Genomic DNA, 105,771 nt, shown 5'->3' with positions numbered 1-105,771 from the left:
ATTTTACCAAGTTTCCCCAAACTAGTTGTCCAGTCTTCTGCCAGCTTCATCCAGCCATAAAGTACTTCTATGCTGACACCACCACCTATCTCCTCCAAAGTCCTACCAGGCACTGCAACATTTTTTTCACTTTTCTTGAATGGGAGCAATGGCAGCTGAACTGAGCAGGGCTTGAACCTATTTGCCTTCTAGATACAACCTCATTTGAAGGTTGTTGTCTTCATCCTGTCCTGGCCCTAGCTGTATTTTTGCAGAACATAACCAAAGGTGTACAGTATAGAATGAATTTTTTGCCTGCCCACTCTTTGATCCCAGTTTCCTGAATTTACTTTGGCATGGTTTCTACATGTGTGTTTGGTATCCACTCTCTTAGATAACAAAGTAATGTAGCAAGAATATATGCTTTTAACCTAGCACTGACATTCAGATAATCCGCAGGTTTAAAGCACTCTCTGTCCTTGATCTGGGAACATATTTGATTCTCTGAAATCAACAGGGTTTTGAGTTCAAGTCAAAACTAGCAGGACAGAAAACAGGTCTGATTTCAGATGCATTCCCCATTTCTCTGCATCTCCACGATGGCTGCTGATGAAATTACATGGGAACAGAAAGAAAACTATAAGATAATAAAGTGCTAAAATTCTTCCCTTAATTCATAGTGAAGTGAGAGGCACTGGCAGGACTATGCATAGAGCCATTAGTTGATCTGGCCAGAGGCTTAAGGGCAGGAGTAAAGTTGCAGTAAAAGAGGAAGTTCTACAGAAATTCAATCCTAAAGCAAAATCACAAAGAATGAATTTGCCCATTAAGATGCTTTCAGTAAAAACCCAGTAAAGATACCTTATAAAAATAGAGCCCCTGTATCAAAACAATTAACTGAGCACTCTTGCTGCCATAAGCTGTGCTGCATAAGATAGGGCTGTGGAAGATATCTCCCAGAAGAAATATCAATAAGCCTTAGTGCCTAGGCAATAAACACTGTCTCCACCCCTCCTATCCACCCACATCCCAGCCCCAGCCGTGCAGTGTGATTTCCACCTTGGTTTCAAACCAAAAGAGAGATACATTCATTCTTTCAGGGCAAGAGTTGCAAGAGTTCAGCTCTGGACAAGGGGGAGAGGGAGGAAAGATATTAGCAAAAGCAGACATGAAGGAGGAACAGAGAAAAGGCTCAGATTTCCATGGAGGGATTCGACTAGCAATCAGCTATGTGGAGAATCACTCTTCTGTGGGACAGCATTCTTCTGCCTCACGTGGCTGGAACATGCTGTGAGAACCTTATCTGCTTTGTATATGCCCACTGGTCTTGGGGACATCCTTGGGAGTGGCAGGGCAACAGAAACAGGACAGAAGGAGTATTTTCCCAGAGGAACTTCATTTTTCATATGCCTGAGATTTCACTTGATTTTCATGTGTCCTCCTTACCATGCTCTCCCTGTTACCTGGCTCTCTTTAATGCCTATCAGTATAGGCCGTATATTTCTGCAAGTACTCAGGTCAGATAACCCTGCCAGCTTTCTGCATGTGTTTATTTCTGACCTGCCAACATCTCATATGTTCTGCTGTGCTCCAGAATATACTTCTTCGGGGCTTTGCTTTTTTCTCCAGTAAGAAGCTGACATTGAAATATTTAGTAGGTAAATTAGATGCCTTTACAAACAAGGCAAAAATGAATCTATGGTATCTACTGTAGGTGCTTTTTGTAAAGCAACGTGTTAATTCTGGCTTAGCTGGCTAAGCGCTCCCTACAGTAGAAGTTACAGTGGGAAACACATCAGTGGTTCTTATAAGATTTTCCTCAAACCATATGTAGTATGGAATGCAAAAGCTTAGTTTTAAAAGCCTTTTCTAGTGGGAGTGAAGCCTTTTCTCTTTGGCTGACAGAGCTTTCATTCAAATAAGTCTTTTGGCATTTATTTCCTACTGCTGCCTTTTGCATGAAGCTTTGTTTGGTGGTATAACTGCTGGCTTCAATAGGCTGTCTGCTGTCCCACCTTTATGTCAGTGCTTTTTGTAGCTTCATCAGAAGGTAATCCAGCCTAGCTCTAGAAATCCTTGAACAACAGCCTCAGAGAGTCTGTCTCATACTTTTCTAGCTCAGAAGGCAAGAACAGGAGATACATTAGCAAAGGGACGTAAGAAAATGCCCCAGAGTAGAGTGTGCTCAAGTAACATTAGGAGCAAGGCAAGTTTGGGAAGTTCAAGCAGCATGCCTTTATTGCACATCCTTGTCCTGTGTTGTTGGCACCTGCTATCAGCTCCCCTGATATTAGCAGCAGATGGACTACTCAGAGTAGCCTGACAGCATTCAAGTGTGAAAGCATTCAAGGTTCATGGCCAACAAGACTCTGGGGCTGCTACTGTGATTTTTGGTTTAGAGTTTGGCCCAGCTAATCATTTGTTGACAGCAAGTCTCAGTCTTGGTTTTTGTACTTACAAACAGTATTGAGCAATGTAGATACTGCTCGTGATGTTGTGTCATGGGAAGTCCTGGGGAACTGCTTAAGGAAGAGTCATCAATAGCTGGGATACAGATGTGCTGAGGGTGAAGAGGATCTGTGGCTGAACAGAGCATTCGACCAGTGACTGTTATTTCCTTCCCACAACACCACCTAGTGGAGCTAAGGGTAAAAAGCATCTACTTCACTGAAAGTCCTGGCTGTCCCTTGAGGAAGAAAAAGGTTTGGAGAAGACTGAGGGGAAGATATGGATGCAGAAAGCCAATTAGCTCAGAATGAATGAGAATTACCCTTGGTTCCTTCTTGTTGCTTTAGTGTCCGTACAAATTTAGCAGTGCAGTGTTGTGAAACAATCTCAGAGTGGCCTCTGCAGTTAATGATCAGTGCCAGTGAGAACAAGTCAGCTGCCCAGCCCACTTTTCTAGAGTGGTCAGAGTACTTTCAGTCCCTCTAGCCTGTGAATTAAAGTTATGAAAATCGTAATTTCTCCAAGGAGATTTCTAATATGTAACATACAGAAAATAAAAGTTTGGTCAGTTAGTGCTGTAGTTACACAGCTACTTGAGAGAGCTGCTTTTCCTGAAACAGCTCTCAGGGTATTGATTGACCTTCAAATCTGTTAGTTTTAATATGAAAGATAAAATATGGACTGCAACGACCTGAGCTGAGGAACGATACCAGAAAGAAGTATGTTTGTAACAACCCATACAGAGAGGTCTGACTGGGAGAACTGTCTGTCATGAACTGACTATAGCTATCAATAAAGCCTCAAAAAGCCCTTACAACTCCACAGCCTTTGTTCACCACTGAAGTTCTTAACATCCTCATTTCTATAAGATGCATCATGGTCTCTTGCACAAAGTTCTGAACTAATTTCCCAAGACTTTTCCAGGGATTCAAGAAATCATAATCCACAGTAATCACTCTCAAGTAGATCATGACTCAGGCAGCATGTGCTGTCAGTGTTGCCCTGCTCCACAGTGACCTGAGGGCTGTGCCAAATCAGGTCACCACAGGGAGCTAGCAGTAGTACTGATAGTGCCAACGGAGAGCAATAGCAGAATACATTGATTTTGTCAATGAGACAGGGAGAAAAGTCCTTCCCTCTTCAATCTGGGACATACCTGGGCATTTTAGATGTGTCACAGATCTAGGTTCTCAGGATGAGTATGTGTGCTCAAACAATGCTGTGGCAAAGCAGATAATCCTGCAGAAGTGTCTCTTTTTGTGCTTGGATATAACCACTTTCTATTACTACATGTCAGGTGAAATCAGATGCTGTACTACAGAAAACACATAAAAATACACCAGAAGGAATTTTATGAAGTTATATTTCTGAATGTACGCTTTCAAGTCTAAGATAACGGTAATCTTAAAATTGCTGCTTAGAAACTATCAGGTGATAGATTTACCCTTTCAGGCTTCAAAATTATGGATTTTTCTTTGTTGTAAGATTGGAGTTACCTGGCTTCACTTAGAGTCTAACTCTTCTAACAGGAGGCAAGCAAGAATTTCAGAGTACTGCTTTCGTTCACTCATTTTTTGAGATGCAACTAAGAAATAGAGATTATAGCAAGGGTAAAGTAACGATAAGTTACTTATTAAAGTAACTTATCATTACTTTACCCTTTTTATTACTTTTTATCGTTAAAGTATCTTAAAGTAACGACAGTAATTATTTGTCCTCCATTCTCCGGGGTCTTTTGTGAGGAGAAAATCTGGAAATATGTCTGGAATCATTATTACTTCACAAATTGAGAAATTCATAACCATACCAGGGCTATTTGGAACTTATGGCTTCTCCACATCACAAGTCCCATAACATGGGTGAATCCAGCTAGCTGCAGCACAGAATCTTTTTTTACATAGAAGTGCTTTCCTGTGTCACAACAGAGGGGAGTCATGGCCTGTAAGCTAAGATGTCATTTCTCCTAGAAAAAGAGGCAGAACAGTGGGTTGCATCTGCCATTTTTTGGAACCTTTATCTCACTGGTACATATTCTCTTGAATCTTGAAGAAACAAATATGATCAGATAAAACGAACATGAACAACCTCTGCATGTAGGTGAGGGCCCAAAACCTATTTTCTCTTCATAGGCGGAGTTCTGAATAGCATGGAGAGGGAGTGAAATGCAGGCAAGGACCATTTTAAAGAAACTTTCCACCCTTAGCCTTGCTAATTTTTTCCTACCCTCAACCTGCAGTGTGAATTTCTGTATCCTAGTGGTTAAATGAGGAAAAGAACTGAAGGTGAAATAGAAAGTTTGAGGTATCCAGTTCATGACAGAGTTGAAATGCATAGCAGAAAATGGGCTGACTGTCCTGAGTCCTACCACTAGTCCTGGCATTTTGTATTGAATCTATTTTCCCTCAAGTCTACACAGTTCTTATTCCTGTCACTTTTCTTCCAATTATGTAAACTTCCTGTTGCTCTGTACATGCTGTCTCCAGCTTTACTGCAGGGCTGGACTTTTCAGTGTCACACTTTTTGCAGCCTTGAACTGGCTTCCAAGCCATGACTGGAATCAATCACCTGTTGTAAAGGCAGCAGGACCACCCTCAGATACGCACAACAAGAAGGTGTTACAAAAAAAAAAAAAAGAGTTCCTCACCCATATTTGAAGATACAGGCTTACAGGAAAACTCCACAAAGGAGGGAGCCTTCCCTAGTGGCAGTCAGCTCTTAAAATGAGATCTAAGAGGGGTAGAGCCAGGCTCCAGCCTATTTGGTCACACAGGTGACCAAAGCACAGGCCTTCACCTGTGCTTCCAGGGCTGATCAGGTCTTCTCTCCAGGTGCTCAATCAGTGATTCAGGCCATGACTCAGCAGTTCCTGTATATCTGTCCTGTTTCCAGTCTGGGTAAAGCCAGTGCTTAAACTGAGTGTTTAATTCTTTTCTAAGTCTTGCCACATCTCCCCATGTCTTTGTCTGCAGTCCAGCCCAGAAAATGGAGAAAAACACCTGCATCATAAGTCACCTTGTGGGAGACACACAGCCCTGCTTTGGGATGCCTGTCACAAGCCCCACACATCTTGGTGTGCTCTAGACTTGGATTCTGCTCTAGACTTTGTGCAGGTAGCTGAAACATGCTCAGAGGACAGTCAGAGAGATCCCTGTCTTTGATGACTTGGCAGTCCTATTTGGTCACAAGGCACACAGAAAAAACCACAGATTTCCTATTGGTCAGTTTTAATATTTCAGGAAAATAGACTTCTTGTCCTTTGTTGTCTCCACGGGAACAGACAATCTCTGCAGTCGCTGTGACCATCACTCCTCTCGTCACTCCTGTTAACAGCTACTACATGGAGATGAGAAGCAAAGAGAAAATATTTGAAAATAACCTCCTGAGCTGTTAGCTTCTTAAATGCTAGAACTATGCCTGCTCTCTTATTAAAAGTCAGGAGACTAGAATGATCCGATTGAGTGATTGTTCAATGTTTTTCAGCATTTTTCTCCCAAACCAGGAAAATCATGTTTAGAAGTACCTGGGCAAAATAATTCCTTCAAATCTGTTCTGTTTGCGTAGAGTGCAAAACTCTAGCCTGCCAGTAGCAGACATGCACAGGAAAAACCCCTCAAGGCAGAGTTTGTACTTTGCAGCTGTGATCATCACACAAGCTTCAGTCAAAGGCAAGGAGGGACTGGGATAAGTTCAACACTTTGTCTGCTGTACAACATAATAGTTGCTTTCAAAGAGCTTTGCTAAAAACAGTGGGCAAAGATGTACTGCTGAGTAGGGGTGATGGGCTACAGCCTTAATTACACTGCATTACTGTGTGGAGACTGCTTCAAAGCAGGGCTGATGGCACAGGAGCTTGCATAAAGGACACAAGCAATTAAAAAATGTACAGTTGCAACTTACAACCCAAAACTGCCTGGGCCTTCCCCAGTGTAAAACTGGAAACTCCCACAGTGCTCTATGGGATGATGTCAGGATGCAGCATGTTCTATGCCAAAATTCTGCTTTGTCCTTCCAGGAGGGATAGTTCCAGACCTGTCCTCACCTCAGGCTGCTACTGACAATCCATTCCCTTTCCAACTGCTAGTTATGTCATCCCACAATGAAAAATATTACATTGTCCCAGCTTCAGCTTGTTCCTTTCGTTTCCCAAATCCCTGTTTCCTACCCTGCAATGAGTGTAGAAGGTACTCAGAAGGGAATGGAATCTCTTTGTTAGCTCTGCCTTCTCACTCCATGTGATGCAGTCACTATGCTTAGTCTTTCCTTCCCCACTCCCACTTTGAGGCCACCAGAGTCTTTCAGCTGTCTCTCTGGCTACAGAATTGTCCTTAGCCTAGTTCTAGATGCTCTGTTACAGACAACTGCTTATTCCTCATTTTTTCTGGATATATACTCTCCACTTCTTAACCACCTCCCGGTTCAGATTGCTTACATTCTTCCCAGACATTCTCTTCTCTCTCACTCAAAACCCACCATTTCATGATGACAGTTTTTGAATCACACAGGGACTTGCTGCCTACCTCAGCTACAGACAGCACTGTACATAGCCAAGGCTTGCTCCTCTGCAAAAGGAAATGAGGAAGACAATTACACAAATGTACATGCGCACAAGGAATAGTGCTCAATGACTTTGCTTGGACACAGCTAGAGAACTAGGAATTCAGCTTCCAAACACAGAGTAGGAAGGAAATTGGCAACCCACCTGGCTGGTAGTAATCATAGATTTTGATGATGGTTGGTTTCAGATTCTTCATCTTAATTATTTGTTCCAGTTGCAGAATTAAAGTCTGAGACTCATCACTAAGCTAGTGGAAGGAGGAAGGAAGAAGTCAGTGAATCTTCATCTTCCTAAGCTTGAATTCTTTCCTGTACAAAAACTCACTCATCCATTCAAGATTCAGGATTTTGGAAATGGAGTGTGTGAGGAAAACCAAACAAAATAGGCAAGCTTCCTCTCACCACAGTTTTATCAGTGTTCTCTACCACGGCCTTGGGCTTCTCATATACTTCCTTGTCCTCTGGCCTCCTGCTCTCAGTATGCCAAAACTAATGCTGTCATTTTCATTTACCTTGTCCAGATAAATGTAGATGACATCAGCTTTCACTTCTACTTTCTTAATGATGGTTTTGCGCTCCAGCTGGGACAGGAAACAACAAAGAAATTTGTGAGCATTTCCCTTATGGAGTGCTGATCTGAGGAACCGTTGTCCACGTTATGTATGCGTGGGCATAACATGGAACTGGACTCTGAGAGGGACTATGTCTTTTGCACACACAAGGGTTTTTTGGCTCTATCTTCAGTGGTCCCTCCTGGGGAATCTCCTGCAAGCTTCATCTCAGGGGTGAACTACGCTGTTCCCACTCAGAGGAACTTCTCATTCTGGGGACAAAAGGCAGTGCATTGTATATAGGACTAATCATTAAACATGCACCAGTAAAGGCTGTTGTTATCTTATCTCACTAATAACTAGAATGCTCTTAAATACCTGTCTGGGGTTTGTGTGAATAATTCAGCATTCAATTTCATAGATGAATTGGGAAAAAAACGTACCTAACTGGCTAGAACTAAAGCCTCTCTAAGAAATCTTTCTTCAAAACTTCTCACAAATGAATGCTGGCATTTAGTAATCCAACAGCATATTCTTTTGGTCCAGAATAGTGTCAGTGGAAGAAGGTGAACCACCTCTTGTAGAAGAAAGTGAACCTCTTGTAATAGACCCTTGCAGGACATGTATTGAAATGAATGTCTTTGGTTCAGTGTCAGTAGCAAAGGGCGCCCTACTAATGTAGTTACCTCATAGCCTGAAATAAATAGTTCCTAATAGCAGCAAACATGTGGGGCATGTTTACCAGAGGCACTCTTCTTTTTATTCCATACCCCTTACCAACATCCTGGATCCTGGAGCTAGGACAAATCCAGACAACAAGGAGACTTCCATGATCACCATGTTGGATGTGCCTCTGCTGCCAGTGTAGCTGAAGAACATCAAACAGTCAGAGGGTCTGATTTAGGGAGAGCAGAGTCCTCCCAACTCCCTCTCTACCACCATATCTTGCATGTAGGATCCTGAGCCAGGAAGCCTATCTGGGACTGAGACAAAGGCATCTATTTCTCCTCCCATCCCGTCCACCTGCCAGCTTCACCCTCTCCCCTGCCTATGTCCAGTCCCTCCATTGCAGCTCTGAGGCTTTTCCAGCTGCAGACTGCAAGCATGTGTCTTACTGGAGGAAGAAATAGTTATTAGGGTTACCTGGCAAGAACGTGGACGGTGAGAACATGCATATTGTCCTGGCTACAGTTGGCCAGCTCTGTGTTGACATGCAGACTGAAGGTTATGGAGGTTTGTGGAGTTGGCTCATAGTACCTGAGCACTGTCTGCGAGGTGGGGTAAAAGACAGACCAGGAATGATCTCATGAAATGAGAAGAGACAGAGTTCCCCACCTCTCTCCCACATTCACCTCACCTCCTTACCTGAGCAAACACACAGCTTCTGCCTTGGACCTGCACCAAGAACTGCCCTGGGATCTCTGTCAGTTCTGCATGCTGCACGAGGAGACGTTTCTGGCGAGTGACTTGGAATGTCTTTCCAAAATCTCTCTGTGACTTCACCTTCACAAGTGCTTGGCCTGATGTGCTGAACATCCTTGCTGCATATTTTGCTAAGGCTTGCAGAGCAACAACTGTGTCCTAGGGAGGGAGAAAGAGTCACCTCCCTGGAAGCATTATCTCTAGTGAGGCCAGATCAGAACAGGAAGACCTTAAGAAGGCTTGCCCTGTCAACTTCAAGTGGAAAAGTAGATGAATCCACATGGAGCTACTTGTTACCTGAGTGGAGGCAAAGCCTCCATAGGCATTCTGCTGCTGGGTCAGCCACACCACAATACCAGCTGCAGTTTTCATATCCCTTGCATTCAGTTGTGGCCTGGAGAGGTATGCCAGGAGTACATAAGCTGTCAATTCTATGTCCACTGACTGGGTACTATGCCAGAAGTCGGTGGAAGCTGGGGAGCTTGTTTTGGGACTCCAGTGTATTTGTCCTCCTACAGAAGGAAAAGGAGAAATGAAAGAAACAGAGGGTTCTAGAAATGGGAAATAAAACTCTAACCCCTTCTCCTCCCACAAGAGGATTTTTAAATTCTCCGGGCGGAGGAAAAAAATTCTGATAAGTTACCCTTTATAGCTTCCTAAATAATATGTTGCATTTAATGTGATTCAGTTACAACACAAATGCAAGTGTATTTTTTTTCCCTCATTAAGCCTCTTCCATAGGTTAGCATATTTGGTTATAAACTCCAGGCAGGCAAAATGCACAGACACACTGCTCCAGATCCTAGCAACTGAACAAGAGATATTGCCCCAACAGTCAGCACCTGACTTGATGGCCTGTTCCTCCAACTTGTACAGCAGCTCCTGGGTTATCTCGTAGTCTCCAGCCAGGGCAAAAGCATAGGCCAGCACAGCTTCTGTGTATGTGTTGGTGATGTTGTGAACTGCATGCTGTAGGCAGTGTAAGATAGTCTGCATCAACTTGCCCTGCATTCATAGAAGAGACATATGCCAAACTCTGAGGTACAAAGAAAGTGTCAGACTCTTTCTGGTGGTTGTTCCAGGGAGCCAGACTTTATCTGTAAAGTCTGGCTCCAGCAAAACCCACTAAACTACCACTCTCTCTCAAGGAAAAAAAAAGTAGTTCAATCCCATTGTGCACTGGAAACCATAGCCACCAAACATTATTGCTTTATGCTAATGTTACAGTGCTGTCTCTTAGAAGGAGTTAACAATTTCACCAAACACTGGGACCCTCTTAGCAGCACCTGATCTGTTTATGGTCTGCAGGAGCCCAGGGTTTTGAGTTTTTTCTCCACTGCAGGGAGCAGGCACAGGAGAGAAAAGGATAACAGCAAGTAGCAGGGGTCTGCTCACCTTCAGTGGCTGACCCAGCTCCAGCAGTGCTGCAGCAACATATGCTCCCAAAGAGATTTCATCATCCAAGCTGCCCTGTGGAGGGAATCCATCACCAGATATCACACACAGGGGACAAACCGTGAGGAGTCATCAATTGCCAGAGATACTCTGCAGGTGAGAGATTTCATCTAGGCGGAGACACACCACTACACCTGGAGCTTCTCATTAAGCATGGATTCCACAGCTCTCACATGTGTCCTCCCAGACTGTGCCAAGATCTGAAGCACCTTTCACTCTCTAAGTAGTGTTTGAAGGGCTCAGAAAGTGACTTCCAAGAAGAAGCATTTCTTATGCTTTCCCTGCCTCAAACCCTGTTCTCTTTCAGACTGGTTGCATGACTTGTGGAAGTGACTTTCCAGGATCCCACAACCCTTTGCCACCACAATATTTGTTCCACCATTCCCCAGCTGTGCTTCCTGACTTGGCTCTCATTTACCTTCAGAGAGGAATGAAAGAGATTTCCTTTGGTGGCAAAGCAGCCACTGGGGAGCTGGTTTTGCTCCAGCCAGCGCAGGGCATCCTGGATATTCTTGTCATCTATATAGATATATTTCTTGGCTTGGCCAAAACTCTTGGCTACAAAAGCTGTCAGCCTAGGAAGAGGATGAGTTATGAGAGAAATAGAAACACAAAAACACGAAAAGAAAGACTAATGCTTCCCGAGGCATTTGACTTTTCCTGAGGCCTTCTGATACACTGTGGGTGCTTAAAAAATGTCTCTTTCACAGGAAAAGCAAGCTAAAAGTGAAAAGTAACTCCTCTCCCTCACCCTTGGTTCACGCAGTCAGGCATGTACTACTGCATTACTCATTCATTTCACAAATGAAAAATCTCTGGCCTTCTACTTTTACCTCTTGCACCTCATCTCCCTTGAGTACGTAGAGACAATACTGAATCTCCATTCCTTTCACTTCTCCCAGCCCAGCCATCACAATGACAGTGGAATTCTTTGAAACTCTCATAAGCAACTCCCTCACCGGGAAAACAATTTCTCATTGCCTTTCCCTGATGTTTCTCCAGTCAGAATGTACCCCTCTTGGCTGCTTGGGCATCACAGGAAGAACCTGATGCTGTGTTTGGGTCCACAGAGAAAAAAAGGGATCTCCTGCCCCCTGAGATGATACCTTTGATCCACTTTCCCAGCAGCTCTGCTGCCCTGCTTGACTCCTTTTTAAAGTGTCTCAAATCCCTCAATCTGTCTCCAAAACAGAGAGCACACATCCTACCAGCCATTCACAGGCACATTAACTGCCCTGGCCCAGACAGTACAAATTAAGAACAAGAATTATTCCCAGTGCTTACCAAGTGTTCCCTTCCCCATCCTGCTGCCCAAAGACACTGTAGGACCCATCTCTATGCCTATAAAGAAGCTGTGTCTGGTAGCCTAGGGAGATGGGAACAAGGATTAATAAAGCATAGTAATTCAGAAAGGCCAGCACTGACAGAATGACTGGCAGGGAGAAAGCTGTTAGTACATTGGACATGGGGGACATTGGTGAATCTATTGTACTTGCCTTTGTGCAAGAAGCCGGTTGCTCTCTCTTTGATCACAGGGGTCAGCTGCCTTGTCTTCTCCAGGTACTGCAGCACATAGACAATGGGAGTAAACAGAACCATATTCTGCTCCCCACATCCATGGGGCATCTGCACCAGGCGGTCCAGGTTCTGTAGTGGCAGTCCCATGAGGTCACCTGTGCAACAGTATAAGAAAGAAGGCAAATTTAAGTAAAATTTGAGATAATCCTCAACTAGGAATTTGATAATAGTGTGTTATCTCAGCAAAGAAGGAAAATACTAGAAAAGGGAAAGAAAAAACTGAGTGCAGAATGAAGCAAGATGACTATTATGCATCTGCTCTTTCTTGGGGGGATGTGACACAGGACAACTCCTCTATGGAGTTCTCACTGAACTTTTTCAGTGTGAAATGCTCCAACCATAGCAGGTGCTGTTGTAAAATGCTATGAGCGGGGCTAAAATTACTCAGGCAATGCCATACAGACATACAGGTATAGAAGCTCTTAGACAAAGTTTTAGATGACTCAGGTTTTTAGGTAGCCTATTCTACCTGGCCATATTTTGAACATCAAAATATCACTAAGCCAGTAGTGGTGCTAGTCAGATGGCATGAAAGTGTCTGTGTGTCCCTCAAACAGTGAGAAAATTCTTGTGTTTTATTCCCTTATTTGAGGAATTATGCCAGGCCTAGCTTAATACCAGTTCTGTCATTGGTGAAGGAGTCAAGTCAAAGAAGCATAATGAATGGTAGGTATGTCTGGTCCCAGTAACTCCCAATAACTCTTTTGCAGCTTAGCAATGCTGAGAAAGATTTCTCCTCTCTAGTAGCTTTTACTATTGCGGTGAAACTTAATGGAGAATAAGATAGTTTTGAATTTTAAAGATAGTATCTACAAAAACTAGCCAGACTCTCAAAGTCACAGAAAATTAGTTTTCCAGGCTCTGCTCCAAAGTCCTTGCCAGAAAAAATGAGAATTATTCTTCTCTGCAAATTAGTTTTCCCATGAAAATCGAAGAGCTAATAAACATACAGAAAACCTGGTGTTGTCTGATCTTACAAAGCAGTGAAACTTAGTGTCTTCTCTTTTGAGCAGCATCATTTCAAATGGATACCCTGACATTGTTACCAAGTTAGACCTTGCTCTTCTGTAATAGCAGTCAGTGAGCTACTTGACTTACTTGAGATGGAAACTGATGCACTGGCAGATCCCTTCACTACATTATCAGGGAGGTGAATCAGTATAGGTTCTTCAGCCACGTTTCCTGATAACAACAGGGAAAAGGTTCAGTATGAAAAATCAAATCTAAAGTACCTAATCTGACAAGCAACTCTGGAACAGATAAATGGAACACTGCCTATATCCTGTTTATGCAGAGTGCTCTCTATAGGCTGTCCCAGTCATCACTCCATTGCTTGGAAACTTCTGATTAGAAATAACTTGAGAGGTGCTGGACAGGATGAGAGATCACCGAGCTGCACAACTCAATTTGCCATCCTTCACAAGTTCCACACAGGTAACAGCTGATCATTACTAGCTGGGGACATCCTAGAGGGACTTGCAGTGCTGCAGGGTGATATGGCAGGAGCTCCTCATTTACTGATTATCATGCTCCAGGAACATCCAGGAGTTGCAGTGGGAAAGGAGGCAACACAGCACAAATTTGCCACCTAAACTCAGGGGCAAATTCAACAGGGAAGCAAGTGTAGAAGCAATATTTCCTGTCCTTTTCTGTCCTAATAAGAAATGAAATTTCCTATATGAAAAATCATGTGAAAATATTCTTTCAGCAGCTCTCCCACAGATCAGTCCTATTCTCAAGTCAATTTCTTTTCAGTCTGCAGGACCCATTCAACCTATCTACATACCTCCTCTTGGGCACAAAAGGGAGCTGTAAGACTTCTCCACTAGCACACCTTCTGGCTGCCGGGGCAAAAATAAAGGCATGAGATGTAAGGAATAAGATAATGCACAAAATTCCCAAGCAGCAGAAAAAATGGAGAGCAGTTTTAGGTCTGAATTGAGGGGTCTGTCCACAAGCTGTTAAGGACTCCATCCTCCTCACCTTTGGCAGGGCTGCACTGAAAGTATCTGATTAAGAAATCAAAAGTAAGCCCACAAGACAGGACTCTCTTTTCAGTGCGCGTATGCAAAAATTAATGAACAGCAGATGATTGAGCAGAAAGGGAAGAGAAGAAACAGTTTGGCATACAAATGCAGCTCAAGAAAGAGTAATGCAAGGAGGGAATAGGCTTGACTGGGTCCTGGGGAAAACAAAGCAAACTAAGACCAGGCTGGGGAAAAAAAAAAAAAGAAAAAAGAAAAAAAAAGAAGAAAAAAAAAAGGAGAGAAAACTGCTTAGCACAGCTCAACCTCCCTTCACTCATGCAAAGATAGTCTGGAAGAGAAATGAACCCACTCTCATACTGACCCGAACCAGCAACTGTTTGATCAGAGCATGCCTCCGTCTCATGGTAGCTGGCAAGGGCTTCCTTCCCCCACAGCGTGGTGTTGTGTCCAGTACTTCAGTCCTGATTGTGATATTCAGAGTCCCTAGCAAATAAATTGAGCAGAGCTTGTTTCTTATGTCTGTAGGCAAACTTTAACTAAAAGTGGTCTCAGGTCCGGAAGGAAGCCTGTCCACATAGACTTAGTGGCTTAACAGGCAAAGAAGAGCCAGTCAGTGCTGACAGCTTGTTCAGACAGCTTAAGTATGAAGGTAATGCCTCACCAACAGTGACTATAATCCACTACATGTGACTGTAGTGTAAGAAAGTTCAACTCTTTGGTCTCCAGTGATGCCTTCCCATTTCATATGAAGTATAGCACCACACTGGGTTCCCCCACTCCAGTCTGTGAAGCCTCTTTCTCCCCAGCTGCTCCTACATCTCTCTCCCCAGGAATCCTCTGTGTCACCCATTCAGTTCCTGCCCTCTTCTAAGAGCCTGTCTAAGACAGGAAAAAGAAAGCAAGTACAGTGGCTTGCATTCTTGTACTACTAAAGATAAACTGAAGGTTCTGCCAGCTTTTCTGGATCTCCCACTCCCTTTCACTTCAGTTTTAAGGTTCCCCACCACTACTCCCATTTTTCCTTCCACACCCAGCTGGATTGCTGTCACATTCCACGTGAAGGTCTTGGACTCTTCCACACACAGGCACTCTCTGTTCCTGCAGGTCTGGCAGTCCTCCACCTGGAAGTCCAGCAATTTATCTAGGGCCACATGTATCTGAAAGAGTGATGATACAGGAGAATGACTGAGCAGCTCTGGAGAGATGAGGTGGTACATGTTCCGTAAAAATGGAGGGCTTGATAGACTTGTCCCACACAGTATTTCCTGCAGCACAGGCACGTTACCTGTAGGCATTGCTGTAGGTAGTTGAAGACAGTAGCCTTCAGCATGAAAGTCTCTCCTCGGATCACAGAATATGGCAGTGTCACATCCACAAAGACAGGCTGGACTGTTCTGAGACTCGTGGTTGGAGCAAGGCCAAACGTCCTCCCAGACAAGCAGAACATCTTGACTTTCCACTTCGTGACAGCATCAGGCGTCATGACTGGAATGCTCCTGCTGCCATTGGAACTGAGAAGAGGAGAGCACTTGCATAAATAAATTTGTCCCATCTTGAGTTAGGGGATGAAGGGTAAACATGGGCCAGCTGTAAAGGAAGACAAGACAAAAGAATGTAGCAAGTAGAATGTGCAGTAAATAAGGGTTAACAATTGCATAGGAATGTGAGTAAAGAGAGGACAAGATAAGGGTTAACTATTGCATAGAAATGCAGGTAAGCAGGATGTGAGGCCAGATAAGAAAAGAACATCTTGAAACTCTATTGTAAACTTAAAGAGAACATCACACAAGGAACAGGTCTGATCGGATTATTTCGGTTGAAGACAATGAGCCTTCATCCCATGACCACCAGAAGAAGACCCCCACTGCCCATGGCGCACGTGCAAGCGGGAGGGACCCGTATGCTGGTGGATTCTCGGAAATGTAATGAATATGTATACGAATTCCAGGAAAAACGCTGATTATGTATTAGTTCAGCCTATATCTGTACCAAGCTTTTGTCCTACGGGGTGCGAGTTCGGAGGAGCTATCCCCCTTGCACCCAGTTTGGCGCCAAATGCTGAATAAAACATACCTGCTTTATAACCTAACTCTGGGTTATAGAGTTTGATTCCGTAAATTATTCTCACTACAATGGGAAGAGCTCAAAGGTCTCAGATGAGGGATGCAGTACAGATACTCAGTCTCAGATCAACCTCTGCTCTGTCATAAGTTACTTCCCCTCCAATGGCTCAGAGCAATGTAGCGCTCTGAATCTATTCCCTAAAGTTATATTTCCTTCTTAAATGCTGTTAGCAATGATGTTATACTCTTTTCTCAAGCAACACACTGACCCAGCATTCCAGCTCTGTACACTCAAGTCAACAGAATGGTGTTTTGGAAAGCAGCAGCACAACATTCCCCTGACTGCTGATTAGTCCTAATGCAAGCATTGTGGCAACAAAGACTACATATTTAACTGATGCACCCACCAAATTGTGAAGTCTAAGTGGAGTGTTCACTAGTGTGTGAGAGGATACTCAGTATTTTGATCATGAGAAGCACTGGTCTTTTCTAAGAATGTATGGATCTCTGCTCCTCAAAGACCACTAGTCCTTCATTTGGATGCACTGTAAGTGTAGGGAAGAGCCATAAAATTCATACACAGACCTCTCTTCACACCTGTGAGTGCTGTTTTGAATACAAGTTAATAACAAGGGTTCATTCTTCCATCTGATTGTGAAGTCTGGCATCACTTACCCAACGAAGAAGAGATCCCAGATCCAAGTTTCAGGCAAAGAGTTCTGAAATCTTCCTTGGGTTGTAAACTGGGGTTGTTCCTTAGTAATTCTTTGATCTTCCATAGAAGGTACCCCTGAAAGAAAGACTGAAGTTTTCCACTACAGCAGGAATCCAGAGATGAGACCTATTAATGACAGACAGTCAAGCACTGGGGCAAGAGGCAAAGTAAGTGAAAAGAGTCAGACAGAAACTGACACAAGAGAGTGAGATGACTTGGTAGGAAAGGGAAAATAGGAAGAGGGGGAAAAATGGTAATGGAAGTATCATTGGCAGTATCATATCCAATGAGGCATGAGTATTGCTCATTGAAACCGCTGGCTGGTCTAGAAGTTTACAGAGATTTGGCTAGACAAAACCCTTGCTGACATGATCAAAAGTTGCTACTAAAAAATTAATGAATCTCTAGAGGGCCCTTTCAACCAACATTACCATAGAATCAAAAAATCATAGAATAGCTAAGGTTGGAGGGGAACTTAAAGATCATCTAGTTCCAATCTCCCTGCCATGGACAAGTTGCCAGCCAGTAGATCAGGCTACCCAGGATCCCACACAACCTGGCCTTGAATGCCTCCAGAGATGGGGCATCCACAACCTCTCTGGGAAACCTGTTCCAGTGCCTCATCACCCTCTGAGTATAAAAATGCTTCCTAATATCTAACCTAAATCTTCCCTCTTTTAGTTTAAAGCCATTCTCCCTTGTCCTACCTCTATCAGACCATGTAAAAATAGGTTCCTCTCCTGCTTATAAGCTACTTTCAAGTACTGGAAGTCCACAATTATGTCTTCCTGGAGCCTTCTCTTCTCCAGGACAAACAAGCCAAACTCTCTCAACCTTCCTTCATAAGTGATGTATTCCATTTCTCTGATCATCTTCATGGCTCTCTTCTGAATTTCCAACAGCTCTGCATCCTTTGAAAACTGGAGTCCTCGGGCTTGGATGTAGTACTCCAGTAAAGCCCCATGAGGGCAAAGTAGAGGGGAACAATCACCTCCCTCTCCTTACTGGTTACTCCTCTTTTGATGCACCCCAGGATATAGTTGGCCTTCAGGGCTGCAGGTGCAGGCTGCTGGCTCATGTCCAGCTTTTTGTTGACCAGGATACTGAAGTCCTTCTCCACAGAACTACTCTCAACAAGTTCTCCCAGTCTGTACTTTTATCTGGGATTTAAGTCAAGTGCAACACCTTGCACTCGGTTTTGTTAAACCTCATTAAATTCTGATGTGCCCTCTTCTTGAGCTTGTCCAAGTCCCCTGGATAACATCCCTCCCTTCTTTTGTGTCAGCTACAGCACTCATCCTAGTGTCATCTGCAAACTTGCTGAGGGTGCACTCAATCCCACTGTCCATCAGAAAGACACTGAAGAGCACTGGACATGAGTCAAACTCCTATGGAACATCACTTATCACTGGCTGCAACCTGGACATAGAGCCATTGACTGTAACCCTCTGACTGTGACCATCCAACCAATTATTTTTACACCTAATAGTCTAGCTTTCAAATACTTATATCTCCAATTGAGAGATAAGGATGTGGTATGGGACCTAACCAAAGTCTGCTTTTGTGCTCTTAGAAAGGTGAGTGTGTTTAATTCTGTGCACAACACTATTCCTGTTTGTTTGTTTGCAGAAAACTCACAGCCCTTTGCAAACAACTGTAGTTTAAATATCAGCAGGCAGATGAGTTAGTTTGGGAATATTATTTTGTGCAAATTGAGAGACAGAAGAATGAAACAACAGCCCTCATAGCCATGGCTGGGGTCAAGCCAGGCCACAGCACAGCCTAGTATAATCACTAGGAAACACTTCCAGATCTTGGTCTGTACTCAGGCTTGTCTGTATCAGGAAATGGAGCACCATCCTTTAACATCAGAGAACACACAGATAGTGACATATTTCAAAGGGTTATTTTGCTTGTTTGTTTGTTTTTATAGTGACTCAGGCATTCCTACTGAGGGTTGATAGGCCTGGCAGTGAGGCTGTGACAGCATCATTCATACTCCTCACCACTGGCAAAGTCCAGTGATCAGACGGCTTGTGTACCTATGTGACCTCAGACCCCAGCACAAGGGTAGGCAGAAAGTACAGCTCACCCATGATTGGCTTCCTCTCTGCCTGCTGAGTGCACTGAGTTGGCTTCTTGATTGCAAGGTTTGAGAAGACTTTCAGACCCATGTCCTGTTGGAAAAAGAAGGAGGGCAAGGGAAATAGAAAAGCAGGTGTGAGTGGGGAAGAGCAGCACTGCTCCTCAAAATGACTCTGAAAATCATCACAGCTAGGAAAGCCAGTTGCCCAGGCAGCTAGAAGTAGCACTTGCCCAAACAGACACCATGCTGAGGAAGTAAGGTTCAGCTGCCCCAGTCCCTTCTTTTACTAAACAAGTACCTCTGTTCTGTGGGACAGACAGTTACCTTGCTCCTCTTAACACATTTCCATTGCCAGTGCCACTTCCCTTCCCCTCATGTGCACCAGAGGGAATAGCTGGAATTAAATCTGCCACCTGAAACACAGACTGTGATGAAAAGCTTCCTCCCTCATTCTTCCTCTAAAGCTGTGACAATGTGCATATCCACAAACACAGGAATAACTCCTGTGCTGAAAAAGAGCCTGCTAGGATGTGGCTAAATAAAAGAGAACAGGATCTGATCCCCATGTCCAAGGCCAAATGGCACTGCTAGTCTTGTATTCACACAGCTTAAGTCTAGTCATTTCTATTTGTAATTTCTAATTTCTATTTGTAATCTCTAGAGGACACCTACCTTGAAGAAAGCAGATTTACCTTGGAAGAGTCCAAAACACTATTAGAGAGAAGGCTAATGACTTGGTCATGTAAACAATCTGTTGGCTGGGACCATTCCTTGTCTGTCTCTTCTCTATTAATGCAAACAAACATTACACATGCCCATGACCTCATTCCTAAATCCATAAATCTGGTTTCTGCCAGATCAGGACCTTATCAACTTTCTTTTTTGCATCAGTGCGGGGGAATAAAGGTGCTCAAACTAATAATGGTATCTCACATCTCTTGAGAAAGCATAGCTATGTCAGGACAGAATGCAACAGTTGCTTGGAGAAGGCAAGGTTTTGTCAGATTTCTTGGGAAGAATAATATATCAGATGTACATAGTTTTGGTAGCCCTGGGAAAATATACAGTTGATTACCCAGAAGAGGTTGAAAATATCAGGCTGAAAGGGATGCTGCGGTTTTCCTTGGCGCCAAGATGACATGAGCTGGGGCTGAAAACAGTGATCTGAATGCTCTTCAACTTGGGCAGGGTATCCATGTCTGTAGATAGCAGGGAACAAGCCATATACCTAGAGAAACTCGCAGGCAGGGAAGAATCAGGCAATGAGCAGATAGCTCCAGATGCTTCACTCCATCCTCCTCCCCAGCACACATCCTGCCATCTGTCAAGGCAGATCCTGCTTCCTACTCTAACTTCTCTACACAAAGACCCCCTCATCCATTAGCCTCCAGTTCCCTTTGCCACAGTCCCTGCCTATCTCTCTTAGCTCATACATCACTCCTGCTTTTACTTTTTGGCTAGTTGCACTCACCTTTTGGCTTGTCAGCTCATTCTCCGGTCTCATGAGGAGCATGTTTTCATCCACTGCCTGTACTGCACACATGGAGCCAGGGGCTGCCTCAAGTTGGAGCTGCACTATTGACCCTGTGTGGCTTTCTTTAGTTGGGAAATCTACCTTGACCTTGAGCAACACACCACAAAAAGAAGCATGAAAAAGAGAGAAAGAAGGATGAGGAGGCTGATGGATACGTGGCACAGCTCTCCCTCAGCTTTAGGTGTGAGTCTCACCTGGTTTTGAAAGCACAAGGCAACATCAAAACGGATGCTATCAGCTGTCACTCCTCCATTAGGGAAGATAGTATACACCACTAAGCAAGGTGAAGGGGTGAAGTCAGCAGTGAAGGTCAGCAGGATAGAGAAAGAGCCTTTCAGCACTGAGGAAATAAAACCAAAGTGTTGCTCTGTTTGCCCTCTCCCTCCACTTCCTAACCCCATGAACTCCATCTCTTCACAGTTTTTCCCAGTCTCTCCTCCCTTCATTAATTCTTTTTCTGCTGTTTCTCCTCTCCCAGATGGTACAATTACTTCCTCCATCTCCCTCTGTCCTATTCTCTGACAGCCCAGGAGCTGTAGTTTCAGGCAGTTCAAGAGAAACTCCAGCACCTTTCACCATCTGACCTAGAAACCCAACAGGCCAAATTGTTTCCTGTAGGTCAGCCAGGCCACTGCAGACTTACTGTTCAGCTTTCCAACCTGAACACTTCTCCAACCTCTGTTGACAATGCCAGCCTTTCCAGTGACCTGAAGGGTGAGAACACTGAATGAGGAGATTGCTGTTTGAAACCAGGGCAAACTTACTCTCAATCTGTGTGCATTTTGCACTGTTAAGCAACCACAGGAATGAACTGTTGGTCCAATTCATCTTCATATTTCAGGCTTGGCAGATTTACAGGTACCACAGTGGGAGAGAAAAAGAAGCTTTTATAGATGAGATTCTGGTGTGATCTGTCCAGGTAGTGGATTCACTGAATAAAAGAGTAAGGTATTTCCCCTCTAGCAGGCATGTGTCCAAACTAGAAGCCATTTCCACTGAGCAGCTGCTTGATAACCAATGTGAAAAGTGATCCTTCCGTTCAGTTTCCAAAGAGAGAAGAGTATGAGAACAGATTCTGCTTAAAACATTTCCACCTCCCATTGCAAAATGGGCTGAAGATAAGGGTACAGTGAGTTGCAAAGGTCTCCTCCCATCCATGCAGGAGGGATGTCTGAGCTCTGCACGTGTGTAGAGTTCCCCCAGGAACAAGCCCATATTGTCATCACTTTTGGGATGATCTAAATTACACACATAATACTTCACTATGGTCTGGTCTCATAGGTACTATCTTCCCCCATCTAGTTTCTTGTCTACCTTACTCACGTAATATGCAAAATCAACGCGGTTGGTGTCTTCTCCCACATCAGCCCTACTGAGTGTGAAGGTCACCTGGACGCTCTGCTTCAGCCCACAGGGCAGTTTCCCTGTGAGTGGGTGTATTTTCAGGAAGCTCTTGGTTGTGACATGGAAGGGCTGCAGGTGATGGTAGGCATTTATATAATTGATACTAGTTTTCCAAGGTTTTTGCGTGACATTCTCCAGTGTGAATCTTCCCTGGGATGGAAACAGAGATGTACAGAAATCAGGACACAGGACACATACTTCAAAGCTCTGTTAAGATGCCCTTCATTCAGTTTGGAAAAGTCTTATCATTGTTTTCTTATAGCTCTGTACTGGCAGAGCTGTGTGGGGAGCACAGGATTGAACTGGCAGGGGACTGCAGGGCAGGACTGGAAGCACTAAGCACAAGGTTTATCATTTTCCTGTATGCAGAGGTGGAATTTACCTCCAAGGAGACTGAGGAGGTGTTCCAGGCAGTTGTGTCCAGGTTGAATGATGCTCTTCCACTGCTGTCTGTGATGTAAGTTTTAATAAGCTGGCGCTTCATGAACTTTATAATGAGATTAACTTTTCTGTTTTTCATACTATTTCCATAGTGGTCCTGAAGCTTAATCTGGTGAGAATAGGGAAGACAGAAAAGCCAAGTTCAGATGTGTGTTTCAGTGTCATATACCCCAAACTTTCCTTCCCACACATGCCTTTCTGTTTTGGTGGCATTGGCTTCAATCTGACTCCAAGATAGGAAATCTGTAAAACCCCCTTATCTTTGAAGATAAGATGAGGGTGATTTAAAATTATCTTCTCCAAAAAGACCATGTGACTAGAGCATGAGGAATTCAGGCCCTAGCCAACAGCTGAGAAATACTTGCAAAAATCATTCACTAATCCTAGCAGAAGCCACAGATGTAATCACATGAGAGAATCTGAAATGCAGAAACTGGAGCTATACTGCACCACCAAGTAACATGACACACTATAAGATAAGCTACTCTAAGGAACAGAAAATGGTCTGGGTCAGGAAAATTTGCTGACACTAAATTCAATTGTAAATAACGGGAAGGGAAGAAGCAAGGGAAAAGTCACCTTCCCCTTGAAGGGTACTCCAGGGATATAGTAAGCATTTGGTGTCTCAAACACAACACTTGCAGCTGTCCTGGAAATGGCAATTTGGCTGGACGTGTTGATTTGGACTCCTGTTGGAAGGTAGAGAAGCAAGATCAGTATCGGAAATGACCACCTAGTTTAATCATACTTTGTTATTCCCAGGACTGCCGATCGGAATGCCTCAGGCTTCCTTCCTAAATTAGCACATTTCAAGGTGTACAGGCTGTTCCTGCGGCAGTTTTGTGTGGGCGTTCCAAAGCTGTGAAGGATCACATGCCCAGCCACACCTCACCTGCCTGCTGCTGGACAGACCAAGATCCTCAAGCATGTGCACCCTTTCAGTCTTCTAGTGGCCCCAGCACATCGCAGTACAGGAGGATGTATGCCTCCTCTGATGCTTAATCTCCAGGAAAGGACCCTCTCATCCTTTTACAATCTCTGCTTCAGACGATTGTAAGCTTCTGGGTACCTGTGCCTTCCTCCAGGAGAGAAGCTTCTGCATAGATTTTGCTGTCTTCCTCACTGGGAGACAGATTAAATACTGTTGTGCTTACTGAAGATGTGAAGCAACCCTTTCTTGCTGTCTGCAATGGGAAAAGGTAGATATAATTGGAGGCTGGGGAGAAGGGAAGGAATCAAAAGTACACAACATTAGACATTCTGCCATAACTGTTGATCGCAGTAAGTAAGAATGTGGACTCATATACACTGATCCCATTTTTAATTTAGTATCTTAATGTTACATGCATGAATATGTGTAATTCATATCGTAGAAATATAAACAGATCACTTATCACAGCTACATTAAAGTTACAATGTTGGTAACTTTCCAGCTTTAGTAGGAAACTCAAGGCTGCACTAACTGGATCACAAAGTAAGTATACAAGCATTTTAAGAGATCTGACTGAGAGAACTGAAGAAATAAAATGAATCTGCAGAATAAAAGTAATTGTTCTCAAACCTGGAAGGTTACAACTACCATAATATATCATAATGACAAATCATAAAGCATGAAAAGTACTAATCATTTATGCAGAAGGGAAGGATCCAACTATAACATATTTTTTTTTTAGGGATGGAAAAAATGAAAGAATATTAAAAAAATAAATTAAAAAAAAGGTAAAAAGAAGTGTCTGTGTGAATTGGCTACTGAAATAACCTTGTCTACACCTGTGCATAGGCTTTTTTGTGCAGCTCCAGGGAGGGTGCACCATAATGTTGTATTTTTGTATCTGAAAAAGTTCTATTAATTGATGTTTCTTACACTGTGTCTATTCCTGGCTAGTTATACTTCTTTACAAAAAAGAACAAATTTTCTTTTTCTTTTCTTCAAGTTTTGTCTTGTGAAATTCCTCTTTTCTGTTCCCTATACCTATAATAAAAATAACAAAGAATTTCTAGCAATAAAAGCCTGTCTGTTGGCCTGGGTAACAATAATTGCATTAATTGAATAAAAATGATTACTTATTAGCCTACAGATACATTATAGGGGTTGGCAAACCTCCCTTAAGTAGCAATTCATTCTGTTCTCACAGCCCTTGACACATGGTCCTATGTGGTAGTCCTCCAGTACCCATGTATCTTCCAGGATCGTACTCACCAGACCGCTGTATTCTCTACAGATATCTTTGCTGACATCTTGAGTACAGCCCTTTGCTTTCTGGCACAAAGTCACCCACACAGTTCCTTTCACCGCTTTCCCATAACTGTACCTGCAGGGAGAACACCACATGAGCTGCCATGCAGAGAACTACTGTATGGTTTGCTGAGCATATTATTCCACACAGGTGGACATCTTGACATAGGTCTTAATGTAGTTTGTAAGCAAGCAAGAACAAGTGAAAATACAGCAGTATGTGTAGCTGGGAAGTATAACGTGGTCAGAAACGGAGCCTAGGCAGGAGAGCGACCACACTTTCCAATGCTCTCCCACTTCTGGGTGCTTAGTGTCCTGGAATTGCAGGCAGAATCAAAGAGCTGATCTAAGCTGATGTGTCCACACAGCACCCAGTAGATACAGATCAGATATACAAGAAGCAGAAACTTGTATCCCCATAAACATCAACAAGATGGTGTGAGAGTGTATGGGAACTGTTGAGTCACGGCCTGAACCACTGATTGAGCACCTGGGAAAAGGACTGAGTCAGCTCTGAGAGCACAGGTGAAGGCAATTCAGCTGTGTGAGTGGAAGGGGTGGAGCCTGGCTGCACCTCTTTTAGACCTTGTTTAAGCTCTGGCCCCTCCCGGCGAAAGATTTCTTTGTGGAAATTTGTCTTTGGTGAAGCTTTCTCCTGCAAATGTAGGCTCCTCTGGTATGGATGAGTTATCTTCTTTTCCTCTGTAACACTTTTCTGTTGTGCTGGTTCTTCTGTCATCACACCTTTGTTGCAATACCTTTCCCATTGTATTGATCTGTCTATTGCTGCAGATAGTAGTAGAATTTCACAGAATGTTCCTTCCTGCTGTTGGCCTTACAAAGACAGTTCGAGTGTCTCTATCCCTCCCTCTCCCCACCCTAGTGCACGCATCCTATCCAGCACATCCACCAGAAGCATTTTTCACTGTCACACTGAGTACTACATCGCTGTAAATCAAGAGGTGGTGGAATGGTTGGTAGAACAAATGTAAAACTCATGCTCAGTGGCTTGAAAATCTATCGTTTGTTCAGCAAACTGACTTTCTACGTGTCTGTTAACAGGTCTGTTTAGTTGCAGATGTGGAAGACTTTCTGCAGCAGTATCTGCTAGAGCCTTCCATGTACCAGTAAGCTTTCCTTGCAATCTCTTTCCTTCGTTTCCAGGGCTTTGGTTGAAAGCCAGCTCTGATATGCTGAAGCTTTGTGATCTTATAGTAAAAGCTGTTAGAAGCTTCACTGGCACCCGTCTATCTGGGACCTGTATTTAAGCTCCAGACTGTGAGCTACACTGTAGGCATGCCTATACCAGGCCATACACCTCACTGTTCCTCAGCCTGACTCATTGACCTGACTTGCAAGATTGACCTCAGACTTTTCTCCTCACTATGGGCTTATTTCATAATCTCAACTCTTGTTTTCATTATCAGACCTGCTGTCATTTTTGTTGCTCAGTCACAGCAGAACCTAGACCTCATCAGTGTGGACTTTTCTGCTGCTTGTCCTGTTTCCCTTCCTTTCCTTGTCCGTATTCTGGTCTTTTTACAGTAGAGTTTCCTGACTGTACCAGTGACAGGAGAACGTTCAAAAACCATCCTGAGGATGCAGAGCACTGTACTGTTTTCCACTAGTGCTTCATATGCTCTTATGATAAATGTCCCAATCAATAAGAAATTATGCCAGTCCATTAACAAAAAGGCAGCAATAATTTCAAGACAACCCAGCCCCTAATATGGTTCAGATCACCTCTTTTTGTCTGTCCAAGAAGTGTTTTCTAGAACATTCTTTCCTCCTTCATGCTCATATCTTCTGAGGCAGAAGCCCTCTGCTTTACATTCCCATATGTTCAGTTTTTGCTAATGATTGCAGAATGAGAAAAATCTACCCATTGCTCCGAAGGAGGAAATATTTAATGCTGCTAAACTTAATACTATATTCTAAAGAAACATCAGCTCCTGATCCTGTAGCTCAACAGATCGGTTCCATATCAAATATGCATGTTTCCCCACATCATATCTTTCACGGTCAGACACATGCAGCTTCCTGTACAGGCTATCTCTTGACTATAACGAGTCTGACTATAGCTGGATGGTCTCTCCCAGGTGTGGGTCATGAACATATTTCCCAAATAAGAACTCTACAGTTTGACTCTTGCACTAATCATGATTTCTTTAAAAAAAAAAAAAAAAAAAAAAAAAGTTTGTGTTTGGCTCTTCCTGAGCCACTTCTCTTTCTTGGATTCAAGAGAGGGAACAGTCATAATTTCCTTTCTCCAGAATTGCCTCCTCACCTGCCACACACACTCAGAAGGAAAGTTTTATCTGAAGCATAAATCCGAGCTGGTCCTTTGAAGAAAACATCAAACTTTTTCAACACTGGAACAAAAAAACAGAGTTACTTCATCAAAGGCAGCAGTCTACCTAGACGTGAGATCATTAATGGGAGGAGTGTATTATCATAAGACTGCAGTCCCATGGAGGAACATGTTTAGGAGAAGAAAGCAAGGATTAACTAAAAACAGGGAAACTAAAGGAAGAATCCCTTTTTTTTTTTTTTTTTCCCCTCATAATATATTAAGAGTCACAGAGGTTTTAGGTGTACTTTCACTCTGTGCTATCCTACTTGTTACTAGATATCCTCTTCAGGAATCTGCGGTACAACATCCTTTGTTGGCATTTCTGATATTGTCCAATGGTGAATTATTCTATAGATTTCTGTTGAATCTTAGATAGTACATCTTAGTTAACAGTGTTTGTCTGTAATATTGTTATACAGACAGAAATAAGCATTTTTTCCATACAGTTCCTTGTTCTCTGTACTGCATCTTACCGTGTTCTTCCACTTGAAAAGTACCGGACACTTTTGGGTTCGCTACATTGATTGTGTAAGTCCCCACAAAGACTTCAGAAGCTAACGGGAAAGAAAGATCTGCCATGCCCTGTTTTGGTCTCACATCCAGCCATTGGCCAATGCGATTTTGATGTGGGTCCTGCAATTGGAGGAAATGAAATGAGGTAGTCACTAATGTCTTTCTGTACCCAAAGCCCGCTGGATTCAAAGTTTGAAAGATTTCAGAGTCTTTCACAGGCCATGCTAGTTTTCTACAAAAGGTACAGAAGCAACCCAAACACCAGAACTCCAACAGCCATGAGCCCAACGCACCAAGGGTTACCTGCTCTGTACTGCCTTTGAAAAAGAAAGTATAAAAGGTCTTGACAACTAGACTTTATGGTCTTATGTAAAGATAAGCATTAAGAGTTAGCTAAAGTCTATCCAGAGTTCTAAATGCAGAAAGGAATGTAGGCTGAATGATTTAGCTCTTCAATTCTTGCTACAAGGTATATGGACAGGGTGCATATGTGCTCTGTCTTACATATTAACATAATGGCCTAGATACCCATCTTGAAGTACCCTCCTTCTTCGTAACATCTGGGGAGTCTGACATACCCACCTGGACTTCCACCTTGGAGTACTGCAAAGCAAACAGACATCAGTATCAGAAGCCAGTGTGATGTAAAAACCTGTGTATAGACCTATCCACTTAGCCTATGCACTACTTCAACACTGCCATTCCCAAACACTGCATACAAGCAGCTTGATCCTACAAGGTTTTGAAATAAGGATAAAACGTAACAGGAAAAGCTGTGCTAATCATAGAATCATAGAATCATAGAATCATAGAACCACTAAGGTTGGAAAAGACCTAAAAGATCACCCAGTCCAACCGTTCACCTATTCCCAATAGCTCCTACTAAACCATGTCCCTCAACACAACATCCAGTCTTTCCTTGAACACCCCCAGGGTCGGTGATTCCACCACCTCCCTGGGCAGTCCATTCCAGTGCCTGACCACCCTTTCTGAAAAGTAATACTTCCTCATGTCCAGCCTGAATCTCCCCTGGCGTAGCTTGAAGCCATTCCCCCTGGTCCTATCACTAATGACACGAGAGAAGAGGCCGACCCCCAGCTCACTACAACCTCCCTTCAGGAAGTTATAGAAAGCAATGAGGTCTCCCCTGAGCCTCCTCTTCTCCAGGCTGAACATTCCCAGCTCCTTCAGCCTCTCCTCATATGGCCTGTGTTCCAGACCCCTCACCAGCTTTGTTGCCCTTCTTTGAACACGTTCCAGGGCCTCAATATCTTTCTTGCAGTGAGGGGCCCAAAACTGGACACAGTACTCGAGGTGCGGCCTCACGAGTGCTGAATATAGGGGAACAATCACCTCTCTGCTCCTGCTTGCAACACTGTTTCTGATGCAAGCTATTGAGTTTTCCTTTCTTATTCCTGAATTTTTAAGATGCACTTTGATAGATGTATTCAAGTTTAATTCTGTGACTCTGGAAGCTGTAATTTACTATAAAGAAAGGAGAAAAGTAAAGAGACTTACCATACGATCACTCTAAGTTCATGAGTATTAAAAGGCATCCATTTTGTAATACAGTTTCTCACAAATAGAAAACTGCATTGTCTATAAATGAATAAACTCCACATTTCCCTCTAAAGCCCCTGGCCTAGCAGTTAAGGCTTGGAGATATGTCCTGCTGCTAACTCTAGCTGGCAGTAATAGGCAGGCACAAAGAAAGGCATTCTATGTCTATTAACATTAACTCTGTTCTTATACCACAGCTATCAGCCAGGAAGCAGACAGAAGGGAGAATGGAACATAAGAGGACTGGAAAAAGAAACCTGTCTGTGAAGAGAAGGCCATGTTTGATTCAGGTTATTCATCATTCTAAGCTTTCATGCAAGTTGTGATAGGCAGCTTTGTTTTCTCAGGAAGAAAAAAAAATGCAGGTTAACTATTTACATAGTAGTTGAATATAATGTCAGTGCTAAAATAAGACGTGAGTCAACAGCACCTGTGTTATCACCAATCCATCTAATTTACAAATGAGATATTATGGCTTTAATGCTGTTGTGCGCTCAAGCCTCATAATAATCTTGGTTAAACATGACCTCTTCTCGCATTTTCATCACAGCATTATTAACAGTTACAGTGGTCATTTTCTCATATTCATAGGCAACAAGCATTTATGACCAAGTATCTTCATGAACCAATGCAGACATAGAAGTAAAGGTATTGTTTATTATCTAAAGTAGATGCCTTCTATTTCTGAGGCAGAAAGTGAGTGCATGATAGGCTCTCATCAGTAATGAACAAAGAAACAAAAAAAGGAAAAGTGAAGTCAGCACCAAAGAAAACATAAGAATCTCTCTTTTTATTTCAGACCAGAGATTTGATTTAACTCTGCTCATTTATGTCCCTCAGTATTTATCTGTCATGGCATGAATTCTTGTTGGCTCTCCTTAAATTGCTTCAGGACAGACTAACATGAAATATTTATAGCTTCTGGCAGAAGTTATAATTGCTTACCGTAGGAAGCTGCTAGTCTTGCAGTTTCCTGGCTAGCACCTATTCAAGTCTTTGGCAACTTCTCACTCCCTTGATTTAGGGAGAATGTGCTGCTGCCAGAAGCAAGTCAGTAAAATTTGGTTATACACTCTTCTCTCTTTTCTCTTTTTAATAATCAGTTCATATACATCCTTTCCCATATCAATATTTCTTAAAATTTTGCAAATGGACCCTGTCTTGCTATAAATCCTCCTGCTGCCTGTAGGTATAACACACTCCACAAAGTTGCAGGAGAGGAAGTCTGGCTCTGGCTGAGCCTAGGCATAACTTGTCTGGTAATTATGCTTACAACCAGCAGCCTGCATTTCCCCCCCAAAAATCCAATGCTTTTCTGTCATGGGACAAATGCATGAATTTTCTCTGCTGCGCTTCACTAACTCAACTAGCAGAGCATGCTGGTATGCTTCTCAAATATCAGCAGCCATGCTAGAGCTCACACCAGACAGTAGCTGAGACTACCAACTCAGCCATGAGATTGTACTTTGCAATGCTTTTTAACAGGTCCTTGTTTGCTTTGTTGGGTACTGCAGACACGCAGACCAACCAGCAATCTCACTGTGGGTTTGGCAGAGGCAACAGACTTGGCAGAGGAAGTCTATAGGCTTCCAGGCATGCACTTAGGCTTTACCTTGTTGTTAACAGGAACAAAGTCTTCAGTCAGTGTCACTATCCGAAATTTCACTGAGGGGAAAAAGGGAAAAGAGCATGTTGCAGACACATGGGACATATGGGCAGACACTTACATTGCACACGTATCTCTCCAAAATCACAGCTTGCTGGCACCCCCAGGCCTGCCAGCAATCTCATCTTAGCACTTGCTCATCCAGGCTGTCTCTCCCCTCCATATACTGTCCTGCTCCTGCTGCGCTTTCTGGCACTCTCTCTCACCCTCTGGCTCCACTCAACCACAGTGCAAATAAGCACTTGGAGTCACAGCCTGATGAGGAGATGTAGAAGTCTTGCTTTGTCTCCAGCCTGGAAACATGGACAAGGTAATGCCAGGACAAAGAAGGGTATGTGCAAGGTGCATTTCCAGCAGCTGGTCTCTAGCAACAACTCTAACAAGTTAGAGTCTTTTGCAAAAGCTGTACCCTGAGCTCCTCATCTAATTCTTTGTGTGCATGATGTGCAGATGTGTGCAGATCAGTCCTGCCAGGCCCTCACTGGAACCCCATAATTTGGGAAAAGCAATATTTATGACTGTTCACTCACCCAAACCAGCTCTGTTCTTTTAGGGAAGCCCCTTCCCTAAAACACAGTGCACTAGTGCATCGCCCCAGCAGGCAGTAGAAGCCTCAACAGCAGGCATCTTGCTCCTTTGTCCCCACAAAGGTTACATGGCACAAAGCATTGAACATGCACCTCAGGGAAAAAGAGGAACAAAGTCCAGACAGATCAAGGGAACCTGTCAGGGTGCTTCATGCAGAGTGCTCACCTGTCTGTCCTGGATTATAGACAGGTTTTTCCATCTGGATGAAGGTGCCAGTGCCAGCCTTGCGGATCAGGACTTGCTTTTCTTCCCTTGCAGTGAAGTACTGGCCATTGGAGATGCGCAGCTGGACAGTGCCCACCTCCTCACTACCTGCAGGCTTGGGGACCTAGGAAAGGGAAGTGACCAGGTTAGGAGGGAACAGTCAAGGAGGACAAGATGGCATCATAGCAGGTGCTCTTCTTCCATCTCCTGAACTTTGATGCCATCCTCCTCTCCACCCTACTCTGGAGGCAAGCACAGCATGTTCCGTTAGTTCACACAAAGAAAATAAGGCTCATGAGTTTGGCAGTGCAAAAAGCCTTGTGCTGAGCCTGTGTAGACATGCTTCTACGCTCTTCCTAGTCCTCAAGCATATTTTACAGTGCTTCAAGAGGTGTGGTGGGACACTATCTGAGACAAAATGTCTGGTTCTTACTGTATCACAGCTCACAGATGTCACCCTGTGACAATGCTTCTTTCTCAGTGGGGAGAATGAGACACACAGCTGTCACTTGAGTGTTTCTATGCTCCTCTGTCTGATTTGGACCTTTGGTGAATATCCAGGCAGCCCTCCTCTTGATGAACTGATGAACCAAGGAGGATTGTGAGTTATCCAACAAGAAAAATATCATGCAGTGGCAAGAAGGAAAAACACTAAGCTTCCACTTACACTCCACCTAATTTTTCTTTAACTCCTTCCCATGCCCTCTCTCTTCCCATCGTCCTCTTTCTTCATTTCTCTGGCAAAAGTAGTCATGAGCCATAAGAGAACTCTGGGAGGTGTCAGCCACAAGCTCCTGCTAAGAACAGTCCTTACCAGAAATCTGGAGCACTCAAAGATCCAATTGTTCCGGACAACCTTGCTGTAGAGGCTGAGGTTGCCAGATCCATGTACAAGTGTTAAGACCACATGAATACTCTTCTCCACGCCACGGAGGTCCAAGCACACTCTCTGGGAAGAGGGGAAGGACAGTTCAGCTGGAAGGATGATCAGGTACATCCTGCAATGGGAAAATAAGATATCTAGCTAGTCTCACTCTGTCTCGATATTAGTAATCCATGACCTGAGGAAGCAGCAGGGTTTACCTCTTTTCTAGGAGCAGCTGTTCTGCTGGAGGGAGAGGGAGAAGTGGTTAGAAGTGAGAATACAAAACACTCATAGAAGTGATGGAACAGCTACAGTACATTTCAGGTAAATACATGAGGAATTTCTTAGATAACTTCGTGTTACAGAGGTGTGTATGGAATTTTGGAGTATGCTACAGTAACACAAGGAAACAAATACAGTTGAGTCTGTCTCTACCTCTGCAAAGGGAACTCTTTTTAGGGGTTCTCAGTACACATGGAAAAGGGAACAGTGCTATGGGACTGAGAGATGGAACAAACTGCAAAGTTCAGATTGGGATCCAAAACCAAACCTGCTGTGTTTATTCAGAAGGCTGCAGCTGTCTAATTCTGATCTCAAAGCTCTGTATGACTCTGGGTCTGTTTTGACCTTACATCAGAAGTGCAAGATCCTCTACAGCTATACTCCAGACCCTCAATAGGAAAGGATCCACCTTCCTTGCTTCAAGAAGGTTCCTCAGTTACTTTGGCAGCAGTCTGGTTCCTGCTTAATTATCCCAAGCCCTGCAATTCTAGATCTTTGTGCTACTTTTTATGCTTTCCCTTCCTTTCCCTTCGGTTTTCTTCAGACAGAAGTTATTGCTCTTCTTGTTCCCACTAACACTCCTTACACTTTCAGTTCTTGCAGCAATATCCAAAAGAAAGGCTGTCACTTTCAGGAGCATTCGGTTCATAACAGGGCTTGTGGCATGCTGCATACCACCCTGTATCTGTCTCTCATACGAGTTGCCTCATAGTGTCCCATGCTCTTTCCCTGCTATCCTGGTCCCTCCCTTAGTATCTGAACTATCAATCTCTAGATCTTGAAATGGCACTTACGGTTGTGCCACTATCCCCAAGGTGTAGCCCAGGCAGCTGAGGAGGAAGGGAATCCACATTTTCTTGGGAGACTTCCAGGGAGGTAGATCTGTGTGGAGGGCAGGTCAGGAGAGAAGATGATGTGCAGCTTCTCTCCTTCCAAGGACTCCACCTGCTGCTGTTGCCGTTTCTCCCGAGAAGCAGACAGAAGCCCCAAAGTTTCATTCCTTGTGCCTCATTCCTGTGTTTATAGTGTTCCAGGCGCAGGGTTGTACCATTCTGAATGTTCCCCAGCCAATCCAAGTCTTTCTGGCATCCAAACTCTCTGCTTTCCTACTCCCCCGTGGATGCACTAGCATCACTCAGAGCAGTTTGCTTTTAATTTTGCTAAGCAATAGTCTGTTTCCTGTTCACTGCTCTGACCCTGCTCCTTGTTCCTGCTGCAGCCTCTATTCCATTGTTTTGCCATGAGACAGATTGTTGCACGACTCCTTGGCAATGTGCCCTCAGTTGGAGCTCAAGGTGTACTCCTTTGGTCATGCTGTCCCCAAGCTTTTTAAGTTTGCATATCCTCAGGCAGGTCTCAGGTAATGGGAAGCAACTGTAAGTTCCCCCTGCAGCCTTCTCTTCTGAAGGTTGAAAAGCTGCAACTCTCTCAGCCTGTCCTTGTAGTGGAGGTGCTCCAGTCCTCTGATCAACTTTGTGGCACCCCTCTGGACCTGCTCCAACAGCTCCAATATTATGTATAGTTTGGGAACTTCTTCCACATGCCAATTTTAAACCTGCTGATCTGTTGTTTGTACTGAACTTCTACCTGAATATGAAACCACAATTCAAAATAAATTCTGCTTCTTGAAACACTTCCTAAATTAAGGAATTTCTTCATGTTCATATCAAAATGCATCACTGATTTGTTCTCAGTTGTCACACTAAGCTCTTAAATACTTAGGTCCTAGGAATATTGTTTTTATTTTGGAAAGACTGGTGCATTAAAAGGGGGGAAAAAAGATGTTTATTTTCTTCACAAAGTGGGCAGAAATAAAACTTATGTTGTTTATTAATATATTTATTTTCTTTTGAGAACTTTTTTCAGCTAAGTGATTCTGGTGCCAATGGTAGAGAAAAAAAAAGGTGAAAGTGCACCTGGATAAACAAATCAACAGGAACCAGAGCAAGAAAGCGAATCACTCTTGACACTGGACTGCCCTTAATTTGTTTCCATGGTTCTTAAAAAGTACAGACTGTGCCTGCTGAACAATCTCAGATGACATTTGTTAGTTCACAGTAGACCCACAATTGTTTCAGGGTACAGCCAGATCCCTTTCGACAGCATACGGCTTCACTATGTCAAAGCCAGGAGTCCTGGCTCCTACTCTTCTATGTGAGTGGAGTTCAAATATTTTTGAAGTTTTGGACTTATTACTGATTGGAAACTCATATACTGAACAAACAACCCAATCTAACTCACAGACAATGAAAGTAGCATGAAACAAATGCTGGAGCAGCAAAAACAAAGTCGCAGTCTTATTCTGCACAGTTCATCCAACTCAGCCCCGACTCCATCTCCCATTACCAATACCATCACTACTCCTGGCCACGAGGCACCCAGGAAGTGATTGCTTCTGAATTGTTTCCTTATATCTCGTCTGACCTCCCCTCGTGCAACTCTGTGTCTTTCCTGGCTTGTAGTCCATTCCCAGGAGCACCTCGCTCTGCTTCCCCTCCTCAAGATGCTGCAGAGAGCAGTGAGGTCATCTCTCAGCTTTCTCCAGACTGGGCATCTCAGGTGTCCTTAGCCTCTCCTCACAGGATATGCCTTCCAGCCCCGCTACCATCTTGGTAATTCTCCTTTGGACAAGGCTTGGATTTGTGTCTCTGGAGGTATTCAGTAGAGCTGATCACAAGGGAGGTGGAAGTATGCACTAAGTCTCCAAGATGAATCACTTAAACCTCCCAGTTTTGTGAAGGATAAACAAATGAGTGCAGTGCTTGATATCTGCAGCTCTAAGCGAGGAAGGTAAAGGCTAGGCCATAGAGAAAATAGTGCCTTTTTGTCAATAGTTTTTTCCTTTTTTTCTTTGTATTTACTTTTTTCTTGCTGAAACACAGCCTCCTCCCTCTAAATGCTCCATAGGAGCCAGACACTACAGGTTTAAGTTTACAGTTTAAGTCTGAAAAAGAACATTCTGAAGGAAGTGGAAGAGTTCTTAATAAAGTGGGCGTAGAAATCACAAAGGATAGCGAGTAAAAAATGTCACTACCTGCAATTTTTACATTCTAGATGTGTTTGTTTGTTTGGTGTGAACTCCTCCTATTCAATCATGAACTACCTCCTACGCTTAATAAGGAGTAGGTACAATATACACATATGTATGACCACTACAGTAGTTGCTTTGCCAATAAGACTCTATTCCATATTACAAGGACTTCTATCATATCCGTTGCCTGTGCTTTGCTAAATACTATAAAACACATAATTAGAACATTGTGGCATTGGCAGTGCTGAGTCTTTTCCTCTCCACAATAGCCAAAGCTGTAGCCAGTGGTGCTCTTTACATACTAATATAAGGAACAGACTTCACGAACTGCAGTTCTTGGTTTTTTTATCAGCAAGACCTTACTACTGAGCTACATCTGTGTGTAGTACACAATATTTAGTGGGATCGGTCTTGAAGGAGGGCTAGAGTCCTCAACCCATATTGGTATCTGCATGATGTTGCTGGGGCCCAAACAAGTGCTGGAAGAAATAAATGCCAAGTACACATTTCACATACACTGTCTCTGCATAAGTTTGCTTATGCACTCTCCTCCAAAGTAAAGTTTATATATGCTCTGTTATAAAATACAAATACACACCACAGTACCCAGATTTATGATTTATATTTTATTTTCCTTCTTTTTACAAGCAAGAAAATCCCTGGATTAAAGCAATCAGAATTAATCAGACACCCAAAAGAACACCCCCAAAAATGGCTGTCAAGATGAGCAGCATGGCATGGGCTGGGTTTCATCCTGAAATCCAATTTGAGATCATCCTCAGCACCAATATCAAAGTCCACTGAGATGTGACTTTCCAGGTGACGCAGGCCCCAGCATACCAGTAACTGTAATTTCCATCCTAGGGCATGTCCCACTAGTAGAACTCCTGTGGGCTGAAACAGTGGACAGTAAGAAAGCAGGCTATGTCCCTGGAGAAATGATAGTAAAAAGAGGAATCATATCAGAGAGAAAATAGCATAACCAAAGTTATTATTTCTGGGATGCTAGCAGCTATGGAGAGCTGATCCTCAGTAAGGACTCTCACAGACAGTGTTTCTCTGGCTTAATTAAGTGCCCTTGTCTTAATTCAGCTTTTCCCAGAAAAAAAGGTGGGACGTTCAGCAGTGTCAGGAGTTGGACTTGATGACTGTCACGTTCCCTTCCAACTTGGAATATTCTATGATTCTATTCCATACCCAAATAGTGTCAACTAAAACTAATACCTTGAATTCTGCTTGGACTTTCTTCTGTCACAGTGCAAACTGCAAGCACTGTCACTTAGCTGGCCCATGCACTATTACCAGCCCAGATATCCTTTGGAGAATCCTTAAAATGCATGACTAGTCCTTCATAGCAAGAGCACGTGTTAATCATTTCATGTCCCACCTACAGAGCAATACAGCAATGACAAAATCCAGAAAACAGAGGACAGATGATAAAATCCCCAGAGGCTCAGGAAATTCCAGATGAAGTTCTAAATAAAGGGAACATGCTGAATCAGTGGTTTGCAAGGCTATTCTCAGGCAGCAAGAGAAGAAACATAATGAGGCTACTAGATCTGTATAGTGGTTGAGGAAGGGAACAGTAAAAAATCTTTGTGGAGTACACACCTACCTCAGATGCAGAAAACATTATAATCAGTAAGGGCCTGCTCCTCTGCAACAGGACAGGAAAGACAGAATTTATCTTTGTACAAAGCCAAGCATAAATACCCAGAGAGCCCTGGCAGCCCATAATACCACTCACCTGGATGGTAGTAGTCATAGACCCTGACATGTCCCGGCTTCAGGTTGGTCACTCCAATTTCCCTTTCCAGATGCAGGACATATGTCTCAGACATATGGCTCAGCTGAGGGAGAAAGGCAAATGACAGTTCACTTTTGAGCTGCTCTTTTGATTCCTCACCTAAATTTGACTCTGAAGATAGGCAAAAAACTCTGTGGAATCAAATGCAAGACTTCAAGATGAATTCTACTCTGCTAGCCCAGGCCAGGATTCCCCACACAGCTCTTCCAGAGTCCTCCACTCCTGCAACTTCTCTAGTAGCACACACATACCTTGTCCAAGTAGATGGCAACACCTGCTTGGGTTTTCTCTGTTCTTCTCACAGGATACCAATGATGTGGCTAGAATAGGAGAGCAGGTGTGGCAATTTAGTTGGTCCTTTTGGAAAAGGAGGCATGAGAAATCCCAGCAGGGTTTATCTAAGCCTGTGTAAGCAGATTCTTATTCACATACTTGTGAATTTATGTGGGGCTTTTACCCCTTCAGGTTGATCTCTCTGCTGGGCCCCTTACCTCCTGCAAAACCCAAGGACATAAGTCTAGGCTATGTGGCTGTCAAGGATACAGTTGAGCCAGAAGGATCACCATCCTCAAGGATCAAGGTAAGAGACAATAGTAAGTATTCATGTTTCTGTGTGACAGAAGGGAAGAGATGGCGAAATTGCTCAAGATAGAGACAAGCAACACATTCCTATGCAATCTCCCCTCCCATTGGGTGTGTGGATGGTCCAACTGACACAACATCATCATCCTGATTCCAGGCTTCTTACAGATATTCCAGATCTTGCAGCGAGGACAAATCCAGAGAGTAGGGACACTTCCACAATCACCATATTGGAAATGGCTCTCTTTCCAGTGTACCTGAGGGAGAAGATCAAATGAAGGGTCTCACCCAGTTCCAGTTCTCCCTTCCCTCCATCACACTACCCTGCATGCAGGACCCTGAACCAGGCAGCACAGCTAGAACTGTGGCCAGGCAGTAGCTCAGATGGGGTAGACAGTGGCTGCACTGCTGTGAGCACCCCTAATTTGAGGTGTTTATTCTGTTCCTCTCCCTGGCAAGACTTCGGAACTTTTCCCCATTTCCCCTTCCTCAGAGACACCTTATCTTTCTTTCCCACACCTTCCGTCTGCCATATGGCCCTTCTGCTGCAACTGTTGGGTTCCTCCATTGCAGCCAAGTACCACTCCGCTCTCCAGCCATACCTAGCCCCAAGTGTGGCTATGAGCCTGTGTCTTCAAAGTCACCTGACATTGACATAGAGAGTAACAGAGTATGCATCATTCTCGGTGCAATTGTCTGGCTTGGTTTTCACTTGTAAGGCAAAGGATTTGGAAACCTGCGGGGAGGGAATGTTGTATCTCAGCACCGTCTGCAGAGAGAGACAAAAAGACAGAGTAAGACATGGATAATAAGTTTCATATCATCTGTCATACCTTTTCAGTAACTATAGTAATCCTCAAGGTATGGACCATGCTAACTGGATAAAATAGATGCAGTGAGCACACTCAGTCCAGTACCAGAAATAAAGGTCATTCAGGATTGAAAAATTCCATGGTCCTTCCAATTGAGACTACTTGTCCTCTCTCTTCCCCTTGAGACCAAGTGAGCATACAGCATTCAGCATACAACATTCAGCATACAACAGGGAACCACTATGCAAGATTTCCATCCTCCAATACTCCAGGAGTCACAAAAGCAACACTTCTGGACACATTATGTCTCAGTCTCACAGGTTTGCTGCATTGGCAACAAGCTGGAAGTAAATCACTGTTAAAGCTCATCTCCTTGTATAGAGCTGCAACTGAGACTATTAATTTTGATGATGAGCAGAGGGCTGACACAGAAAGGTCCATGGGAAGTGGGTAACCTACCCGGGTAAAGACGCAACAGCTGCCATGGGCTTGCACTGAGAACTTTCCTGGGACTTCTGTCAGTGCCATCTCCTGCACCAAAAGCCGATTCTGGTAGGAAACTTGGAACTTCCTCCCAGAGCCTCTCTGGGACCTCACCCTCACTTCTGCGACTCCTTTTGTGTTGTGTGTCAGTGCTGCATACTTAGCCAAGGCCTGCAGGGCAACTACTGTATCCTGAAAAGGAAAAAATAGGTGTACACATTTGCTCCACAGCTCTGAGGACCAAAGACATTTGAATTCACCATCCTGAGAACCTTTGTATACAAGGGTTCTTCTCCTCAAAGTGTTCACTGTTTTTTTTTCACACTAGATTCTGCAGAGATCTTTCTCAGACGCTGTTACTTTCCCCACCCCTGAGTTACCTGTGTTGAGGCAAATCCTCCATAGGCATTTTGTTGTCTAGTGAGCCAGACCACAATGCCAGAGGCTGTGGTGAAGTCAGCCCCTGTGACATTTGGCTTGGAGAGCAGGGCCAGAAGGACATAAGCTGTTAACTCCACATCCACAGATAGTGGCTGTGACCAAAGGCTAGTGCTGTGTGTCTTGGATGGGGTCTGACTCCAATGGATCTGCCCACCTGGGAGAAGGAAGGAGTTAGATGACATCGAGGGATACCAGGGAAGAAATCTTGAGGCCTAAAAGGCACAGAGATTGTGTGCAAGGACCATACCCAATACTATGTATTACACATTGAAGACTCATTTATAAAAGTGATAGCAAAAAAGTAACTTGCCAATAATCAGCATTTGATTTTTCCATTTTCCTGTTTGCCAGGTACACTAGCTGACTAATACTAGCTAGCTACCCACTAGCTGGTCCTGACAGTCAGGGAATAACAAGAAGTCAGGCAGTTTGCCAATCTGCTTTGCTTAGCACTTTGCACTTTGCAGTCCTGCTTAAGAAAGTCAACTTCTTTAAGAGCACAACCTCCACTCTGGGTGCCAGAAAAGGTCAAAAGCTTTGAAAGAAATTAGCACCCACAGCACAATATGGCCAAAACATACCTTAGGCTAGCAGACTGTCTGTCTAAAAAACTATCTTTGATGAAGGACAGAAATTAAGACCAAAAGAGTAGGTAACTAGTCTTTTCATGTTGCATGTAACCAAGGGGCTCAGAAAGGTCACCTATCCTTTTTCTGATGTTTGTCTGGCACTAAGGCTCCCATACCTTCTCTGATTGCGCTTTGATCAAGTATGTCAAGAAGCTCTTGTGTGCGTTGAGAGTCCTTAGCCAGGGCGAAGGTGTAGGCCAGCAGGGCCTGTGTGTAAGTGCTGGCAGCTTTGGGAAGGGAAGGAATGATACACCCCAGAGCCTTGCGTACCACCGTACTCTACAGAGAAGAGTTACATTGATATTGGTCACATGCAAACATATGAGGCATGCAAATGCTGAGTTACACAAGCAGAAGAATGCATTAGTATGCACTAGCATAGAAAGCAACCCATATATTCACCCTTATATCCTTGTATTTGAGTTTGCACTTTCTCTTTGTATCACTTCAGCATCCCCAAGCAGCATCTCCAGCCCGCAGTGCAAGGCGCTTGACAGAGGTTTTCCCCACAGATGATCATGGATTTCTCTCAGTGAAATGAATTCCCTTACTACTAGAATAGCACCACCACATCTTACTTTGAACAACAGTGCAACAGCACACAGTTGCAAATGCTTGCAAGATTACTGGGTTCAATTCAGCTCTTCAGTTTCTCTACATCAGTGGGACTTAAAGCTTCCCTTGAAATACTGTACTGTTGGCAGGACACAGAATTCATTCCAGCATTCAGTGCACCATTCCATTGAGTCAAACACTTGGAGTGGTTGCCTGTTTAGCATTTGTATATCTACAGCACTTACTGATTTCCCCTCTTCAGTTTTCTACCAGAATGAAGGTCCTTATATTTGTATTTCATTCTGCTACATTTGACAGTACATTTCAAATACTTGTGATCCAGTTTCATGAAAAGTCACCTCTATGCAAGTCAGCCGAAGACACTTTATGGAATTACCAAATGACAGATAATTCAAATTATGAGGAATGTTGGAAGGTCTGCAATCTAACATCTATTCAAAGCAAGGTTAGCTGTGAGATGAGACAAGGTTGTTCAGAGGTTTATCCAGTCAGGTCTTCAAAACCTCCAATGATGGAGATGACTAAGTACTCTAATCAGCCTCTACCAATCCTTGAGTGCCTTTAAATGAAAAAGGTGGCCTGAGAGACATTTGTCAGGAAGACAATTAATTTCCAGCTGTCTTTCACTTATTTCCAGAGAACTTTGCTTCTCCAAGTCTATAGCAATGCTATAATCAATTTGATTATATATTTTAACTGCCAGTACCACTGCCTAGTAATTAGTTATGATCTCGCAAGACTTCCCCCTTATTATTATTAACTAGACATACAATTCCAACTGTCCTACTTTACAGCATGTTCTCTCTAGCACTCCTTTCCCAGATTTCCAGTTTCTGGGAAGATGAAACACATTACAAATGTCATGTTTATTCACTTAGCTGTGGCAGTCACACCTACCTCTCTCTCCTCCATAATTCCTTATTCCTAGCTTTAAGCAGAAACAGAGCAGTGGGTAGCAAGAGATTGTGAAGTTATTGAGGGGAGCAGGACTGAGCAGCACAAGTCTGGGAAATAGGCATGGTATCTAGACATGAGCACCAGTAGCTCCAGGTAGAATCATAGAATCATTTGAGTTTGAAGGGACCCTAAAAGGTAATCTAGTCCAATTCTCCTGCAATGAACAGAGACATCCACAGCTAGATCAAGTAGCTCAGAGCCCGCCCCACCCTCATCTTGAATGTCTCCAAGGACAGAATATCCACTACATCTCTGGGCAAACTGTTCCACTGCTTCACCATTCCTACTGCAAAAAATTCTTCCTTATTTCCAGTCTAACTCTTCCCTTCTTTAGTTTGAAACCATTTCCACTTGTTCTATCATCCCCTGCTAAAGAGTCTGTCTCCTTATTTTGTGCAACTCCCCTTGAGATGCTGAAAGGCAGTCTTCTCTTCTTCAAGTTGAACAGCCCCAGCTCTCAGCCTGTCCCTGTGCAGGAGATGTTTCATCCGTTGGATCATTTTTGTTGCCCTCTTCTGAATGTGCTCCAACAGGTCTATGTCTCTTCTGTACTCCACATCTGTACACAGTACTCAAGGTGAGCTCTCACCAGTGCAGAATAGAAAGGCAGGAGCCATTGACCACCACTCTCTGGGTATGATCTTGTAACCAGTTCCTCATCTGTCAGACATCCATTCATCAAATCCATATCTTTCCAATATGGAGAGAAGGATATACTCTGGGAGACTGTCAAAGGCTTACTGAAGTTCAGACAGGTGGTAACAGTGGCTCTTCCCCTGTAGCAGTCTAACCTCATATTCTCCCCTGCCAACAGAATCCTCCTTGAGGGGTAGTTGAGGCTTCTTCCTGAGAAGTGGTAAGTTCATCATCTCCTGGTCGATTACTTTGTTCACAAACCTCTCTAAGGTAATCTATTTCCTCCTTCAATGACTCCACTAATCTCTCCAGAATTCAAACAAAAGCATAGCAAAGAATTCTTGTATTTACCTCTGGTGTATCTCCTCTCTCCATGTATGCAGCAGAGATGTAGGCAGCCAAGAGAACTTCCCCATCCATACCTCCCTACAAAAAGTATAAATATCCAAAAGATGAGAAAAGTGATACACAAATACCTGAAACTATTCAGGAAACATCACACCTACCTCTGGTTTTCTCCCATGCAAGAAAGCAGAACACAACAGAAAAGTGAGATAAAACAATTACCAGTAAGAACTGCTTTGAATTTTTTTTTCAAAATTCTCTGGGTCCTACCTTCATGGCTCTGTGGAAAAGTTGGCCCACATCTCTGAAGCAGCCATTCGGAAGCTGGTGGAACTCCAGCCATTTGAAAGCAGCTTGGATGCTCCTGTTGTCCAGGAAAATGTATGGCTTGGCTTGGGAAAAGCATTTGACCACAAACGCAGTCAGCCTGATTAGGGAGATAGCAGAAAAAAGGCATGAGAGAGGGAAAAGAGGAACAGAAAGAGATTGAGCAAATGAGCAAGAAGGAAGAATAAGAAAAAAAAAAAAAAAAAGAAAAAAAAAAAGAAAATAAGCAGTAAATGAGGAAAACAAAAGTGGGAGCTTGAAACTTTCAGGTCCCTCCTCACCTACTGTTGGGCTATTCTTAGTTTATCAGTTCAGTGTCATCCTTCATCTCAAAAGAAGTAAGATATTGATAGGTTGCACAAAAAAAAACATTTGGAAGACTTTGTGTCCAATAGGACAAAAAGGGATTCCATGCTGGAAACAGAAAGCTCTCAGACAGCAGAAGGACAGAATGGAGAGAACCCAAGGCTTACCAAGTATTACCGTACTCATCCCTGGTACCAAATTCACTGAAAGAACCATCAGGATGTTGATACTGCAGCTGTATCTGGTACCCTGAGAAGTAGGTTAGGATGACAGTGTTCAGACTGGTATTTTCAATGAGATCATTGGTCAAGGAAAGGGAGTGGTGTTAACATTAAAAGTCATGGAGTACTTAAGGAATAAGGGGTGTAAGGCACTAGGGACCTAAGTTGAGTACAGAGGAAGGCAGAAGAGCAAGGTGGATCTGTTGTACTTGCCATTGCGCAAGAATCCTGTTGCCGTCTCCTTAATCTCAGGAGTCAGCTGCCTTGTCTTCTCCAGGTACTGCAGCACATAGACAATAGGGGCAAACAGTACCATGTTCTGCTCTCCACAGCCATGGGGCATCTGCACCAGGTGGTCCAAGTTTTGCAGTGCTGTCCCCATGAGGTCACCTGGGACAGAACGTAGACACTCTGACCACTCATAGGTGGCAGGTGGGGCTCAATATTTATATTCTCCAACCTGTGACCAGTTCCTGGTACTGCACTAAATAAGATAGCCCCAGCACAACAGTGTGCAGGCAGCTATGATCAGTCAGCTTATCAGTTTCACTGCACCCTCTTTATGGCCTGTACACACTCCCATCTTGCCACAGGAAGCTCGTAAATAGAACAAGCTTTCCCTTTCTTAGTGTTTTTGGTTATATGTGGAACCAGGAATCTCAGCTACATACATGGAAAGATCAAGGCAGTGGAGCCTCGAAAACCTCAGAAGGAGAATTGAGTATTCTGGGCTTGGGCTTTCTTAGGGCTATACTCAGAGAAATAGTTGTTGGAAAAGTATTATCATAACTAAATTCCTTACCAGTGATCGAGACAGTAGCTCTCACTGAACCTTCAACCACATTTAGAGGCAACATTAAGGACACAGACTCCTCTGCTGGACTCCCTGATACCAGCGGGTGTAAGATATGACAAAAATGACCAAAAAAAAAAAAACAAAACAAAACAGAGAGATTCTTACAAAAATAGCTTTAAAAATCTGCAGAAGTTGTTCAAGATGTTGCTAACATCCCATTTTCTTGTCACAAAAGTTGCAGATCACTTCACAAACCCTATCCCATTCCATCCCCCAGCTCTGTCCATCTAACTCCATTGTGACTGTGCTATCCTAACAGCCTTATGAAAAGGGTAAGGGCATCTTCAAGGAATTCTCTGTGGTCAAAACCACCTACCTGCTTTCCTCTTTGTAAATTATGCCAACTTGATTCAAAGGAAACGCTAAGGGGAAAAGCTAGGAGAAAAGCTAACGAGGCTTGGGAGGTTGGGAGGGATTTAAACTAGGTGTGAAGGAGGACTGGGGAAGATAGTGAGACTTTCCATGATAAAGAGTGGAAAGGCATAACTATAATAGAGAGACAGGGTGCTGGCAGGGGCCTTGAAGGACCTGCTGCACTGAGAGGTGCTAGCAGCAATGCAATGCATACAGAACTCTATGATGGTAAGACAGTGACTGCTGGGGCAACAGGAAAAAGGCAATGGGGGAATTCAAGGTACATAACTAAAAGTAACTAAGGAGTTATCCTTTAAGAAAGTGACAAGACCAGCTGTTCAGATGAAGTACCTGTACAACAACACACACAGCTTTGGAAACAAACAGGAGGAGCTGGAAGCTCCTGTGCTTCTTGAAAAACATGATATAGCTGTCATCACCAAAACCTGGTGAGATGATTCCCACAACTGGAGTGTGGCTATTGATGGCTACAAGCCAGTTCAGAAGGGACAGGCAAGGAAGGAAGGGTGGAGATGTTACTATCTACACAAGGAAAGGAATAGAATGTGAAGAGCAGTCATGAGCAAGTCTACAGCCTGGGCACCAGTTAGAGATTGAGGCAGCAAAGGGAGTCTTGTGATCAATGTTTACTACAGGTCATCCAATCAAATGGACCCTGTGGATAAGGTCTTCTACTTCCAGCTAAAGGAGGCATTGCAATCGCAAGCACTCATCCTGCTGGGGACTTCAACCACTCAGACATCTGCTAGAAAAGTAGCACAGTGAGCTGTAGGGAATCCAGGAGGCTCCTGGAGTGCACTGAGGATAATTTCCTGAGTCAAGTAATTGACAGCTCCACAAGGGGTGATGCAATACTGGACCTGGTGCTCACAGGTAAATGAACTGATTGATGACAACAGGATTGGAGGCTGCCTGGGCTGTGGTGACCATTTGATGGTTGAGTTCACACTCTGGAGGGACATGAGACAGGTGAAGAATAAAATTAGGAAGCTAAACTTAAGGAAAGCTAAATTCCAGCTCTTCAGGGAGTTAGCCAATGAACTGGGAAATTGCCCTTATGGGCAAGGGTGCAGAGCAAAGCTGGCACATCTTTAAGGAGGCTTTCTTCAGAGCTCAAGAGCACTCCATCCCCAGGTATAGCAAGTCAGGAAAAGAAGGCAAGAGACTGGTGTGGCTAAACCAGGACCTGCTGATCAAACTGAAGAGCAAGAAAATGTACAGGTAGTGGAAACAGGGACAGGTATCATGGGAAGAATAAAACTGCAAGACTGTGTAGGGATGGGGTCAGGAAAGCCAAGACCCTGCTTGAACTGAACTTGGCTAGGGATGCCAAGAAGAACAAGAAAGGCTTCTACAGCTACGTCAACCAGAAAAGGAAAGTCCTGAAGGGCTTAGCCCACCCCTAGGGAGTGACACAAGTAGGCTAGTAACAACAGACAAGAAGAAGGCTGAGACATTTAATTTTTTTGCTTTGGTCTTCCCTGATAACTGTTCACTGCACAGCCCTCAAAAATTTGGTTTGGTAGGAGGGGGTTGGGGAGTCAACATCCCTCCCAATGTAAGTGAAGATCAGGTTTGTGACTAAGTGAGGAACCTGAACATCCACAAGTCTATGGGTCCCAATGAGTTGCATCCCAGGGTCCTAAGGGGATTGATTCATGTGGCTGCCAAGCTACTCTCTATGATATTTGAAAAGTCGTAGCAATCAGCTGACGTCCCTGGTGACACAAAAGAAAGGTAATATCATATCAATTTTTAGAAATGGGTAAAAAAGATGACCCCGGGAACTACCAACTTGTCAGTCTCACCTCTGTGCCAGGGAAGAGAATGGAGCAGATCCTCCTGGAAGCTATGCTAAGGCTCACGGAAGGCAGGAAGGTGATATGGGAGAACAAGCATGGTTTCACCAAGGGCAAATCCTGCTTAGCCAACCTAGTAGCCTTCTATGGTGGTGTCATTGCATCAATGGACAAGGGAAGAGCCACTGATGTAATCTACCTTGACTTCAGTAAGGCTTTTGATATGGTACCCTACAATATCCTGCTCCTCAAATTGCAAAGATATGGATTTAATGGGTGGACTGTTCAATGGACGAAGAACTGGCTGCAGGATTGAGTCCAGAGAGTGGTGGTCAATTGCTCAATGTCTGGATGGAGATTGGTACTGAGTGGTGTCTCCCAGAGGTCAGTTCTGGGTCTGATACTCTTTAATATCTTCATCAGTGACATTGACAGTGGGCTTGAGTGCACCCTCAACAAGTTTACTGATGACACCAAGCTGTGGGGTGTGGCCAACACACCGGAAGGATGGGATGCCATCCAGAAACACCTAGATAGGCTTGAGCAGCAGGCCCCAGTGAACCTCATGAAGTTCAACAAAGCTAAATGCAAGACCTTGCACTTTGGTCGAGGCAATACTCATTACCAATACAAACTGGGAGATGAAAGGATTGAGCATAGCCCTGACAAAAAAAAACAAGGGATACTGGTGGATGTCAAGCTGCACATGTGCCAACAGTGTACCCTTGCATCCCAGAAAGTTAACTTTATTTTGGGCTGCATCAAAAGAAGCATGGCCAGCAAGTTTGGGGAGGTGATCCTGCCCCTCTACTCTGCGCTGGTGAGGCCTCATCTGGAGTGCTGTGTCCAGATGTGCTGTCCTCAGTACAGGAGAGACACAGACCTGTAGGGGCAGGTCCAGAGAAGGGCCACAAAAATGATCCACAGACGGAACACCTCTCATATGAAGACAAGCTGAGAGAGCTGGGGCTCTTCAGCCTGGAGAAGAGACAGTTGCGAGGTGAGAAGCCTTTCAGAATCTAAAGGGGAGCTACAGGAAAGAAGGGGACAGACTCTTTAGCAGGGTCTGTGGTGATAGAACAAGGGGAAATGTCTTCAAGCTCTGATAGGGTAGATTTAGGTTAGATATAAGGGAAAAATGTTTTGCAGTGAGGGTAGTAAGGCACTGAACACACGTGTGAGGTAACACACATTACCTAGTGATGTGCTTGATGCCCTGTCCCCGGAGACCTTCAAGGCAAGGCTGGATCATGCCTTGGGTATCCTGATCTAGCAGTGGTATCCCTGCTCATTGCAGGGGCATTGGACTAGATGACCTTCAGAGGTCCCTTCCAACTCTAAGGATTTTATGATTCTAAATATCAGTTGCTGGTATGTCTTATTGCACCTAGTGGTCACAAAAAAAGCTGCAAATAGACCCACAAATCACAATAAAATTCGAAAGCAGGAGCAGCAGTCCAAAGTCACACCTTCCAGCCTCACCCTGTTCTGTAATACAGTTATTACTGCAGGCAAAAATGTCCTGTCATATTAGGCTGCCATATTAGTATCAGGAATGTAGATACTAAAAGCTTTGACATCCCTTCTCACTCTTATCCAGGAAGCTCCTGATGGCAACATAATTAGAGTAGGCTTCTGTACCTTGATCATGTTTGACAAAGAAAAACTCTTCAGCAACTGCAAAGACCCAGGAGATTGCCAGGAATGGTGAGATGAGCAGAGTAAAAGAAGAAAACAATCTCTTTACCTTTTTTGGGACACAGGATGGAGCTGTGAGCCTTTTCTACTAGCACTCCTTCTGGCTGTTGAGCATTTAGTAATAGCAGTAATGAGCACATAGGAGAGAAAAAGTGGATTAGAAACAGATACAGACAAAATTTTGGTCCAAGCCTGAGATTCTACCTTTTATCATCAATAATAAAAAAATAGAAAAAAATTACAGTCATTTTAATTTCAGATAAGAAATTTTCAGAATATTTTAGCTTGTGAATGCTTGTGAAACAAATGTTGCAAGATTCAGCAGAGAGTTAAGTAGGAAGAACATAAAGGAGTATAAATACTTAAGATTTTGTATTTAGAGGCCTGACCACAAACAGAAGAACAGAAGTTGGCATGAAATGGAGGAGACCGATATAATTCGTAATTTGAAGGCCCCAGCTCAGGCCATTAGAGTCTAATTTTACACCTTGAATAACAAGGGACAACCCCTACAATTACTCTGCACCAAACTAGGAGTTGCACAAAGTCCATTTTAAGGTCTAAGTAACAGAAGAGGTTGTCTGACCCGGACTAAAAGGAGTTTGGTGATTGTATCTTTCTGTCCTTGGTTTGGGACAAACGGTATCTCTTTGCCACAGAGCTCTTTGGTGGCAATGGCCTCTGTGCTGAGAGTGATGTTCACGAGCCCTGAAAATAAGACACATTTAGTGCAGTAAACATTGCTTCCCATTAATATAACAGAAGTCACTTGTTCGCAGCAAAAATTTCGATTAGAGCCCTACTTACAGGAGGTTCTGTACCTCCTAGCACTAAACTGAATATCCATGACTTTAGGAGAAATGCACATGAGTAGCCTAGGATAACAGGGCACATAACCCAACCTCCTCACTCAGCCCTTACAAAGCATCCTCGCCTTGGCCCCATTCCATCCCAACTCCTCAGCCCCACCTCCTTCTTCTCCTCACCCAGTCGCTCAGCTGTGACACTCCAAAGAAACGTCTTTACTTCTCCAGCACATAAGCAGCTGCTGTAGACACAACCCTCACATGACTTCAGCTGGAAATGTGGGAACTCCTCCATAGTCATTTGGATCTAACAGGGCAGCAGGGATGACAGAAGGTAACAAGACAAATGTCACACATTTTCTAAAATAGGCATAGGCTTCAGCCATCTCTTATCTAAACATACCCTATTTTTCTAGCAAAGACTGTCAGGGCTCACCAACCTTCATACATTGCTGTAGGTAGTTGAAGACTGTGGCCTTCAAGATGAAGGTTTCACCCTGGATCACAGAAGATGGAAGTGTGAGCTCCACAAAAAAGGGCTTGAAAACAAGCAGACTGGAGGCTGAAGCTAGTCCGAAGCCATTACGTCCTGTGCAGAACATCCCAGCTTCCCATCTTGTGATGGTATTAGGCACAGTGACAGTGACAGTCTGGTTTCCACTAGGACTGAAGAGAAGTAGACAGCAACAGAAGCATTTAATAGAATCTTGTTGTATGGAGCAACAAATGACCTAGTCTATACCCTTGACCACAGTACGCTCCATTCCCTGACCTCAGTCTAACAGCTAACTTTTGCTGAATTTGTAGCCCTTGGAATACAGGCAAAGAGGCATGGGACACATCATTCAGATGAAACAGGCATGCCAACAAGATGAGGGCTGTTGTGACAATAATGCCTCCTACTTTATGATGGCGGCCTACAATGTCAGAAGCAGATGTTGGTGGTGTAGCAGTAGAGGCTGAACTTTCGCGCCAATATTCCATTACATCTTGCTGCCATATATGGCAAGCAAAGGGGCAATCTGGCAAAATGGTATCTGATATGGACATGCATATGTAGCAAAGGCGTATCACAGAGCTCCTCTATGCAGAAAAAAAATGCACCCACTGACATTCAGTGATACTTGCTGAGCATTTATGGAGACCAAAGAGCGGATCCGAGCACAGTGAGGAGGTAGGTTGTTTGTTTCATCAGTGGCAATAGTAGCAATGGGTCAGTATTACTGGTGCAGATTTTTACGGGTGGCATGCAGGCTCTTGTTCATTGCTGGCAAAAACACAGAGCTAATGGTGGTGATTATGTTGGAAAATAGCATTTTGTAACAGAAAATTTGATCTATCAAATGCTGTCATGATGCTCTTTGTGTCTGTTGCAGTTTTCATGGAAATAAACAGGAGGCAGAAGGCATTACTTTCAGAGCAAAATATGTACATCATGAGCAGCTGAGGGAAGAGGTATTAAAAATATCTATTTCAGGTATTTGATTTTGGCAGCTTTGTCCCCCATGCAGTCCCTTGTGAAAGGTAAGCTCCCCTTGGCATTTCACTCTTTCATCCTCACTGATCTAACTTCACAATGCCTTCACCAATAGTCTCTGAATTAATACCCAGTGCATTACTGCCTTGCTACTACCTTCCATCCATTAGCAGACTCTCCCTGCAGTCCAATATGAAGTCCCCAGACTAGCCTGGAATATCTTGCTATAGGCATTCACTGTTTCTGATGGAAATAATGCCTTTCTTTAGATTTTTCTCTATTTCATGAGGACCTTACCTAGAAAAGGCAGGGACTGCTGCCTCAGATGCTTATATCAACAGCAGTAGGTTTGACAGTAAGTTATATGGCTGAAAGATACCATTATCATACTCAGCACTTTTCTAAGTTAACACTTGCCTCTGCACATATGAAAATACTTTACAGCTGTCAGCAGTTTTGTTTCTCTTGGCCTAGGGATGTAGAACCAGGAACCAGAAGAGCAATAGGAGTGGTCCGAGACAAGCAGAACTTATCAAAAGAAACAGATTTTGCCATTCACCTTTCCATGAAAAACTGACATCTTGAAGTCTAATAGAAAGACATGGCAGACACATGGCCTGTGCTCACATCACAACTTCTAAGAGCATCAGAGTACTCTGTGGCTGCTCCCACCCATTAAAAAAACATTCCTCATTAAAGCTTATGATATTATTTGACTCCAAGAATTGGAAACATTTGTTTTCCTCTAAAGAATCCACTTTTGCCAGACATAGACAAATATGAGAGAACTTTGGTTGCTCAAATCAGTCTAGTGGGCAAATCACATATGAAATATCTGCTGATAGCGTGTGAAAAGATGAATATAGCTGGAAGGAGATGGAAGGTGAGAGAGAGCAGAGGCGGGGGGAGGGATCTGGCCTAAGCAGATGCCAGTCTCCAGACATCAAACAATAAATAGTGAAGTCCAGAGAAGAAAAGTCTCCAGAAGTTTATCCTGTCTTTCTCCTGAAGCTCAGCAGAAAATGGCTTCCCACACCACCATTCTGCTCCCTCTTCCTGTCTGGAAAACACTAATTTGTTTCCTGGTCCATGGGGAGTCCTGAAAGCATCATGGAGAAAGGACAATATAGATTCTGAGTATAAACTTCTTCACCAGAGCACTTGGAATTCATATAGTGTTTGCCTGTTCAGTCCCTCATCTTACACTCAATCCAGACCCAAACACTTTCTCTGCCTCATTTGTGTTGGCAAGGCTACCTGCATACTCAGTGAACCCTCAGCCTTTCTCACAGGACACAATCCCAAGTCCTGTGCAGGGCTTCTGTGGAGATCAGCTTCTCCTTTATCCCAGGATACATCCCATGAGCCTACTTTGTGAACTGCTGATTCACAGAGCCAGAACAGGCAGACTGCAGGAAGTAACAAGCTGCTTTATCACATTGTGCTCACTTTGTTCTATTTTCATGACAGCCACATCCTTTGGATGGATACTTTCTCTGCATGGTCACCTAGTACAGGAAAATATATTTGATGCAAACATCAGCTCCAACAAGGAAAAATCTGGTAGGTATGAAACCCATAATATATGTATTTTGGTGTCTTCTTTGGTAGCTTATGATTTAAATCTGGTTGTATCTTGCAGTCATTCCAGGTCACCCAAACTAGACTCCCACTACTCAGTCTACTCACCCAACAGAATACAAATCCCATAGCCAGGTTTTTGTGAAATACTTGTGCACTTTCTCTTCAGCTGAAGAAACAGGTGAAAACATAGTGGGCTGATAGGTAGATGTCATCAGATGTCCTGCCGGAAGTAACAAACACCCAGCTACCACAATGTCCTCAGGCCCTGATTTAGAGTAGAGGGCCTCCATACTAGCTCAGGCTGCGAGTCATCCAGTCAGGTCATGGGAAGCACTGCACTGGAACTAAAGATGCTGAAGCCCAAATTTTACAACCTCTTGTCTTATTTGATACAATGGAGCCTCTTTATGCCTTAGTTGTGTTCATAGGCACCACAGCAAGGGTAAATATTCCCTCACGTCAGAAGTTAGACCTGAGATCATTCAGCTTATTATTATTTCAGAACCAGAAGCCGTAAGGCCAGACAGCCTAATAAGCATAACAGGTTTAAAGTCAGAGAAGTGTCTCTCCTCCATGTGCAATTACAGGAAGTACTGCCTCTTAGCTCAAACTCAGGACTGCTTTCATCTTTTTTACATCCCATGTGAGAAGAAATAGTTGTAAGGTGCTTACTGTTAGATTCCTTATGGGGCTGAGCAAACATCAACATGGGACTGGAAGTGAACATCCCTCTTTTCTTCATCGTAGTTGTTGACTGATTAGTTAGACACAGTCCTGGTTTCCTGATATTGATGTTGGACATAATTTTCAATCCCATTTCCTGTAGGAAAAAAAGAAAAAAGAAAAAACTGAAGCACTAGATTCTTCTCTTATCTTCTCTGCCTTTTATCCTGTGCCTTATTCTCCCCTTATGCATAGGAACTCAGCTATCCTCTGGCTTAGATTTAGGACAGAGTCACTCAGATCATCAGTAAAGAGCAAACAATGTCATCCAAGTTAATTCATCAGGCCAAGGTAGAAAAGTTTCTTCTTTTTCAAATGCAAGTTTATTTATGCACTGTGCCTTCTCAGCTTGCAAAGTGAAATTCCTACCAGATTAATCTTGGGCAACCCAAGTTGCTCATGATATGGAGATTACACATACTATGTGAAATCCAATTAAAGTAACCAATAATACTTGGCATCCTAAATCATGCAATAAAAATGCAGTAATCACACAACAATTTCCCCTTGGTCAACAATTTCAAGTAGTTTATTCAAAGAACAAATGGATTATAAGTGCATAAATGGAACTTGTTTCCTCTACTATCTGTGATGACATTTCTACATTATTGATAGTCAGAGGGCCATACTTTCCTCAATTCATGAATTACAAATTAACTATTTTTACCCTAAATGCTGTAAACACATCAGGCTGATCAGAATTTTGGAACCTGCATGAATTGTCATCTTCAGACACTTGATGAGGATATCCGGAGTTATAAACAGATGGAAAGAGCCCATAGATCTGGGAAAGCAAGAAAAGCAAAAGAAAAAAGTCAGCACAAATAATACTTAGCATTCACTTTGTGTAGTATATCCAAGGCTAGTTTGCTCCTGGCTATCATGCATGAATGTATGTCAGAAAGAACAGGCTCAAAGTTATCTCTTCTCCAACAGAGCCAGCACAGTCTGCTAAAATGAATATGAGACAGAGCAAACAAAGCTGGGTCTGGATTTACTGCTGGTGCACTGACTGGCATTCAATCTCTTTAACTGGTGCCTCCTAATCCTTACCTATGCCACACTAAGAAAACCTTGATCCTTCTAGTTGGTGCTTTGAGTTCTCTGAGAGACAGTCTCTGAAAACATCTCTTTCTCCCATCCCTCTTCTTGTCAGTGCAAAGGAAGGAGAAAAAGTTACAGCAGACTCACCTGTATGGGAACTGCTGAGTCACGGCCTGAATCTCTGATTGATCACCTGAGGCGAGCCATGAGTCACCCAGAGAAGCACAGGTGAAGGCAATTCACCTGTGCTGCCGGAAGGGGTGGAGCCTGGCTGCACCCCTCCTGGACCTATTTAAGAGCTGGCTACCAGAGGGGAAGGATCTCTTCTGGAGATCATCTCTTTTGGTGTCTTCTGGTGAGCTCAGCCAAAGGGTAAGCTCTTCTACTTATTCTCCTTTATGATCATTGTTTACTTTGCCTAATTCTCTTGATTATATTGTGATTATAACATCTTGATATCTATTGATTATACACAATTATATTGTGATTATAACATCTTGATTATACACTCACCATAGAGTGGCTGAGTTCTTTTTCTAGCTTCAGCAAAAAGGCAGTCTGATCCACAGCCCAGACAGCACATGTAGATCCAGGTGGTGCCTGCAGGCGGAGATCAACCTCTGAACCAGGAAGAGTCTTGGGCACTGAGAAGCTCAGCTCTGCCTGGATGTGAAGAACGTGCAAACATAGGTAAAACACATGCAACATTTCTGCTGCTGGCCTCTCTACCACTTCTTGAGCAGGGAAGGTCCCTACATGGAAAGAATTCCCAAGGACACGATTTGAATGAAAAACCAATGAATTTCCTAAGGACTCCTAAAAGGTATTTAAGAAAACATCATGTTGAGATTCTGAGAGGAAAGATGAAGGTCACGTGAAAGACAGGGAGAACCATGTTTTCTACCATCACAGGTACTGGTGAACAGGTGACAGCACTGGAGACATCACACAGCACTCCTTGTTCAGCAAACTGACACAGCTTGCTTTCTGCTCCTTTTGGAGCTCCACATTAAAAACAAGCCTAGTATTTATCTCCAGGCTTTTTGTGGAGTTGGTCTCAGTTTCCTGCAGCAGTTTGTATCCTAGCTTGAATCTGACTGTCCCTGGAAGATACAAAGTTGTGGAGCACAAGCAATGCTAGTCCTCAGAAGTTAGCCTTTGGAGTGCAAAACACAGCCAAGGAAGCATTTTCCCATGCATATCACAATGACCACTAAGGTATTTTTAATGGCCAATAAAACTTGTTTCTTCCATCAGCCGTTGTCAGCTGCTTTTTCAGTATCATGTACCAAGAAATTGAATTGTCTGCTTCAGTAGCAGAGCAACTGTGAGCTCTCATGGGAGTCACAATAATAACCTGTGCTGGACTTTCCCCTACTGGGTTACACTTGCTATAAGAATCCACACAGACAGATACAGATATTCTCTGCTAATACATTGCAACAGAGAGTCACAGAACAACCAGAAGGCTAAAGATGGAAGGATCCTGTAGAGGTCATTTGGTCCAATCACCCTGCTCAACTGGGGCCACCTAGAATAGTTTGCCTAGGAACATATCCAGATGACTTTTGACAGTCTCCAACAAGAAAACTCTACAGTCTCTCTGGCAACATGTGCCAGTGCTGCATCACCTGCACAGTAAATATATGCTTCCTGATATTTAGTTAGAACTTCTTGTATTATAGTTAGTGCCATTTGGCAATTGTCCTGGCACTGGGCACCACTGAAAAAAGCCCGTTTCTGTCCTCTTTGCATCCTCCCTTTAGAAGAAGTATCAGCTCTCTTGACCTGCTGGCAATAATTTGCCTAATGTAGCCAAAAGTACTGATTAGATTTTGCACTGCTGACCACTATCCAGCAGTCTTGCCTCACTGTCTACTCATCCAGCTCATACTTTAACAGTTTCTCTATGAGGATCTTATGGGAGGCAGTCAAAGGCCTTACTGAAGTCCAAGAAGACAATGTTCACTCCTCTACTCCCAAACATCAGGCTGGTGCTTTCACTGTAGAAGCTGCTTGTGATGGTCAGGAATGACTTTTCCTTGCTGAATCCATGCTGACTACTCCTGTCAATTTTTCTTCTCCTTCATGTGTCCAGAAATTGTTTCCTGGCATACTTGTTCCATCACCTTACCAGGGATTAAAGTGAATAGTTTTCTGCGTTCTCCTTTCTTTTCTGAAAATAACACTGACATTTGCTTTCCTCTAGTCTTTGGACAATTTTTCCAGTTGTCCTAATCAAGTAAGATTATAGTGAGTAGTTTCACAATCACATCTGTCAATTCCCTCAGCACTTGTCTTGCATCCCACAGCAGCTCCCACAGTGCTCAGGACATTGCAACTCCCTTCACTGTACATGTACAGCAGTTAACAAGACATGGTGTCAGCCACATAGAGCTATACAAATTATGTATTCTTCAGTCTCTTTTTTGATTGCAGCAGCCACACTTACCCTCTCACATTTAGTCATAGCTTCCAACAAAAATCCTACCTTATTTCTGAAACACAAGGAGACACTGAAGACGGCAGAATCAGCGATGATTTTTCCATTAGGGAAGATAACATAAACAATAAGTGTTGGAGCTGGAGCATAGACTGAGCTGAAGGTAATAGGGATGGAGAAGAAGCCTTTCAGCACTAGATGGAGGAGAGAGGGAACGAGAGAAATTAGTAAATTCGATAATGGAAAGGGACCCTGATCAGCTTTTGTCCTTCTGTACATGTCTGTTTAATTCCTTTCCTCAGCTACTTCAGGACCACAGCGATTTCTGAAGACCACTGAAACCAATCAGTACATCTCTAGACTTAGTATTCAAGATCTGCAAAAGATGATTCTGTTTATTGCCTTGTACTGGTTCTGTTTATTGCCTTGAGGAGATGAATGAATTATTTGGAGTTCAAGATTAGCTACACAAAGAATGAGAGTCTCAGGTATCTTTCAAAGCCTTCCATCTTATCATCAAAGAGGTCGTATTTGCCTCAAAGCACATATAATTGAGATTATAATTATGTCAAAGATAAAACCCAACAGTCAATCAACAGTCTGCAACCATCAAAATGATAAGATGTGGCATCCTATCTACTCAAAGGTTATTTGTAGGCACAATTGCAAATCAAAGCAATAGAGTTTTGATAGAGGGAAAAGCTATTTTTCATGCCCTTTGGAAGGGCAGCTAAGGGAGACTTATTTGAAAATGAAAGCAACAGCATATGAGCCTGCAGGTCAAGTAATGTTGAGGACTGTTTTCTTCGCACCAAACAAAAGGGAAATGTGAAAGCTAGAAATACAAGCTGCGTGGAAATGATAGAAGAAGGATGATCAAGTTGTAAATTGCTCTAAATTGCAGAGGCTTATACCACATATCCAGATAGAAAGGGATGCCACAGAACATTGAATGCTTTCTAGACATATAACAGAGGAGTGTACTTACTTCTTGGCAGCCCAACCCAAACAGTCTTCTGACCTGCCTGAACTATTCCACTTTTCCCCATGACCTATGAAAGAATAAAAAAAGGGAAGGGAATGCCAATCATGTTGTCTTTGAGACCACTATGCAGACCCATGTATTTCTGAGACTGGAAGTTAAATGGGGTATGTGAGGGGAATAGGAGCTTTTCTCACACTTAGGTAACATGAAAAGTTCAGGGGACTTGCTGGAGGATAGAAAAGGTCAATACCTGTCCTGCATCTGTGCAGAGCCCAAAAGAAAGGTGCTGCCTTTCATTCTGCTCTGCAGTCCCAGAATTAAAACCAGGATCCAGCCCCATGATGGCTAGATGAGCTACCTGTCAAACTGCCAAGCCAAAGCTATCCAGTATCAGGCTTCAACCTGTGGAGGATTCTGATATGGTGTCTTGAGACATCAGTACTAGCACTTCTTCAAGAACTTACAAGGTAGGAGAAAATTACACGCTTGGGCCCATGTTCCAGGTCTTCCTTGTAAATTCTGAAGTCCACCTGGATATCCTGCTTTTTACCACAAGGCATCATTTCTGGCACACGGACAATACTGAGAAAACTCCTGCTGGTGCTGTAGAATGGATGTATGAAATGAGAGGCTCTCTGGTAATTCAAATCAACTGTCCCAGGCTCCCCACCCAAATCCTGATGCAGGACACTTGCCTGGTAAGAGAGAAAAAGGAAAAAAAGAGAAAAAACAACAACCACAAAACACAAACAGCAGATTATTTCTTTAGTTAAGCAGGTCAGTTGCAAATCAATCCAGCTATTGCATGTTAGAAAGCTCAGGCCACTTCTTGGCAACACTGTCACACACATTTCTGTGTGAAGAGTTCATGAGGAAAGCTGTTGGGATTCAAAGAATAAGCATCAAGACCCACAACATACTGAGGTGTTTTGAGTTGGAATTTTAGTGCCTCAGAAAGGAACTGTCTTTGAGACAGTACACACTGAGAAGCATGTTTACCCCTTACTTTCATAGTCAATGATACAGAATTTTCTTCACTTACTTCCAGGGAGGCTGGGGTGCTGTTCCAAGTAGTTGTGTTTAGGCTAAATGAAGCTCTTCCAGTGTCTCCAGTGATGTACTTTTGCTGAAACTGCTGCTCACCAAAACTTACTACAAGGAGGACATTTTTGTACTTCAGCGTCTCGCCTTTGTAGTCGATGACTTTGATCTGAGAATACCATGGTGATTGATAGAAACATAGAAGACTGTTCAGTGGACATAATCTCCTCTAAGCCAGTAGCAGAATTTCTGCAGTATTTTAGCAGGAAGGTCACCCCTCCAATCCCTAACAATTCTGCTACCAGTAACCTCCCATTAGCACATTTAGGCACAGACAAAATCCCAATACCCCTTTATTGCAAAGGCCTCCTGGCTGCTGAAATTCCCAGTGCTTGGGTTTACATCCCCCAGTGCATGCCCAGAGCTGCTACTACTCAAGGTTTATTTGGCAAATTAAGGTCTTGGATGTTTTTCTCACTTCTGAATATTCCAGCCCTTGCTAGAGATGGGGTTGGAAAAGCAGACTCTGTGAAGGCATTTCTCATGCTGTCTTCTCCAAAAGACCATAACTGGGAATTACCTTCCCTCTGTACATCTCTCCAGTGTGATAGTAAGAATTCACATCATCAAACAAGGCCATCCCGCCAATCTTGGAGATGAGTAATTTGTGGGAAGCATTGACTTGTATCTCTGAATGACATCAGTAAGACAGAAACATAAGGGAGGAAATCAGGGAAACCATGAGCCTGTCAGCAAGTTGCCTGTAGAATAATATAATCAGTAATACCGATGTACATGCGCATATATATTTCGTACCAAGGAGATGACTTGTCCAAGGCTTTGGGTATCTGGTCTCCTTCACATTATCTTCTATCCCTTAGAAAGGCCCCTAAGCTTTGCTACATGAGATTAGACCACAGACATTCTCAGTATGTCATGCCTTCAGGAATTTTTGGCTCTAACAATATCCATGAGGTTAGACGGCAGGCCTCAATGGGTCAAAAACCTCAGAGCTCTTGTTAGTCTGAAAGTCTGTGGCATTCTTGCTACGATTAGTGTATCTTCCCATGCCTCTTCCCAGAGATATTTCCATAATTACCTGTGCCATCCTCCAACAGTGAGGCCTCTGCAACTATGCTGTCCCGATAGTACCTCAAGTCTTGGCTGAAGGATAGGGTCACGTTTGTGAAGAAGCAACCCATCTTGTCTGTCTGAAATCCCAGAGAGAGGAAGAGTGGTCTGATCAAGGCATTTATGTCAGATATTATCCAAATGGAGCAGGAACAGCAATGCAAGGCTCATATAAGAAAATAAGCACCAGATCAAAGACATCTAGGTCCATGGAAGGTATAAAACGTAACAGAGAAATTAAGTCCTGAGGCAGGAAACGGAAAATGAGAAAGGGAAAGGATGATGTCTAAGGCGAAAGGAATATACAAATGTGTCACTCTAATGGTCTTGAGATCTTGCTATTTTGGGGCTTATCTGTCTACGGCTGCAGAACTTGACCCCCTTTTTTTGTTTGTTTGTTTGTTTTTCTTCAAATCACCTAGCAAGAGAGAAGGTCCAAGCAGGCTGCACAAAGTCTGTGACATTCATGTCTTTCAGCACGGCAAAGTCTCAGCTCCTGCAGTGTTACGAGGATTTGCAAGATAGGGGCTTCCCACCAGCTCTTGTGTCTGACAAAGGAATCAGCATCACCAGTATGTTGCCCATGTAAGAGGAAGACTTCTTCAGAGAAGTGCCCTCAATTCTATGGATTTAGTCTGCTAGATGCTATTATATAGAGAACTTGAGAAGACCCATTCATAGGAGAACAAGGCTGGGTACAGATAGCAGTCAAGAATGTGGAGCAGGCACTTGATACACACAATGTCATAGCAGATACAGCTACTAAGAGGCAGCACCAACAGACTTGTGATCAAGTAGCCAAAACCAAGTTGTGACACCACCGCTGTTTCAGCTAGCTCCAGCAGCCTTGTGTTAGCCTGGGGCTCACCACAACTTTCACTGTTTTCAGCTCCTGCTATGCAACTCACCCTGCTCTTGAATTCCTGACAGAGATCAGGTTTCGAAGCACTGGGCAAGAACTGGGATATTTTCTGACAAAGGCTCACATAAACCATCCCCTGGACAGCTTTCCCATAACTGTATCTGTTTAAGAGAGCAAGGAAAAGAAGAGATATTCAAACAAAGTGTGAAAACACTAGTGCTTGCTTTGTGTGCCTAGGTATACTTAATCATGGCTATTCACAATGTATCACAGATATGGCAGATGTACAGGCCCAAGAGACCTCATGCATTTAATAAGATCAAGCTAGAACACTGCAGTGATATAAGATCAAGAGCCTTGTGATAAAATTAGTATCAGACTATTCTGAGAAATCAAATTACAAGATAATTTTAGGAATGTTTTGTTTTGCATTAAGGTTCGAAGACATACTGTGGAATATTCTGACCTGCTGTAACTGAAGTGCAGTAAATTTCCTCTGAGTCTCATGATACCTGCACAGAAATGTACTTGCCTCTGGTCAGAATTTAGCATAGGGCCCACTTCTCCAAGTAGAACCCTTACCTGCCACATACCCGAAGTGGAAAAGTTTTATCTAGTGCATAAATCACCACTGGTGTCTCAAAGATCACTTCAAATTTTGGCAGCGCTGTAAGGAAAAAGAAAAAAACAGGCAACTGTAGGAAACACTGGCCAAGGACAGCCTTTCCAGGGAATCAACATGAAGACAGACTGTGCTGGAATAAGAGACAGGAAACTAAGAAGAAAGGAAGTTAAAACATGAAAGGGAATATTTCCATTATTTCTTTAACAAATTCGAATCTAGTCCATGGCTCCTTTCCAAATTAAAATTCAAACATGTTAGGGGATTTTCAAGTTGGATGTTATGAAAAACTTCTCCAAAATATTGTTTGAGCATTGGAACAGACTGTTCAGGGAGGTGGTGGAGTCACCGTTCCCGAAGGTGTTCAAGAAAAGCGTGGGTGTGACACTGAAGGGCATTGGTTAGTGGGAAATCTTGGTGGTAGGTGAATAGCTGGACTGGATGATCTTAAAGGTCTTTTCCAACCTTAATGATTCCATAATTCTATAGTAATTCTATAATTCTATGTCCATATCCCTCAAGTTCAGACAGCTATTTGCAGTAACTTCCCAGCAGAGTTAATTAGGGAATGATAAAATAAGTGGCACTGGACTTCATATTCTTTTGAAAAGCCCATTCCAGTGACATTATTTTGTCTGATACAGCCATCTTCAGGAATCAGTTGTGTCAAAAGTCTAGGGCCTTGCAGAGTTGCTCCTATACAATAACCAAAGGTCTCAAATGCAATCTCTCTCCTGAGCATCAGCTCAGACTCTTTTCTATGATGTTTTTACTTTCTTCATTTGCTCGCAGGATGGTTATAATGAAATAAAAACTCAGATTCATGGAATAGAGAGTGAAGTCATCTCTCACTTCATACATATCCCTCATGCACTCATACCATAGTCCTCAACGGTGAAGCTGACATATGTTTTCCTGTTGGTTACATTGATAACATATGTCCCCAGCAGAGGCTCATCACTTAGTTGGAAAGACAGATCCGCAATGCCTTCCTGCGGCACCACATTCAGCCACTGCTCTATCCGGTTGTTCTTGGGGTCCTACAGCCACAAGAGAGAAAGAAGCAATTGTTCTAGCATCTCAGTGATGCACAGTCTCTAGAAAACCATCTTCAAGATTTCAGTGCTAGTTAGAAAAATAGCTAAGGGACAAGGTTTGGCACAGTACAGTCGAGAAATTTTGAAGATAATATGCTACATTCTGCTGTCAGCAGCTGAATCCCCTTCTACACTTCTCTAAATGCTGATCTCAAGGAAATATCCTTTACAGTTCTAACCTGTTAACATAAAGGTCTAAATTAATCTGTCTATAGTTTTGTACTTCAAGAGCAACTCAGATTTCCATTCCAGTAACTAAGAGCATAACATCAAGTGCAAAAACAGGCACAGAGGTTGTGTGTAGTATATTAGATTAAGTAATCTTGATGTTCTACCATTCTACTTACAGATCCATAAAATTTACCGTGAACTGTAAATGAATAGCCCAGTGAAATGGCTGCCATCAACAGTAATGTAACATCAGATTTCAGCATCACTCACCTGGAGAAACAGGGAAATCTGGGAGGGAAAGAAAAGTGAAAACATTAAAAGAGAGAAATAAGTGCCAGCAACACATACAAGGTACTTCAGATGCAGAGACTTCTGTGAAGGGTGTGAAAATAGTGACTTGGATATTTAGAGCACTGACAAACAGTATAAAGAACACAGATGTCACCAAAAAGGAGAAATACAGTGCGGATTCATTACAGTAATGTCTGGAAAGAGAGAAAGGGAAAATCAATCCGAAGGTCACCTAGCACATGCTAATTACATCCTGACAGAGTTCTCTATCAGGAAAACTGCTAGATTGCTAAAACCAATATAGATTTGGCTCATCTGCAGTATCTCAGTGGAGTCACAGAGGTACATGATCTTGTAGCTTGGGAGAAACCTCTGGAGGTCATCTAGTCCAATGCCCTGGGTAAAGTTTATCTTATTAGAACAGGTTGCTCTCAGCCTTCTCTTGTTAAGTGTTGAACATCTCCAAGGAAAAAAAAATGCCTTCTCTGAGTATCTGTTTCGATATCTGATAATCTTCGAAATGGAAGAGTTTTTTCTTAATGTCTAATCAGACGTTCCAACTTCCAAACTACTCACTCCTCATATGACAACATCACCATGTAAATCAGTATGCGCCATGCTTGCGCTTGAAGGACTATTTTACTAACAGGAGCAAGAACATCTTTCCCATCTTCCTGGATTACGTCTCCAGCTCCCTGAGTTATTATTCTTCTACAGATATTCATCAGAATGAATGCAGGGGACAAGGAGCAGTTAGAACTTTAGCAGATATGCAGAGGAGAAAGCAAGTAGGATTAATGCATAGAACACGGAGCCTCCTCCACAGATTGCAGGGCTGACTTACTGAATCATTAAGCACAATGAAGTCCTCATCCAGAGTCACAACACGAAATTTCACTGAAAGCAAGGAAATCAGGGAATATATTTGTCACTTCTCAATCCTTCCCTGCAGACCCCTATTCTTTCTGTCTCCTCAGGCCCTGTCTCCACTGTACACATCTGATAAAATTCACATGGGCATTCTCCCAAGAAAGATAGCATGGGTAATGACCTACTGTCTCCTACAGCTACACAGTCAGCACAGGATGGACATCACAGGCACTGAAAATATCATTTCAATTAAAAATGTCTTCTCAAAAACTTCTGCTAGGGCCTTCCGTGATTTTCAAGCAATTGCAGTATTTTCATATGATTTTACTAGCAAAAAGTCTAGGATCTATTCTTGTTCTCATATGCAGTTCTCACCTGTCTGCCCTGGTTTATAGATGGGCTTGTCCATTTGAATGAAGGTGCCACTGCTTGCCTTGCGGATCAGGACCTTTTTCTTCTCCTCAATATTGACCCCTTGACCAGTAATAATCAGTCTGACAGTGGCAATCTCCTCTGGGCCATCAGCTGGAGGTGCAACCTTTACAAAGAGAGAAAAGAATGCAGCCACCAAGTAATATTACTTCTGGGGGCCCATAGCAGGAATTGACAGTAAAGTGGAAATGAAAAAAGCTAACCTGTCACTCTCCACCCATGCCAGGTCATCCTTTCAATACCTGAATTCAGATGGTATTGTAATCTCACTGAATTCTACACTCAACCAGGAGGCTTTGCATATCATGAAATCCATAATTTTTCCCACTGCCTAAGTAACTTCATCTCTGGAGATAGGAAAGGGAGTGTCAGGAAAATAAGAAAATGCCAGAAATGTGGGAGATAGCAGCATGGAATCAAAGGACAGACACTGAGCTATTTGATATAGCTTCAAATGCTAGACTTTCAAGACTCTAACATGTATAAGTAAGAAAGCCAGATCAGAATGCCAGAGCTAACCACGGGGTCTTCCTGGCTCGTGCAACAAAATACCACAGCAGCCACAGAACAGAATACAGTATATAATAGAAGAAATATTACTTAGGTGTGATTGTCCTATCATAGATCTTAACCAAATTCTCACCAACAATGAATGAGCTGTAAGATGCTGTTTAGAAATAACAAGCATATCTACTTCCATCCAACTGCTGGTCAGTAGCTCAAGAGCTGAGCTGCTTCCTGACTGCAGTCCTACAGAAACTGTAGATTATGTTGTGCAAACCTTCATTTTCTCAAGCTTTATCCCTGGAGCTGCATGAGTATTTCAGAGTATCATGGATTGGAAGAGACCTTAATGATCATCTAGTTCCAATTCCCCTCCCATGAAAGAGTTGCCACCCACTAGATCAGATTATCAAGGGATTTATCAAGCCTGGAAGATGAGCTAAAGCTGCTCTGGTCTGGAATAGATGAGAAGGAAACAAGTAGTGTGGTAGTTTTTTAACAAATGTGACTTCAAATGAAAAGTTAGATTCAGAAGGGCAATTCAGTGCTGACCAAGTGCTGTCCACTCCACATCTGTGAGAATAATCTATTCTCATTCCTAGCAGACTCACTCCAAGGCAAAGTAGAGCCTCTCCTTAACAACACTGGCTTTTACAATTCCTGGTTTTACAGTTCCTGAAGAGATGGCATTTGCCTAGGGTAGCTCACCCAGAACTTAGTGCACGTGAAAGTTTTCTCCTTTTGGATGTTTTTTTGCACTATAAGATCACGTCCTGCAAAGCGCTCCAGGATCAGCTTTACTTGAATCTTTGCTTCATAACAGGTGATATGGAGGCAGGCAACTTGAACGGATGGGTAACGGAGATCTGCAGGGATAACCACCAGGTAATGTCTGGGACAGAGGAAAGAAGACATCAGAGATTACATCAGATTGAAGGCTCAGAGAGAAAACATACCTGGGCATAAGTTCTCTTCTAGTAGACCCCCCCAAAAAGATTATTCATATTTTAACTCACAACCATGAGAGACAACATGAATGACTCTGCTGCCTTTTGGAGTGATTTGAAAGAGCAGGAAGAATAGCTGATGGTATGGAATTCAGCAAGTCTACCTAGAGTGCTAGAGACTGAAGGAAACAGAAACAAAAATTCAGCATCACTCACAGTTGGTGAAAAGAAGTTGCAGTGTGGAACAGAAGGCTCAGGAAGATGGATGTCAGCATCTTGAGAGCTCTGCCTGTCCAGTCTCCAGATAATCTTTCTCTGAAATCACCAAGTTTCTGTTCAGGGGCTAACTTCTTTCTAGGACAGCCTGAATGGAGATTTGGATTTGGGGAGGAGCTAGCTTCTCCCCACCTCTTTCTCTCTCCAGAGATTATATACATTCAGCAGTAGAATGGGCGTACTCTACCGAGTGTCCCTTAGCCAATAACAGATGCTTTGGCTATCTTCCACCAGTGTGGAACATTCCCCCCAACCCTGCAAAGCCACCTTGGAGATATTTGACCAAATGGGCATTTCATATAAATAAATAAATAAATAAATAAATAAATGAGCCACAGAACTTCACTGATCAGTGACCCAGGACAGGTCCTGATCACCTGTGACTTACGTACCTTTGTTTCAGCTGGAAATGGATTGCTGCTGTGCAGCCAACAGCAAGAGCTCACCCCTGCACACCCTAGGCAATGTTGTTATTTAGGATAGGGGCTCTGTTTATGAGCATGTGTATCTCCACAGGCTGTTTAGCTTGAGAACATGGAGCAACTCCTTGCATGTACGTGAAGAACAACTGTATCAACATCACCATCAGCCCTCAACCACTAATTAGCTCAGTGACTTTGCCTTTCTTCTCTCTGCAAATAAGTAAAATGAAAACATTCACTGAAAAAGAGATCTCCACTAGCTTTTCTGCAACATTCATTTGCAGTAGCACCAACCGCAAGGAAGGTGTCTCAGGAAATAGTGCAAGTTCTTCAGTGCTCATAATTAGCAGTGGAGGGCTAAAGTGTCTCTATGCCATCTAGTTTTGCTCTGTTTCTGAATACGTGAATCACTTTAGAACTCATGGATTAAACAAGGGGGCTATTTTCTCGCACTGATGACAACCTCTACAGAAGTGTAGACAATTGTGCTGCGTAACCATCCTGGCTTCCAGGAGAGCACTGTCACAATGTAAAGTGTCTGTTGTGGGTCATACACTGATTGCATTAACTCATAAACTACATTTCTGGCTTGTTTGAGACAACATTAAGTAGTAGTATTAAGTAGTACCGGAACAGGAACAGTCCTTATAGTCAGACAGCTGTGGTTCTGTGCCTGGAAATACTTCCCAGCAGTGTCAAATAATGCAGCATAATCTTTACATATGTAGGTTCTAACATGACATTACATAAGCAGGCAGTTAGGATCTTTTTGACTGGCAAAATCGGGCTTTCCAGATTTCCAGCTTATTTGGGATACCTGTTCCCAAGTCTCTTTTATACTCTTTTTCCAGCTGAGGTTTGGAGAACTGATCTCCTTTTGACTGATCTCCATTTTATTCTGTCTCCACCTGAGAGCAACTATTGCATCAAGTGGGCTATCTGTTATGCACGGAAGCAGTTGGTGCTAGCACTATCTTAGTCTCAGGTGCATTTCATGGCTCACCTGGACTCTTGCCAGTTAGCTTAATCAGTTCTCTCAACAGATCTCAGAAATCAGCTTTCAGACAGCCTAAATGAGTGCTATGTTCCTAGGCAAGAAAGACTACCATCTTTTCTGTTTCAATGAACTCATTATTTCCATCCTTGTGAAGGAAGGTTATTCCACTGAGAACAGCAGATAAACTTTTAAAATCACCCTTTGGCAAAAATCTGGCATTTTAATAAACACCAGTCGTGTCTGCCACAAAACAGCAAATCATAGCCAGAGAGGGTCACATGTTGGCAGACTTCTGACAGGAGCTGTCCAAAAGCCAGCACTGGGGAGAGCTTTCTGACCCTGTCCCATCGTGTTCCTCCTACAGTGTTTGCTCAGGTGCATTCTCTGTTCCTTTCTTGACTTAGGCAAATCTGGCTCTTGGTCACAGCAACATACATTTGAAGGACATGTATTGAAGGAAGTGACTGACGTCTGCACAGACATGACCAAAGTCTCTGAAATGCAGAGAGTAGCAAGATTGTACACAGTTTCTAGTTCTGGAAAGGATCTATCCTTCACAAAAGTACACTATATTCATCTAGAGCAAGGGACATACATAGTAGCAACGCTAACCCTGACACCTGCCCTCCATAGATTACCAGAATAAAAAATAGAAGAGAAAAGCAAAAAGTTAGTAAAGGCCATGCATATGATCAAGGAAGAAAACTCATGGTTCACAGTAAGAACCAGGTGCGATGGTACCTTGGAAATCACTCCAGTGTATTAATTTAATTAATTAAACATTATAGTAATATTAATAATAATTAATATGATTAATTTAAGAAATTACAGAGGCAATAATATTAATGATCTCCATGAGAAGAGCACTGGGAAAGCACAGATGTCTTGCATACTACTTTGGCAGGAGACTGAGCAGAGAATAGAAACTTATCATTGACCCATTCCTGGGAGGATTCAAGGCTAGGTATTATGGGACTTGGAGCCAGACCCTGCCCATGGCAAGGGGATTTGGAACTAGATAGCCTTTAAGGTCCCTTCCAACTCAAATCATTCTATGAATTTGATTCTATCATTTTCTTTAAAGAACTACATCTGTTACAGAGTCAGTACTACAGAATCAGCTATCAAAGAAACTGAATCACTCTTCAGTTTCCTCTGTACTCATCATCATCTTCAAACAGGCTTGGGGCCTCTTGCATTGTTGCATCCTTTCATTTGCAACCACAAACACAATATCCAGATCACTGACATTCCAAGCTCACTTCTTACACACACACATCATCTATACCTACAGTGTAGCATTTTCTTTGAAGACAAAAGAATTTGATAGCGTTGTATTCCGACAATAAAATATACTTTTGCATTAAGAATTTTTCACAATCCTTGCAGGGTTTGTAAAACCTGTGAGGCCAGAGGCCATGTTTATGCAACCTCACCAGGGAGTCCTCAGAAGAATTTGTGTCTAATACCAAGGTGAAGCACTTTCTGCTGCTTTGACAGTAGAATTTGTCCACTACACTACAGCCAGGCATGGAACTGACAGCACACCTGGACAAACACATCAAAAGGAGCAGAAACTGGCAGGGTCAGAAAGCCTGAAGGTAACATACAGTAAATTGTTCCATGTTTTTCTCACTGCTTGGCTTCTACATTGAGACAATCCGAAGAACTGCAATTTGAAGACAAATGCAGAAGCCTTTTTTCATTACTTAAAAAGAGCTCAAAACAAAATGGAGAGCAACCTTTTACATGGGCATTACTGTGGGAGACATCCCAAAATCATCACTGTCTGAAATTTACAATGTTGGCTTTTAATTCTCAAACAGTATCAGAGACACTGACTTGAACTTGCTTCTCTCCTGAGCCCCTGAAAGGAAAGCAGATCCTAGCATAGAAGAAGAGGGATGGCCATTAAAATAATAATAATAATAATAATAATAAACAACTAAACAGGGAAAAAAAAAAAAAAAAAAAAAAAAAAAAACCTGAGGAGAAATGCCAGTATTTAGATTAACTGAATAACTGTAGAACTTACATCTGTGTTTTTTTAAGATTTACAATGCCAAAGAGAAGACAGATGAACTACATAGACTTTGAAGAAACAGAGGCATTGTGGTGGTTTCACATTGGCAGGTAGCTAAGCTCCACCACAGCACATTCTCACTCTCATTCTCACTTCCTCTCCTCAGAAAGATGGGGAAAAATACAATGGAAAAAAAGGTCATGTGTTGAGGTAAGAAGAGGAAGATCATTCACCTGTTACCATCATAGACAAAATAGACTCAAGCATAAGTGAGATTAATGTAATGCCTGCTGCTAAAAATAGACTAGAGCAGTGAGAACTAAAAGCAAGCTAATAATATTATCTCCCCCCTCCCACCCATCCCCTTCTACATCTTCCTCCTGAGCAGCACAGAGGAATGGGAAATGAAGGTGCAGTCAGCTCTGGCCAGCAAGAGCTGGCTCTAATCTGATGTGGGGAAGCTGATGGGCTTTGCCCACAGGGGCCACCCCTGCAGCTCCCCCCTCTACCAAAACCATTCCACATAAGGACAATATAGGCACAAACAATAAAAATAAAAGACCTTCCTCAGAGCTGCACAGTGACTCAGAACTGGGTCCAAGCAGACAACTCCAATGCTCAAGGCCAAACAGCCATTTTCTCCAGAAATATTTATCTCTCACAGACTGGAGTACTGGGTCCCAAGAAAGAGTCCCCAAATCACACAGAGCAAATTAAATTGGACTTACTCTGGAATAGGTCTTACGTTCAGGGCTTATGGAGTAGGCTGAGGGGGATGTGACTTGCTTTATGAGTGAATTTCCTGGGGAAAGGAAAACATGTGGCTGATCCTGAAATTGAATAGAGGGATGATCTCATGGTCAGATTCACAAAGACACTTAAAACAAATGCACAGATGGAAAAGAAGGGGTCATGGCAGTCCAACTTATTTGTCAGATGTAGACATCAGGAGAATTACAAATGTTAAGAGAAGTTTTGGTCAACTTCTTCCAGGCTCAAGATTGGTGCATCCTAAGAGTAAAAAATCAAGCAAAAATGGCAGGAGATCTGCATGCGTGAACAAGGGATCTGCATGCATGCATGAACAAGGAGCTCATGGATAAACTCAAAGAGAAGAAAGTTTACAGAATGTGGAAAAAAGGCCTGGCCACTTGGGAGGAATACAGCAATACTGTCAGAGCCTGCAGGGACACAACGAGGAAAGCTAAGGCACCTTTGGAATTAAACCTGGTGTATAAATTATACCTGGTTTAATTTAACCTGGTCAAGAACAACAAGTAAAGCTTTTTTTAACTATGTCAGCAGAAAAAGGAGGACAAGGAAAAATATTGTTCTGCTGCTTAATGAGGTGAGTGTCCTGGTAACAGGGGATGCTGAGAAGATGGAGATGATCAATACCTTCTCTGCTTAAGTCTTTACTTATAAGGCTGAGAAATCACAGGAAACCCTACCCTGGAGGTAAGAGAGTCTGGAGAAAATATGGCTTACCCTTGGTTAAGAAGGATCTGATCTGAGATCATCTAAGCAAAATGTACACAGATCCTTGGGTCCTGACAGGAGGCACCCATGAGTGCTGAGGAAGCTGGCAGAAATGATTGCCAAACTGCTCTCTATCATCTTTGAAAGGTCTTGGAGAATGTCCAGGATAGAGTTTCCTGGAGATGACTTAAGACCAATGATTATAGACCTGACAAGTCTGCATCAAGGTAGCTGTAGAGTTGGTTGGTACAATTTTATTTTTTTTTTTTTCAGGAATAAGCCTGAAGTAATGGTAGAAATATGAACCATTAATCAAGTGTGATTTCTTTGCTAAAATCCACATGAAAGACTATATTATCTTAGTGGGCACATACAACGATCTGCACACTGCAAGGAACATCTCCACAAATGCTGCCACAGCTTATATGTGTACTCAGAATTACCTTCTTGTCCTGGCATGCAAATGGGCTTGTCAGTTTGCACAAAAATGCTGCTGTCAATGTTCTAAACAAAGACCTTCTCAGTTATTTATTTTGTTAATCTTGATCCATCAGATCCTTAGGAGGCAATCTCACTGTTCCCGATAACGTTTTCTCTTATTTCTGTCTCCTCCAAAATATCATCTCTTTATCTCTGGATCCACCAAAGTAAAGCATTAAGGAAGGGTTCCTAGTTTGTGCAGGGATATGTGACCCAGTGACAGATCTTCATCTGGCATGTTCAGTACCAAGTTCTCCAGGTGGTCTTCGCTCTGAAACTCTGCTCATAGCCATTGTAATTGCTGTAAGAGGGAATGGAAAACATTTGCCACTTAAAAAGTAGCTACTTGTGTTTGATACCTAGTCTCCACGAATTGAGACACTCAAAAAGGGGAGGAAAAAAGACACACAGACCATTCTTAGAGAGCATTTATATACACATACATGTCAGCAACTACAGCTAAATGATGGAGTATCATTAATAATCATTAATAATCATTTCTAACTGGTATCTCTTGTGATGATAAATATTCCTAAGGACCAGTAATTTTATCAGCACCCACTGCTCAAAATCTTGTATGATGGGATTGAGTGCCTGCATCCTAAGAAAAATGTCTGTATATATTCCCTGCTCTCATTTGCTCCTTAGTCTCTGAAGGCAGTTTCCCATTTAAGCCATTCTATGATTCTATGATTAGGTGTGCAGTTTGGAAACTTGGTGAAGCCTCTCTGCTAGTGCAAACACGTCATTTGTACAATTCCCATTCAGCAACTTATAAAATCTCTTTTGAGTGTTCTGAACTGCAGATAGACGCAGTTTCAATATCAAGAAGTAAATACTAGTGTTTAGCAAGGTGTTGTTGGCCTTGTCTGTTCTGAACATTTATTTCTTTACATTACCATACACATGGTATATGAATGGAAAATGTCTTTCAATTTGCAATCAAAAACACCATCCTGAAGTACGCAAAGAGTACAGGAGCTTAGCCTGAAAGTGGAGGGTAAGAACTAGGCCACAGAAATGGATAAAAAACAGAACAGTGGGTCTGAAATTAAAGCAGGGCAAGGAATTGCTGAGAATTTTAAGATACGTCCAGAAGTCATAAAAGGGAAAAGCATATGAAGGTGGGGAACAATGTAGAGTATGGGGGAGCTCCTAGCCTGGAAACCAGTGGGAATAGAAAAATGATCACTCTAAAAGGAAATGTCTGAATATTCAGCTACTGATTTTTGAGCATCTGCAGCTGCACAGGAGTTCCCTGCACAATAATTTCTTAAGGTTTCTGTAGCCACCCACATCAAGGACAATTTATATACCTTTAAGTGTGGAACACACTTAAAGGATATGTAGTAGAAGACTTCATTTGTATCCATTTAATTTTTTAGAATCCTAATGCTAATATAATAGACTGTAGCTGAGAAGAATGTGTTATGGGACCTTTTGTTGAAAAATGCTGAGATCAACAGGTAGCTCCCTTTTTTCTTAAGTGTCTGTAAGCGTGGATGCAACGTGCAGTAGTGAGCAAACACCCCAGTCTACCCTCCCTAAGCCATTTCAAAAGGGTTTGCAGCAGCTCTTTGCACTGCTATGGGGGCCATATCGTGGAAGATCCTGCTTACTTATAGCACAAATCATTTCAATTGGATGTACAGTCCATTTTAGTTTTCAATCCACTTTTTCTATGCTGTTAGAATAAGGTATATAAAGAAACCTGCTTAGGGATGTTATTCTGGTGAGTTATGTGGGCTTAGAATATCACTACACCGATGAAACAGTTTTGCTTTATTTGAGCATGATTAAGCAGGAGGAAAAAAATATATAACTAAAAATCAAAGGTGTTTTTAAGTCTTCTTCATAATGAAAATCAGGCACCAATTTTTTTTTTTTTTTTTTTTACTTTTTTAATAAATGTGGGACAATAATTCATTGATTTGAAGACAATAGTTAGACCCTCTGTTCTATTTCAAAATACATTCAGCTGTTCTGACATTGCCAAACACTCCAGAGTTACTAAAGTGAAGACTGTTTAAGACACATGCTTTTTGGTTCTGACAACTATTTCCACTTAACAGCCCTTAAGTTTTGGCAACAAAAAAAAACATTTGCAAGTAGCTTTCTCAAGAGACCTGAAAAACAAGCAGTTTCAGAAGATGTTGTTGAGATATACTCCATACCATGAGCTGAGGAGTATTCACCTTGATGGAGCAGCAATTCCAAATTCTGCAATATGCCATTAATTGGGGTAGTAATACTGACTTCTAGTGACTGTGTGAACAGAATATTTAAAAAAAGAACTACCGAAGTTAAGTGGAAAGTAATGCTATTAGCTGAGCATTGTTTTGCATACTTTTTCACAGGATTCCATGCTGTGATGGATGGTTACAGGCTTTTTGGAAGAGACAGGCAGAGCAGGAGAGGTGGGGCATGGCGCTGTATGTAATGGAGGGTTGGACGGCATGGAGCTGTCAGTTGGTTATGACATAGTTGAGAGCCTCTGGGTAAAGACAAAGGACAAGTAAATAAGGCAGATGTCGTTGTGGGAGTAGACCACTCATCCAGGATGATGATACCAATGAATTACTCTTAAACGAACTAAGAGAGACCTCTAGATCAACTGCCCTTGTCTTTAATTTGCCAGACATTAAGTAGGAATGTCACACAGCTGATAGAAACAGGCCCAGGAGACTCTTGATGTTGATGACAACTTCCTGGTCTAAGGGAGACAAGGAGGAATGGTGCTCTCCTAGACCTGTTGCTTGTAAACAGAGAAAATCTTGTGGCTGTGGTGGCGATTGGTGTCTGTCTTGGCCATAGTGATCGTGATACGGTTGAATTAAAAATCTTTGATGTCAGGAAGAAAAGTGCCACCAAAACCTGAACCCTGGATACAGGGAGAGCAGGTTTTAGGCTATTCATGAAACTAGTTAGCAAGGTCCCCTGGGAAACTATTTTTGAAGGCATTGGAGTCTAACAGTACTGGTTATTTTCTAAGTATCACTTCCAGAGAGGACAGAAACAGGCAATTCTGAAACATCAGAAGCCAAGCAGGCAGAGCAGAAAGATGGCTTGGATGAACAAAGATTTTCTTCTAGAGCTCAGGCAGAGAAAGAAAGCGTATGGTCTCTGGAAACAAGGTCAGGCAACATGGGAAGACTACAGAAATGCTGTTTGCCTTTGCACGGTGAAAAATTGTGTGGCCAAAGCTCAGTTAGAGCTGTTCATTAGTTGATGAGAATCATCACTTTACAAACAGGGACATAGACAAAGCAGATACATTTAATGCCTTCTTGGTCTCCATCTTCAGCACTAATGATGGGGTCTGACACCCCAGGTGTCCCATGTTGGAGGACTGTGACTGCAGGAACAATCAGCTTCCAGCCAACCTCAAACTTGTGCAGGATTTACCTTGCTTTACCTTGATGCATATAAGTCTATGGGACCAATGGGACTCATCCCAGGTTAATTAAAGAGTCTTTCAATGACACTGTGAACCTCTCAATTATTTTTCGGTGGTCTTGGGAATCTGGAGTGATCCCATTTGACCGAAAGCTGGCAAAAATTCCAATTTTCAAGAAGGGCAAGAAAGAAGACCCTGTTAATTATAGGCCTGTCAGTTTCATTTCAGTGCCCAGTAAAATTATGGAGAAAATTATGGTGGGAGTTACTGAAAAACACCTGAAGAACTATATGGTCATTGGTCACAGCCAACACAGTTTCATGAGGAGAAAGCCCTGTCTAATTAAGTTAATTTCGTTTTATGACAAAGTTGCCCATCCAGTTGACCAGGGGAAGCCAACTGATGTTATCTTTTTTGATTTCAGTAAACCATTTGATACTATTTCTCACAATATCCTTCTGGACAAAATGCCCAGCATAAAGCTAGATAAAAACATAATGTGATGGGTGAGCAACTGACTGATGGATTGGGCTGAAAGGGTTGTGTTATGGAGCTATGTCAGGCTGGCAGCCAGTCACAAGCGGGGCTTCTTTGGGCTCCATTCTAGGGCCAGTTCTCCTTAATGTTTTCATAAATGACTTGGATGTAGGACTAGAAGCTGTTTAGAACATTTGCTGATTATAATAAATTTGGAGAAGCTGCTGACTCCCTTGATGATGGAGAAGCCTTGCAGACAGGTCTAGACAAATTAGAGAACTGGGCCATCACCAACTACATGAAATTAAACAAGAGTGTAAGCTCTCTGGTCTTGTCTTTGGTTGCAAGGAGGTTCACTTCAGACACAGATTTTCTATGGTGTATTTGTGGTAGTAAGGATCCACTTAAAAACCATTTTAAATTTATTTCAGGCTGTCCTATGGCTGAATTTAGTAGAATAAACCCTTTTAATGATTCTTAATAACATTAAACTGATGATCAACATATATCTGCAGACATCATTGTGGGAAACAAATGAACTTTTCCTCGGTCTGCCAACCGCTAGCACTCCCTGAAGAGATGCACAGCCAGAGAATTTACTTGATTTAGAATGTTCAGTTCTCAAAACAGATTAACTTCGTAACACAAATTGTTGCATTCCCCTTGCTTTGTCTGAAGCTCTTACATAGTCTAAGCTCTTTCACAAAATATTTGTTTTTCAAATGGAATAAAAGATTTATACAGCAGCCACCATGGTTTTCAGTTCACAAACAGCTTTGTAAAGTTTGGAAATGGATTTTGATTATAACTCCATGATTTAGAAAATGATACTAATTGAGGCAGTGATGACCATAGGATTAGTAGGCTTAAATGTACTTTATAGATAAAAACGTTACTGTTCATTTCACTGCAGAAAGGATAAGAAAGAACTGCAGATTCCTACTAGAAAACTGGTACTTTTAATAATCTGACTTTACTGATATCTGAAAGTGCCTCATGTATGATCAAGTGAACTGTCACAAATATGAAAGCTGCTGGATATCCTAAAGGACTGTTTTAATTTCTTCTTAACTTCTATCAGTTTGCAAGTCCTATTATTTGAAAGCTTGTGGATGTTAGAAAGGAAGGTTCTTCATAATTCAGAGATACAAAACCCCAAGCTCTCGAAGGGACAATCTCTACAGCACTCCTGGAGTGTAAGAAACCATCAAAGCCACAAAGATCCAAGTCTATCCAAGGTCCTGGTTCATTCCAAGAGTCTGTTGCGTTTCTGATTCCACCCCCTTTTTCTGAATCCAAAATACTTTCTAAGGTTGTTTTTGCTATTAACTAGCAATAAATGGCTTGAAGAACATCCTCTGAAGGAAAAGGCAAAAGGAATCTCCCATGAGCTACCAGCCCAAAAAGACAATCTCCATGAAGATAACTAGTAAGTGGGGAAAAAAAGAATGCAAAATTTGTTACGGCGAAGAAAAAGCATGACTCTGTAACCTGTTAAGGAGGGCATTCTAAGAGAAATTTAGATAAATTCAGAGCTTTATTATTTGCAATAAGGAAGTATCCTCATCCTAGGAACTCCTATTTGTTTCTTCTTTGGTTTACATTTCTTCTCTCCATGCAATTGTAGATCCAACAAAGACACTTTCTCAAATCTTCCCCCCTCCCCCACCCCCACCCCCCCCCGATGGTGTAAACAAAGATGAAGGTTCACAGCAAGTGTCCCATCTTGAAAGGGAGTAATACCACTTCCTTTTCCTCTACCATTTGGCAATTTTGGAGTAAGAAGTGTTGCTGGGACACATGAGGTCTTAATCATGGGTCTTAGCAAATCTTACACTCTTGTCCTATTAAGATAAATAGCAAGATGCTCAACATAGCATAACAAAACTTTAGATGACAAGTATCTGGCATTCATTCCCATGACTTCATCCTCTTGAGCATCTCAGGCATGAAGCATGACTTTTGCAGATCCGTTCACTATACCTAGACCGCAATTTCATCTAAGTCACATACACAGATTAGGAACATCTAGCAGGGAAGCTGTAAGGGCTTAAAACTGGACTGTACTTAAAATTTCGGTGGTATTTCAAATAGCTTTGAAATAGCCTTGTTCCAACTTTTTTTCAGCTACAAGTTTAAACTTACACCTGCAAAACTGATCTAAGTTTCACTGTAAACATAAAAATCTAGCTAAGATAGAAAAAGCACACTTTAAAGTTCTTGTGAACAAATTTTGAAGATTTTATGTTGCCTACTGAGACTATATAATCTTAGAATCTTATATGAGGACAACACAGTTACTAGCCATTGCTGCCTCTAAGGAAGATGTGAAGGATCATGTTAGTTTCCAATTATGTAAACATACGTGTGCAGTAACTTCACCCAAGTTTTAGGAAATCAGTACTGTTACTAAATCTATGCAACCCAGGACCTTGGCTTCCTTTTTATTTTTAATCTATAGCAATGCTACAAATTAAAATTCGTAAGAGAGACTTACAAAATAGCAACACTTGTAATTTCATGATTACTTTTTTAATCTTAGCATGCATATAAGTATAATAAATGTTCAGACATGTTTTATAAACCACACTAGCTAATCACGCCAGACAGTAATATGAATTTTCAAAAAGTATTATTAGTTGGAGCTTTAGCGAAGTATTACTATCTTACCCTGGTTGAATAAAAGCAGGAGACTTTGAAAGTTTTGTTACTTCATCTCTTCAGCCTGCCCACACTCCAGATCAGTTAGCCTGCATATCACACACAGTGAAACAGGCAAGTCATTCTAGTCCATTGTACTGCTTTAAAGCAGAGCCAACTTGATATCTAGTGCAGGTTACTCCAGACCAGCTAAATCTCAACATTGTCTGGGCCTGGAGATTCCACACTCCCTTCAGATACCTGCTCCTGTGCTACATTACTTTCACTGTTTCTTCCCATGTCCAGTTCATATTTTCCTAGCTGCCATTGTAGTTGTAACTTTCACCTAAAAGAAAAACTCCAGCTAATACTTGACACCATGGAGAATAAAATCAATTACATCAATTTTATTTCAGTTGATAATAATATTGGAATCATTCATTTTAATGTTTAATATTTCAAGGAAATATTTTAGTTTCATCTTAAAATATTTCTAAGTGTCTTTGTGTCTTTTCCTTACTGTTTCAAACTTGTATTTATTTGCGGTATTTATTTAAAGATATTATTACAAAATAAGTTGATCAGCCCTATTGATGTGGCCACCAAAGAAGACTGTTCAAGTGTTTCACCTGAAAGTACAAGGAAGCAGTAACTTTAGAAGATTGATTGTGAGAAGAAAAAAAAGAAAAGAAAAAAAAAAAAAAAGTTGGCAGTTCTAACTACAGTCCAGCAGAGGGAAACAGAAACTCAAGAAAACTAACTCAAACCTTTTGGATATGTTTTCACCCATCAAAACTGACTTATTTCCTTACAGATGAACTAGCTCTATTAAAATGTGGTAAGATATGTCATCTTCTATCCTGTTATTCTATGTATATCAACAGAAATTTAAAAAAAAAAAAAAAAAAAAAAAAAAAAAAAAAGGATCTCTGATTTGTATTGCATTTGTTAATATATGACTAAGATATCTTTGTCTATATATTTTTTTTTAAATTGTCAAGTGCTTCCACTTTACGTGTAGTTAATGGATCTAGAATGCACTTAGCAAAATATGATCCAAAGCAAGCAAGCATAGTTAGAAGTGACTTCTGCACACATCTTTCACCTTTAAATACGTCATTCAAACATAAGTCACTATGGCACTAGATGCTTGTGATAAAACCATTTCTGCAAAAAAAGAAACAGCATGAACAAACACAATAGGCAAGCTCTAAGAATACTTCTCATGCATCAGTTCAGTGCCATCTCCATCCTGAACACTCTTCCAATGTAAAAAAGAAGTGCAGTGTTAGGTGAATCAGGAACAATGAACAACTTTATCACGTAACTTGTGCAGACATTAGCTGAAGGACAGAACACTTATAAATACAGGCTTAAGGACAGAATGCAGAGGCCAAGAGAACCTGCGGTCAAGTAAAGATAAGAAAGCAGAACAGATGCCTCAGCACAGCACCAGCAGAAACCAGTCTGGGCTGCAACACCCCCCGAAGGTAAGAAGTTCACTGCGAGGATGACTACTAGTCTTCATCCAGCAACCACCAGATAGGGCCCATAGATCTTCCCCACATTTTATGACACATGCTCAGAAGAGTAGGACAACATGTTAACAAGTACTCAGAAATCCAATGCGTATGTAACCAATTTCTCAGAAATGTAATGAATACATACATGCTATACCCACAAATGCGTAGTCGTCAATTTCCTCACTGTGCATGTTTGGTGGAGTGATCCCCCGTGCACCCAGCACTGTAACGAAGGAATACCTGCTTAACATGACTCATTGTTGTGTCAAGTTAATGTTGGATTTCTCAGCTTCAATTGATAAGCCAGGCAAGAGACTCTGCTTAGCTGTGGGACCCTCTGAGAGGCGGACTCCTTGGGCCTGCTGGCAGCTTGTCCAAAAAAGTTGGAAAGAACTCCAACTCTCAGGTGGATCACTATGGATCACTATGGGAACTGACAAGACCCTCTGGACAAAAATATTCCTTAAGTCTGGATTATTTTTTCTGAATAAAGTCTTAGAGATGTACACATAAGCCTGGTGGGCACCACATAGTGCACAGCCATAAAACCATGTATCAGTCCTGAAGGCACCAAAACCATAATTTTTTGGCATGGGACACAGATCATCAATCTCTCTGAAAGTTAACTGGGTAAGGCCCTGGCACAGCAGCTGTATTGGGTAGGACATTTACAGTCTGGAATAAAATGTGTCACTGCACATATGTGACAGGTGGAAACACGTGGAAAGAGTAAATGTCTGAACTGGTTTTCTTGGTTGTGGCAACTATATAGATTTTTGTTATTGTCCTGCAGATTGTTAAATGCTTGTGCTGTGAAAGTGATAGTTGTGGAAATACATTCCTTGTTTAAAAATTCCTGTCTTGCTGGGGGATGTTGGTTATGGCTCTTGGATAATGAATTCGATCTGATACCGTACCCTGGGGAAGCAGGTAGACTCCATTACCCAGCCACGCATGAAGGACTTTCATCTGCAATTAGAACTGGACAAATATAAAAGGTTATCACTGGATAGAGAGCATCTAAGAAAATTCCAAAAAACACCCCTCTGAGTTGTATTTTAGCTCACTAGAAGGACATCGCTGGTGAGTCAGGGAAGACCCTGAGTAAGAAACTGAGAACATAAATTAAGTAACAGAACCAGTTCTTATAACTGAGTATCCTAATTGTGAGACTAAGTTGAAGAACTGAATTGTTTGACTCATGATTTTGAAGGGAGGGGGACAAACTGTTTTGATGGTATATGAAAGTGTAACTGTTAATGATATGTTTTTGTAATTATGAAAGTTTGGAAAGTGAAAAAGGTTTCGGAAAGACACAGGCTGAGGAATGCAGAGATGAGCAAAGTGTAACAGGGATGTCAGGACCCAGAAGAGAGGTGAGGGATCTGGAAAATTGATTGAGGAGCAAGGAAATTGGAAAGAACAATAGCAGCTGTTACTGCTGCAGCGCTGGAAAAGGGCCCGAGACCCAGAGATCCCCTTGAGGAAGAAGTAGGGGGGCCTGGAAGTACAATGCAGTACATCGGCATACACATTCATTCTTTTTCAAGAAAAGATTTTTCTCATAGATATGTGCTGATGGCCCTTTCTGCAACTTCTAAAGAGGGAATAAAGCACCTAACGAATGAATGAAAACTACTAGGTTTTTCTATTAGCGGATTAAGGACTTCTCTCTTGACTTTGGAGAGTACTCAGGCCTGTATTACCCCAGATAACTGATTTGTTACTATCATCTATGGTATTACCATTCCTAGGGTACAAGTTATGATCCACCATGAAGTTAATACCCTCCAAGCTCGATCTCCACATAGCCAGTATCTTTCCTTTTAGCTGAGACCCAATGTTTATTCCTGTTTTTTTTGTTTTTTTTTTTTCAAAATACTTATTTATCATTTATATTGTGCATTTATAGTGTGGGTATTTTCCTACTGGAGCCTTCCCTACTTGACTAGTCTCTGCATCTGTCAGACAAATGGTATCATTCATAGGCTGAATTCCTACAATCCATGTTTATAATTCTTCATATCTATCTGCAAAGTACGCTATGGATGTTAACAAATACCGTGTCCCAACTCTGTTTTGGTAGTGGTGATCCTCATAATGGGTATGGGTTTGTCTCATATTTTGGCAATTCTGAGCATATCCAACAAGAACCAGAACTGTTAGCGTCAGCCCCCTTTTTCATCAATTTCATGTGCTTATTTTGATACCATGCATGCAATTGATAAGCATAAGTACATATTGCAAAAATTACTGTTATCGTTTTAGACAAACAAAATACATATCCCTTAAGAATTGTAAAAGAGGTGTTTTTTTCCCCAAACAATTAATATAAGCAAACAATTAATGCAGTCAATATAAGACAAACAATTTAGTTACTCTAAAAGTAACTATATCTCAATAACTATATTCAAGTTCATAAAATGATTTTTCATTTCCCCGTTTACAAGTTGTATTCATATACATGAAAATTCCAGTTTCATCAGTGCAGTCTGTTCTACTTGCCACTGTGGGTTGTGCACTTTCTGTTTTTCTGTAATGAATTCAAGGGTCTACTCCTGCCACCTTGATAGCAGTGTGCATTGCCAGTAGTATTTGATATGGTCCTTTCCACTTCTCCTGTAGTGGTTCGGAGCTCCAAGTCCATAGATACACCCACTCACTGAGTTGGAATGGATGTGCTATGACTTACAGAGGTGCTGGTGCCACTGGAGCCACAAACCTGTGGATAGAAGATAGGACTTTTCCCAAAGAGATGACATTCTCTTAGCTTTAATTCACCTAATTGGTTTACATCAATACTATCCACCAATACTTGAAATGGTCTTCCATACATAATTTTGTAAGGACTAATTTTCTCTTCAGCATGCTGTTTTATCAGAACATATAGTAAGGTGAGAGGTTGAGCCTCAGGCCTTTTCAAGTCAGTTTCTTAACAGATTTTACTAATTTTTTTTTTTTATTATTATTCATTTTTTCCATCTTTTCACTAGACTGCAGCCATTAAAGAGTATGCAAACCTCATTCTATTCCAATGATTTTTCCTAGGTTTTGAACAATTTCAGCTACAAAATATGAACCTCTATGTGATGATATCCATTTTAGTACCCCAAATTAGAGATAACATTTTTTAGCATAACCTTTACTACTTCTCTCGCTTCATTGGTGTGACAGCAATCAGCCTCTGGTCGTCCTGAAAAAGTATCAACCAATACCAGCAAGTACCTGTAGCCAGCTTTTCATGGTAGCTCAGAATAGTCTATCTGCCAATAGTTTCCTGGGCTGCATCCTCTCCTTGTAACTCCAGGAGGTGGTCTTTTTGTATTGTGTGGATTATATTTCAGGCATACTTCACACTTTGCTCACCATGCTTTTCACAATTTCTCCCATTCACACACTTAAAATTTGAGTCTTAGACTATTGATGATAGCATCTGATGCCCAGCATATAGTTTGATTATCCTCTACTATTTTCCTCCTTACTGGTTGGGGAACTATTACTTGGTTGTTTGGAGTTGCCCACCATCCTGCTTTGTTTTTCTCACCTTTTAGCAAGAAAGCTAGTTTTTCAACTTCTGTCTGGTACTTTGGATGTTCATTCATCAGTCTTTGATATCTCAGGGTTATGAGTTGGAGGAAAGCTCCTTCTGCTGCATTTTTGGCAGCTGTATCTGAACTACTATTGCCTATATTAATATCACTGATGTTTGACTGGTGGGCTTTGCAGTGTTTTATAGCTATTTCCTTTGGTCTAACAGTTTTATTATTGTTTCTCCATATTTTACAGGTATTCCTTGGGAGATTAATAGCCTCTGTTCTTTCCAGATAGCACCACCCATATGCACAATCCCAAATGCAAATTTTAAGTCTGTCCAAATATTGGCACTTATTCCCTTTTGCTAACTCCAGTGCTCTTAACAAGGCTGCGAGTTCTGCTTTCTCTGCTGAGGTGGTAGTGCCAGAGAACCAGCCTATTATTTTATCTCTGGTTGTTACAGCATACCTGGCCTTCTTAAGCCATCTCACACAAAACTGCTATCATCGACAAACATTTTCATATCTTTAATCTCATTTCCTCTCATTCTACCAGGAACACTTTGTACTTCATGATCCTGCTCAGAGATGGCCAACAACTTTTCTTTGGATTGATTCAGTACTGCAGTAACCTTACAGGGAATATACAAAGTTATTCTGTTTCCCAGAGTCAATTTTCTGGCCTCCTGTACAAGCAAGATTGTAGCTGCTACAGTTTTTAAACAAGGGCTTTTTAACTTAAGGACTCTGAAGGACTTCCATATTCCAGTGTCCACATTAGGTTTCCCATTTCTCCTTTTAAGTCTTCATGCAGCTGTTTAGCAAGTTAAAATACTCTATCAAAGGCTCTAGGGTCTATAGTTCAGAAGAAAACATTTCATCTTACCGGTGCTGCTCCTGGCATCAGCTAGATAGTTACCATTGCTGGTTCAGCTCATCTCGGTTGTCTGGGTGTCTCTGATGATTCGATCCATGGTATTACAGCATTTTCCAAGTCCTTTGGTACTGTCTGGTCAGTAGGGAATGATCTCTGTAATATAAGAACTTGAGTCTCCACAGTTTTTATTTTCTGAAGCATGTATTATGAATTGTCCTTTACCAAACATGATTTGGGCCTGAAGTTTGTTTATGATATCTCTCCCCATTAATGGCACCAGGCAATCAGGGATGTATAGAAATTGATATGTATACATTTTCCAATTTTGACTGATGGAAGAATGGTTGCACTCCAGCTTTCCCGGTGGCTCCAATTATTGATGTTGTCTGATTGCTTAACTGTGCCTTACAAGTATTGATAACTGAATACATTGCAACAGCATCTACAAGAAATTTTACATCTTCATTCTCTAGCCTTATTGTAACTAGGGGTTTGGCTGAGGTCTCACCCCTGGTCCCCCTCATTCGGTATTTACTGCCATTATATCTGTGGCTTTTGAGTGAGCAGTTTTGATCTGGATCTTTGCTGCTGTTTTTTGTGGCAATCCAATTGCTTTAACAATCCAAACCTCTAACATTTTCTACATCGATCAGTACTCTGATCTCTGGCCTTGTATTCTCTCTTCTTGGTTCTAGCACTGCCCTTACATCTTTTTTTTCCCCTCTTCATCCCCCTTTCAGTTCCCTGCACTACGATCAATGCCAATAATCTTCTGTCTCTATCCTCCTTTCTTTCCTTTCTCAGTTTCCTCTCTGTTCCCTCCTGTGCCTTCCATGGCCTATGCCCCTCCCGTCTCTCTTTTTCTTTTCTTTTCCCCCCCCCCTTTTTTTTTAATCTCTCAAAACTTTCATTACAAACTGCCTCTGATCTTCCAGGCAACTCTCCTGTTTATAAAAGACCCAATTTTAAAATTTTGTTTTCCCCTCTAATTCCTCCAACCAATCTTGACCAATTAAGGGCTTTGGTACCCTCAAAATACATATCTGTATAAAACATATATTCTGTGAATACAGAAACCAATTGTGACTACCAAATATTCTATTTCAGTCTCATCTCCAGTCATGGAGATTTTCAATGCTAACACTGAGGTTTCCTAGATTTCTGCAGATAAGAACATTCCAACTTCCAGTGTATTCCTCCCCATCCTTGAGGTAACATACTATTTTACAACAAGAGTTTGCAAGTGTTTCTCCCCTGGCTCTTTCTCAGAGCGCTATGCGAGTCTCATGGTAGGGTTGGCAGGTTGTTTCTTGTTCCAGTACTCATCTATTTTGGCCCAGCGCAAACTGCAACCAATCACAACAATCTAAATACACTTGAATATAAATACACTTTATTCTGGACAATTGTCCTTTCTCAAATTACTAGGTGACTGTGTCTGCCAGTCCCTCAAGGCATAGTTGTACACTGAATTCCTCCTGGGAGAGCCATGATCAGTATCTTTCAGCAAGATGGGAACTTGTCGTTTTTCCACAGACCCCAGGTTTACATGAGTAATTTTAATCATTTCTCCAATCCAACAATTATTACAATTTTCAACAAGTTTCCTCTGCAATTTCCACAACCGACTACACCATGTCTGGAATGTCCGGAATGTGCAAATTGCCTTCACACACTCTAACACACACACACACACACACACACACACACACTGCTGCAGCTACAAAAGTAAAAAGCAAAGCTTAACACAGTCTGCAGATCCACCACATACACACACCATGGAGAAAAGAAATAAAAAGCTTGGCGCTGCTACAATAATACTCACATACCCATGTTCACATACAAAATCACAATGTCAGCAACCGTATTTTAGGTTTATTTTGGTAAGTAAACCACTTTTAGGAAAATGTTGAACACGAAGGGTCTTGAATCTCTCAAGCACCCCTTTTAACAGGGACTCAATGCCCATTTCTACTGGGGGGTTGGTCTCAAGCACCCCCTCTTCATGTTACTTCCAGGAAACATAGAACCCAGAGGATCTTGAATCTCTCAAGTACCCCCTTTAACAGGGACTTGGACTCTATTTCTCTTGGAGGGCTGGTCTCAAGCTCCCCCTTACTGCGTTACTTCCAGGAAATGCAGAACCTGTCACACACTTGGGAGATCTCCCCGCTTGCGTGTGGGGTACCTACTTGGGGATCCCCTTACCCTTGCTCTCCATAAGTGATACAGACTTCTGTCATGCTTTACCCGAGGCAATAAAAAGGAATGCCTTACCATATTCCAGGGAACTTGTGGCTGGTCCTGACAGAGCTGGGATTTGCGGGATCTCCCAGAGAATCACTCAGTATGTGCGCTGAACAGAGGCCCCTTCGGTCCATGAGATTTCAGTCTCACTGTCCCATCTGGGTTGCTAAAATTGTCATCCGAAATCCAGGAAGAAAACTCTCTAACTCCTATGTGGTGTTAGAAAGCAACATTCCTTTTATTCCTCATGATGCACATCGGGCAACTTGACAAGCAAGCATACCCTTTCAGAGTTCAGGTTCTATTTATACAGTTAAGACATACACATGTAGTACACTGCAATACACATGCATTCTTTTTCAAGGTCTCATAGATGTGTGCACATGTCCCTTTGGGTATGCTCAGTGGTATTTACAGTAGCCAAGTGCCGACCTACTTCCTCTTTTTTCCACCACCAGCTTCATTACTGAAACCTTTGACTCATTTCCATGCACTTATCCCCAGTTTGGATAATTTCCATTGCTTATTAGGCCATAGTGAGCCACTTTTTAAAACAATCTATGTAGAACACAATCAAAATGCCCTTGCACGTTTTGAGGCAAAAAATAAAAGTATTCTGTTGTGATTCCAGCACTTCTCATGAGGCAAAATCATCGAGGCAGAAGATAAACGTATATTCTATTATGTCCCCAGTGCAAAATTATTTAGGAAAAACAAGACTGTTCACCCACTAGAGCTGAAATGGAAAGTTTCAGAACTATCAATTTACGAATTCCTTCAGTTAAACTAATATATTGGTTCTTAAACTAATGTTCTAATCCCTGTTGCTAAGCAAACCAATCTACATCACCCCGAGGTGGTCAGCCACAATATACTATGAGAACTGCCTCTAGGATCCATTACAACTGACAAAGTTCCAATAGAGATATAGCAGAGAAAAACAGAATACTTGTGGCAAGTATGCTTAAGTGATGGAGACCATATTATGAAGAGTCAGAATGAAGCAAATAATTACTACGCACCATGAGTTTTCTTAAATTTAAGACTTGGGCCTGCAGATACACTTCACCCTATCACCAGCCATGTAGCTTATAGGGCTGGGGGAATAGGCCCCATGGAGTGAAGTGAACCCCTGGTAATTCCCATTAAATCTCTTAAGTGAGCTCCTCACAGTCTTCACAAAAGTAACTTGCAAAAAAGTATTACAGGAAGGAGGGGCCCATGACGTGCCATTATCTGTTCATTAGATTTAACAGTGCTTAAATCACTAATTAGAGGAGCCTCAACTATCCTTAAATCCCATCTAGCTGCAAAACAGAATGTGATCAAGAGACACAGAACATAATTCAGTACAAGATAACAATGCACACAATACCTTTAATCAGCTCCCCACATGGGAAGATTTAATGCATGGCACAGTTAACTACAGTCATGAAAATGGGCTGGGAGGATGCACTGGCAGACAAAGTTTAAAGTTCTGGGGTGGAGATCATAAGGTGGGATCTGTGGAACAAGGAACAGTGGGTAAACCAAAAGGAAATAAATTTGAAAATGTGCTAACAAGATCTTGAGGATAGAGAACCGACTTATGGAAAAGGGCATTAGCTCTGGGCATTCCCAGAGCTGCAATGCATAGTCAGCCTACTAGCATTATCTTGGGTCTGACTGAAGCATTCCAGAAATGACACGGGCATAGTGATACAGATTGAGTAGTAGTGAAAGAAAGGAATGTATGTCATCTTCTTCAACACCAGTTCAGAGAAAGTGAGATAATCTCTTAATTCCCTAAGAGGAATCAAAGGGCATGAAGAAAAAAAAAGACAAGTAATGGCCGGCTGGCAATTGGGTCTGCTTGTCTGACAAGTGGAGACATATCAATGAATAAACTATGATGGCTCATACATATTGAGACCAATCAGTCCTCAAAGACAATTGGTGACATTTCTAATAGACACGGGAGTCCAAATTTCAATACTAACATAGCAACATGCCAAGAAGTGTAATCTGGATAGCAAAGGGTTAAGATTACTGGCGTGAATGGCACGCCAGAGTGCTGTTGTCAATCCACTAGAGTCAACTTATAACTCCCAGGTGAGAAATGTGTATCACCTACTCACTTTGCAATTAAAAACCATCATGAAAATGTTTTAGGATTTGATGTCCTCGATGGGTGAACCTAATGCCACCCAAAAGGCAGCGTACATCTTTTGGCTCAAATAACAATCTTGAACCCCAAAGGGATAGGGGTGCTGCAGTGTGTACGGTTCACACAGCCCCTGCACTCCCTGAATCTAAGATCACTAATGGATTGCAATACTTTATTTCTACTGCAGTATGAAATGCAGTTTCTGAAGTTAAAGCAGATTGGAAGAAAAGACAAATTCCCTCCAGAACTCCCTCCCCATATAACTCGTCTGTCTGGCCAGTCCAGAAAGCAGATGGGAGGGGGCGATTAACAATCAATTATTGGCACCTAAATGCTAATACAGCCCTCCTAGCTGCTGCTATCTCAAACACCACAAACTTAACAGCTACTTTGCAACCAGACACACAACCATGGATGACAGCTTTTGATGTAAAGAACACGTTTTTCACAGCTCCTTTGCAGGAAGAAGATTAATAAAAGTTTGTTTTCACTTGGGAGGGAATACAATATATCTTTTACAGACTCACACAGGAGTACAAGCATTCTCCCACAGTTGCTCATGCTGGACTCACTGAACTTCTATAGACAATCTCACTTCCTCAGAATGATATATAGGTGATATTCTAATAGAAGGGACTTCGAAGCAGCAGCAGTAGTATGGCAAATACTAGATAAAGCAGGAGTTGAGATTCCACCTGGAAAATGTAAGGGACCAAGTAAAGAAGTAAAAATTTAAGATATTTGATTGATAATAATGCAGTGATTCCTCCAGATACTCTATGAAAAATTGTAGAGCTCAATCAAGGAAGGAATTACAACAGTTAATGGGAACAGTTAATGGGTATTAGAGGAAACGTACCTGGATTTTCTATCATTTCCTATCCATCATACTCACCCCTATGGAAAGGCAAGCCATGGGAGTGGAAATTAGAACATAGAGAGGCAGTTAGAACTCTAACTGAAGAGTTAAAAATTTATCAGTCACTAGGTCAATACAACCCTTCAACACTGCTATAGCTGAATGGAGTTTTGTTGAACATGCTACTTACTGTTCCATACTGGCCCCAGGGGGTGAAAAAGATCTTGACTGTTTTGTTCAACCACATTTAAAGAAACAGAACAACAATATTCTGAACGGGAAAAAAAAGATTTCTATCATCTTTAGTCTGAGCAGTTAAGCAAGTTGAGAAAATATGTAAGGAACGGCCTGTACAAATCAGAATGGAAGTAATCCTGAAGGGGACTGCTCCCTGAAAAGGAATTGCACAAAAACATACCATCCAGAAATTAGCTGAAAGACACAGTAAAGTTTTCAAATGATAGATGCATATAAACACATATCTTCAGCATTACAGCTATCTTTAAGCCTTCACCAATTGAAATGCACCTTACTGAGGCATACCAACAGAAAACACGTGGCCTCAGTCCATAGGAAAAATGGCAAACAGCAATATAAAGCTGCTGCATTGGATATTACCATTGGCAAGCAAGAAATAGAGGAATGTGGAGGTAGCACACAAATAGGAAAAATAAGAGCAGCTGTCCAAGCAGCACACAATGGAGCAAAAATCATACATGTAGATTCTTATACTATGTGGGCTTGTGACACATAGTGTCTCTGTCAATGGGAAGCCCTGAACTGGGAAGTAAATAGATCCTTAGTATGCAGGAAAAAGAATTGGCAATTATTACTAGACATGGCCAGGAAAACACCTTTTAATATTAGATGGGTAAAAGCCCATGCTAAGGATAATCTGCCAGCCACAAAATAGTATGTAACAGTGGATGAGTTAACAAGAGTTAGAAAAATTATCTTAGATCCTAAGTGATATCAGTTGGTAGAATGGTTACATCAGAACTGAGGTCACACAGGCAAGGAAGCACATAGCTGCACAGAGTAGAGGCAAACCTATAAACAGGAAAACTTGTGAAGTTATTCTTACAGAATGACCCCAGTGTAGATTGAAACTGCAAGCAAATCATCCTGCTAAGGCACCAACCCTACACATCCATGAGGGAAAACCTTATGGTCTACATGGCTAATCATGACTAACACTAGACCACTCATGTCCTCAGCAGGCTGTTGGTATGACCTTACAGAAGTGAAAATAGCTTCTGGTTTCCTTGTAGCATCCAAGCATCAGAAAGCACATGGGCAAAATACAATTGGAGGATTAACATCTGAGTTTAAAAATTTATCTACCCCTGATGTCATCCAAAGTGACAATGACTCCCATTTCTCATGCAAGGAAGTACAGGACTGGGCAAAACAAGAAGGAATCAAATGGATATTTCACATTTCACACTGCACACCAACATGTACATACTTGTACACTAACAGCTAAACTGGGGAGGTGCGGAGAAAGTAGAGAACAGCAGTCTATTTGCCCACGGATTCCACCTTTGAGATTTTTGAGTCAGCTTTGTCACTGTATTGCACACTCTTCCTTCTCTCAATGTCATTACCACCTCAACAGAGGAAGCCCTCCAAAGTAGTATGTCTGGAAAAATGTTGAAGTGATGTCTGCATGGGATGAGAAAGTTGAAGGGAAGATGATTTGATGATGAGTAGTTCTAGTCTGATACCTAGAGCTTGAGATAACCTAGAGATAAACAGAGTAATAAACCAAGCTGTACAGAGGTGGAAAGTATGCATTGGAGAAGCAATCGAGGTGATAAAACAAAAAATAAGGGAAATGACCAGGAAAATACAAAAGATTGTCATAAAAGTACAGCTGTCAGCTTAAATCTTGCACAACTGAGAATGCCCAAGTTACAGAGGTTTTCAATGGCTTATAGCAAACAAATTTACAACCTTTCTCCCTGCGTGGTGCTGATACAAACATACTCCACTACAAAACTTCATTACCCTAAGCATATCAGAGTTTTGCAAATGCTCAATTTCTGTAGCCAGCACAAAAACACAATTCCAGTTAAGAGGAAATTCAACAAAAGTGCAAAGTGAACTGTTAGTACCAGCTCTTCCTAACAATCACAGCACAAGTCAGTGCTAACATCAAAGACATATTAACATGCAGTTTCCACTGTACTGTTTAACACTCAAAAAATAATATACAAATTACGAATATCAAGGTATTGATATCTAGTATACAAGTCCAACTGATAATTCAAAGGAACAAGGGAAAGACAAAAAGTAGTAAAATTTAGCATGTTATTAGCACATTCTTGACCACTGCTCTTATTAAAGAGAGCTCTTAACCAAGATACATGACGAGATGGACTGTAAGGAGACAAATCCCTCTTACTGAAGAGATAGATTAAATGACTGCAGGAGCCAAGAACTTATTGATTTTTTTTTTTAAATACATGCTTCAAGTAATTACATTATAGAACTAGTATTGATAGACATCTAATTCTTTACAGTGTTTCACTAACAACAAACGTAAAGGGATACATACAAGATCTATAGCCCATAGTTTTAAAGATTAGCTCATTTCAGAAAAAGTATTTTTAATTTACATGCTCATGTCCATAACTGCCAAACAGCTCAAATCCAAACATACATTACCTTAACAAAGAATCTCTAATACGTTAATAGAGGTGCAGATCTGTTTCTCCCTAGCAGTCACCATTGTTATCAGGATAGAATGGTTTTCCTTTAAAAACTCACAGAAGACTTGTACTCTCAGCAATACGACTGATAAAATCAAAGGCCTGATCCAGGGCTTCCAAGGCATCTGGGAAAATTGCTAATAGAAAGGATTTCAGAATTCTTAGGAATTCTCTGAAGGAATAGAATGTAAGGGTAATGGCAAATATCCAACAGGTTCTGGCTCAGCTGAATAAAAAGTGCAAGATTAACAGACTTTTGAAGTTAAGCAGCACTTGAAGAAAGGCTATCACAGAAGACAACATGAAGAACTGGACACTCTCATGAATTAGAACACGTAACTTTTATTTAGATCTTGAAGTTAGTGAGATGGTGCTCATTATGACTGTTAGTCCAAGCCTGGACATCATCCCATTCTACATTGCTGCTGGTTAATCCTTTCTTTCTTCCACTACGGAAGAGACATTATCAAGAAACAAGTGTCCCCAAAAGAGGGAGAATATGTCTCTTACTGGTGAAAAAAAGAAAAAACAACCTAGAGAAACAAATCACTGAAATGTTAGTTGCTTTTTCCCAAAATTGAGTAGCAGAAATTCAAGCAGCCATCATAATAAAAATCTCTGCAACTAACATCTATCTAGCTTCCTTAATATTTGCATTATAGACACACTGAAAACTTAGTCATTGGTGCCAAACTCATCTTCATGACTTTGGGAAATGCCTTTCCTGATCAGGAAGCAAGATGCAGTGTTCTAAAGCTGGAATCTAGATACTGTTACCTTTCTTGCAGGTAGAGGAGTTCAGTCCCCGCAACTGTTGATCCAGTATCTTTCACAAGCGTTACATTCCTGGGGAAATATTTCATGTGGAGGAAAAAATGTGCAAAAGTTTAGCAAAGTAAAACGGCAGCTTTTTCTGTCTACTATCTCATGAGATAACACTTTCATATTTGTCATTTGGTAAACAAACATTTCCACTCAGGCATGCACAAAAATTCCTGCATATTACAGTTGCACTACTCCTCCCATATGTTGCTGTTAGAATGGGTGGGGAAAGCGACAAATACTTGTGTTGTTACTGTTGGCCTTCTGACTGTTAGATTAATGGGAGAATATAAACACTAGCATTCAAAGTTTTCTCTTGACATTCAAAAAATACTTTTTTTTTTTTTTTTTTTTCTTAATACACAATGCTATTGAGCAGACATAGTCCAGACAATAATTACCAGCAGACAGTACTTTGCACAGTATTAGTGAGGAAAAGGAAAAGAAAAAAAAAAAACTATACACGTGTCCTTGAGCAAACCACACTTCTTAAATTTATAGCTGCACAGTCAATGCAACAGTCCCATTCATCATCTTCGTATACCTGAGTCATCTTGACTCCTGGACACCCACTACACTGATTAGACAGAGTTGAATGGATGTATACACTATACACTATATAGAACCTGTACATAACTTCATAACCTGTACATAACTACATAACGCTCAGTTTTCTCTCCCTGCTTCATGGCACCTTCCTGTTCCATCCATGTAACACTCTGTGCTGTATTCACCTGTCCAGTTCTTTTCTCCCCAAGATGCAAGTATTCAATGACACTGATTAACTAAGTATCAAGGAAGCTTAGTCCACCATACATAAGAAAAACGCATAGCAAATACACATCACAGACAAAAGAGCAACAATAACTGGATTATTGTTTTTGTCTCCAACAAGTGCCATTTTGTACATGAGATATTATCTTCATTAATTCTTTATATATAATTCTATATTATTATCTATATAATTCTTTATATATAATTCTATCTATTCCCCAAAAACTATTGATGTAGTAAATTACCAATATTTTTTTTTCTGATTACAATACTTTATTCCCAAAAATTCCAATGACCCCTAACAAAACTCCATTCCTGTTCCAATCCTATATTAAAATATAATTGTATTGCAATCCGTCTAAAACAAAAAATCAGTCCTTAATTTGTACATGTTGTACATCCTAAACCACAGCTCTCTGATCATCCTAATTGCCCTTTTCTCGATCCATTCTGATAAGTCTGTGTCCTTCTTACCTTAAGAGGCCCTACTCCAGGCCTCAGGAGGGCAGTGTATAGGCGAATTATCACCTCCTTTGCTCTGCTAGCCATGCTGCTTTTGATGCAGCCAAAGATACTGGATTTCTGGGCTGCACTGGCTCACGTTGAGCTTCTCAGCAACAAACACTGTAGATTAAAGAGTATTCCTATTCAAACGACCTCAGCTCTAAGAACCATTTTAGCAGCACTCCTTTTAGTAAGTTATGCATACAGAAGAACATCAAAGAGTTCTGAAAGCAACAAAAAAGGTTCCTTTGTGTGCAGTACTTTCAAAGTTCCCTTTTCTTCACTTTCTCCCAGCAACATCAACAAGTGTTCAACTGAGACCTGACTTTGAATACAGTCTTGTAGTTCCTACGCATTTTGACTGCTTTTCCTTAACAATTCTGCTTCCCATAGGAATGGACAACAGAAAGACATATGTAACTCCCCAAATGCATCTCTTTCCAAACGAAAACCCAAATCTATTGCTGAGACAGACTACTACATGTAACTGCATCTAACTAATGCCTCCAAATAATAAAGCAGACAAGCAGAAATTTACATATCATGAGCCCTTTCTCCTCCACAACCTAGACAGAGTTTAGTATGCTGACATACTACTATCCAGAATGTATATTCTAGTAACATTTAGACCATTTCTTAAATGGCACATAAGGGAAATGCAGAAATGTCCCCAAAATGGTCTTGCTTAAGTTCATTGTAACTGATAAATTTTCTAGCAACCTAAGCCATAATCCATTTCTCCTCCAGAGTGAGGAACTTGTCCTGTCCTCCCTTCACGTATATACCAAGCCTTCCTTACCCATGGAAGTCCATGAAAAAGAACGGGAAATACTGTTTGTGCCTCCTCTTCAAATCTACACCAGATGAGAGTTGCAGAGAATGCAGTGCTTTGCTGTTTATGTAGTAGAAAAAAAAAATACCATCATGTATTAAGAATCACATGTAAAACTGAATGAAGGTGCTCTTAAATTCCTGCATGTCTTACATCCCCTCAAAAATATTTCCTGAATAGCTGACTAACTCACCTAAGACAGTCTCCCTGCTCATTAAAAAATCTTACATACATTTCTAGGCCCATACCATGGTTTTCTAGAACTGCTATGAAGAAAAAGTTTACAGGTTCTGGCCTCCCCTATGAAGACAGGCTGAGGGAGCTGGGCTTGTTCAGCCTGAGACGAGAAGGCTGTGAGGAGACCTCACTGCAGCTTTTCAGTATTTAAAAGGAGATTATAAACTGGAGAGGAATCAATTTTTAACTCAGTAGATAGCAACAGGACAAGGGGGAATGGTTTTAAGGAGGGAAGGTTCAGATTGGGTGTCTGGGAAGTTCTTTACAGAAAGTGGAGAGGTGCTGGAGAGGCTGTGGGTGCTTTGTCCCTAGAGGTGTTCAAGACCAGGTTGAATGGGGCCCTGAGCAACTGAGTCTAGAACCAGATCTGGAGGTTGGTGGCCCTACCTTTGTTAGGAAGATTGGAACTTGATCCTTGGGGTCCCTTCCAACCTAAGCTATTCTATAACTCAGGCCTAGATGGACAACTGTTCTTACCAAGAATTACTGTCATTTAAACTCAGTTCAGTAACACCTCTAATTCACATGATCACCCACTCTAGCAGGCAGGTGCTACAGTTAATTTCCGTATAAACAGCTCTGTATCAACATTCAGCTCTCTTTCTTGATATCCAATTCCCAAAAGCTAGCATGCCTATGATATGTATGAAAAAGTCTGGTGAAATTCCTCCTTATAACAAAAAGCTGGGAATGCTCAAGATCAGCAAAAGCTGTTTTACAGCCTCATCTCCATCTCTGATGACAGAACAACACACTGACAGTCAGATGACTTTGCCTCTGCCACTGGAAGAAGCTTGCACATCTCTGCTGTCTGCCTGGAGTTAAAAACTTTCTCTTAGGACTTCATCAGCCACACAGATTCCGTTCACCATTCTATTCAACCAGACACTTTCCAATCTATCCAAAATATTTTTCACTTTCTGAGTTTGATCTACTTCCCATCTGCATTAACTCAGTTCTGAAATCTCCAGCCTGAGGTCCACACATTACTTTTAAAGACTCTACAAGAAATAAGAAGCTACAAAGAAAAGCACACCAGTGTTCAACACTCCTAAATGATACCTAACGTGTTCTAGAAACTATGTGGTGTCCTGGTGTGAGAGATGACATGTAGTTTTTGCATAATAGAATGTTGTACCAAAGGGGTATAATTCAGAATCCATAAACAAGATAAGTTTCTGTCTGTGGTTAAAGAATAGGGCGTGCACATTCTGGAGAGATAAAAGGAGAGTCTGTATGGTGTGTTAATTCATGTCTCTCCTCCCCTGGGGAAATCACAATGGGAGATTGAGGGGATGACCAACAGTAAGGACTGTAAAACGTACATCTGGATCCAGAACTATGTAAGAAGAAATGAACTTATCTGGCAAGACATATGGCCAGAGATACTGGCCTGAAGATACTGGCCTGGCAACTATTTTGCAGATTCTGCTTACTTGGAGAAACACAGAGAGATGGAACTTTGTCAACTACCTAGAGGATGTGTACACAAAGCATGTGAACCTGCACCAGGGGACGGACTCAGTGTCAGGATATAGCAGATATAAGAGCTTGCTTTTCTTACAGCAGGCTTTTCTGCTTGCAGGACCCCTGCTACTGCAATCGTGAAATAAAATACTGTTTACTGAGATCCTTGCCTCGGCCTAACCTGTTCGCTTGCAAGTGTTTCTCGCAATTGGGGGCTCATCCAGATACTATCACCCCAGTGGGGAGTCCTCACTGCTGTGACACTCCACTGTATTTTCAGTGGTCCTATATGCTACAATAGTGGCAATTCTGCAGGGAGCTGATAAAAAACAAAACAAAACAAATTAAAAAAAATACTAGAACTGGTTATAAAGGCAGGATCCATGAACAATGACGTAGAGAGAAAGAAAGCACAGTAGACAGTACAGTTTTGGGAAACTGACCCGGCTACTCTATGCACAGACCAAGGTAAGAAAAATTAAGTATTACATTGGAGGTCAGATGAGACTGTTGTGTGAAGCGCGACTGAGGCATACTCATGTACAAAGTGAGTGCGGAGCCCCAACCTGTGGTTCTGTAGTTCCACAAGGAGCGTGGCCATAGAGACAAATTATGCGATTAAGAAAGAAAGGAAGAGTCTCAGAAATCTGGAAAACCCTTAAGTGTGCAACACCCAGCACGATAATGTGCATAACAGTGCACCTCCATTTTCTAGAGCTGGAACTTCAGTGTGTGGTACCCTGAAGGAAGTAAAATTCTGCAGCAGTGCAGTAAAGGTGACTAGGAAAAATGGGACAGGAAGAGACCCCTAGCAGTGCCTATTGACAGTCCTTTAGCAAGAATGATAAGAAATTGGAAGGATAGCCTGCAAATAAAAGTGAAAGATAAGAAAAAGATAATTAAATATTATGTAGTTATATGGACAAAAGAACCAATCAAAAGAGCTGCAGTATTTTGGCCAAAATATTGGTCTGACAAAGATTGGGTATGTTGGATGCTGAATTTATCAGCAAACAATAAGACTCCTTTCTCAGACGAAGAAATGGCTTATGCCACTTGCTGATTGCAAGAAGTAAAACAATTTCTCATAAGAAAGAGTCAAAGTTCAGAAGAAAAAGGAGAGAAGCAGAAAGCTCATAAACAGGATCCCTTAGAAACTCTGACCTCTCCTTATAACCCAAATGTTGCTTTAATGAAAACAGCAGCTGTTTCAGGAACAGAGCTGAAGAATGCAGAAACAAGAGCTGGTGCCAGGTAGGGGAAACCCCTCCTCCCTTCCAGCCTGAGTCTAGAGCTGCAGCTGAAGCCACCTCTAGACGGAGAGTGCACTCCAGGCTTTGGTACGAGTTAGAACAGTGTAGAAAAGAAATTGAAAATTTCCCCTTTCCCAATATAATATGTATCCCCTTAGAGAAATCCCAATGGGACAAGGAGAAATAGGATACATAAACCCTCCCCTTACCAGTGGTGAAGTGAGGAGTTTTAAAAGGCAAATGAAGTCTCTGATTGAGGATCCTATTGGACTAGCGGAGCAATTTGATCAATTCTTGGGACCTAATTACTGTTCCTGGAGGGAAATGATGTCTATTCTATGCATGCTCTTCAGTGGAGAAGAATGCGGGCTACCATGCAGGAGTGGGAGAAAAGGCACAGGATAAATATGAGGGACTTGCGAGATACAATAATAGTGGGAATTAAGGAAGCATTACTCAAGACTCAGAACTTTACTAAAGCTTTTGACATTCAGCAAAGTAAACATGAAACCCTAAGTGAATTTCTGGAGAGACTTGGAGACAGGAAGCAAAGGAATTCAGGGATGGATCCTGATGATTCCTGTAGTTAAAGGGCTCTTAAAGGTCAATTTTGTGACTAAAGCCTGGCCTGATATACAAAGGAAGCTTTAGAAGGTAGAAGGGTGGAATGTATAACTATTAGAAAACCTTTTGAGAGAGACACAGAAAGTTTATGTTAAAAAGAAAACAAAAGGCAAAAAATGATCTCTACAGTAGATCAAGTGGTGAGACAGAATGGAAACCCATCAGGAAAAGGGTTTCTAAGGAAGACAAATTTTGGGGTGGAACAGTGAGGAAAGAGATAGCAGGAGTGGAAAATTAAGGTGGCAAACTCCCCCCTTCCCAACCACAACAAGAACAGATACAGAGAAAATGTTTCAAATGTGGACAAATGGGTCACCTCTAATGAAAATATCCTGAAGCAAAAAGGGAAGAGAAAATATTCACAATTAAAAGTTATGAATAGAGAAGTCAGGGGCTCTGTGAAAAGTGGTCCCATGAAGAGCCCTTGATAAACGTAGAGGTGGGATCTAATAAAGAAGTCGTATTTTTAGTAGACATAGGGCCAGATCATACTTAGCTTATAAAGTACCAGGACTTAATTTGACTAGTAATACTCGATTACTGTAAGAGTAATGGGGGTAGAAGTGGTCACTTTGTGAGACCACTAAGTTAAACTGGGGAACTAAAACAGTCAGTGGACAATTATTATGAAGCAGGAACAAACTTATTGGGAAAAGATTTAATAATCAAGTTAGGGTTAGAGTTGAAAACCTGAAAAAGGGAATAACCATTTCAATGAATTTATTAACCAAGAAAGATGAAGAAATAAATGCAGTAGTTCGGGCAAGAGAGGAAAATTGAGGAGGGCTCACTGTGACTCCTTTGAAAATCTTTGAAAATAACTCTTCAAGAAGGGAGTGAGATAGTGAAACAGCAACAACGTCCTATTTCACTTGAAAGAACAACAGACTTGAAACCAATTGTGCAACCCTTGATTAAAGATGGTTTTCTGGACCCTTGTATATCACCATTTAACACTCCAATTTTACCAGTACAAAAAACAAATGGGACACACCGACTAAAACAGAATTTGAGAAAAGTTAATGAAATAGTAAGAAAGCGTCACTCTGGTTTCTAACCCTGATACCCTGTTGAGCAAAATCCCTTTTGAACCTAAATGGTTTAGTGTTGTAGATTTAAATGATGTATTTGGGGCTTGCCCCTTGGACCCAGATAGTAGATATTTTTGCATTCGAATGGGAGGACCCAGAATCAGGTCATAAACAACAACACAGATGGACTGTTTTGCCCCAAGGGTTTTACTGAATCATCTAATTTGTTTGGACACATATTGGAGAAAATTTTAGAATACAATTTTAGAGTTTTAGGTTCAAGAAGGGGTGGTATTTTTACAATATGTAGCTGACTTATTAATATCTTACATATATAATATATATTAACATATATAGAAAAATTAAAGGTAAAAGAGGCTACAAATGAACTCAAATTTCTTAGGAAAGCATGGACTAAGCGTGTCCAAAAATAAAATACAGTATATGGAAAAAGAAGTTAAATACTTAGGACATTTAATCTCTAAAGGTAAACAGAGGATAAACCCTAAAAGGATTCAGGGAATTGTGCAACTCCCTCTCCTCAGAACAAAGAAGGAATTAAGAAAATTCCTAGGTTTAACTGGGTATTGTAGACTGTATATAGAAGCATACGCTCAGGAAACAAGCTATTCAAACTATTAGGGAAAAAACCCAACACGTTAAATTGGACAGAAGAAGAAAAAGAAAGGGTGGGAAAACTGAAACAAGATTTGGTTACAGCACTAATTCTGGCTCTTCCTACCCTGAATCAGCCATTTCATCTTTTTATGAGTAAGTGAGGGTGCTGTTTTGGGAGTCTTAACCCAGAAATGGGAAAATAAAAGAAAACCCACAGCATACCTGTCTAAATTACTAGACCCTGTATCTCAGGGCTTGCTAGAGTGTGTTCAGGCAGTAGCAGCAACTGCCTTGTTGGTGAAAGAAAGCAGGAAATTAACCTTTGGAGGGCGATTGATTGCTGTTACCCCACACCAAGTAAGGAATACCCTTACTCAGAAGGCAAGAAGGTGGCTAACAGACTCCAGGATACTGAAATATGAAGCCATATTAATTGAAAAAGACTATTTAACTATAGTCATTGATTCTATCCTGAATCTTGCCTTCTTCTTATGAAAGGGAACTAAAGATACAGTGAATGTGGAACATTATTGTTTAATCAATTATAAAACAAAGATAAGGTCAGACTGACAAGATATACCCTTAGATTAAGAGGAAACACTGTTTATAGATGGCTCCTCTAGAGTGGTACAACGAAGACGATGTAATAGCTATAAAATCATCAAAGGGACATAATTTCCCTTATGTTGAGGAAATGGGAAGTTTGCCTGGTAATTGGTCAGCTCAAACTTGTGAGTTATATGCATTAAATCAGGCATTAAAACTGTTACAGACTCATGATATGCATATGGAGTGGTACACACTTCTGTAAAAATTTGGGGAAAAAAAAGGGGTTTAATAAACAGTAAAGGGAAGGAACTGGCCCACGAGGAATTAATCAGACAGGTTTTCTGGAAAGCCTGTTATTACCCGTGGAGATCGCTACAGTACATGTAAAGAGAAACCAAACAGGAAACTGTCTAGCAGAATGGGGAAAGAAAGTCTCTGATAACAAAGCTACAGAAGCCGCCTTGCAATTAAAAATGAAAATGAAACTTTATGTTGTGCCTGAAGTAAAACCTCCTGGAAAGCAAGCATTCAAGAAAGAAGAGATAGCAAGTATTCAAGAAAGAAGAGACAGCAGCCTTCAAGGAATTAGAGGCAAAGGAGTCAGGAGGACAGTGAACTCTATGATGGTAGGGAAATGATGAATAAACAAGTAATGAGAGAAATTTTAACTGTTCTACACCAAAAGAGTCATTGTGAGGTCCAGGCAATGTGTGATGCTGTATTAAAAAAGTATGTATGTATACAACTGTACGCTACAGCTAAACAAATACGTAAAAGCTATATAACATGTCAATGAATAAATAAGGCTCTACAGAAACAACCTTCGGATGGACGAGAGCCAGGACTTCAACATTTCCAGAGCATCTAAGTAGACCATACTAAATTACCCAAAGTAGGAAGATTTAAATATATGCTAGTATTAATTGAGCATTTGTCAGATGGGTAGAGGCTTCTCTTTCTGTATCAAGAATAGCTAACATAATAACAAAAATAATTCTGGAACAAATAATTCCCAGGTATGGGATTGTGGAAAATACAGACTCAGATCAAAGAAGTCATCTTACTTCACATATCTTACTAATGGAAACCCTAGGGATGAGAGTTTCACACTCTATGGCATCCTTCCTCCCCTGGAAAGGCAAAATGGATGAATCAGACATTAAAGAAACATCTGCCAAAAGTGGGTTTGGAAACTAAGCTCCCATGGACTAAATGCTTACCCCTGGCACTGCTAAGAATCAGAACTGCTCCATGAAAAGATGTTGGAATCTCACCTTACGAGATACTTTTTGGATTACCCTACGTGGGAAAGGGGATGGAGTTCTTCAGTTTGAAACTGAAGATGTCTTTTTCAACAACTATATACTTGGGTTGCCTTTATCTTCTCTCACACATGAAGGACCGTTGGCCCAGACTATGTCACTAGAGTTTGCCATCCACAAGTTCCAACCTGGAGACTGGATATTGATCCAGTCTTGGATGGAAGCTAAACTTCAGCCCTAGTGGGACAGACCCTTCCAAGTTCTGCTGATCACAGAGACAGCTGTTCAAACCACTGAAAAAATGTTGGACTTGTACATGAGTTAAAGGACTCACCAATCTAGACTCAGACTGTGAGGACTGGTGGGTTCAGATGATCCCCTATGGATCATTCTAAGAAAGCCCTCCTCTGACTCCTAGCCCCAAACACTGCTAAGTTAAAAAAGAGCTAAATTGCAATACTGGTGGTAATAATGACCCCTCTCAAAGGATTTGAGAGTATAGATTGGGAGGACAGTGATAAACGGAGAGGGGAAACAGGCTACTCTGTGAAATTATGGGTAAACGTAACCAAGACCAAGGTTCCCCAGACCATTTAGTCAGGTGTTAGCCTGTGGAGACATGGAGGCTCAACAACTAACTAGTGAGAACAAATAGCACTGCCCTCCCCCAGGGTCAGGAACAGATACATAGGATGGAGTAATGTGTGGTCAACAACCAACTGTAATGGATGGACGTATTCACCAAGTTCATCCAATTCCATTAGGACTTTGAAAAATCAAATCAGCATATTTGAAGGGATTGCTCAGCCAAATTGCCAGCCCCTGCAGTGCAATCTGATTGTGATAATGATTAGGAAGGCAGATAAAATTATAAACCGTACTTATGGTTTTGGAGTGGATGTGACAGGGAAAGACCCAATGGCCAGATTCAAGATAGCTGTATGGAAACCACAGCCCACTGTTACTAACCATACCCAAGAAGAGAGAGAATCTGTAAAAGGAGAGGGGCACTATCTCAATAACCCCATTATAACTGTTAAGGAAATAAAGGAACTCCAACACACATTTGAGGTAGAAACAGAATATGAGGATGTGAATGCCTGGGTAGAATGGGTAAAATATATATGTCCAAATTCTCAAACATAGCAATTGTTATGCTTGTGCTTCAGGGCGACCAGTTGCCCAGGTGGCCCCCTTTCCATTGAGGTGGACAAATAGTGTCCAGGGAACAGTGTGTATGATCGCACTCTACCAGGAGAAGACTGTCTGGGGAATTGAAACCTGTAAGTTTCTCTCTCTCTTTTGTTCCCCCCTCTCCACAGCGGGGACACCAGAAATCTTCCCATGTTATCTACAGTTGACAAACATACAGCCTATCCCTCACAGCAGGGTGGTAATGCTACCAAGTTCCTGGGAGAATTCACTCTGTCCACTGAGACCCTAAAAATTGCAGAAAATGTAGTGAGGAACTACTTGGCTCTCAAATAGTTCCCAGGGCAGATCTCTGGTAGTATTGTGGAGGGAAAATCCAGTGGTCCACCTTGCCTTCTAACTGGAGAGATACATGTGCCCTTATACAATTGGCTATACCATTCACCCTGGTATCTTAAATACAAAAAAGAAGCAAAAAAAGTCTAGGGGTATCATTTACTGATAGGATATAGATATAGATAGATAGATAGATATAAACATACATACACACACTATTGGGGTACCCATGGGAGTCCCTGACAAACATAACGCAAGGAGCCAACTTGCAGCAGGGTTTGAGTCTTCACTGTTATGGTGGGTAACTATTAATAAAATTATAGATTGGATCTATGGTATTTACTACAATCAGCAGAGGTTTATAAAATATACAAGAAATGCTATAAAATGGATTGCAGAACAATTAATTAGACATCACTAGTAGCATGGCATGGGGATACCATGGGGATACCATTAGATATGATATTGGTTAAAAAGAGGAGTATGTGTGATTGAGTATGTGTGATGCCAGGCAGTCAGTGTTGCACCCTTATTCCCAAGGAAGCAGCCCTACATGGCACCACATCTAGAGCACTGCAAGGACTCACTACTTTGGCCAATGAACTCGTAGAGAATTCAGGAACGGACACTTCAACTGCAAGATGGTTGGAATCTTGGTTTGGTAAATGGAAAGGAGCGGTAGCATCCATACTCACATCTTTAATTGTGGTAGCAGGAGTTTTAATAGCAATCAGCCGTTGTATTTTCCCACGCGTTAAGAGGATTGGTCCAGCAGCTAATTGAAACTGCCCTATCTAAGCAGGGCCACCACTGTATTCAGACAAAATGTTAATGTTAAGAGAAGAAAGTGGTGATCAGGTGGACATGTATGCAGAAGAGAAGTGTGACATCATGATGTCAAGGCTGGAAGTCACCTACGAACCTTGGCTGAATAGATAATTCAAATAGCAGTAACTGTAAATAAAAGAAAGGGGGAGTTGTGGGAGATGACATAGTTTTTGCAAAATAGAATGTTGTACCAAAGGGGTATACCTCAGAAGCCATAACCAAGGTAAATTTCTACCTGTTGTTAAAGAATAGGGCATGCACATTCTGGAGAGATAAAAGGAGGGTCTGTATGGTGTGTTAATTCATGTGTCTCCTCCCCTGGGGAAATCGCAGTGGGGGGTTAAGGGGATGACCAACAGTAAGGATTGTAAAACATACATCTGCACCCAGAATTATGCAAGAAGAAATGAACTTATCTGACAAGACATATGGCGGAAGATACTGGCCTGGCAACTACATTGTTTTTGAACTTATGTATGTTGTAACTGGCTAATGGCTGGTATACCCACCTAAAAAGGAATTTCTTTCTTTACTTTAAAATAACCAAAAAGAGGTCAAGATTCAGAAACGGTGGGGAAAGATTAGACTTAGAGCCAAGCCTATTCATTTGTTACAAGTGAATACCTGCAGCTGCCCTTAAATCTCAACTGACCATCACGTACTACAAGAAAATCTTGATTTCCTAAAGTGTCACTACAATATGAAGCTGATTGCTTATTATTTAGATTTGTAAGCTATGCTTCTTGCACAGAAAGAACGAATATGGACAATACCAGGTTATAAGATCTTCGTGTTCAGATGACTTCAGGCTTGAGATGAGGAGGAGAAAACAACATTTGATGTGAAATGTTCTATATACACATATATAGTGTCAGCTACCACCAAGTAATATTGTGATAAACAAATGAAGAACAAGAAGATTTGTAAGAATATGAAGTACATAAAAGAATCACCCAAAAGGCAGCATTCCCAGATGGGTAAAAAAGGAACTATCTAAACAGTAGATTGGCTGTCAGCCCACAAGGTTAACCTCTGGCTGGGAGTAAGAATACCTTTTTCCTCTCATAAAATAAAAATCCATAAATAAAGCCTGCAGAATTATCCTCATTCTTTGGTTTTAAAAATAGGCTAAAACAAACATGTCATCAACATGTCATCAACAGCATACATAACTTGCACTTATCTTCCTACAGAGCAGACAGATTGCTGGACTAGATTAATTCCTTCCAGACTTACTTTTCAGTGCACTAAAGATGTGGCAATTTCAGGTAAATTTAATTTTTTAAAGAAAGTACTGTAGCCTAGAGAAACAATGGGGAAACTAGAATGTGGAACATGGAATCAAAGACCACAACAAGGACATCAGGTAACCAAATACCAAATTAGACAGAACCTGTGTTTCTACTGTATTACACCTAGTCTTTTAATTATTTTAATTCAGTAAATTAGGCTCAGCATTAGAAGGGACAACTCACAGACTCTGTATATGTCCCCCACTCCCCTTACTCCGGTTAATATTTTGCAATCCATTTTTCCTAATACCGTAGATGTCTCACAGTCACATGAGTTTCTTCTGCTGTTGTTACTGCCACCTAACACTTATCATTCTGTTGCAGTAGAAGGGCATATGGAAGAATTTCTTGTTTGGCATTCACATAATCAAAACCGCAGTTCATGGAGTAGTGACATGTGAATTCCTCATCAAACAAAGAAGTTCAAGATGCACTGCGATGTGCACTGTCTTTTGGGTTAAGAAAGAGGTGATCTTTCCAGATTTCCTGGAACCTGGACAGACTACTGATGGTGACTAGGTTGAAAAACAGCATTTTGAAGCTGACAATTTGCTCTATGAGTTACTGTTATTGTGCTCTTTACATCTGTGGTTTCCTTGTATATAAAGAGGAGGCATTCCTTTCAGAACAACCTATGTTGAAAAAACATCTGAAATGAGTACTAAATCTTTACACATGTCATAGGAAACAAAATACCACAACAG

General features: G+C 41.8%; 2 protein-coding genes and 1 long non-coding RNA gene across 7 annotated transcripts; 1 reads left to right on the top strand and 2 right to left on the bottom strand.

Annotated features, from left to right (window-relative positions):
• Window positions 1-4,737: 4,737 nt before the first annotated feature.
• Window positions 4,738-24,884, bottom strand: LOC125687914 (alpha-2-macroglobulin-like protein 1). 5 transcript variants are annotated; one of them, XM_048933257.1, is made up of 30 exons: window positions 24,667-24,884; window positions 24,419-24,530; window positions 23,111-23,402; window positions 22,798-22,907; window positions 22,160-22,327; window positions 21,697-21,927; window positions 21,017-21,080; window positions 20,568-20,713; window positions 20,311-20,460; window positions 19,915-20,067; window positions 18,846-18,930; window positions 16,714-16,828; window positions 15,261-15,486; window positions 15,006-15,132; window positions 14,337-14,458; window positions 13,774-13,828; window positions 13,086-13,169; window positions 11,906-12,082; window positions 11,694-11,775; window positions 10,828-10,984; window positions 10,350-10,424; window positions 9,797-9,959; window positions 9,252-9,466; window positions 8,898-9,113; window positions 8,676-8,800; window positions 8,310-8,400; window positions 7,494-7,562; window positions 7,127-7,229; window positions 6,945-6,986; window positions 4,738-5,760 (listed from the first exon to the last, which is right to left on the bottom strand). In XM_048933257.1, the coding sequence occupies exons 5-29, from the start codon at window positions 22,295-22,297 to the stop codon at window positions 6,946-6,948; spliced, it is 3,210 nt and encodes a 1,069-aa protein (XP_048789214.1). In that variant the 5' UTR covers window positions 22,298-22,327; window positions 22,798-22,907; window positions 23,111-23,402; window positions 24,419-24,530; window positions 24,667-24,884; the 3' UTR covers window positions 4,738-5,760; window position 6,945. The 5 variants fall into 5 exon arrangements, with proteins under 5 accessions (XP_048789214.1, XP_048789213.1, XP_048789216.1 ...); XM_048933256.1 differs by having other exon boundaries at window positions 23,288-23,402; XM_048933259.1 differs by having other exon boundaries at window positions 4,738-5,757; window positions 23,288-23,402.
• A 175-nt stretch (window positions 24,885-25,059) lies between these two features.
• On the top strand, window positions 25,060-26,950 carry LOC125687921 (uncharacterized). The gene is made up of 3 exons (XR_007374518.1): window positions 25,060-25,130; window positions 25,517-25,581; window positions 26,728-26,950. It is a non-coding gene; the product is annotated as an uncharacterized LOC125687921 (long non-coding RNA).
• A 9,347-nt stretch (window positions 26,951-36,297) lies between these two features.
• On the bottom strand, window positions 36,298-102,609 carry LOC125687911 (alpha-2-macroglobulin-like protein 1). The gene is made up of 40 exons (XM_048933250.1): window positions 93,557-102,609; window positions 80,028-92,332; window positions 79,256-79,333; window positions 71,037-71,374; window positions 65,613-66,304; window positions 65,158-65,341; window positions 63,889-64,051; window positions 63,488-63,540; window positions 62,623-62,640; window positions 61,965-62,124; window positions 61,045-61,129; window positions 60,509-60,623; window positions 59,569-59,680; window positions 59,050-59,159; window positions 58,471-58,638; window positions 57,893-58,123; window positions 57,432-57,495; window positions 56,492-56,637; window positions 54,514-54,663; window positions 53,624-53,740; window positions 52,906-53,053; window positions 52,339-52,453; window positions 49,613-49,838; window positions 49,353-49,479; window positions 48,953-49,074; window positions 48,416-48,470; window positions 44,441-44,524; window positions 43,852-44,028; window positions 43,585-43,666; window positions 43,055-43,211; window positions 42,791-42,865; window positions 40,387-40,549; window positions 39,581-39,795; window positions 39,177-39,392; window positions 38,550-38,674; window positions 38,072-38,162; window positions 37,575-37,643; window positions 37,264-37,366; window positions 37,132-37,173; window positions 36,298-36,410 (listed from the first exon to the last, which is right to left on the bottom strand). The coding sequence occupies exons 5-39, from the start codon at window positions 65,831-65,833 to the stop codon at window positions 37,133-37,135; spliced, it is 4,488 nt and encodes a 1,495-aa protein (XP_048789207.1). The 5' UTR covers window positions 65,834-66,304; window positions 71,037-71,374; window positions 79,256-79,333; window positions 80,028-92,332; window positions 93,557-102,609; the 3' UTR covers window positions 36,298-36,410; window position 37,132.
• Window positions 102,610-105,771: the final 3,162 nt, after the last annotated feature.

This window comes from Lagopus muta, chromosome 1, assembly GCF_023343835.1.
Source record: "Lagopus muta isolate bLagMut1 chromosome 1, bLagMut1 primary, whole genome shotgun sequence".
NCBI classification, from domain to species: domain Eukaryota; kingdom Metazoa; phylum Chordata; class Aves; order Galliformes; family Phasianidae; genus Lagopus; species Lagopus muta.
This window is presented reverse-complemented; position numbering and strand designations above follow the sequence as displayed.

Excerpts from the sequence above, each read along its gene's own strand:
- LOC125687914 (XM_048933257.1), bottom strand. The coding sequence starts at position 22,297 with ATGAAAAACAGAAAAGTTAATCTCATTATAAAGTTCATGAAGCGCCAG. Across the intron at positions 13,170-13,773 it reads CCTTTTGTGCCCAAGAGGAG|GAAACGTGGCTGAAGAACCT; the intron begins GTATGTAGATAG and ends TGTTGTTATCAG. Across the intron at positions 10,985-11,693 it reads GATGGGGAAGGGAACACTTG|GCTGACAGCTTTTGTAGCCA; the intron begins GTAAGCACTGGG and ends TCCTCTTCCTAG.
- LOC125687911 (XM_048933250.1), bottom strand. The coding sequence starts at position 65,833 with ATGTATATAATCTCTGGAGAGAGAAAGAGGTGGGGAGAAGCTAGCTCC. Across the intron at positions 65,342-65,612 it reads GCAACTTCTTTTCACCAACT|ACATTACCTGGTGGTTATCC; the intron begins GTGAGTGATGCT and ends CCTCTGTCCCAG. Across the intron at positions 63,541-63,888 it reads CTATAAACCAGGGCAGACAG|TGAAATTTCGTGTTGTGACT; the intron begins GTGAGAACTGCA and ends CCTTGCTTTCAG.